General features: G+C 39.1%; 1 protein-coding gene across 4 annotated transcripts; it reads left to right on the top strand.

Annotated features, from left to right (window-relative positions):
* Positions 1-4,599: 4,599 nt before the first annotated feature.
* On the top strand, positions 4,600-81,337 carry JPH1 (junctophilin 1). Of its 4 annotated transcripts, none has more exons than XM_042036080.1 (5): positions 4,600-5,390; positions 53,136-53,254; positions 70,118-70,779; positions 78,697-78,792; positions 80,643-81,337. In XM_042036080.1, exons 1-4 carry the CDS (start codon positions 4,663-4,665, stop codon positions 78,775-78,777), a joined length of 1,590 nt encoding a protein of 529 aa, XP_041892014.1. In that variant the 5' UTR covers positions 4,600-4,662; the 3' UTR covers positions 78,778-78,792; positions 80,643-81,337. The 4 variants fall into 4 exon arrangements, with proteins under 4 accessions (XP_041892014.1, XP_041892016.1, XP_041892013.1 ...); XM_042036082.1 differs by having other exon boundaries at positions 79,342-81,337; XM_042036079.1 differs by having other exon boundaries at positions 78,953-81,337.
* Positions 81,338-126,234: the final 44,897 nt, after the last annotated feature.

The raw sequence follows: 126,234 nt of genomic DNA, 5'->3' as shown, positions 1-126,234 counted from the left end.
CCCCCCCCCTTCTGGAAGAGTAAATTGCCATTCTAATAAATCTTCTAGAAATTATTTTCTCAAAATTGTTTTTATCCTCTTTTCTTTAGGCTTCTTGTGGATTTTAAAAAAATCTTAATACAGTACTGATTATTGGAGGTAAATTCTCTCAATATTTGGAGTTGGAACAACACACGAAGGATCCAGTTCATACTGTTAGCTGAAATCTGTTGTCATGACTCCAGTCTTTTGCATGTTGTAGTTCATACGAACAGAGAGTGTGAAGTCCCATTGATTTTAATGAAAGTACTCATGAGTGAAGCAGAGCAGATGTGTTTTCATTTTCATGCTCTGGGGACAATAGATGTATTTGCACACCAGAAGAACATCTGAAATGGGTTTATAAGGAAACCAGATTTACACATGTATCTTTAACATAATTTAAAACAGTTGCAGGAAAGCTCTTTTTATGATTACCCGAGAATACCAGCATAGAGAAATAATTCTTCAGACTATGCCAATTTCCAGTTTGTTTTCAAACTCACTATGATCCAGGCCTCTTTACTGCTAGTTTCTTTGTGTTTTTTAAATATAGCCCCAGTATGTTCCTTTAAGGTGTATTGGTGGTATTACAAGATATCATTGAAGGAGGGAAAAGGAAAATAAGCATTGACAGTGTTCCTCAGTGTTTTTGCACACAACACTTTTCATGACATGAGTAATATATGTCATGCTGTGTTTAGATGCTTAAAATTGTCACTCAGTCAAATCTCTGAGGAAAACACTGTGAATTATAAACCATGATGCTTCATTCATTGTGCGTGATTACAGTGGGCCTTCAAGTGGCCCCTCAGTCTGTCCCCTGCAGCAATCTGGATTTTTGTGCCTCCCTTAAATTCCCTAGGTTTTGTTGATCTGTGAAGATGTAAAACCTACTGGAGGAGGGACTGTGGCCTAATTTGAAACTTCAGTATGTTTGAATTGGTTATTTATGGTCCTTTCAACAACAGCAAAAAGCAATTGCATGTTGTCATTCCACAGAGGGAGATCAGTGGCAAAAGCACCCTAAGCGAAGGTCACATATGTTCGTTGATTTCTGAGAGGTCTTCTTTCTAGGTCTGTGCTTTATTAATATTTGAGTCAGAAAACCATGCAAAAATCTTGATGCAACAACAAATTTTTCAAACCACAGAGTATCTAAGTAAAGGGTAAGAGCAAGTGGAGTAGTTAAATGGCTCCTTGGCCTCTCCATTTTTTTCACAGTGTAGTTTTAAATTTTAGCTGCAAGTGGGCAATGACATTTACAGCTGTAAGATGTACCAAGGGTGTTTTAGAAGGGATGGCATACTGTAACTAAGGAAACAGATTATGAAATTATATGTTACAGCTACTTGCCAACAAAAAGAAAAGGAAAAAAAATACTTCCTAATAGTTCTCAGGCTCGAAATATGAACACCTTTTCAAGAGAACCAATTAAAAGTCAGATGGATGGTCAGTAGTTGTGACCGAATGTTTCTTCAGTTACAAAGGATAGTGAGCCTAGCTTTTGGAAAGTTAATGCTAAACAATGTTACTGTTTTATGGTCAAATACAATTTTAAATTAGATTGGTAATTACAATGGTAATTAAAATTTTAACAATTAACCCTTAGAGGAACTGCTTTGAACAGTCAACTATGGTATAAGGTGAAACAATATGGTGTTCTTGTTGATGTAGTATTCATATTTATCTAGAGAGATCGGTAAATATTGCATATATTGCATATGTTTTTGTCTTTGTATATGGGAGAAGCTTTTTCATCATGTCTTATATCATACGTTGTTTTATTTAATTATATTGCAGTATTCACATACCTTGTTTTGCTTGTTTAAAGATTTCTAAAATTTCTTTTATTGAATAAGATGATGCCGTTAAAATCTGATATAGTCAGTCAAATTACTGTACAAGGTTCTCGTATCTACAGTCTGGACACTGTCTTCCATATGCCATTAAAATACTTACTCTTTAAAGTATGAGTTGAAAAACCAAGGAAAATGAGTTGGCTTTTTAGCATTAGTATAGGAAGCCTTTCCATTAAAGGATTTGTAATGGCAGAAGATATAATATTTACCTGCTACACTGCATAAAATTCAACCTAAATATCTCATACTTTTTAAGGACAAAATGAGTATGAATCTTCCATTTCCTTTTTGACTGTTTTCTCTTCAGAAGAAGCTGGCATTGATTTTATTTCTGCAATAGAAAGGAAAATTGGACTAGTGGATAGCAGCACAGCAATTGTTCTTGTTTTAATGCCATTATGGGCAGCAGCAACCACTACCCATCTTTCTATAGTAGTGAAAATACAAGTCCTAAATTAATTAAGTGTTTTTGAGCTTTCCATTAAACACATGTTTATTAATTAAAATATTAGTAAGAAAAATGGCTGACCTTTTTTACTTCTATAAAATTCCATACTGAAATGAGTTGATTGTGCTTCAAGTCTGACATAGTAATAGCAGCATGGAGAGCCATAATTATGAGATGCTGCTCTAATGTAATATTGTGGTATAATCAAAATTAGACTTAGATTTACTATTTCAAAATTAAATTAACTGGTGCAAAACATTAGAGGGGTTATAATGTGTAGCAGTAAGTATATGTAGACAGATTCTTAGTTCCAGCATATCATTACAGATCCCAGAAATAGTTAGGGACAAAATGAAGTAATTAATGCTCATAAAATATTAATGTATTTCTGGGAATCTTCTGTTTAAAACAACAAAAAAAAAATCTTAGAATGTGGCTGTATATTTGCAGTATTTACAGAACATACCAGTGCTTTACAGTCATACCAGTGCTTTGTGCTCATGTTTCTATTTGTTCTTCCCCATATGCTGAGTTTTATAAAATAATCATGTTCCTAGATTCAGCACCCTTACAACCAGTACAGCAGTAGGTATCCAGGATACAGAGAATGAGAAAGAAACTAAGAAAGTTGTTTATTTGTGTCAGCAGCCATCTGTTAAAACAAAAACCTTCCACTTTGTAGAATTTTCTACAGCACACACCAGTTATATTTTGGAACCTATCTAGTATTATATAATAAAGAAAACAGACTTACCAAATTTGTGTGTTAACATTGAAATATAACATAGCAGAAGAGGTAAAGAGCAAGGCAGCACTTGATAGATGGTGGATACATATATAACCAAAACAGTATGTGTACATGAAAGAGATTGAATCTCAAAGCAAATGAATCTTGGCTCTACATCTACAACTGCAGATACTTAAAAAATATTTTCACAAAAATTTTATCAATCCCTGAATTTAACATTTGATATTTAGTTCCCTGAATAGTTAATAGGTGTTCCAATTGAGGTAGATCAAAATTTTTAAAAATATTTTAAAGATTGCTTATTCATCCCTCTGTAAAAATATTCAGATTCAAAGCAGCTTTTTTTAAAAAAAAAAAAAGAACCAGCACTAGGTGGGTGAGAGACTTCATTTTGAGGAGCTTAAAGCCGTTTAATGGGAATTAGAGCGAAATATATCAGAAAGCAAGTTATCTTCTATTTGCTGGTTACCGCATTCCTGTCACCTTCCTTTGTAGCCTCTGGTAGAAATGGCCTTCAGACACTAGACACTGGCAAGTGTCAAAATAAAAATGCCTTTCGAGAATACAAGAAAATAATTGTCTGCTGTAGTAATCTGATAAAGGTGGGGTTTGGCTCCAATACAGCTTGGACATGGACATCCATGACTTTTCATATTGTATACTGTGTTCCTCCCTACATTGCTCTTTAATATTTTTACAAGAGTAGTTATGGTTAAATGTTTGCTAGAATGTTGTGCAATATTGTGTTACTGCCTTGCCTTTCTTACGTACTGTGAAACAAATGAAAGGCAAGAAAGGGCTAAAGAATTCATGCTTTTGATCCCTCTGTTACAGCAGAATTGCAGTGCATGTTTATGTACCAGGGATACCAGAAACTGTTGGTATGAAGAGTTCATAAAGAGAAAGGAATCCTAAGGTTTTGTTCTTTCATTCAAATCCACACAAACATTTTAAAAGATATAATTTTACAGTAGAAGTTTATGACAGTGGATCCAAAGGCCTGTCTGAAGACAATCTAGTGCATTGTCAAATAGCTCCTCACAAGGAGAGGTCTATAGTCACCTTAAACCCACAATAACAGGGTGGATACTTCTCCTGCTTGCTCTTTATGTGAGCAGCTGGGCACAAGAGCTGTAAGTGTTCTGCTCTCTCCCTTCTCTCCAGCCCTGTCTTCCTCCTCAGCTGACTACATATAATGTGACTCTGTTTCTGCTGGCCACCTTCCCATCAGTCCACCTTAAAAAATGTTGAGGGAGTCCTGCTTTAGAAATTTCTCTCAATTTTTTTTTCACCCTGGACAGATCCATTGAAAAAATGCCTATGATTATAGCTACTGTGTCGTAGTTACCAAAATAAGTCAGGTCAGCTGTGAAAGTGAAGGATTTGCTAAGCGGAAAAAAAATTACAAGAAAAACAAGTAACAAAAGTAGTCTGTGTCATGTGCATCTCTTCTTTCCAAAACCAGAACTGACAATGTAAAGTTGCATGTAGCATATTGGATGGAGAGGGCTAGGTCTTCTACAGCTTCCTAAATTTAACTTCTTATTACTTTAAAAGGTACCTACCAGGGGCAGTGGACAGGAGGGATGAGACATGGATATGGTGTACGTCAGAGTGTACCCTATGGCATGGCCACTGTGATCCGTTCACCTCTCCGAACATCTCTGGCGTCACTTCGAAGTGAGCAGAGCAATGGCACTGTTCTGCATGACGTCACTTCAGACAGTCCAGCTGGAACAAGAGGAGGATTTGTGCTCAATTTTCACAGTGATCCAGAAGCCATGGGCATTAAGAAAAAAGGAGGCTTATTCAGAAGAGGATCCCTTCTTGGTAGTATAAAACTTAGAAAATCGGAGTCTAGGTCATCGATATCTAGCAAACGGAGCTCTGTCAGGAGTGATGCTGCTATGAGCAGAATTAGTTCTAGTGACGCCAACTCTACAATTAGTTTTGGAGACGGTGACTGTGATTATAACCCTCTGGAAGACCACGTTGATGCTACCACTACAGAAGCCTATATGGGTGAATGGAAGAATGACAAGCGCAGTGGTTTTGGTATCAGTGAGCGTTCAAATGGTATGAAATACGAAGGAGAGTGGCTGAATAACAGGAGGCATGGGTATGGATGTACCATGTTTCCAGACGGCACCAAAGAAGAGGGAAAGTATAAAAATAACATTTTGGTCCGTGGAATAAGAAAGCAACTTATACCAATACGAAACACAAAAACTAGAGAAAAGGTGGATAGAGCAATAGAGGGTGCACAACGAGCAGCTGCCATGGCAAGAACCAAAGTGGAAATTGCAACCTCAAGGTAAGTTATCAAATGTAGGGTTGTAAACCTCTGCGTTAGTGAGCACTTGCTCAGCTTTTAGTTTCACATGTGTAGCTCCATTGTCTTTAGTGGCATTACACATGTAAAACTTAGAACTTAAACTCATTTAAGTGAAGAGTTTGTGTATGTTCCATAATATACTGTGAAAGTAAATTTCCATTCTTGATACATTTCTGCTTTGTCTGGAAAGGTGCCGCATTATGCCTTTAAACCTGTTGGGAAAATAAAACTGGTGAGGAAATAAGTGAATGATTTGGGGGTAAAGTTTGAATATTTTTGAATATATGAGGTAAAGTTTGAATATTTTTCTGTAAGCATGCTCCAGTTATGCTTATTGTATTGCTGATTTATTGGTAGCATCTGAAACTCACTGAAGTTGCCCATTCGACAGTGGGCATCTTAAGATGCATCTGTTTATCTGAGAAACTGGTGTGAACAGCATAAGAATAATGGTCAAGGATGTTGTGCTTAGAGACTGTTGATTTGGTTGCCAGGGCAGTATCTGACAAAAGAGTTCTCTGTGAGGACTCTTCCATTTTGGCATGCTTTTCCTCAGTTCATATGATCATACGACCACCACGTCAGGTGGAGGTGGTGGTCTTCTCCCTGTGCCTTTGCCAAGTGTTTGAGATGGGAGAAGCGTATGGGTATTGGTAGTGGAGAAAAACATCATTTTCACTTTGAACTCCTAACCAGCAACCAAGCAAAGTTGTTTGAAATGGAATTGTTGCAAATTAAATCAGTATAGACAATTTTAATAGGTTTTATTGTTAAGTCTGAGTGCTCTTTAAAAGCTATTTAATTTTAATTGCCTTCCAATAGGTTTCTGTGGTGGTTTCTCTTTTGATGGCTTTAGTTTGTTTCCTCAGGCAGGCTTCTCTTAATATGCTTTGATTAAAAAAAAGAGTCCAGAAATGTGTGTGAAAGAAAATCTTCATGCTATTTTAGAAAGAGGATGTCACGTTACTCTTAGAGCTGAACAACTGATTCCTAATTTAGTGTGGTCACTAGCGTGTCCTCAGTGACTACCCTTTTCCTGACAGTGATAAGGAATACAGAAAATACCAAAAACTGCATAAGTGGGAGAGCTTAAATATATAAATGCTCATAGCAAAAAGTAGTTGAGACACTAACATGAAGAGTGTAGCACACTGGTAAAGGACCTTTCTGAGAACTGGTCACGTAAGTAACTGAAGGGTAGTATATACTTGGTTACTTCTATAAATATATGTAAGGCATTATATGACAGCATACCATATTAGTAACACAGATCAGTAATACCTAACTTTAAGAAAGTACTGGATCCCATTCATGTTCTGTCAGTACATAATAAGCCCTAGTTCTGAATAAAATGGAGCAGTGGGATGTATGGAAAGGGGGAGTCACCATTTGGAGTCTACATAAAGCTATTAAAAAGCTGTAGTCTGAGACCATTACATTCCAAGGCACAGTGTATGCGCTTCCTCTTCAAGAAGTGTCTCTGAAGTGTTTTGTTTGCTTTTCCTTCCCTTTGATTTTTAGGTGGAGGACAGAGTTCAAATTGCTTCTTTTGGAACAATTCATCAAAACAATGTTTATTTCATGAAAATACATTTTTGAAAGTGCAGCAAAAGGAATCAGTTGTAGTGCAGCTGTGACCAGGGGCGATCTCTCCCTTTGGTTTCTCCGCTAAAAATCTCTCCGAAACACTCCTATGACTGCAAGTATAGACAGCAAGATTGTAGATTCAGGTTTTCTCTCTTTTTAGTAGCCACTGCACCAACTGTACTGGCATTGATTCAAAGGCCAAGAGACCTGATACCAAGTCAGGCAACGTCAGGCGTGAAGATAATATTAACTTCACTTGTGAGTGCATGTTACTCCTGTAGTAAGAATGACAGGAGTCTTCCTGTCTCTCAGGTTTTCAGAGTTGCTTTGAGTATCAACCAGTGGGAGCAAGACCATGGCACTATGTGAACTAAGGAACTGTCATACTGGCAGGGTCAGTATCTGAGAGCCAGATCATCTGGAATAGATTCTAGAGCAGCATTGAGTAAAAAACTTCCGTTTCAAATAGTTGTTAAAATCTAGGCTGACCGGATTGGTATGGTTTCATGATGCAAGTACTTCTGTCTCACTGAAACTTGATGACCAGTATTGGTTTGTGACCGTTATTTTTTAGCAAACTGATATATTAATAATATGATAATTCTTTAGACAGTAGCATTCTTGCAGTGTCGTCTTACATGAATATGAGGATGGTGGTCTTGTCTGTTTCCCAACGATTACTACTGCACAAAAAAGTCTAGAAGTGCCTTCTATAATTTCTCTAATGTGTAATACAAACGTGATTCTGCCCATATGGCATAACCTCACTGCACAGTGGCCTTCTGTGTCTCAGACTGGACAGATGTCACCAGCACTGTTTGCTTCCTGTAGATTTCCATTCCACTGGTTGAAGAACTCACTAGGTAGACCTTTTCTGCCCAAAAGCCATCAAACCGAAGATATAGAAATCCTTACTCTCATCGGGATACCTTCCTTTTCAATGCAGCTTGGAGTTACGTGCTGTTCTTCCTGCATTGTTTGTTCCTAAAATGTTTGTTCAGCCAGATGGAAACAGATCATACTCTCTTCATATCTCCCTGCTGGTCATGACAGGTTTGGCTGGTAGCTTGACCTGTGACAGATGTCCGCACAGTCTTCAATGAGACCAGCCACTGTTTTGCTTTATATTCCTGATGTCTTTTTGTGTCTAAAAGTCCTCTTTAGTAATCTGTGTCATCTTCTGCTGTCTAAAATGGCAGTTTTGTATACACAGAAAAATATAAAAATTGGGATGAATAGTGCTTCTCTGAACCTGAATTTATGTTGGCTCTCCTGACTTATCTTATGGGTTTTTGAGGCATTTGTACTGTGGTGTTTTGGAAATGATAGCAGCATTTCTCAAAAGATAGCAGATTGCAACATTGTGTGATGTATAAAAAGCTGCTGTATCAGAGAAATAATTACTAGTTTCTGCTACACAGATGTGTATTCAAAACAGTTTATAAATTAGCAATGAATTAAAACGCTTTTAAAATTGCAGTGCTGCTTAATAGATTTGACTGTGTATTAGAGTTTTACTAACATGTATTTAAGGAAAAGTATTTCAGCATAAATATAAAAATCCCAGAATTTGAGAAACTTCAAAAGTATGTTCAGTACTTTCCCTTTTCAAAACTTTATAAGGTACCTTTTTAAAAATATCATTATTATAGGGAGTAACTAATTCAAATTAATCTTTAACTCGTGCTAAAAGCAGTCAGGTTTATGTGTCTTATATGGGATCCTCCTGTCTAAAAGGAGAAGCTGCTTTCCAGAAATGTTTGATTCTTTTCTACACATGTGAAGTGCTTTAAATGCCGGAAGATGTACGTTTGGAAGACCCTGTTGGAAGATACTAAAAAGCCCCAAATGTTGACTCAACCCAGAGTCAAGTGGGAACTCACTTTGAGGATATCCCATAATTTTCACTGTAGGGATTTTGAACTTCCCTTTTCATCACTCTCATACGTCTCATTTGAAGGAGATAACCCTCTGCAGTTCAGTATAAACTGGAATTACGTTAGAGCACTCTTTCCTAGTATGAAAATTACTTAAGTTCTCATTCTACTGTATTATATTAACTTTGCCTTCATCAATACTTATGATGGTATAAAACTGTAATGTTTCTGGACTTCATTTTCAGAGTTTGAACATAAACTTACTTTGCAATAGTCAGTGTCACTGGTTGCTTTTAAAATACATCAGTCCTGTAAATAAACATGAAGCACTGGAAGCAGAAGGAATGATGTTTGTTTACTAACAACCCTTCATGTTCCATATTCTTTCAGAAAAGTCAATTTTATGGGTTCAGAATTGAGTGTTCAGAGCCAGGCCTTTTTTTTCTTTTTTTTTTCTTTTTTCCTTCCTTCAGATATTTTCTAGCTAATTCTCTCCTTAAAAGATCTTCTTCTTTAAGTGTTGAGTCTCTGAAGAAAAGCAAACTTTGCAGGACACAGAGGGACATGATAAAAGTACAGTAAGGGTAAGAAATATGAACCAGAAGATAGTGTATGAAGGAAAAGGGAGAAAGAAGTCAAAAGAAAAAATACTTCCTTGTTGATATTTTCCTTACATTTCATTGATCTTTCAGGTCATAAAACAAGCAGGTTAAAGAATTTAAACTTCTATTTTATTCTCTCTTTCACAGAAGCTAAATACTTCTAATTACTTTAAAGTTTTGAGTGAATTTTAAGTGAAGTGTACGTATTGTCATAATATGCCATGAGAACTTGAGACCACCTTAAAAGCAGTATTGTAATGGGCTCTCATTACATGAGCACCTGAGATTTGGTGAAGCATAATGGTTCCTTTGTGTTAGGTACTGCACAAACAAATTATGCTGTCTGGAGACCTTGCAGTCTGGGAAAATGGCAGTGCCCAACAGATGAAAAGAAGCTGGCAAAAGACTGGATCTGAGAACAAGATAACAGTAAAATCAATATCTTGCTACTAATAATATGGAGCAGTTCCTCCTTGTTAATTAGCTGTCTGTGCTCAGACAGCAGTGACTACCAAGCCTCTAGTCGGGAAGACCTTTTAAGTGGAGCACTGAAGGGGGATTAACTGGCATCTTCTGCAGCAATTTCTTTTTCAGAGCAGCTTTTTTAGATAGCTCAGTTTTATTTTTAACATGTTTATGTCCAAGTCCACAGATGCTACAGCTAAATTTCAGCTTTTATTTTTTAATAGAAACTACTGAAACTCTGGCTGTGTTCCTGTCTCACAAGCAGGCTGCTTCATTCTGTGCGGCTGGGAAGGAGTCTTGAATTGTTAGAAGTGGATGCAGGAGGAAGGTGCACCAGGATTGACTTGGTAGTGGAGACCCAGAATAACAATTTTGTTTGGGAGTGAACTCACCTTCACAACCTGGGCTTTCTTGGGTCCCTGCTATTCCTAGCAGTCATCATGGTCTGGACCCAGTAGCTGGCTTGTGTAATGTTCAGCGCTGAGGATGCTTCAGAGAACTCCAGTTTACCCTGAGTCGTGGCCTGCTGCTGCCCCAGCCTGGGCTTGGGTGCCTAGTGTTGGCTTCAGGTCGCTGGGCAGCACCTCCAGCTCACTTGTCCACCCCAGCGCAGCCATGTCCACAGTACAGCAGTTACGTAAGAACCCACTGCTTTTATTTCTCTTAACCTTGCTTCAGAGTAAGCTTCAGTATGCTGTGCTGCATGATGGGGTTATATGAAGCATGCAAGTCTCGAGGAGGATTCTTAAATGGTTTATTAGCCAGCCCCTTTGTTGACTTCATTTCCTTGCGTGACCAGTGTGCTCAGCTTGACCTGAACAAACTGTGATTTCTAGGGAGAGCTGAAATTATATGCATGTGACAGTACAGTTTGTGTCCATGCTAGAAGGCAGCTGCCAATCATTCCAAACAGCACTGAATTATGTGTGTCACACACAGCTTTCCATGATGGATTTAGCTGACTCTAGCACTCTTACTTTACTCAAGAAACTAAACTGGACACTTGCAAGACTGGTGCCTCACATGCCTTGGAGATGCTTTACTTATTATAGCTGAAATATGAACATTATGTTTAGGAATAGGATCCAACAAATACCAAAGGTAAGACTGCTTGCTTCAGTACAAAAAGCTGCCTGAAGTTCAAAACGAAATCACTTTTAATCATTTTGCTACATAGTTTGTTTGAAGATAACAAATGAAATGCTGTGGTGAAGCTTAAAATAGGTCTTGAGCTACTATAGATAGTAATTTTAAAGTTAATTCTTCATTCATTAGAGAAAACCATATGTTCTTTGAATCCTGTCGGCATTATACCACTAACTTCAGTGGGGCACATTTTTACTCAGATTTCACAAACAACTTGTTGGTAAAAGGGTATAATCTTGGACTGTTCCTCAGTTATTTGCTGGGGAATGAATAATACATCTGTTTGAAATATACAAATAATATAAACATCACAGATTTTTTTTTTACTTTCTTAATATTTAATGCACCAAGATTATCTGGCTGAAAATATGCAAAATTAGTCTTGTACCATCCCTCAGCTTGAACTTTTAAAAAACCTCAAGTATTAAATTTTTTATTACCTATATCCAAATATACGTATCTACAGACATAAGCTTGAACAGGGATTTTGGTTTTTTTTAAAGTGGTTCTGGTGTGTATGTAGTCTTACCTTCTGTGTTTGTATTAGACACAGAATTGTTACATGAGAATTGCTTTTCTAAATTGTTTAAAATCAGGAGATTGCTAGTACAATACTGAAAATGTTCAGTGCTTTCAGAACATAAATGAAACAATGCTGCACCACTGCTTCTAAAATAACCTTTTTAAAAAGCCTTTTTCTACTGTGCAAACATTCTTGAAATGTTTCTTTATTCAGATGATAAGGATTTTTTTTCACAATTTCCAGAACACTTAATTCTGGAGCAGAGAGGATTTTTGCAGTGGTAGCCCAGCAGATGTATGTGACAACATTAAGGCTTTTTTTAAATTATACTGGGGTATACAAAGAGGCTAATATTTTTTTGTAGCCACAGAAGGTGCTCTGTTATGCAGATTCTCCCCTTAGTTTTTACACAGCATGTCAGTTTTGATCTGTATTACAACAATTGTTCAAAAGCTAAGCTGCAAATAGCATCCATCTCTACTGACTTACAGGAGAGTTTGTGTGATGGAAATAAATACCCATTAAAAAAAAAATCTGGATCGTTTGTACTGGTTAGTCATGTACAAACTGTAAAGTAATTAGGTTTGTTATTGATTGCTATAAAAATATTCTCAAAACCAAAAAAATATTTTGTATTTCTGCTGTATCCAGTACAACTGCATACATATGTCCAGTAATACTAGTTGGAGCTTGAATAATTTTCTTGATGTTTTGCTTAAAGACTAAATCAACTCATATAGAACATTCCCAGTTTATTTCTTCAGAGATGGGAAAACTTGCCGTCATCCAACTGTAACATTGTCAATCAGTATTCTACAGAGTAGGATGCTTCTCTCTGAAAAACTACAGCAGAAAAATACTCATTAAAGTGATTAATTTATGCCCCCTACATTGATCTAATTCTATGTTTCCCAAATAATAATTGATTCATTTTCTCAAAACTGAGGTAGTTCAATGAGTAGTGCTCTTTGTTTGGATACTAATGGATCAGTGATACATATTATGACTTCTCTTCATGTTTCTGGTGATTAATACATTTTTCTGCTTTATGTATTTAACAGATGTCAGTACATACTTGCGTACACTGACTTGCATTCTTTTGCCTACCTTACTGTGATCTTCCTCTTTCAGTACTCTGTGCTTTGTTTTCTGCTTTTTCGTTCTTTTGAAGTTCTTTGCTCTCATTTTTTGCAGAGGCAGAGGCACAGTCTCTTTGTGCCTAGTGTCCAGGAATAAATTTGTCCACACAAGTTTGCCTCCCTCAAGCCCATGTAAGTGTTCAACATCTGAAACAACCTTTTGATTATTCCTGGAGTCCTCTCAAGATTTAGTATTCCCAGATCTGCTGAGTGGAGGTAGTCTCCCAAGAGCTCATTCCCAAGGTCACCCTAAAGCCACTTCTAAATAAAGTTAGCGTTGTTCTGCTTTGCAAATCATTCTTACTCTTAAATTGAACTTCATTCGCCAATAAGAGTGACCAGTGAGTTTTGTGCAGCCCTTCACTGCAGTTGTCCCTCAGACTTCTCTGACACTGACATTCACAAATTCAGTCACTTAGCTGTTCACAGCTTTTCCTCTGGATTTATGAATGGCATGGGTTCTCAGCCATGAGCCCTGTGGGTATCCAGTGGTAAACCGCAGTTGGGAGAACCAGTCTTTTAGTCTGTCCTCTTATATTCTGTTTCTGAATTAATTTTTTATTCTATTAAGCATTTCTGCTCTCTTTTTTTCTTTTTTTTTTTTTTAATCTTTATTTCCAGAGTTTTCAGTGAGGAATGCTATACCTTGGTCCTACTACATTAAAAGTAGGGATTGATGAAAATGATGGTACCACTGTTTTGCATTTAAAAGCCAGAAATCTCCTCCTAGTATCTGACTGAATTGAAATCTGTTAAATGTGAATTCTCAGCTATCTTGTTCTAGGAGAAGAAGAAAGGTAGCTACATCTCTTTTCTCTTGCCACTCTGAATCTGGTGGGTAAGGCTTGTTTAGCTACCTTACTGCTATAATGTAGCATCTCCACTTCATGCTTGCTTCAGATGTTACTGGCATACATAAGGAGAGGTTGTTTTGCTGCTGCTTTAGCTTTCCTTTCTGGCTTTGGGGTGAATCATTTCAAAGATATTTCTTCTCTGAATTTTTAGACTGCTTCATAAATAAGGGCATTGGATCATGTCACTCTTAGTTTTGCAGAACAGTTTAAAATCCAGATGTGGAAACAAGCAAGACTCCAAGGAAACTCACTGTTGAAGTGGTCTGTTGGCAGATGGAGGCATGCATCACAGCCCTGGTTTGTTCTTATCTGGAGCTAGGATTTCATACCTGTTGCTGGTTAAAAACTTGACTTCCATAGGGAAAAGAAAGAAGACCAAGAAATTTTGGTGATCACTAAATTGAAGTGAATTCATAGGATCTGGCTCTGTGTGTGTTCAGCCCAAGTTCACTTTCTAAGCTCCTTCACTTGCAGGAATTTGTGATGTCAGTTGTATAAGCATCTTAGGAGTATCCTAAAAACGAACAGTATAATGCCGAGCACTAAGATACAAAATGTATTTCAGGAAAAATAAGGGAACCATCCCTGCAGGTGCTTAAAAGACATGTAGATGTGGTACTTAGGGTCTTGGTTTAGTGGTGGACTTGGCAGTGGTGGATTAACTGCTGGAGCTAATGGTCTTACAGGTCTTTTGACACCTAAACAACTCTGTGGTTCTATAACCAAAAGTTAAGAGTATAACCCAACAGGTGCCGGTTGTCAGAATGCTTTGTGAAGATGCAGTCATGAACCACCTTAAGCATATGGGTGTCTTTTCCATATGTCAGGAGTCCTGCCTTTACCTTAACACATCTTGACCAAGGGCTTATTTTCAGTTTTGCTAAAATTCCAATGATTTTTCATGTTTTAAATATTTCTAAATGTATTAACATTCATAATATCATTTTCTGCTTCAGCGAACAGTTCAATTTTGGAAATTGCAGATTAGCAACAAAGGTGGGAATGGCATTTATAATTTCCATAAAAATCAACAGAACAGATAAGTTGGTGACATTTTCTGATATTCAGAAATGTTTCATTTGTACAGATCTGTTGAAGTATTAGTCAGTGGTTTCTGGTGAAGAGACTTTCTCTCTCTTCCAGTGGTGGCTAGATTCCTTGTGCAAAGCTTAATTCATTTTGGGAGGTTTAACATTGCCTAGCATTCACAATTTCTTAATGGTTCAGCATACAGGTATAAATACTATTCTTTATTCTCAGTGGATAATGAATTATGAGGAAAAAAATCATAATGATGTGTTACAATCCCAAGCAGTGTTTGATAGTCTGTGCCGTATCAGTAAAGAGTGTAGTTTTATTTCCTAATGCAGAGTTTATACCTGATCCAGAAATTTATTTTAAGACAGCAATGGGACAGATAAAAATTAGTGTATATTTTGTACACTCAAAATTTAGGCTGCCTGCAAAAGATCTAGTTAAATTGCTCATAATTGAACTTCATACAACTACTTGTTGTCAAGAAAAGACGCTGAGCATTTTCACTTCCAAGTCTGTATCTGTGTCTGTGACATGCACAGGTACGATGCATTTCTGATGGAAAAATTGTTGATGGAGCTCTGAGGATGAACCTTTTTCAGCAGGAGGATTAAAGTACATAGAATTTAGCTTTGAGCTTTGCTGGGTTGGTAAACAATGAATTCAGAGAGCAATTAGTCAAAATTATGGTTCTGAATAAATTCATCAAGGAGTTTGTGCTAAATTTGATGTTTTCTTCGAATTTTAGTTGATCGGAATACTCTTTAAATGGGTTTTAACAGTTCACTCATTAGTTCCATCTTTGTGATGTAATAGATACTTGGTTTGAATTCACCTGCTCCTTACACTTATGATTAGACCATTATAGAAGTGGTCATGAGTCTGTATAGCAGTTAAGTTCTGAGTTAACTGCTGAGACATGACATGCTTCATAACATGATGAATTTTGGCTGCAGACCTTCGTGGTGAATGAGCAGTGTAAAAAAGCTGGTGTCTCTTTCCGGAAGGTACTACAGATAGGTACACCATCAGAGGTCTCACACACTTCTTTGCACACCTAGATTTTTGCTGTTTCCAGCAAGGATGAAGCCAGATTGGAATCCTTTCAGTATAAAATACTATTAAATTTTGAACCATTGTTAAAAGTCCTCAGAAATGTTGAATTGTGCCCTGATATTTGAGTAGGGGTTGCACAAGACTTGGGTCTGTGAAATGTGTGAGATCATTTCCTCATAGCAAAAGTTCTCCCATTTATTTGCTATTTCACAACATATTTAATCAGCTGTTTGTAACAATGAAGGCATTTTTGGTTGATGGTTCAAAGAACATACTGACTGTGTTTTCATAGGTCATGCTGAGAAAACTCAGCTTAAGCTATCTTCAGAAACCCTGCCTGCTTGGTCAAGGTCCCTGAAAATTTAAGAAATGCTGTTCTGCTTTTAGTGTATCTAAGGTGATACTTAAAAAGATACTTTTCTTTGAAAAAGATAAATAATTTGCCTGCAATTTGCTGGTACCTGAAAATGTGTTTTTGAGCAGATGTATAACCTAGCATTGCTTAATCCATTCAAGAAAATAGTTCTGGTTTTGTATAGAAATTCACTTTGCAGAATTAGGGTGACAGTTCCCTCTTGGATTTTCTGCTTTTATATGCTCACTCTTAAAACCATTTCCTATCATCTGTCTGACTCTGAAACCATTTATTGTCTTTTCATTAGTAAAGCTAATTCACACCTTTGAATCCTTTTCTCTCTTCTTTGACACTGACTTGTCTCATTTTGCAAATAAAAGTTTCAAGGGAGTCAGAAATCGAGCCTGCCGAGGTGCAAGTCAGCTGAGGAAACATTTTGTACACAACTTTGACACTTCCATCTTTTAATAAATGAAACCTTAAGGTAGATTGAGACCTTTTAACATTAAGTCCAGTGTAGTATGTTTCAGATTACACTAAGGAGTGGTTTAACTCATCTTTTTAAAAGAATATTTACTATATATAGAAACACTTTTGTTGTCCTTTGGTGGTCCTATTCCCATACATTCAGTTTAAATATGCTTTGTTCCTCTCAAGATTAATATGAAATAGAATGCAAGGGGAAATGAATAGCAAAGTTCTATTCTGTTATCCCAAATAACATGCATTGTAAACCCACATTTTCTTTGTTTTCATAGTGAGATTTTTCTGTGGAAGGTTTTATATATGACTTCAAGAATTTATTACTTAATATAATAAGCATTTAACATTAATGTAGCAACAGTATAGTAAAAAGGAGCTGAGAGAACAAATTAAAATCTTGAATTTTAGAGCTATTACAAAATTCTGTTAGTATCCCTTTATGGTCTCTACTCTCATTTTTGAAAAAAATACTCTTTCAGAAAAAGCAGAAGTTGCTTCAGGCTTCCCAGGTAGCATAAACTATGTGCCACTCAGAAACTGCCTACACAATTAAATTTCTATTTGTTTGATTCTCTTGAGGTGTCACCAGCTTGTTTTGCATTATGAGATTCCTGTTTGAAGTGTTTCTGTGAAAGTTTTCCTGCTTTGTTTTGGTTCTTCTCTTCAATTACTTATGTGTAAGTGTCCCTAATCCCTGATAAGCCTTCCTTAGGAATGGATGCTGTTAAGAATAATTTGAGATAATTTTTGATTTTCTAGAAAATTTAAATTCGTTGTCAATATCCTCATGTTTTGACCCTGTTATTGCTATCAGTGTAATGCATTTTCTTCTCTTGGTAAGAAATGCATTAGATGGATTAGCAAAGCACTAAAAATATCTTGCTTAACCACCAAATTATATAACCATCCGATTTCTCTTGTCTGCTGGTCTCATGCTGTGGTACAGTTGTACAGTTTAGAAATCTACATTTTACAATCTACATCAAGTGAAAAAAGTTTTTGATTAACATCAGATCTTCTTTCAGACTATCAAATATATCTTTTTTTAGATAACATTCTTTATTCAGAAGGTTACAAGTAGGGTGTACTGAAAGCTTCTGATAACTATGCTCACGTCAAAATTTAATAGTGATGCTACTTTTATACCATATATTTCTTCTATTTTTTGATCACTCTGGGGGGTTTGTCTGATATTTGCTTTGGGTCTGTTCCTTGTTTTGGCAGAGGGGTATTTTTAAATGAATAGTAATTTAGATCAGATGCCCTACTGAGGGCTGTGGTACTCTGAAATAGGATGCGTACTTTTTCTAGAAAGTTCTTTATGTATGCAAGAGCAGATTTGATCACCATGACCCGCTTTAAAACTGAATGTCACCTTTTTCTGCCCTTGCTGTATTAGGCATAATAAAGAGTTTTCCAGAGTTAATCCATCCCAGAGACCTTTGTAAGGAGAGAACGAGACTGAAATTATTAATCTTCCCTTACATTAATTAATTTTTTTTAATATTTCCAATATTTTTCTCTAAATTTACTGTGAAGATCTAAAGTGATTTATCTTTTAGTATGCTATTGCAGTATTTGACTGCACAAATAGGACTAGTAGTAAGTTGATGCTGTAACTCACTTTGTTAGTGAGCAGGAGTGAATGAAGAAAAAAGAGGCTCAATTTAAACATGTAGATAACTGACTGAAATTCTCATCATAAATGTTTGTGGTGAGATAACTTTGTTTGATGGCAGTATTTTATTTCTCTGTGTCAAACAGATGATACTGTGTTGCAGTGGAGCTGTTGCCTGTGGTCAGGTTCCTTGCAAAAGAGCTGAAAGGTTTTGTTCCTTGTGAATGTGACAAGTCTTCTTGTATCCTAAGGTCAACCAAGTGTCACCTTAGTCTGCAGTTACATCCTTTCCTGCTGTTTGTTTTTCTATTGTGTAGCTTTAATTGAAAAGAAAAAACTTGAATGCATGAAAAAAGGAAATGATGCCATCAGAGCAATCACTTTGCATCTAAGGGAAAAGACTACATATAATCAGCTGGCTAAAGGGCATGAGAACATCCTGAAAGGTAATTGGGCACCTTTTTGTTGAAATACTCTGATATATCCCATAACTTGTTCGGTGTTGCTCAGAAACAATGCCTATGGACAGAGGCACATTACTGGGCCTTTGTTCAGTGCCAAAAGCTGCAGTTATCACAGTGTACGGCATCATCTTAAAGCTGGTGCTGTTCATGTACTGCTTCTGGAAGAGTATGTACACAACGGGTTCAAACTTTCCGTGGTCTGTTTTTTTGATGTTCTTTACAAGTGAGTTGGAGAAATGTATGGCTTTTTCAGATCCTTCTCAAAGTTCATACCTGGAGTCATTTTTCTTGAAGAGTGGAGACCTGAAGATGGTACCAGTTGTTTCTGATGGGATAACTCACTATTGCTCTTCTACTGGCTTTTACTCCATTCTGTCTGGAATATTTCTCTCCACATGTTTCATCTCATCTTTTGAGTTGCTTAGACTCTTGGGCCTTTTCATCATACATGTTTTAAATTACTGAAATGGTGGAACTTAGTCTAGTTGTGATCACGCAATTATTAGCAAAATGTATTCACTAATAATAAGAGGAGCAGTGAAAAGATGATTTGCTGTGGGGGGTTTTTGGAATGCTGTTGTTCTGTTTAAGTTCAATAATACTGTCTTTATGAGCACTGTGCTGGTAAGAGTAAACAAGTTTGTTGTGGTTTTTTTTTTTCCTCCCACTTTTCCCTACTACTTACCAGGAAAGAAATTACAGATTTCTAGTCTTCAAGTCTCTAGTTTCTTCTCAAAAGGAAATAATTAGCCACAGCCCATGGATGTTGCAATGTTTACAATTGTTTCTAGCCACTGGAGAGAATGGTATGGAGGCATTGTGTTGGTCTCGTCTGTCTTTCTGCTGTTGAAATATGGCTTAATATTTATGCCAAGGAAAATAGGCACAGATTTTATAAAAAAAAACACCCAAACTTAGATAAGATCATTATGTTGAATCTTATGAATAAAGCAGGGACTTCAAGAGTGAGCATATTACAGCGAAAGCCCTACATTCTTCAATAGCAGGAACAAGGAAGGATTGGCATGATTCAGATTATGGTATTTCTGAGTGAAAGCAGGAGGGTTTCAGTAGGAGGCATCCTTGCATACATAGGAGTGTATTAGTAACATTAAGATGAGAAAATTGTTTTCTTATTAAATTGATCTAAAACAACCAGAAGAGCAATAATGTTGTGGGATTTTAATATGAAAATATGCAAATACTTTGATATTATAATTTGAAATTGCCTACCCTTTCATAACCCTGAAGGATACTTTAAAGTGTACTTAATTAACCTAGAGGGCAGTTATGAAATAAAATTCTAGTGAGATTATAGTAGTAATGTACAGTGTTTGTTTTGCTGGTTTTTATTGCGCCTGTTATCCTGAAGGAATGAGCCGACATTTCATGTTCTGATCAGCAACTCTTCATTGCTGTTACTTGGCAAATTCTGAAATGAAGAGAAGCTGGAAGGGTGCATGTGGTTTGCTGCTCAGTGGATAAAGGGAGAAAATTGGTCAAGACTTTTGAAAACATTCAACTTGCTATTAAAATACTTCCTGTGATGTTACTTTCTTTAGGAGCAGAGAAAACATCCCTTTCTAATCAAAGAACAGACAAATGGCTTATTTGCTTTGGACTTTACTTACTCCCATTGCTTTGGAGGATAAAAGTGTGAGCTGATCGTGGCTTTTAATTTATCCTTTACATAGTCTGCTGGTGAAATATGAAATGTTTGCCATGCTGACATCAACAGCAGAAACTCCCACTGGTTCCAGTGATAGCAGGATATCACTGATGGAACAGTGCTCTTTGTGAGCTGCATGTTTTGTGGGAGTCACGGGCAGTTGAAAGGCCAAAGTCAAGATACTAGAAGTTCCCAGCTGGAACAAGAAGGGATAATCAAATACAGAGACAGTTCAGTTACCACTGGAGGAAACTTTTAGGTTCTCAGTATGCTGTCCACTTCTCCTAACTTCCAGAAAAACTAAAATTCAGTGCTTTTATGAATTCTGAAGAAACTAATAGTACCTTCTGAGATTTAGTCTTTTCCCTTTGCAAACAATGAAGCTTCTGTAATGAATCCGTATTGTAACACACATTCAGTCTGCTGTTACTCATGCTGAATGCTATGCTGTTCTGCATACTGTCCTCAAAACCTGAGATCTGAGTATGGTACAGCTCAGTATGGTACAGCTCAGACAGAATTTATTCTAGAAAGACATGTCAGCTCACTTGCCGAGGAAATCCATATTTCTGGAAATCAGAGTGAGGGTTTGCTTTGAAAAGTAACTGGGAATATAGCTTTGTGCTTTATTGCTCTACTAGTGAATCTGGTCTCTGCATTTACTTACATGTAAGAAATACTGCTAACAGACTACATGGTTTGCAGTGGAAATAGCTGATTATAGAGGTTACTGCTTCTTTCTTCTTTTTGCAGTACTGCTTCTTCTGTGCTGCAAAGATCCTCAGTGTACTAGCTAACCATGTAAAAGCATTTTATGTGAGTGGGTTTTAATAGAGTTTTAATCATGGTTTGTTTTCCTCAGCTTTGTTAGCCCCATTTCTGGAAGGTCATCTAGATAGTGGTGCCAAACTTCCATGGCTAGATGCATGTATCATTTACCTAGTGGCAGGGAAAGCTAGGTGGCTTATTGCATGTGCAGTACATCCAAGGCTTCCAGGGAGAATAGGGTGCTGAAACCATTCTGACAGCTGGCTCCCGGCTGTGCTTTCTCCCAAAGGATCTTTGGAAGCGGGTGTGGAATGTGCTGTGAAATTCTGTAGAGGCAGCCAGACAGCCTTGTGGTAGAGGCAGCAGCTCTGGGAAAGATAATGATCAGGAGTGGGCTGCTATTACTTCCAGAGTAATTTAGGTGGCAGTCCACCTGTGCTGTTCCTCCCCATGTATTTGTCCAGTCAAAAGGCAGCCCTGGGTTTGGTGAATTGGCCTAGTGATAGGAGCTGCATATGCTCCCAGGCCACAGGCAGGATGTTGATCCAATGGATTTGGTGCACAACAGAACTTGGTTATGTGGGTTTGCTTTCCAAGCATGACATTAAACTTCAGTGTGACCTTTCAGCAGATGAGTTACAGTGGGGTACCACATTAGAAATACCTGACCTGGGAACAAGTACTCCTTTAGGTCTGTATGAAAGAGCCAGAGGGATGTGGTAAGTGTATAAGCACAGGTTTTTGTTATATGTCAAGCTGTGCACCAACTCTCCATGTGTACCAAGAAAATTACAGCTTAGTCTAGATGATCTCTTCTAAGGGTAAAATCTGATGAGGACTGGTGTTCATCTGCAGCGTTGAAAGGCATATTGCCTCCACTAAAAAAGTAGGATATTAACTGAGTGCTTTAGCTGACATGATTAATGGCATTGTACAATGCAGCGTGAGTTTTAATAGAATATATTGTCCTTGTTCCAAAGGAAGTAAAATATGTGACATTGAGTGGATCTCCTGCATTCAAGAGCTGACCTTTTGGCAATAGCAGTGAAATAATACACAGCAGAATCTTGTTAATTCATGCTAATGACTTAAAAGACCCATCACAGATTACTTGATTTTACAACTTAGCAAGTGAGTGAAACATGATGACAAAACTTCAGGGATACACACTTTAACAGTATGTGCTCTGCTAATTTACCTCTATAGCAGCAGTTATGCTGTAAATATATTTGTAATAGATGAGTTAATGGACAGTAGTACTATTAGTTAAAGCAATGATGATTTCCTGAAAGGACACTGTACTACAGCAGCCTATTATTAAATAGTTTCAGTGAAACAGGACTAATCTACTAGTTCTGTGAGTGTGAGGCCACTGAAATGGTTCTGAAAGTAACAGATGCTGGCTTTTAATATTAATGAAAATGTTCTCTCCTCATATGTGTCATGTCATTTAGAATAAACGTAGCTAGAGTTACTTGGGAAAAGAGTTGTCCTGACTATCACAGTAATAGTCTACAGGTATATATGTAAATAAAAAGTTTATAAAAATTTTTATCTTCTGGTTGAACTACTTCTGGAGACCTAAACTGTTACCCTATGCTCATTCTTAAAATAGTAATTCCCAAACAACAGGCTTATGGAACATCACATGTTCCAGTAAATTCCTTAGTCTTCAAAATAGAGAGTAACTGTCTTTATTATGAAAAAGTCTTCAATTTTTTCTGACCATTCTATTTCAGTCTACATCATGTTCCATATTAAGTACTATTAAGAATGCAGTTTTATTACTGGCAGTGTATTCTTAAATGAGAAAATATGACTTTTCCAGTATGCCTTAAAAAATGACACTAAGCCATTTAATATTTGTTATGCTCTGAGTAAAAGAAGGAGCTGAAGTCTGTACTGGAATCATCATATGCACTTGTTACTGTGCATTGGTGTGTCAGCAGAGGAGCCTGACTAAATAAGGCAGTGCATGAGTAGAGCTTATCAGGGTTTGACAGGAATATAGTCCACTAACAGCTGATACAGTAGCCCATCTTTTCTGTGCTATCATCGTCTCCCTACATTGCACACAGATGTACATTTATCATCTGCTCGGTTGCTGATAGTGTTCAAAACTTAGCCCTCCACCTTTTCTTTTCAGTTAGTATATGCTGGAAGTAATACAAGTGAGCTGAAACCCTTAGAAAGCTAAATATTTTTTTATCTATATAAAAACGGATGTGGAGTTGTCAGCTTTCAAACTTTAGAGAAGTATGCTGTGCCTTTTGCTTCTTCTACCACCAGATAGTGTGGAGTATTGTGAATATTGTTTGATAATATAAATAAAAAATAGGAAACTTAATGCATTTTTGTGCCGTTATGGTACTACTGTGCGCTAAGAAATGCTTGTATAAAGTATCCATAACTTCATGAAAGCAAGTCCTGACTGATGGAGCCTTCCTCATTCTGAGGGTCTGATACTGCTCAGATGAGTGTCTAAGCTCCCAGTGATCTTTCTGGAAATAGTATTGTACCTTGAATGTTTGTAGGGGCTTTTAAAAAAAATCCAGAGTAAAATACCCTTAACACTGTCTCAGTATCATTTTTCCTGTTGTGCTGAGTTTTGGTTGTCAGATTTTGTCCTCGTGTTGTGCAAGAGTTCAGGATCTGACAATTTTATCCATAAAGTTACTAGGCCAGTAAATATATTTTAAGATTTGTTGGCACCTGGCCTGCTACAGAATGTCCCAAAACAGTCAAACTGGTGACCTGCCCATGTGTTTTGATACTGGGAGTGCATGTAAATGTGTGTGCATGTGTGGCCTTTTTCTAAGGAATTTCTGAAAAATATCAGACATGAAATTCTTATTCCTTACTATGAGGACAGGTCAGTGATTTGAGAATTCCTCCTTTTCTTGCAAATTCAAGTCATTAAACTGCGGGGCCAAGGCTGTTGAATTTCTGGCAAAAGTTTCTGTTACAAAGGTGATCAAGCAGGAGTTTAAGACAATAGTGAAAAATCCTCTTCATTTCTCTATAGCACACTTTTAATTTCTTGTTCCTTCTAACTGTTGGTCTGTGCTATCTTCCCAAGTCAAGCAAAGAGACGGGAAGGGATGGATGGATGGATGGATGGATGGATGGATGGATGGATGGATGATGTACTATCATCTTTATTTGTGGTGCTGACTTGAGTCTCTTCACACTAATCCTTTTACACCTGCCTATCAGATGTGTATCCCAAATTGGTTTTTGCACACTCGGGTAAAAATAGTCTTGATAAATTACAGTTATTCTGATTTTACTGTAAATGTAAAACAGGCTTTATAAACTTCTCCATATAAAATCAGATCCAGATTCTACCTTTTTACATACATTTGTATGTACTTTCTACCACCCAGTACTCTTACTTTGATAACTCAATATCTTGCTTATTTGTTCTTCCATAGCCCTCCATTACTGTTTTCCTCTTTTCACCACAGCATTGTCAGTATTCACCCTCCACTTGTCCTCTGTACAGGAAGCTTACTGAGGAGTGGAGAGTGCATGGCATCATTCTGAGAGCATTCAGAAGGTTCCAGGTTGGTTTTGTGGGAACCTCACATTTTGTTTAAGTGTTCAACACTTAAATATGCAAAATGATCAGAGAAAGACTAGAATTTCCATAACAGTCTAGGGAAGAGTTTTCTGGTAACAGTCCTGGGAAAGTGGAACAGATAAATCTGAAAAGGACAGTGAGGCTTTTTGTTTTGGTTTGTTCTTCCTGTTATCTCTTCTCTAAGCTTGGAATGAAGAATCAGGTTTCTTTCCTTCGAAATTTACTTTCCTGTCAGAACAAAGAAGGGACTTTTAACTCTGCCATGGGAAGAATGCTTACCTCTTGTAGTCTCTCAAGTGTTAGTTTCTTGTGTACCAGTTGGTGTCACAAAAATGCAATACACCATTTCCTAATCGGGAGTTGTGCATGTAAATCCTATTGGCACAGCAAGCACTCCTTGCTTTTTCGAAAGTTGGTTTTCAAAGTGCCTTTTCTTCTTACCCAGTGCAGTGTTTTAAAAAACCAAACCTGCAATTTGAGATCCATCTTCTTCAGTTCAGTAAGCTGGCTTAAATGCCCTAATGTGAATTCACACATCAATAGCATTGTTGTATGCAATATATGTAACAGAGATGTCATTCTCTGCTCTGAGTCCATCTCTGATAATGGTCCTGAGAGAATAAGCAGTTCATTGGGATGTTTGCCATTAGAGCACGTTGGGAGGGTTCACAGGACATGCACAGTGTAATGGACTGTTTGCCATGTGTGTAATAGCTCCCCTCCAAAATAAGAGCACTTCTACAGTGCAAATAAGGACACTTTCAGGCTGCGTTTTTGACACTTTCCTGCTATGCCCAAAGTACTCCATTAGTTTTCTGGTATGTGTCTGTCATATGCCTGTGTGATCTGCATGGAAAGCATGATGTGTCCAGAGAAATAGAGAAGCTGTATAGCCATGAATTTAAGTTACGTGACTATGCAGAAAAGCATAGTAAAGCTATTAAAATTCTTTAGTCATTCAGGGCTGCTTTATTTTGAGAAATTCTATTAATGACTTCCATCTTTTTAATTTATGAAAATGCATTTTGAAAATGCTTTAATTGTTGTAATCATACTAATTATGCAGACTTACAATTTCATGTTTTCTGGTTCTTTTAAACATACTCTACTCTTCATAAATATTTTATCCTGTTTTCATAGCACACAAATTTAACAAAGTGTTCATCAGTTAAAAATAGCTTGAAGCAGTCCAGCACTCTACAATACGGGCCTTGTTGCACCTGAATATGCTTCTATATAACAGCAAGTGTTTGGCAAACTATATTACTGTATTATGTATTATTAATTATACATTATCATGGAAACTAAACACTGATAAATAATACTTGGACTTTAAGGAATAACTCATTCAATAGCAGTCTTTTTAATTGCTGAATGAGACAACGTGATCAGCCTTTGTAGAAATTTAGTTAATGTCTACACTGAAGTTAAGAAATGCATCAGCTTGGGCTATGGGCTGGTAACAAATTCTTAGCCTGTGTCAACTTCCAGTGCATTTCGTGGTAGGTGGGGTTTGGCATACATCAAGAACTCATAAAGAGCTTAAATTTAGTGGTTTTTAGAGATGTATTTACTCTAGTTTTATGCTGAACAGTAACTCAAAATATAAGTGCCCCTGAGAAGGGAGTTCAGTCATCAGAGATGGTCAACCAGAGCCACCCACAGTATCATATTTTCTTCATAATAATTACTTCAGGATTAAATCTAAATATTTCTACTAAAAAGCCAAATGCATATAATGGAAAATATCCGTGAATTATTTAATCTTAAAAAAAAAACAAACCAAAAGGCGACCCAACTTTCAGCCTTCTGCTGGGAAGACTGGAATTTGAAAGTTAGCGGCAGAGAATGATGCCCATAAAATTACAGTTTTTAACTGTGGAAAGACATTTTTAAGCTGAGATGAAGCACTTAACTTTGCTATAATGATACTATATTTTCAACATCTCATTAAAGTTTTTTCTGTACTTTTATATGGTTACTGTATAACTGTGTAGCTTCCAGTGAATTATAAATTTTAGCTTTTCTTCAGAGATTCTAACTTTGCTGTTCATTAACTATGATTTATCTTTTGGATCACATTATACGTTAGCGAAGTGAAGTCCCGCATGTGTAATACATAATCCATTCAGAATTTCTGTCATTACATTGCAGTGTTTACTGCTCATTCTGCAACTCCGGAAGCACAGAGTCTGTGATACACAGATGTGACTTCATCTTCTTAAAATGAGTGTTTTGAAGGCTTTCAATCTGAAATCTATTTTTAAAAATTGATTTATACTTTTGAAACATTAGTTCACATTCCTTTATGGTTTTGGATAGAACAAATAAAGTTTGATGGGAAATAAATCTCTTTCAACACATTTTACCAGCTGCTCAGTGCACCATATTAGAATCATAGAATGGTTTGGGTTGGAATGGACCTTAAAGGTCGTGTAGTTCCAACCCACCTGCCATGGGCAAGGAGACCTTCCTCTAGACCAGGTTGATCAGAGCTCCCTTCGGCCTGGCCTTGAACACTTTCAGGGATGGGGCATCCACAGCTTCTCTGGGCAGCCTGTTCCAGTGCTTCACAACCCTCTGAGTAAAGAATTTCTTCTTGGTATCTAATCTAAACCTGCCCTCTTTCAGTTTAAAGCCATTCCCCCTTGTCCTATCACTATCTGCCCGTATATAAAGTCCCCTTTCCTCCTTTTTATAAGCCTCGTTAAAGGTGCTGGAAGGCCACAATGAGGTCTCCTCAAAGCCTTCTCTTCTTCAGGTTGAACAGCCACAGGTCTCTCACCCTGTCTTTGTAGGAGACGTGCTCCAGCCCTCTGATGGTCTTTGTGGACCATTATTATCTCTAATGAAACTTCTAAGCTTTTGATGGATGCAGTTTTCAGGTTGTAAGCAGAAATTCTGGTTAGGAGCACCAAAGGATTTCTCACAGGTGCCCTAGTGCTACTTTGTCTACTTTTGTCTAGCTAGATCTGGGACTTGACGTGTCCTGCTGCATATATTGCAAGCTATAGTAAAAGAGAGGGAGAGGTCCTGAGTCTATGGTCTGTGTAATAAAGAGGCTGAGGTCTGTTTTCTCTGTGTAAATGTGTACATTTTCTAAAGATGAAATTACTCCAAATGTATGGTGACTTGTTATTATTTTCTCTTAAAACCCGGCTTAATTTGAAATACTTTGTCTGTTTCTGCTAAAGCTGAAATTACCAGAAGAAATCCCATTGCCTTTGTGATAAAAATCTTAAACATCTATAATTATTTCTCTCCTTGGTACAGTTTATACTGAGGGGGGGGACATTCCAAAATTTTCTGTAAAGACTTTAAAGAAAGATTATTAAGAAACTTGGGTAGTTCTTCGAAATGTATGTGGGAGAGGTAATTCCTGTGAAGAGCCTCTTCCTCCTAAGAGAAAGAGCAACTTTCTCCTTTGCTATGAAAAGTATGTGAGGTTTGTAAGGGTTGTCTGTAGTGTGCTAATATGGAGGGGTACTTTTTCTCTCCTATGCTCAAGTTACAATATGCTAAGCAAATATTTATTAACAGATCTTTCAGAGGCTGTGCAATGTCAGCAACTGCACTTGACACATCCTGGGTAACCAGGAAGCTTGGTTGCTTCCTGCCTCTCTCACAAATACCACCTTAGTTGCCTCCTTGTATCCTAATACCATACATTAGCTCTTTGTCTCCTTTCCTAACAAATAAACCTTAATTATAGATACTGATAATCATAATCTGCTCCTTTTCTCTAATTCTTTCCCTGTGTCTCTGGGAAATTTTTTTAGCACTTAAACAGCCACGGCACCATCTCATAGTTAGGCTTCACAGAAGCACTGAACACACTGGGTTGGAAGGGGCCCACAAAGATCAAGTCCAACTCCTGGCCCTACACAGGACAGCCCCAAGAGTCACACCATGTGCCTGGGAGCATTGTCCAAACACTTCTTGAACTCTTGTCAGGCTTGGTGCTGTGACCACTTCCCTGGGAGCCTGTTCAGTGCCCAACCACCCTCTGGGGGAAGAACCTTTTTATAATATCCAACCTAACGCTCCCCTGACACAACTGCAGGCCATTCCCTTGGGTGCTGTCACTGGTCACCAGAAAGAAGAGATCAGTGTCTGCCCCTCCTCTTCCTCTCATGAGGTCTCCCCTCAGTCTCCTCTTTGCTAGGCTGAGCACACCAAGTGAGTTGTGGCTGTGTTAGTTGCTGCTGGGTTTTGACTAACCATATAACGAATTATGGTAGGGGTTTTTGCTTCTCTGCCCTGGCATTTCACACAAATGCAACAGTTTGTTTATAATTATTTCTTTACCGTGGTTTAATCCAGTGCTTTTTCTATAATATTTCATGTTTGAGAATGGCCTTTCCTTTATGGAGCCTTACTTCCTTACCTGTCTTTTGTAGTCCCTTCCAGTCTTGGTGTGTGTTGCCTGGCTATTTTGCAAGCTCTCTCAGTTGCAGAGGTTTTAAATAACCAGGGTAACTGGGGAAATGCTTGCTTATGTTTTCCAGAATTTTTTAATTTTTAAGGATTCATTGCAGTGTCATTCTATGTTTCTGTCACTGTTTCTGTTAGTTTATTTGTAGACCCTGGTAAGATGGGTACTGCAATGTGCACCTGTTCGTCTAAATCTTTCACCTCTTTTGCATCTTGTCCTTTCTTGAAAATGCGGGGTGAGAAGGGGTGAGGGAAAGATGATCTGCCAAAGGAATTTCTCTTTCAGTGTTGTATTTCACTTTCAAGTTTTTTACCTTTGTCGCTGTAAGATCATGTGCCGAAGTCTTGGCGATGCAAAAGCTAGAAGTTGTTAAGAATATACTTGGGAGTGGGGGTGACCATTCAGCCTGTCTGCAGCTGCCTCTGCAGTGTCCTTGAACAAGAGGGCTCAGGAGTAGGCTGAATGGATTGTCTTGCTGATAGCAGCCTACTCCTGACTTCCAAGGGTTCTCAACCGCAGCTGAGAGTGGGTAGGGATTTACTGGGTGGAAATAATGTGGATGGGAAACATCAGACTGGATGATACGTACATTTTGCAGTGACTGTCTCTGTCTATCCAGCAGAGTAGTGGAGTGAGGAGCCACTACTGCCAGGTGCCTTGATGACATGGTCCCTGCCCTGCCACGGTGAGGCATTTAGACACCATTAGTCCGTGGCAGACAGAGTTACTTAGCAGCAATAGGAGAGCAGGAAAGGTGTTTTTCTCTGCTTTTCCATTCTCTGATTTCCTGAGTATCAAGTGGTGGGCAGCAGGTTGTTGCCAAGCAGGAAGGAGCTTGCATCTGCACACATAGTGGAGGCCCTGCCATGTCCTTTGGCCAAGTGCCATGCCATGCCTCAACTGTGCCTGTGCTATCTGCCCAGAAGTAAGAATGGGCTTCAGGCATAAGTAATGTGGCTGTGTTTATTCTGGAAGATCTCAGCTATTATGCTGCAGCCATATCTGTATCTATGGTTCTGGATATTTGAGTGCTGTGGCAGATAATGACTTATTTGCATGTAATTTTTGTGTGACAGCATGAGCACCATTGATCCCTTTTTCCCAGGGGTGCTTTTATGCAGCCACGCTACTGACACTCATGAGTGCTTTATGTTGGTTCTTTTATGTAGTGTTTTTTGTAGTGTTTTCTTTAGCTTTTGAAAGTGATTAAACTTTTTGTACATTAATATCTCCTTTATGATTCTGATGTAGAACTGCTAGCTAGCATTTTTTTTCTGCTTTCTCTTAAGGCACTTTGATCATCAGGACTAGTCTGGCACCTCCTTCTTGTAGGGAGATTGCTTTAAGAAATCCTTTACCATTTTTGCTGTTCTTGGCTGCATCATTCCTGACTCCTCTGAGCTGTCTTCAGAGTAGTTAACTGACTCTGCATAGATTTGCATTCTCTTGTAACTGAATTTAGACTTCTACATCCTGTGTATCATATGTAAAGTTTAAAGACTTGTTTTTCCACTTTTGGATCATTTCTAGGTAAAGCTTTTTCTGTCAAAAGCTTTACTGTTCTGCACACACCCTCTGGTATGTAGGTAGTACAGATTCAAACTGGAAGCAGGCACCCACAATTCATATTTCACACTTCCTGAGTTGGTGTCCTAATTATCAGCAGAGACACAAAGGATGTGTGGGACTACAGACTCTGCCTTCGGCAGTGTTTTCTGAATACTGACCATAAGCCACTCATCTGGATTTAAATGCATGAATTTAGAGCTTAAATTCTTGAAAATTTTTATGGCCTGAAACTCATATCACAGAGCTGCATAAATACGGATGAGAGAATGTATTTTGAAAATGTCTCTGAGAATTTTCTTTAGGCAAGTGAAGCTTTGTAGTGTTTAAAGTGCTGCCCAGTACCTAATCTGTACACCAGATTCTCCTCCATTCACTGTGAGAGGATATAAGTATTATTTCTAGGCATTAGGATTTTTACTCCTCATATCTAAACACAGCATTGTTGAGCTTCATAATGCTGTGCTCCTGATCCCTGTGCAGTGTAAAATGTGAGCAGTTTAAACATCCGTGTTTTACCAAGGCACTTTGAGGATAAAGTGTGCATGCTGCAGAGATGGGGTAAAAGCTAAAATAATGAGTGGGTGAATGAGCTTAGTGCCTGCCTCAAAGGCTGAGTACCCAACACAGCTAATGAAGACTGCAGTGTCATTCAGTTTGCTTCAATGGCAGCTGAACAGTTCATTGCTTGCTGTGCTCTTTTCATCTTAATATATCTGAACAGTATAAACAATACTGAAGATGACTGAGGTAAACTTCAAGGTGATGCAAGTTACAGGTGTTGAAGTATTCTTGTGTGCATGGAGAGGAGTGGTGGAGCAGACGCAGGAAAAACAGTTCAAGTGTATTTCATCAATACACGTTCTTTCTCTATCACATGACATAATTCCAAAAAATGGCAGGAAAGTGCATTTAAATCATATATTTTAAATTACCCAGAGCAGTAATAGATAATGTTATGTTGGTACATATGTAGTCTGTATTTTTTTTAACCAAAAGATCTATTTTAAAATAAGTTGGTAATATAATTCAGGTTTTCTACCAAGCAATTTATATTTTTGATTCACTACTTCACTGGGATGTTTTATTCCTCAGTGAGAAAAGCTTTTCCATGACAGCTTATGCTAATAAGGAAATTTTTAATTAAAATCATCATTATATTTTTTACTGGTACTGAATTTCTTATCTTTGCCAATAGGACTGACATGATGCTGAATGCAATGCTAGTACTATGTACTAGTATTAGACATTGTATTGCATAGTACAATGTAGTACTATTTAATACAATTTTTCAGTGCATTCTTTACTGAAAGAACGGAATAAGTCACTGAACTTGAGAATTTTGAACCAATCCTGTTTACATGTGCGAGTAGGAAGAAATGATGCACCCTTCCCCCTTCATTGTTAAGTGGTAAATTGTTGCTATGGTGATCATTCTTTCCATCTCATCAGCTATAACCTGGTTTTCCACATCAACTGAATAGCTTCAAGCAATGCATGATCTTTATTTTTTTATATCTATCAGTTAATATTATTTTGCTTCATAGTTATTGTCTTGGGATTTAATGTCAGCATCAAGATGCAGTGAATGTAAGCAAGATAGTTCTAATTTTGTTGTACGTAAATCTGTGCACTCATTAAAACAATCTTCATGTAGCTGCCAAGAACTTTAAAGTAGATTTATTAAAGGAAGCTTATTTTTGGTGCGTATAGTTGATTATTTTCCTTTCATTATTTCAAAGTCCATAAGCTTTTGTAGTAAATACGTGGAAAACTTGGTAAATCTCTGAATAATGTCTCAGTTAAGCAATATGTTGTTTGTTATCTAAGGTGATGGAAACAGGATAGTTTTAGTAAAATTTCACAGAGCAGTTGTATTTTATTGCAGTGAGAATTGGTACATATGGCTTAAATGCAGAGGGGACACCTGCACTGTGGTGAGAGTAAGCCAGGTGACCTGTCGTAGAGTCACCAAAGGTAAAAATGGATTATTATGGTCTGCCTGGGATCCTATGCATATATACAACAGATTTGTGTCAAGAGAAAGGGCAGAATGAGCATGTGGGCCGTCACAATACTGCCTTGAAGCTATATGTGCCTTCTCTTACCACCACCATCAGTTTTTTCAGAAAATGGGCCAGGTGTTATGGCAAGCTTTGGAGCCATAAGTAGGACACTGGTGTATAGAATGACAAGGATTTTAGAATAACCTCTTTGAACTTAAGTTAATGCTTCTAAAAGACTGTTTAAACTTATGTATTGTTCATTACAGTCAGTCTTTCCTTTTCTTCTAAGATGTCAAGTCTTTAAAAATGTAAACATGTCGTGTCCTGCATTGCTGGACAGCATATGAACACCTCTTGTGTTCCTGATTTTACTCATGTTCCAGTTTTTTGGGGTTTTTTTTATGTTTGGGTTTTTGGGGGTTTTTTATGCAAAGTTTTTCCTCTACTTTTCATCTGCATCGCTCATGCCTGTTTTAAGTTGTGTGTCACGATCAATAAAAGAGCAAGATCATATCTTGTCTCAAATGAAATTTTATGTTTATTACTGGGTTTAAGGTCTACAAGAGGACCTGAGCAACAGAGAAGTATTTGAGTATGTAATTTCATGTAAAAGAATTCTTAATTATCTTAGATGAAAATGCAGGTAGAATCTTGGTTTCTCTGTTAGTGGTCTTTTTGGGTTCTCTATAGGAAAGAGTGTTTTCATGTCTCAAAATATTGTGCTGCCATAGGCAAACTTCTATTAGATGTTCCTGACCTATATTTGCAATGGGGGATATTTTGCTAAATAGTGTCGAAGATCATCTCTCAGTAGATCAGTCTCTTAAAAACGATATGGTGAGAGTTGTAGTATAAACATAAATGCACTACCTGTGGAGGCAGACTAGGAGCTGGATTGATATGTCAAGTAAGAAGGATACTGTGCACACTGTAAGTTTAGAGGATGATGTCTTGAATTTCTGAATTGCTTAGATCTTTTGGAAGTATTTACTGCATGACTCCCAAAGTATTGATCCTTTTGGCCAAAACACAGTTCACTAAGTAGCCCAAGAGAAAGTATGCCATGGAAGTGAGGAGTGCCGTATTTCCTTCCAGCTGCAGAGGATAAGAAGTAAGTTACCGAGAAAGCATATTGTACAGTTGCCTGAGCCAAAACAGCCATTACAGGGTTCTTGTAGTCATTGTTTTGGTTTGCCTGTCTTAATAAAGTAGTATGGTATTTTAGTTTGTGGATCTGCTCATCTTTGTGTTTCATGAGCTACCTCATTCCTTAACTTCTCCTCACCAAATCTGTGTAATAGTACAAACTGAGCATCTGCAAAAGAATATACCCTATGAGGTACTAAGTCCTTGCACATATTTTGTAATCACACAGATAGACCACAGAAAGACTTAGTTGTCATGTACTGATCCTTTTGTTTTGTTGGCAGAGAGATACAGACAAATCCAGCATTTGGAGCAAAAACTGATGAAAGAGAAGCAGCTGCTCCATATTTTGTTGTTGCATTTTCCTGGGTAACATTTCCTACAAAACCAGAAATAATTCTCTGAACAGGAGCTGTATGACCCAAGACTCAGTAGCCCCCAGAGCCAAAAAAATAGCTGAGTATTCTTTATACCGAGCCCTTTTATTTGCTAAAGCATCTCACTTCCGTATTTCTTTCTTGAAGCCTGTGGTTTCAAGTGTGTTTTTGCCTGCAGTACCAGGAACCAGTACCAGGAATCAGCTGCAGACATGAGACATGGACTGATCCGCGGAATGACTGACTGAGACTGGGGGAAGAGAAGATGGTTCCTTTCAGCTGTGCTTTTCCTTAGATTTAAGCATGCATGCAACTATAGCCTTGTTTTACCTGATTTTTTTTTCCTACAGAGTCTCTTAAAGGGATCTAGTGTGTTCCTTTGTTGTATGAATGTAATCTGGAATTTGATGACCTGGAAAAAATGTATTCAGGCAAAATGCCAGCCAGAGAAGAGAATCCTCTGAACAGTAGGGCTGTGCACATGGGACCTAGTATTTCTTTCTATATGATTTCCCTTTATAGCAGTAGCAGGGGGTGTTTTAATGCTTCAGTTGATATTGTTTCTAAAACCATGTACACATTTTTATTGTATAAGATTAGTTCAATAAAAGACAAATATAATTGAAAATCAAAACAAACTCACATTTGCCACATTAAAGGCCATAATGAACTATTCTTCATTCTAATTGAATTGTGAAAGGTTGCCCTGTTTAATCTTGGTAAATTCTATTTGGTTTCTATAGCCAATATTCTGTTTATTTTGCTATTCATTAATTCAAATTCAGATTCTCATGGATATAGTGGTAAATAGACTTTGTGGCTATAGACATGTAAAGAATATTATTTCTAATCTACTTCTTGGTGGTATTGAAATAGATTAGAAAATACAGCTATAATAGTAAAAAAGTTCCATATATTAATTTAATACCTGTTTTTAAAAAGTACAAATTTAAAACAATTACCATTTTGATCATCTTAAGGATGAATGTGCTGGCAAGGAGACAGTGTTCTCTCATTGCCACTCATATAAGGAAAGATAGACAAAGAAGCTGTTGATGCTTGATAGAGAAGTCTGTTTCTATAGGTTGAAATGTGTATTTTCAAAAACAGTTTAAGCCAGAAGTTTTGGTGTTTAAAAAAAAAAAAGGCAAACACCAACCCAAAATAAAAAACAATCATTACCACCCAAAAAACCCCAAGCACATACAAAAACTTCTTTCCCTCTAGACCCTTGTCAAGAATTGAATATTGTCTTCTACCGTACGTGTCAAGGATGCAGTGTTCTGTCTGAGTGGATGTAGTTCAACTCCAGAACTCAGAGACTCTACTTAATGCTTTCCTTGCCTCCATAATTCACAAGGATAAAGACAAAAATGACCCATATCAAAGATCATATGGGTACCAAGGAATTTTCTAAGCGTTATTATTTATTTTTTAGATTTATTGGTAAAACTTATCTGAGGCTACATTTTTCTGATTTGCAATTTTTGTTTTCTTCACCTTGACTCAGTTTCTCTCTCAAATACTTTCATTTCTGCTGTTTGTCCCTATGTGTAGCAGTTAGCTGCTTTCACAGTTTAATCATTGCTGAGCATGTTTTATTTCCTTACTAACCTGTTTGTCTTCTTGCCTTTTAACATTTCTGATCTCTGACACAATCCTGACACTGTTGAGAGGCAATACCATTGTTCAGGGAGCTTGCTTAAACAACATATGCTTTGTTCCTTTTAAGCGCTCCGAAAAAATGTCGTCTGAAGGATAAGAGAGGGAAAAATCGTCAGATCTTTCATAAATATTTTTTATCTGAGATGACTGGTACTGCTTCTGTGTTCCACAGCCTTTCATCACAGCAAATTCTGAGAGAGAAACATGATTTGCTCCATACAAAAAGTATTGTAATAAGGGAAAGAAAATAAGTGTTATAATTTAAAAAAAAAAATCTGACTTGAAGTAAGTAAATCAACAGACAACACCAGAGAAGAAATTGCTTTACAACACCAGTGCAGAGATTTTTTTCTTTAGTTAAATTATTTTTTAGCTGTGTAAAATTTCCTATGTATAAAATATTCTGGATTAACTATGTACAGTTCTCTCATGCACTTTCAGAATAACAGTGCCTTTTCCTGGAGTGTTTTGAAACTGTTTGATGCAGAGAAGGTAGTTGGCTTCATGGATTTACTCTAACTAACTGTTATATTTTACAATGAAAACAAACCTTATTCTGAAATAATTTTCAGGTGTAGAAAAAAAGACCACTGAAGAGAATAGAAGGATAGCATTAGTACTGATTATTAGGCATTGTGCCATGTTAATTGATTCAAATAACGTAGCTTTTTTCTTTAGTTTAATTCAGAAGGACAGATGGATACCAAATAACTCTTTTTAAAAGAATTAAATAGGTAAGGGTATTTAAGTTTCTGAATTCCAAAGTTCACTTTGTCAAAGCTTTTAAAGCTTGTGTTAGATGTAATTCATACTCTTTAATTCAGAGATATTGTAGGAGGAAAAGTAATTAGCTGGAGGTGGACTCTTCTTTGCTTAATTATCCCATCTCCAACAGGGCTAAATTCAGCTCTGACATGCTCTGGCAAAAATCTCATTCACACAGCAGCAGCACTGCAGTACATCATGCTCCAGTCTCACCAGATGGCATTTCTTCTTCAGGTGTATGTCATTGTAGGCACATGTACACCTCAGTCAGGTTAGACAGTGGGAGCTGTTTAGTTTGTTTTTAATAGCAGCATATTTTCTGGACTTACACCCAGCTTAGCCCTTTTACACTTCCACTCAGGATAGCAAAGTACAAGATGTATAAAGCTTCCAAGTAGAAGGATAGCATAGAAGGGGCCTTATTTCCCTCTCGCTGTGAGAGAATGTGGTGACTATTGAAAATACTTGTTACTAACTCAAACATTCCCAAAACCTTCCAGAATATACAGAATTCTGACTGCCCTGATCTGTTATTGCCTGATTCAGATGCCCCCAGCTAGATAATCCTAAACTTTAAATTTAATCCACCTTTCAACAAATATATTTCCTCCACAAAATAAAAAATTGTCAATTCTTCTGCTAGGGAGACTGCATGTTCAGATGTTTCATATGTCTGCCCTTATCTGCTTTAATTCACAGTATGTGAGGTTGATGACAAACTGTCTTCTGCAGCAGCTCATGGCCTCATCAAACCTTAAGCAAGCTCCAGCATTTCTATTGCAAGCAATTACTGTCCATTAAATACACCACCGAGAGGACTAATACCCGACTGCCAGAGCAAAATGTCACAGAATAATAAACAGTTAACAATGTACTGATGCTCTTACACCCTGCTGAGGTATAAAAATTTCAGAGTGACAGCACAACTGATACTCCCAACATGGACATCAGTAGCCGTAGTTACTGCAACATGGGTCTCACTGATCCCAGTTACAGGGAGATAGGTCCACTTAATCTGGTCCATCACTGAATCTGAGGTAGCAGCTAGCCCAAATAAAAATTGTAGTACCAAGCGCACTTTATATCTGTACGATGTTCCTGGAGGAGGTTTCGTTCTCTGGTCTCTGCCCTCCCCCTTGAACAGGGAGCTGTTCCCCTGTGCGAAGTTTTCTACCCAGCCCCAGCTTATTTGGCATCTTATGAGAGTGTCTTGTGAGTATTTCTTAGGATTGACTGAAAGTGGACAATTCAGGTGTCAACTGCTGTCTCACTTTTTTCAGGCACTGTCTTTTGAGAATTGGTCTGCACCAATGAGAGACAATAGTCTTACCCTGTCATCCCCTGAGGCTTTACCATTGAGGAATGTGTGTATGGAAGAATTGGGTCTCATGGCACATCATTAATGAGTGCAGAGATTCAGAAGACTGAGGCATACATGGATGGTTGACATCAGGGAAGTCTTACTCATGCAGGGTCATCTTCCACATTAATGGGTGACTGCTAGATTCAGTGAAAACAGTGTAGTAGGCACCAGCCAAAGAGATGAGATTTGTAGAGCGAGGCAATAAGAAAGAGCTTGAATATTTTTATAGTGACTTCAGTTGAGCCTCCTAAGTGGCGTTAGAGGCATTCTGACAAGCAGAAGCCCATCTAAGGACAAGGACCCCAAATAATTTGACCTTTCTGTATGAAAACTGTACTTCAGCTTTGCTACAGCTCTTTGGCTGACTAAGTCTTGGAGGCAAGAAATCATTATTTCATGTAGAGTGGGATAACACATTGTTCACGTGACAGCAAAGAGCTCAATTTTGGTGAAACAAAAGGGTCGAGCATTAGCCAAGTAGCTTCGCTGGATGAAATGGACACATTGGATATCCTGACCATTTATCATATAACTGTAGCTTCAGGTGCTCTGGAGGAAGTGGAACCTTTTTAGAGGTCAGAATTCTTCAGTGTGGAGGTTTGGTAGTGTAGACTCAGTAAAAGGACTGGGATCTCTTACCCTGGGCAGTGGGGGACCCACACACACGTTCCCTAACATAGACTCTGTAATTGCCAAAACAATTGTCCCAGCATTGCAAACAGAATCCTATGACAAATGTTTCTGGGTTGCTGCTGTGGGAGTCAGCCTCCCTTTTCTTTGGCACTACTTGTTTGATAGATTTGACAAGAAAGCAGGTAACTCTTTTTAACCAACACTAGAAAATACAATCTCTCAGACTCTATCTTGCCCTGTTCGCTCAAGACTAATTGTTAGGATCTCAGATGGCTGGGTCTTAAAATGCTGTTTTTCTTGACTAATCCGTTCAGTCTCAATTTGCCATGCCAGAGACAGTTTTATTTCTTTTCCTTCTCCAAAGACTTTTTTTTCTCTGTGAAGTCTTTTTCAAACAAAATTGACCTTGTTTCATGTAAGATCTATAGATGAGGGTCCTGCTTTCTTGGCACTGGAAACTATGTGTTTTCTCAAGGTAGATAAGAAAGGCAATTTCTTTCTTCTCCCTGAAAAATCTAAGTTCTCCCTATGCTATCTCACTTGTAGGCTGGTAATGATTTTATCATAGGACGTTACACATGTAAGACTAATGCATTGTTTTTGGCATTTTTACAGAGATATAATGCATGATATACCTGAAAATGTCAATCAAGGATGCTGCATCCGGAATTTTTCCATGAGGCTCTCACTCTCTATAAAACATATGATGTGTTTAAAATAAGGAACTCCCGGTTTTGCCCAGTCAGCTAGGTGATAAGAGAGAAATATGGTGCAGTGATATATGGTGTGACCTGTATGTTTCTGTCCAGATATTATGGAATTGAACAGCTCTGCCATTTGAATTGTTATTCAAACCTGTTAAACATGAGTAAAGGATATAGTTTCTCTCTGCAGTGAGGGCTTTTCTAACAAACTTACAGAGAGGCTGAGTTTCTGCACGTATAAACTCTGATCAAAGTACATGAAGATTCTAGACCTGAGAATTCCTAAAAGCTTTCTTTCTATGTCTGTCCATTCTGTGGAATGCCAAGCTTGATTGTCAGGTAGAAATCTAGCTCCCATACTGACCAAAAAGAGGTCATTTTGTATCTTATTTTCTCAGTATTTGAATACTCAAAACAGGGCTTTGCTACTAGACAGGTCAACCATTCAAGCAGAAGTAGTTTGCAAGATTTTGTAGCTAGACTCACTTGCATAAGAGGTAGAAGAAGAAACTGCCAAAAGCAAATTTCAACCTCTGCTGAAGGATTCTCACATAATTTCTTGCAAACTAACCCATTGCAGTATTTCAGCAAGTCTTCTAAGCACTGGAGTTCGTAGCAAAAGTCTGGTTAATTTCAGCAGGACTTTAACTGCTCATTTGTCTCACGGAGAGTGAAAATTTTATTTATTTAATAGGATTGCAGAGTAAGTCTTTACTTGTTACCAAATGACTTTGCCTTTCCAATGAGAAATCATATTCCATGTGCATCCACTTGCTGCTGGAGCATGTTCATGCCAGAGCAGCAAGACTGCTGTATGGAACAGACCCTAGCATTTTGTTACATAGTGTCAGCTAAGCATAATATGAGGTCATATCCATGTTCAGTAGACATGCACTGCATCCATATATCTAGCTGGAATTCTGTCCTTTGTTGAGGGAGAGATTTTTATTATTGTTATTATTTTGCTAATTACATAAAACTGGTTAATCTTTGAATTACCTTGCACTGATGATCTTGAATTACCAAATTCTTCAAGAAAGCATGTGTTCATTTTCCCTTCCCTTCCAGTGGCTCTTCAAGTATGTCCTCCATTCCTCCCTTAAGCCCCCAGCAATGCAGGCTTCAGCAGAAGAACTGAGGCATGACTGAAGCCTTCCCAGTTGATGACCTTCATATTTCCCCATGGGATTCGTAAAATAAGACACATATTCAGGTGAAGGCGGATCATTACAGACTGTAGGAAGGACCATCTTGTTATACAACCTGACAAAATAAGTTGCTGTTTGGGTGATTTAGCCCAGGGAAAAAAAGGCCCCAGGAAAATCTTGGAGGGGCTTTCCAGTACCCAAAAGGGGCATACAGGAAAGGTGGGGAGGAACTCTTATGTCAGTGAGTATAGTGATAAGACAGAGGGTTTCAAGAGATTTATGTAGGGTATTTTTAGGGTAGATATAGATTAGGTATTAGAAAGAAATTCTTTACTGTGAGGGTGATCAGATGATGGAACAGGTAGTACGGAGAAGTTATGGAGGCCCCATCCCTGGAAGCGTCCAAGGCCAGGCTGGATGGGGCTTTCAGCAACCTGGTCTGGTGGTTGTGCCCCTGGCCATGGCAGGGGGGTTGAAGGTGGATGATTTTTAAGGTCCCTTCCAACACAAACCACTCTATGATGCTGTGATCCTAGGATAATTCATCCAGCCCACAGGGTTATTCCAGGACACTGGTTTCCCAGGATTTATCAGCGCTTTCCCTGCCAAGATGCATGCCCTTGACATGGGAAGGCTCCTTTAATGTCCTCAAGAAAAATAGCAGGTGCAAATATTTTCCTGTCACTCCTTGGTGTTCAGACCCTTGCAGTTACCACTGGCTGTCAGCAACATGAATTGCTGTGGTAGCAGCACTTACACTTGTAGTGGTATTCATTGAAGACATGATGAGTGCAGGACTTAGATGGGTGTGTATTTAGTCATGCCCAGCACTTCTGGAAAATACTGCCGTGTGCATGCAGCACCATTATTCAGTGCAGGTAGAGCAGATCCAGTGCTTTTGGCAAGCTGTGGTAGTGCTGCTGTGCAAGAGGGAGCAACATGTGGCCCTTCTCTGATACACTTAAAAGCTCAAATACCTGCAGTTCAGAAAGGTAACTTTACTAGGAGACTCATTCTTGAGGCTCAGGAATTGCTTGCTCATCCTGATGTCAAGCACCAGATCTCAAGATTGGGCCTCAGTAGGAACAGCTTTTTGGTGGGAGAGGGAGCACATGGTATTGCCTAATAGAAGATTCTTGTCTTACCAGCTGTTCCAGTATCACAGTCAGTCGTGAGTGTCACTAAAAGCCATCAACCTTTAGATTCTTGGAAAGTCTGATAAATCTGTGTTTGTGTGAAGAGAGGGCAAGGAGATATAGGACTGATTATTTTGGGATTTGCTTTCTTTTTAATGGCATGCCATAGTGTTTACACTAAAATTCTGCTATTAGTGACTCAGAAAAGAAAGTGCTTGCTTTTTAGAGGAGACTGGAAGAGAATATCAGGGCTTCCAGACAAGGCCTGTGGTAAGAAGAAAAAAAAAGGAGCAAATAGACCATGACCAGCTCTGTTCAGAGGGTCTAAAACAGTAGACTTTCATGAGTCTGCAGTAAGTTGTTGCTCTCATGAATGGTTACTGCTAAATATGTAATACAACAATCCTCAACTTTACTGTGCAGATCTGCATGACTTCAGCTGAACAAAGCAGTCAAGGACTGCTCTAAGCAGGAACAAATAAGCTGCTGTAAACTCTCAGCAGTCTCTGGATGCCACAAAAGCCTTTCTGGGCATCTAGGCAAGGTCATCAGCCCTGTGTAAACCAGAACAGAGCAACATTCCTGGGTTTTCAGTTTTTCTGGTAGCTGATAGGACATGGTGGTTGTTTATTCCAAGTGTGTGTTATTGGCAGCATTATAGATAGCTATAGAGGGTAAACATATGCATAGATGTTCATTGGAGGGGGGTATGTATATGAGAGAAGATTATTTTAAAGCTGTTAACTGCATTTGTCATAAACTCAGGTTTTGCCTTTCCTTCGTGCTGGAGATAGCAAAACCTGTAAAATAGCTGTCAGCTGCCCAATGTCTGAAATGATCTGGTGTTATTTTCAATCTGCAGTGCTCTTTAGTTAAGAGCAATTACATGTTTACAGATGGAAGGATCATCAAAGTCTTTCCTCTGCTTGTTTAACCTGTTTGGTTTCTTGATGTTTAATATATAATATGAACAGCCTGATTCATATCAGTCAGCATGGAGAAAAGGCAAATTACTTAAACCATCCCTACACTTGAGTACTTGTCTTTCGTGGAGAGCTTAGGCCCTTTTTAATTAAGCTGCTCAATTGTAATGTGTCAGTGTTTTCTGTTATTCAGGTATTTCTGTGAATTTTGTAACAGTTATCTTTAAACAACAAAAAAAGGAAGAACTTACTCCAGTGTGGTTTGCTAGACATTTTTCTATCAATACTTTTTTTGTAGACACCTGACACCTAATCAGGGAACAGAAATGAACCATGCAAAGAAAGATAAGCCCAGTTTAGTTTTGGCTCTAAGATTGCTAAAGACACAAAAAGTAAATTTAAACACACATAGTTAATGCCTTTAAAATGCTGAAAGTATTGAACTAGATTTTAATGCCCAAAGGTTTTAAAAGGACTGTTAAAAAACACCATAATATTGCCACAGAGTGTTCGAATTCATGGCAATATGTTCATCATTTAAATAGTTTAATTACACCACTTTTTTTTTTTTTTAGTAATAAGTGCATAAATGCCACATTATATCTCACAAAAAATTTATTTTGTTGGCACTAAGTTCTAGCCAGTATTTTCATTTTGTATTATTTTCTAGACAATTTTGTGCAATGCACAAAGCTCTACTATGATTAAGCTTTATTCTATGGTCAGTGTATCCTTTCTGTTCTCATTTATTATGAAGATTTTAATTTCATAATATTATTTTATTTTGAGAAAATATAAGCAATAAGTGTGTGTGCTACAGCTTTTGTAATAGAGAAAGCCAAATAAGCACCAAGACACTAAGTGTGTAGTAGGGACTTCTTTCTTAGCATGTTTTTCTCCATCAAGCACAGTAATGAAGGCTTTGGATTCAGGTACTAAAACTGCAATATAGTAAGTTACAGACTGCCAAAGTCACTTAGAAAAAGCATGAAGTATGCTCCTAGAAGTACTTATGATTGGGGAGTTTATCTTGCATTTTTTGAAGCCAGTAAAACCCACAGAATTTTAACTAATTTTTCACATTTTCCCTCTGTTTTCCGGGAATGTAATTTTCATGCAACAAATATGTTGTGAGTTACATGTATTTTGATGTTAAGAGAGATCAGATGCTGGTCTTATATTACACATACGACTCTCCAAAAGCTCTGGTATTCTTTGCTAAAATATCTTTTAACACTGTGGACTTCTTTTTCCTTGAAATTTTAAAAAATGTTAAACACACCAACCGTATAAGGGAGAGATTAAGAAATACAGACATTATCTTGGATGACATTTGACATAGTTTTTCTGAATAAGTTTACTGATTAATAGAGCTTCCAAAAGTTTTCTAACGAGAACTATTCTAACAAAAAAAAAAAATTTAAATAATTATATTTGAGATCATATTTTCTGATTTATTTTATTTTTTAAAGTAATTTAAAGTGGTAAAAATCAGTAGAACACTGAAAAAGGTAATGTTTTGAATGGAAAAGACAGTCCATTCAAATCTCTTCTTGTAAGATTTTCTTATTTTTCCTCTAGCTGTATCCCTGGGATGAAATGTTACTGCTTTCTTATACTTGAGAGTGTAGAATAGCTTCCAAATATTGGCATTGATGATACAGTCATCATACCCACCATTTTATTTTATTTGTCCCAGATGGAGAGCAGTTTTTTTAAAAAAAATATGTGGTGGGGGGAAGTGCAATGCACTAAACATACCTTACAAATTATCTAAGCAAATGACCACAGTGGTCCATGTATTCCCATTTCCTTGAGTAGGAATGCCTTCGCTGTGCAGAATCATTACTAGATGAAGTTCTTCTTTTTATGAAGCTTGTATGTTATAATGAAGGGAGGAGAAACATATTTATCTCCTTTTTGTTTTTCTTCACTTAACTATGTCATCAGGAGCAGCTGAAGCTCAAGTGTGTATCTTTTTTCATGCTTCCAGCTAGATTCAGAAGCTCTTTTCAGCCAAACAATGTAATTGGCTTTAGTGATTGGAAACAACAAATTGTTTGCAGCTATTCCCTTATCCCTTTCAAAAAAAAAGCCCCTTCCGGTCTGCAGGAATTAATACTGTGGGGTCAGGGAACTGGAAGAAAATACTGCTCACCAAGGAGGGGTTGGTAATAAAATAGAATAGAGTACGATTTGTCCTATAAAGTAGGAGAGATAAATACACATCAAGATTTATGTGACAGAAAAACTGTCAGTGAATCACCGTTGGCAAAAATGGGGCAAAACCTCCTGTGAGTGTAGCATACAAAAGTGTATTTTGTGCAGTGTAAATTTTCCCACAGGAAAGCTTGCATTCTGCTTGAAGTGATGGTGATGATCTTGCAGAAATTGAAGACTGTGCCATCTTTAACAGATAGCGAGGTGGGTGTTGATCTTTTCTCACAAGGTAACAAGCAGTAAGACAAGAGGAAACAACCTCAGACTGTGACAGGGGGCGCTTAGATTGGATATCAGGAAAAATTCCTTCGCCTAAAGGTTACCAACCTTTGGAAGAGGCTGCTCAGGGATGTGGTTGGGTCACCATCCCTGGTGGTATTTAAAAGCCTTGTAGATGTGGCACTCAGGGATGTGGTTTAGTGGCAGATGTGGAAGTAGGTACCTGGTCAATGGTTGGAGTTGATGATCTTAAATGTCTTTTCTAGCCTAAATGATTCAATGATTTCTGTGCCAGTGCTGTAGTCAAGTAAATCAATATGAAAGCAAAACTCATTCAAACTACTGACAGAGTGGTAGTTAAAACTGAGTACCATCACATGATAAGCCAGCTCCTTTATACAGAGGCAGAGTATCTGACGTGCATATAAATAATGCTAGGCTAGTGGGACACCTAAAGTTAAGCAGAGTACCATGTAAAGCAGCCTCTCTAGTGATGCTAACAGCAATTCAAAACAACTTTGTAAATTCAGACCTCTGAATGTGAGTCTTTTTTCAAATAAGTAAGCAAGAGTGAGGGCCTGAAAGACAGACTAGGGAGATTGAAATAATTTATGTCAATTGCTGAAAGTGGATTTTCAGAAATATACTCTGTTGAGGATAATGTCCTTCATTCACCTAAAATCTTTCTGAACTGCTGTGTGTATGGGACTGGTGTTACAGAAATTAGTACCTTGGCACTCCTGAGTTGCTGAGCTGTACTTGGGTTTATTGGCATGGACCCTAAAGGAGAATGCAACCAGGTTCTAAATCTTGGCATAAGAAGGCAGCTGATTCCCCAACAGGCACAGAGATTGGTGTTTGCCATATTTGTGAGCACAGCAGGGCATGTTCATCAGGAGTCTGACATTTGTACACTTTAGAGTTCCAAACTGAAAACTCGTTTTAATGGAGTAAGATGGGTGTCTTCAGTGAGATGATGAGAGCCCTTAATGTCAGCTGTCTAAAATACCTAATGTAAACAGTCCCAAAATCAACTAATCTCACTTCCTGTAAACAAAAGACTATGTAGTTCTTTACTCAGAAAATGGATTAAAGAGCACTTTTATTACAGTGCCTAATATCATTGCAAAGGCTTAGAAATGTCCATCTTTTTCGCTGTAAAATACACCCATAACATTTCAAGGTTGACTATGCCCAAGTTCATCTTCTAGTCGTTGAACCAGTTACGTCTTTATCTGAAACACTTCTCTTCCCCATTATGTCTTCCCCATATTCCTCTGTCAGATACCTGTGCATATGCCTCGATAAGTGGCTTCTCAGTGTTTTTTTCAAAAATGAATAGACAGAAGGCTTAAGAAGTGTAAATCAAAAAGCTTGTCTTTAGATCCTCAGTTATTCTGTGGTCCTGACATTTCTTTTTCGTTCTTGGGACATGGATGTGCTGGATATTGTTCCCTTAGTGTTTTTACGGATGCTGGATTATGTAGTAGAGCAAAAACAGATTCCTTAGTTCATACTTGATTTCTGTCTCTACATGTATTAATTGCACATTAACCCTTCCTTTTGCGGCAGTGTGTGGGACTAGCCAGCAGGATGTCATCTGCCTTTGTGCTACTTTCCATGACCATCTCCAATACTGGCTGGATTTTTGTTTCCCAGTGTTCTGTTCTGGTACACTTAAAACACAGTGGGATTTGGAGTTGCTATGATTGAACTTCATGTTGCAGTAAACCGTAGATTACAGTAACTTTAGGTTACAGGAAATTGTCCTTGGGGTTTTTCAGAATTCAGAAGTTGTGTAACTTGCCAGCTCTACCACAGTATGTTTTAGCTTGTATTGAGACATTCTAAAAGTGAAATATTAAACAACTCTGGAACAAAAAACTAACTCTTAAGGTAAAACGCACCTGACAGCTGTTTTCTTTGGTGTCTTCTACATTAAGCTTTGAAATGTGTCAGAGTTTGCTTTCAATCCATTTTGATGTACTTTATTAATTCCATGTAATTTATGCTGTTGTTTAAATGTATTTCCATAGGGTACAAAATCAGAAGCCTTAGAAAAATAGTCTAAGTATGTTAAATCAAGACAAACAAGATAAGGTACAGGACCCATAATATTCACTTGTGTATGAAGTGTTTGGCAAAATACTTTGTTAAAGTATGATGTCTGGCACAATACACTGTTAGCCTGCAAATCTCTGTGGAAGTAGACCAAATTTATTTATGGTATTATTTATGCCTACAACTGACATCAGGCTTACCAGTCATTAGCCCCAGGTTATTTTTTCAAGTACTGAAATCAAGTTGGCTGTTTACCAAGTGTAAGGAATTTCCTCAGTTTTTCAGGAGTCATTAACTAAAAGTTAGTATTTTTCAAGTTCTTCTAATATGAGTAAGGACTGAAAAACATGAGAAATTAATTTAGGCTGGGAAGGAGGAGTTTTCAGAAGCAAAATCCATTAGGCAAGATGATACAGATTGATGTGCCAGCAGTGTTTGCATGATAGATGTGCTCATGCTTTACTGCTTCAACCTTCACTGGTAGTACCAAGCTAGTCCCAATTACTGGGTGAAGTCAGTTCATAAAGAAGGAGTGGCTGGTTGAGATTAAAATTCAGTAAAGCACAAAGGAGATTGATAAAGTAAAGTTTAGTTGAAGGCATATGTCTCATTTTGTTAATTCAATCTGTAGTTTAGGATCACTTTAAGTTTCTTGCTGACATGAAGCTCTTGTATTGCATTACCTATAAGTCAGTCTTTTTCCTCTTTCTGTTTCTCTCAGAGACTCCCATTTCTTGCTGGTATTCAGTGACCTACCCTCACTTCTAAGCTGTTACAGCAATGAGTTGCTGGGAGTTATGAAGCCTAGAGTTCTTAGGTACTCTACACAGTCATGCATGTATGTATTTTTGATTCTACCATAGCAGAATATTGTTTTTCACTCAGTATTATCACTGAGAGAAGCTGAGAAGGATGGCTAGCACACTTGATAAATACCAGTCTCTCACTTGCAGTGTTAAAAAATGCATAGATGTTCTATATATATTGAGCATTCATTACTGATATATAATTATCATAAGAATATGGAAATAAAATGGGAGCAAGGAAAATATTTGTCTACCAAAGAACTTTGATTAAAGTTTTTCTCTTTCTCTCCAGCTCATTTTACCTGGAAATGCTATGGATCTCTGTACCAATTTTACCAGAACTTGGTTTTGCAGATTGCAAAGCTTTTTTCTGACAGATAGAAACAAATGTGAAAATGTTGGAAATTTTTATACCTGGAAAAAAACACAGCACTCTCTGTTTTCTAGAACAATCACTGCATTTTAAAGTTTAGGAAGGTAGGATTGTTTATAGAGAATTCCAGTTTCAAGAAGAATGGTAGTGGGTAGTAACCCACAATATGTAATGTTACACGATAAACCTGATAGCTGTCATTAATAAAAAATATCTCCTGAGAACTTCATGTAGGTTTGGCCACTACTGATATTTTTGTTCTTACAATATAGAAATCTGTTAATTTAACATTGTAGATATTAATAGTTTAGGATAATGGGATAAGAGCATAATTCTGTGTCATATATTTGGCAAATGGAAAGCAAAATTATGTCTATAATTTTAAGAAATAGAAAGCAAGCTCCTGGAAAGCTTTATGCTGGATTCACTGTGTTTAATAAAGTTTGAAAAATGAAACAAAGTAAACATATGCTGCTAACATTTTTAGTTGACTCTGAATGAGGCAGCATTACAAGTGCGTTGAAGGATACCATGGAAATACAAAATAATCTGGAGGGTAATGGACAGTTCTAAATGGGTTTTAAATTTAGATAAACATTACATAATGCATTCCAGGCACATGGCATTATATATAAGCATTGTTGCTGCAGAAAGGGAGATAATATTGTTTTAAGCTCTTCAAGGCTAAGCACTCCTCCTTCAAGTTATTTTTCATACATAAATAGATAGAAACCTAACCATAGTATTGCCGAAAGGGGAGCTGCTTGTAAAAAGCCTCTGGCTCTGTGCTTATAATTTTTGAGTGTAGTTAATATGATGTGTTCCTGTTTACCTACCCTGTAAAACACAGAAAAGAAAGCTATCAGTAGTCATACCAGCTGTCCCACAGTCTAGAAAGCTTAGGCTGCTTTAAAAATCAGACCTGATACGCAGTTTCTCACAGTACCAGGCTTTCAGTCAGGCACTGGTCCCTCAGCCCTCACTCACTGACAACAGAGACTGGTATCTACACAGTATCTATAGGGATTCCACATGCTGCTATGTGGTACCAAGACTCTCCATGAGCTATAGCTACAGATTCCTTTTTAACGTAAGTACAGTTTGATTCCTGCCACAGATACAACTTAATCTGAAGCCCCTGTCTTCATTGAATTTACCACCTCTGTGCATTCATTAGTGGAGGAATAGATTGTCCCTCTAAATATGAATTGATTTTGGTAATTACTTCAATTTTTATATTCATTTGAAACCTTTCAAGCATGTGTTTGAGACATCATGTGGAATATTAATGGTAGTGTTGATACTTTCCAGGAGAAATACACATAAAACCACACAGCAATTCAAAAGTTACTAGTGTGTATTAGGTATTACGGTTGCTCAGAATTAATTTCTACAAAGAAACACCTATTCACCTAAAATGAAAAAATCATTAAAGGTCCTTTGCTATGGATTAGAACCTGAATGCAGCATTGCAAAGCAGGTTACTTATCTTTTTGTACTGTTTTGCAGTCTGTGGATTGCTGCCTTCTCTCCTGCATAATTTCTATTTTGCTGCTGAAACTTGAGATCAATCCTTCCTGGAAAAAACCTACCGCAGTCTTTTTCTTGGCTGGGAAGAGGAAAGGAGGCTTTTTTTTCTAAGTTTTTCTTTCAAGAGTTCTCGTAAAGATCTCTTGTCATAGCAAAGGACATAGAGTTCCCTGGAGAAACAAAACAGCTCTCAAGTAGATGGTGGTCATTCAGATGTGGGTCATTTTGATGTGATATATCATACACTTCAATTTCTATGAATAACTGCTGATAGCAAACAAAACTTGGAGACCTTACAGTGGTCTCCAAGTAGTACCCCAGAAATGAAAGGTAAAGAAAGCTTTCCAAAACTGTGTGAAGCATAAATGGAGCAAATGGATTCTATTTCTGCTTTGATAGTTCTCCTTTACGAACATTATCATTCAAAACTAACGTATTTCTTCATAGTTTCTGATACTAATAGTCTGATAGTGTGGGGGGGGTCAGTTCAAGGCAAAGTAAAACCGGCAGTAATTGGAAGCAAGTCCTTTGGAAAACATACAGGCAGATCAAATGTGGAAATCAGAATAAAAAACAAAACAGGAAAATAAATAGCAGCAGAAAAATTATTTGAGTCTGATGCTTAAAAGTGTGCAAGAAGTTAAAAAATTATCAAAGTACACAGTTGCAAATGGAGGTGATAAAGTACATGTTGCTGAAGTTAGCCAGTAAAGCATCCAAATGCCAAGGTGATAAATAGCAAGTAATTGCACATAGAGAAGAGCCTGCGTTCCCAGGCAGGGCACAGAGCTGCTGTTCTGTGCAGAAGGATCAGCTCTGCCACTTTATCCCATTCTTGTCACTTTTGTCACTGCTAATCAATGCTGAAGAGGCTGTCAAGAAAATATCTCAGCACAGGCATGTGCTCACACTTCTGTCTGGCTGTCGAAGGCCTGCAGAGGAGCATAAACATGTCCCTGTGCCTTGCCCTCCTGTGCTGGTGAGTTCCTCTTGCTGCATCGTCTCTCAGCACTGAGGCTCTGCTCCTGTGTGTCACTGCTAGGACATGCCTTGGCAGTGCTCCCTCCTGTTCTGGTCTGCTGGAACTCCTCACTGAGAGTACAAAAGGGGCAGAATAGCAGGAAGTGTGAGTTGAAAAAAGAGGTGTGAGATAAGGCAGCCAAGGAAAGCTGTGCTCATTTACCTTCTGTTCCTTTGGCTTCTTCCTGTTGCGACCTGCTCTGCCCCGCTTCATGTGACAGAGTTACACCAGCTTTTTACTCATGTCACCATTTAATTCCTTAACTGATTGATACTGTACGTTTCTACAGAATGTCTGTTTTGCTTCTTGGATATAATAATATAGAAAATTCATAGGCATCAATAAATAAATGCATTATCCTGGCAGTATGTTTTCCTGATGCTGGTCATTTAGTATATTAGCTTTTAAAATGTCTGTTGTAGCAGTAGCGATAGTGTTAGACTATTTTTCTATGAGAGTAGTCTGGTTGTTCTTTCATCACAAAAAGATGACCAGTGTCTAGTTTATCTATGAGCAGACTACATTATTGTCTCACAAAACAATGTCCCAGTGCTGGGATTGCTTCATTAAGTTTATGCTGCATAGACATAATTATGCAGGAGCTAAGAATAGCTCATCTAATTGAAAATAATGATTATAGAGAAAGAACGGGTTTGATTACTGTTTCTAAGCAAGCACGTACCATACACCCATTCATGAACTGCACAGAACACATATGGGATTATACGGTGTATTTGTTTTTATTAACAGTTTCTTTCCCCCATCCTGAGTACAAATCAAAGGTGTTACAATTCATTTCCTCATTGTCTTTTTTCTCACAGACCTAGGGACACCTGCAAGAGAAGGCAGCAGAAGCTAATATTTATCCAGTAAATTATGACAAGCTAAGCTTTGAAAGAACATTCAACATTTATCCCCACACACATTTTAGGGAGGATGTAACTTAAATAAATCTTCTCCAGGCACCACAGATGAAACTGTCTATGTGGTTTTTTTATGTCTGTGTTTATACTAGTACCCTACGGGATTAAACATCCTTACAGAAATGCAAAGTCTGTCACACTGTTAATCTCCTGATGCTCATTCTGGTTAATGCTAACATTTAATTCTTCCTTTGTCTAAAACACATAGAACCCTTCTTTATTTCTTGAAAACAAAACAGAATTTTTACAGTGAAGTTGTTAGAAGTTTTCATTTATTTAATTGCTATTCATTACTATTACCAGGCACATGGGATAAAGTTTGGTGTTATTGTTGTCCTGTTAACTAATTCATTTCTTACTTCTGTGTCAGTTTTCTACTAGAATGTTACAAGAAAAGTGATGAGATCATGAAATTTAATTTATTTGGTTTAGAAATGTTATTAATCTCTTTAGAGTCTCAAAATATTCTGCTGGTTTGCCATGTTTAGCTTCCCCTCCCTTCTAATAAGCCATTTCATAGCTCTAGGCTATGTGCTAATGCTGTAGAGGCACAGAGAGATCATGGCCATCAGGAATTTTTAAACAGATAACTGTTTGGAAAATGAAGTGGTGAGGGAAGATGGGACAAACAGTGATGCAAACCTGCAGCAACACAGCTATCAGTTTGAAGTCTGGAAGCAGAGGCCTTTGCACAAGCTGTTCTTGAGGCTTTTTGAGAAATAGCAAGAGGAAAAAAGTGGAAGCAGAGTGCACATTACTTTACCAAAGTATTCCATACTGTTGTCTTGACTTCAGAAAAGTTGCCTTTTCAGATTGTTTTTGGATTTGAAATTCAGTGAGTTACAAGAATTTAGTACAGTTAAGTCCCTGTTTCTACAAATGCCTATTGAAGTGTTAAACACGTTTTCCAGGCTATTCCTTACTAACGTGATCTGATTGTGGAAGACATTTCCTATTTTTTGGGCCAATATACTTGAATTTTGACCTTCAAAAATTTTTACATGGCACTCAGCATTGACCCAGCATTAACTTTGCAATGTGGTAAAGGTAGTAGCATTCCTCAGTCCCTTTGAATACCATGTGTCCTGGAATCCCAGAACCCTGTTTAGGAATCAGTGTGGTGGCCCAGTCTGACCTTCTGTACACTTCTGTACACATTCTGGTAACATGTAAATAAATCCTAACTCCCATTCCCAAGATACTATTCTTTCCTTCTATTTAGAAATTTTAATGATAAGCTGAGGCTGTATATTGTGTTCCTGCAAGTAATTGTGATCCAAGGATGAACAGGACTGAAGAGCTGAGAGGAATAGTGATTTGTTCCTGAAATACTTTGCTGATTTGCAGTTGCTCACAACAGGTTGTCCTAAGAGTGCACTGTACAGGATAGTGTATGGTAGCTGAGGTCCTGTGTTCTCAGATGCTTGGTGCAACTGATAAAAGACTCCTCTGCATATAAACTGTTTTCTACTTTGTACAGAACCGCACATGCAAGAGCTAAAGCTGATGCTGCGGATCAGGCTGCTCAGGCTGCTCGCCAGGAATGTGATATTGCAAGAGCAGTTGCCAGAGAACTTTCACCAAATTTCTACCAACCAGGTAATTGTAGATTGGGGTTTTGTGTGACTATTTGTTTTATTGCAGTGAAAAGATTTTGTGTTATTAAGTGTTGATTCCATCTTGAATGTTATCATTTATACAGAAATAAGTCACGTGTATGTCATGAAGAGTGTACATTGCTCAAGATTTTATTTTCAATTTTTAATAATTTGGTGACTGTTTCTTTGTATGAAAACAGCTGAGTGATAAAAAGCATATAACTTTGCCTCAGATTAATAGTTTATTCAGGACAGTGTCAGAGACAGACTTCAGCCGTCATAAATCAACAGAAATTTGGATGAATTCTGTAATGTGTTTATTAGTGGGAAGATCTATAGCTTTTTCACTGTCCAGTAAAATTCCTGACAGTCTTGGTTAGCTAAGGTCTGGATTTTGCAGAATGCTTTACCATTAAGCATACATAACCTATAAAGGAATCATCTCTGTTATGTTTGGGGTGCTCTGTAGAACATTAGTTCCATATTCATGATAGCATAGAATTAAGTCTGTCTCACTTATGTCAGCATTGCAGCCCATTTTCATCTGTCACAGGGTTTAGAAAATTGCTGTAGGAAGAAGCAAAGTTGGTTTTACTTTGTTTTTCTTCTGTCTTTCCATGAGGCTAATATTTCTGTGTACTGCTCTTTAGCTTAAAATTGGTAGATAAAATGGAACTCCATTTGCCAATTTAATGTCTTTTCGTGTCTGCCCTTTCTTTCACCTGTCAAATTGAGTTGAGTCATATCTTGTTACTACTTTTCAAGGATTTGCCTGTACTTGTATGCTAATACAGATTATAGCTCTCAGATTCATTTTCACTTACAGTTGTTTTCTGCTTATCCTTGTTTCAGACACAAACTTATTCTTAAATGTACCCATATAGTGAATGCAGGCTATCATGACCTACAAAAGCAAAGAACAACATTCTGCAATATTTTCTAAAATTGCACCTATTTACTTCATTTTTTAGTTCAAGTGGCCACTATGTGTAACTTTTTACTAAATCTTTACTGTCACTTATCTCATAGAATACTTGTTTTTTTCTTTATTCCTAAGTGTTTGGTTGTAGAGAATGTGTTTTGGGATTGTGGGGATTGGGGAGCTCTTTTTGTATTCATTTAGTGCCTAAGTCAAGGGTTGTTGACCTGATTGGAATTTTCATTCCCTTCATCAGTCTTGCGGACTTTCGTTGTACACGTCCTGATGCAAATTCATCTTTCTTGAACATGGCAGTCCAGAACTGTAGGCAAAACTCAACTATTTCCGGTAGTAAGACTTTACTAGCTTTAAAACAGCATAAATATGTACTTTTCACTGTTGAGAATTACCTCACTACTACCTCTCCTGTGGATTTATATATTTGGCCCATACTTACTGCTGTCGTACTCAAGTCTTTTTCTTCTTTCATTATTTCGTCCTCCACCAGCTGAACAAATCCCAATTTACAGCAGCAGGTTATCTTGCCATTCGTAAGTTAAGAATCCATAACCTTAGCCATGCGAAGAATTGAAGCATTTGGAAAGAAAATATTTTAAAGCTGCCAAACCCTTCAAATAAAGAAATTACTAGAGTACTCAAGTGAAAATGCCAACATCTGACTGTGTGAAATTTGACACCAAGATATCACCCAGATCAGTAATTTCTCAGATGTCTTTTTACTCCCTGCCACAGGAATTGAAGTAGCATTGCTGACAAATCAGCTGAGATATGGGAGAGAAAGTGTGGGAACTTATTTTCCTCCCATTTGAAACTTTTATTCCATTTACAGAAGATGAGAGTTTGTATCCCTTCCCCAGGTGTAGCTGGATACATGTGGAATGACATAGCAAAGCATTTCTCAAGTGTACTTACTCTGTTCTCTGTGTAGAAACGTCTCTCAGTTAGCTAGCTCTTAGCAAAAATAAGTACCTTTTCTGGAGTCTAAATTTTGAATTCTCTAATTGTTCTCAAGATAGCCAAATACACCATATTTGTACACATTTGAAAAAAAAAAATCTATTCCCATTGAGTAAACAACTTTTAAATCCCAAGATGTTAACTAAATTTCAGTTATCCCAAATAAACTCCTGCAAACCACCAGGTTCACACATCATTGTGATGATTTCAAGTGCTATCATGTCTGAGATGTTTTCCAGGCTCAGTATACGTGATGCCTTTTTCAGATACACTTTTTCTGTGTGGTACCAGTTAACCCACTCACTTGTATACATACTTGTTTGTTTAAGCATTTCCCAAGAGTGATGCCAAGAGTAACTGGACAGTGTTACTGTTAGCTTTTGTCATTTATGGTAGTGAAATAGATAAATATTTCTGAGTATTTACATTCACTCGCACAAACAGCAGTAAACATCTTCTTTTCAAATAACATTTTTCATGTATTAGAATGAAAACAAGGTAACTTATTCTTTGCCAATAGCAACTTCTTTGTTTTCTTCTGTTGCTTGAGCTTTTTATTTTCAGAGTATCTGTAAGTACTGCTAAAGGTATCGATAAGTGTTGTCTCATTCTCTGAAACTATAGTTAGGTGAAAGCTTTCCATTGTACTAAATTGTCTTGAAAATAGGTTATGATGAGAAAGTGTAATTTTTCTCTTATTTCTTTAACTGCTTAGTATGGTAGACAAGCATGCTGTCAGCAGTAAATGTATGTAGCATATCAACAACAGAGACAAAAAGAAGTGAAATACAAATACCTCTCTGTAAATAAGAGAAGCATTCTTTTCTGTCTTAAGGAGTGATCTCTGAATTACCTGTAGCCTAAAACCATTTCAATATTTGAAAACCTCTGGATAAAGCTCTTAAATTTCAGATTCTTAAAAATCAGCTTTCTGGGCCATGTAGCCTAGTATTACACACAAATTATAATTGCAGTGAATATTCGTCGTTCATTGTACCATGGCAGTTCATACTTCCCAAATACTTTCTCTTATGTTTCACATTTATGTTCATTAAGGCAGTCATCAGAAGCTGCCAAGAGGTTCTTCCTTTGTAATGTAGTTTAAAAGGAGTCTAAAAGGAGAACAAAACATTAGGAAGCAAAGTAGCATCCAGCAGGTAAGACTAATAATGAGGTACTGTAGAAGTCTTAAGATTCAGGTCTCCCAGTGATTGATTGCCTTAGTATTTGCATATAAGGAAAGCCAAGTATGACTGAACAGGCCAGAGCCATTGTATAAGGACCTGAAAGGTTGCAGGGAGCTGTTTTCCCTGAGTTTGTTCATGCTATTTGCAGGCAAGACTCTGCCTCTATTTTTGCTGTAGCAGATACTTGGCTAGTGATTAATAATTATGAGGATGTGTATCTTTGCAGGGTCCTACCCACAAGGCTGTACATTTTGTAGATTTAACAAATGTTGTACTCTTTACAGCGGCCATACTTTACAGGTCTTTTTATCAACAAATAGAACAAATTTTGAGAAATCCCAGCTCTGACCTGTTTGTTTCCTCCAGGCATCACTAAACTTGTGGATGTGTCAAAAGAGAGCATACCAGGACAGGAAACAAACGAAACCTGAGTCATAGCCTCATTCAAGGGAGTCATCCAGGGACAGTTTGAGATTTGCTTTTGCTTAGAGAAAAAAATAAGTGTTGTTTTGTGTCTCTTGTAAAAACCTAGAGAAGAACAAATGACTGATGGGAATACTGTATCGAAGGTGTAACAGAAAAGAAAGGTTTTTGACACTCGGTAAAAAGGGGGAATATTGTTCTAGTCTCGCACAAGATTAGTGGATGCTTTGACTGACACATTCATTCTAAATTCCACAGACCATCTTTAGAATGTGGCCTTGTAAACACGCTGTCCGGAGGTAAACCGAAGTATGGACTTGCACAGACTGGACAGCTAAGCCATGATTGTCTGTGTGCATATATATCCTGCAGCAAATGGATACTGCTCTTTCATTCAGTTTGAATGAATAACATTTGATTAAATAAAAGAAGGGTAAAACTACTTTGCTGCAGGGTAAGAGCAGTCTGGGCACTTTACCACAGAGCAGTTAAGGTCTGGAAATTCAGATCTGATTTGTTTTCTGGCAGATTATTTGTCAGGCCAGCCAGCTGCCAGATGAACATACATGGGTCACCAATACCATTCATCCAGCCTTGACCTCCTAAACAAGGCATGAGAGAAATCAAGTAGCAGTGTATAAATTAAAGTTGTCTAAATTTAGAGATGGGCGGAATTTTTTAGGTGAAATATATGAGCAAAGACTTTCTAATGATAAGAATTTGGCAGGTTTTACTAGTATTTTTTATTATATCATTTGTTAAAGTACCAGTATTAACATGCTGAACATTACTAGTTTCATAAATAAGCATTTTAAGTCTATTACAAGGCAATTTGTAATGGCCTCTAATGCCTTAAAGAGCAACTGTGGTTTACATTCTCTTTTGACCAGTGGTAGATGTCTGTAGCTTAAGAAAAAAAAAAATCCTTCCCATCTTTCTCCTCTCTGCCATCACCACCTCCTCGAGTTCTCAAAATGCAAACTCCATATGGACAGGAAAGAGAGATTTCTGGCTGATGCTAATTAACTGCAATGTCCTGGCTAAATGCATGTGGGCCGGACCAGATAGTTTTATATAAAAGGCCAATTACAATGAGCATTTTGCCTGATTAGAGTTACCAGCCATGCCATCAGTTTGTGCCTTAAAGCATACAGAAGCTCGCTCGTTATTCTTAGTGATACAAGAGCCTGTTCATTTTCTGAATTTATTCTACATAGGACTTCATCAGCCTCACAGATCTGTTACTGGGTTTCTTGCTATGCCATTTTTTTCTCTACAGTTTATTGCTTCTATCCTCTTTCTGCAGAACTCTGGAGAAGCAAGAGCCTACAGACTTACCCAAATGCACTTTTGTTATATCCAATAATCAAAGAAATAAGGTGCATTAGAAGAAAAGGTGTCAGTTTCAAGCTTTATTCTTGTTCTCCCCTTTCTTTTTAGAGCTCTTGTTATACCAGTCTTCACAACTTGACTTCCAGATTTATGACCTGTCTCACCAAGCCCTAGGTACAGATTCCCCCACCTTTCCACATCTTTCCTCTTGCCCAGTGTGAGGACCATCCAGCTTGCTGGGAGTCTGCGTCCATCCTGCCACACTGCCAAACACACCTGCTGGCTCAACCCACTCCACAGTGTTCCTGTAATGCATCTGGGACAGGAGAGCATGCTTGGGAGAAAGCAAAGCAAAGAGACTGTGCAAGGGCGTAGCCTTGATTCTTCAGGATGCTTTCTCAATCTCTCCAAGATACTTTTGAGTCACATAATCAAATGATATGCTTAGGAAAAAACATGCCTAATTAGTTTTGAGCAAATTAACTTTTAAAACTAATAACAGAGAACCAGTTTCCTGCAGAGAGATAAAGCTGTTACAATCACTGTAATTTTCACAAACTTGCATTAAGTAGTGAGCTAGTTAATTTGCATCCAGATGAAATTCACTGTTGCTTAGTAAAGGCTGCAGGATCTTACTATGAAACTAGTCAGAAGCCTGGACTAACTTCAGTGCTGTCTCAGTTGTGTTTGCTACCTTGAAGTAACTTCTCAAATTCTAGCCTAGGTGTACGTATCTAATCTGGCACTATGGAAGTGTTAATTACAGGTATAGTCTGAGAGAAGGAGGTCAGTGCTTCCTTTCTCCTGTTAAAAATCATTCATTTGCTCCGAAAAAGAATCATGCCTTCCAGGACACTGTTGGCCTGCTCCAATGAATTTCTATATTGGTCTGTCATGGTGTCCAGCCAAGGACAAGATGAAGTAGGGTCTATCACATGGGAGTATTATCACAGTGTCAAAATTTCCATTATAAATCCTATTTATAACTGCATCATAAATATTTGTTCCATGTTGAAATTCAGTTAACAAAGAACTGAGAACTTGCCTTACAGTGCTAATTTTCAGTGGAGTATGGTGATCTATTTTGAAAGGATTTTATTATACTAGTGGAGGTTTAAATCATGTTTAAAAGGTTAGGTTTCTCCTGTTACACTTTTAACATGTGATGTGGACCATTAGAGAAAAATAATCTTTGCAGTTGCATTCTGTGTTTGTCAAGGCCACATAAATAGATGGCTAATAGACATGGCCTTTTATTCCAAGAAAGGCTGCAAAATTTAAGACTTACTTAAAAGTAGAGAGACTCTAGGGAGATATCCAAAAAAGAAAAATGCAATTCATGTTATAGAGCTAAGTAATGTAGAGTATGATGTAGAAGACCATGCTGAGAATTTGGAGAAGATGAAGATTTCTGCTTGTTAGTTCAGTAGTAGTTATTCACTCAGATCGTCTGAACAGGAGTAAAACCTGGAACTGAAACACAGCTGGCATGGAATTGATAGTTTTTGTATGGTGAAATTAAACAGGATGAAGATTGTAAAAGAAAGGTAGAGAGACCAAGAACAGAATAATCGGAGGTTATTTTCCTTGAAAGTATAATTTAAAAATGGAAGAAAAATACAGGTGAATTAAAGAGATAAATCATAGATGTTAACAGAGGAGAATTGTTCCAAAAGAGGAGAATGGTCATCTGTGTCAAAGGAGGGTGAGAGTGGAGTACTGATATTGAAATGTGACTAAGAAAATTGCAGAAGCTCCTCAAAAAGTATCAGATGAAGAGCAGAAAGTATTTTGTCAGAGGCAGTTGCCAAACTGAAGAGTATTGGATAGATTTGGAGAAGAGGACCAGTAAATGGATATTGCAAATTTAGACTTTAGAAATGAAAACTTAGAGCACTGATGTGAAAGGGCAGAAATGACACTGTGGGAGGTCAGAATGGTAAGTTGCATGATGAGTGGGGTTTCTCTTAACATACAAAAGATCAAGAGCATATTGGAAAGAGGCCGGATATATGGATGAAAGACCAAGCAGCTCACATACCCTAGTTTTTCCAGGTTTAAATTGATTGTTGTATTTCTCCAGTTCTGCCATTTGCAGTGCAGCAGTCACTTCAGGCTCTTACACTTTATAATTAATTTCAATGCTAGATACAAGAAATTAATTTTGCTGAAAGTGTGGTGCAGCTTAATGAGTACTGTTTTTGAAAAATCCTGGATTAACCCTCAACCCTCCAAGAAAATTCATAAAGCCATATATTTCAAAAGCAGTAAATTTCGAGTCTCTTTATTTTCCTCCTGATTTTGCATCTTTCAAAGTTCCTAATTTCAAGTGTTTTTTCTATAAATGCAAGGGGATAAAGGAGACTTCTAAAAAAATTAAATCTGACACTATCATATAATCATTAATACCTTAGAAATATCTGGAGTTTTAAGTAAAGGCAGTAATGCATCTCTAGATCTGTAGAATCAGTGGAGTCTGAAACTGTCTAGTTATTTCCATGTTATTTTGCCTATCTATATTTATGCCTGTATATTCAAAAGTAGTGTTGGTTGTTTGGTGACACATGTATTTTCTGTCTTCCCAGTATTGAGCCTTACTGGAACATATTCCATAGGCATAAGAACTGCTGACATCATCAACCCAAGCCCTGAGTGCATATCCTAGGCTCTTCTTTTTTCTGTAGTGGAAGAACAGAAGGGTGTTCTGAGAAAAACAGGCACTGTTTCTTTACAAAATATGGATTTTAATAGAGGCAAAAGTTAGAAGGACTTGGAGAAAAATTTCACTTGGTTATTGAATTTACTAAAAAACAGTTCTTAAGACAGACTTGGCTAGTTGGAGAGCAGACATGAACCTGCTCCTGTTGAGGTCAGGTGCCAAACTCCCATGGAGCAGGATGATAGCCATGCACTTGAAATGTGATAAGAGAAGTAGCTCATAGCCTTCCAGGCTGTATGTACAGAAGGACGTCATGGAGAATGGTTCCTACTCTGCATGATCCCAGTGACACTGAGTCTGAAATACTGTGTAGAACTTTGGGGATAATCATGTCAGAAAGATGTGGACACACTGGGAAAAATGTAAAAAAGTGTGAATTCTACTGAGTAAACACAGCTATTATGCCACATTAAAAGTCTCTCTGTATATTTAAAATTCATCTTCTCAGAGAATATGCAGTTGCAATGAGACTTGGATTACAGCCTTTCACTTCTACCCATGCTTTAGGAGCTTAAAGAACACTACTTTCGCGGTTAACAGCTGCCCCAGTGCAGTTTGGATGAAGTACAGTAGTCTCTAGGTTTTCTGTGAAAAAGCTAAAAATTTGCCTTCTCAGTTATTGCCTGTTAAGCAGCCTGCAGGCTTAGAAGTGTTCAAGTAGATTATAATGCATGTTTTATTTAGCTGGGATCATTCACATTAAATACAATGTGTGTATATTATCTACCCTGGAAAAATGAAGCTTGTCCTAGATACAGGAGTCATATGCATCACCGTGTAATCTTGACAGATATTTTTTTGAAGTTCTGTCAGTATTCATCAACAGAAAGGTAGGGTAAGTAAGGCAAGCCATAATGAAGATTGCTGGTCACAAGCAATTTCTATGTATATAAGCAGATGTCCCAGTGAGGTGTTAGAGGTAGTTATGCAGCACTCAGAGTGCCCTCTACCATGTAGGATAAATTTGCTAGATTTTTATGGTGGTGTTGAATCCAGAAGTATAAAGGCTTATATACTACTATGCAGATACAGTTAGGAAATGGTGCCCTGTTTTGGAAATACCACAGCTACTTCAGTCACCTGCTAAAGCAGTAACAGAAATGGAGCAGAGGTTGGATTTATAGTCAGAATAAATTCATTGTTCTTGGTGCTGACTCCAGGAAGTTTTTGAGATTCATTGGTGTAGTATTTCCTGACTTCAGATCTTTCAGTGTGTATATGTCTGCTCTATAATGATGCATTTATAAACCTTTAGAGGAAGAAAATGTTATTTTTAGGAATTCTTTTATCCTTAATGATTCTTTAGTTATTGGATAATACAAAAATGCAAATTACAAAAATACTGTTTAGGTTCTGCATGCAGGTGTGTTAATGGTAGGGTAACTCAAATGAATTCCAGATTTGGAGGAACTGACAGGGAGAGAGGAGGCAGTCTGGCTTTCTTGCTGGTAGAAATTGCATTAATATCTGTTTCATCATCCTGCTGCTAGACTCACAAGTTTGTGACGTTGCCTGTGATGTGAATTGTTTGGCTGAAGTCCATTTCCTTTTCTGTTGCTATTGCTGTTGCTGGCAACTCGAGTGTGCTTGAGTAGATGTTTTGATATTTTCAAAAAGCATTGTGAGATAACATGGTGTCATACGCTTTTCTGCAAATACCTGTGCAAAATGCAGAGACACTAGCACTAAAGTAGTCACACAGGTCACACCAAGAACTGTGTTGTGCTGTGTAAATATCACAGCAGAATAAACACAGAGGCATAAAAACTAGCCTTGGATTTGGCCAAAGTGTGTGTGTGTCTCTGCATATGGGGCTAGTAAATAAGTAACTCAAGCCTTTTGATCTCGGTCTAGTCTGTGTCAGGAAGCATTTGATGGGGGTTTTGAGAAGGCTGAGTCACTTTCATTGATGTCAAAGTCAGGAAAATAAAGCGTTGGCAGATATTTTAAAGATGGTAGGTACATATTCTAGCAAAACTATGCAGAAGTTGTTTAGGATACTGCACAAAACTGTTTCCTGAGCAGGTATAAAGACAGTAGCAACCTTGATATGCAAAAATTTATGTGTTTAGGGTTCTTCTGAACAAGACACTTAATAAGCAATTTCTACCAGTGAATACTTTCTGTAGGTCTTTACTTAGCAAGAAGTGTAGGTTGCATTTAAAGCTGCTTTGAAACCCACTTGTTTCCAGTGATGCTACCTTTTAAAATTAGTCCTAGGAGGACTCGGGAGATAGGTGTATTCTAACTTTTGCATCGCTGAATGAGGTTGTGGCAATAGTAAAATACCACATTATATTCTATCTCTGTCATATTTTTCAGTCATGTTGGTAGTACATGGTTTCAAAGACAGCAGGCTGCCAGATCAAGTCAGAACAGTTCCATACACATGTAGGCATCAATCTCCATGACATTCGTGGATTTAGTGAGTAGCTGTTGGCACGTGCTAGCTTCAGTCTTTCCTCCAGTCCAGCAAGAGAAGGAAGACTACCAGGAGTACTGCTTAAGGAAGCAGCAATGCTAACAGATTGAGAAGCCCTGAAAGTGCAAGCTGGAGAAAACTTCAGCAGAGGGAAGGTTTTTTCAAGGAGGGAACATAGGAAATTAGGATTTGCAATTAAAAGTTAACAAAAGATTCTAAATAATAAACATTATATTTTGGAGTGGTTTTTGGGTTATGCAAAAAAATGCACTCCTGTCCCTCTTGTTTACACTGTAGTTTTCTTTCCTAGGCAGCCATGGTACTTCCATGCTGGTGGTACTAAGTCTCGGAAAAAAAAGAAAAAAGGGATTTTAAGGCAACCAAATAGAATTTTAAAAATGATCCAGGAAATATTTTTGTTTGCTCCTAGCTAGGGAAGCTGCTTAATAACATTTAAAATACTGATCATACCTCACCAAAATGCAGTTGCCATCAGAGGCTGAAAGCTAAATCAGCCATCCAGACTTGGGTTTCTTCTACATCTCACAAAGCAGTGTCAACAATCCCTTCCATTTCAATTCTTTTTTCTCTTTTGTGACATGCTTTATTTTTAAGCCTTAGATAATGTGGGGTTTTCTTCTGTAAAGCGTTCTCAAGTACAGTTAAAGAAAGCCATTATTGCAGCTGGCATCCAACTTCAGATGCAGCTGAAACAGGGCAGACAGGCCTACATATGTGTTTCTGAATTAAGGAATTATTAAATAACTTACATATGCATCACTAGGAATAAGATATTTCTTGCCTTGCTGCACATTGACCCAACCATGAAGGAGCTGCACTATTCCACGCCCTGTTGCTGGATCACTGCATCCATCAGAAGGGTAGTGCAGACACCTGGGGTGATAACCTCTTAAAATACCATTAGGAAGTCTTTCTCTACCAGGAGGGTGGTCAAACACTGGAACAGGCTTTTCTAGAGAGGTGGTTGATGCCCCAGGCGGGCCTGTCAGTGTTCTGGAGGCATTTGGACAATGCCCTTAATAATGGGCTTTAACTTTTGTTCACACCTAAATTAGTCAGTGACTTGGACGAGATGATTGTTCTAAGTCCCTTTCAACTGAAATGTCCTGTTCTATTCTACTCATACCTAAGTCAGGCAGAAGCGTTCTCTCAGAGTCCTATGGCTCTTTAAGTACCTTGCCTTTTATCCTTTAATTTCTCTGTAGAAATAATCCTTAGCCATTAATTTCCAGTCCTGTTCAGTCCCAGTTCAGTGTGCCAAACATTACTAAAACTGTAACCATATCTCTGCCTCCAGCGAGTTCATCAACACATTTTGCACGTAGCATTGCACGTAGCATTCAGTTGGGCTGAATTCCAAGCCAGCAGCCTAGCACTTAAGAGGGATTTTTTGTTCCCTGTTACCAGTAGAACCATCAGAAAATTAAGAACAAAACAGAGGAAGTACTAATGATATTAATTATAGTTCTTCCCCATTCCTTCTCATCTCCACAATGAAGAAATAATAATAAGCCATATCTTTCTAAAATTTACTGAATATATTTATTTGCACTTCCATAATGACTCACTGAATCACTTATTTTAAGAGGTTGATAATTGATTATTTATATTTCCTTCACCTACTGTTACCATCCTGAGGAATTCTTCTAAACTGGATGTCCTGTCCTGAAAAATCCTAACATAAGGAAGAAAGACCCTATATTAATTTATCTTCTGATCGATTGCTTGGCTTTCCAAAGTTTTATTAAGTTCATCAGAATAGCAAAGAAATCTTATTGTGAGAGCCTACATATTGTTGCTAACAGTGACACATTAGAAAAACATCAGAAGATAAACAAAATGGTTTTCACTGGCTTATTTCATGAACAGCATATATCAACCTGCTCTACCAACACTAAAGTATACATTTTCCTTTTTTTGTACAGTTCATTTAAATACAAAAGTCTTAAGCTTTTGCTTCAACCATATCATGCTCTGGATTTGTCTTAGGGTATAATCTGAAGTAAGAAACTTACTTATCATTTACTGTTTCCTCTTTGAATTTTGATTTGTTAGATCGGCTCTCGGCTTTTTCAGCAAGATGGCATTTATGGTAGGCAACAAACTTGTGGCCAAAGTGCTGTGTGGGGTTTTGATTATTCAGGAGACTTACACTCCATTCCTAGTTTTGACAAAGGCTTTCTCTGCATGTTTAGGATTGCCAAAGATTTACCAAAGCTTTAGGCATGTTGGTACTTTATTGACAGGTGAGCACTAAATTCATAAAGGTTATTTGGATGAAACATGTGCTTTGGGTCATAATTTCCTTTTGGGTTAGCTTCCCCATCACTAAAATGAGCTATTGGTATGACCTTTAGTATTCTATTTACAGATTGTGAACTTTTCAAATCAGAAATTCTCTCCTGTTTTTGTAGAAGTGTTCAGTAGTTGAGTAAAAAGGGGCCTCTAATCTTGGAAGGTTTGCATATAGACTGCAGTGTTCTGGTTGAGCAAGTAACTTTGATTGTGTCTCCATTACCCCACAGACAGTTGTTAAACAGTACAGTGAAAGTGGAGCATGCTTCCACTAACAGTTCATACATGTAAACAAAATTAGGAAGTGAAATATGTGCTTCACATTTGGAATTTATCTATAAGCACAACATAAATCTTCTCATAATGACAGAATTATAATGTTGTTTCTTATTTTCCTTATGGATTACTCTTTATAGCCCTGTCTATTTGTTAACTCTCTATGTAGTACTAAAGATAGGTTACATCACATAAAGTGTACTTTAGTTTAAAAAGCAGAAATTAGCATATGTTTATCTAATAAGTACTTCTAATACACCTTGAAATTGAATCACATCACTCAGCATCAACAGTACTTTAAATATTATATTCTTAAAAGATTGTGTTCTGGAGCCTGCATTAGTGGTGTTATAATCTTTTTTTTGCTTTCAACAGACTAATAAAATTGTAATATGAAATGCTTATTTTTCCTGAATTGTAAGAATGGTAAGATATTTATAAAATCACTGATGAAATTGCATGTATGCCTTGTCCCTCAGTATCCTAGATATATTCTGCCATCCCTCTCAAGCTTCACATTTCATTCTAATCTGATGAGGCGTGAGGTCTCTTCTTAGTCTTCTTGGGAAACAGTGGCTGCATTTACAGTGTCCTGCAAGATGACATTTTCAGATGCTCCTTGAGCCACAATCCTGCAACAGCCCTGTGCTACCGATATGTGTGCCTCACTAGGCCATGGGGGAAAGCATGTGGCTGTCACCTCTTTAAAAATGCTGTGGCAGAACCAGGGCATCCTTCTCTTCTCATTTACAGGGCTGGCTGTGCTGTCACATCACTAACTGGAGCCCTTCCAGGAGGAAGGACATATTAAACAAGAACTTCACAAGAAATTGTAGATTTAGAACAACCATGAGTGTGTGTCTTCAACCGAATCAAAGCTTCCCTCACCCCACAGCCATCAGTGAAATGCTGTTCAAGCAAACCATCGGACTGTATGAGACTCTGTGTGCATACCTTGCACTCATCCACACAGTCCTTTGGCTTCCAGAGGCTGTTCCCTCTGAATACTGCCTAACTCACACTTTTATGGTGCCATCCAGTTGCTGGCATCACAACAGGTGTGCAAGCCAAAACCACCCCATGGCTGACCTTTATCAAGTAAAGGTGCATCAATTTTGAACCGATGGTAGCACAGCCAGCATGTCACCATAAGAAACACACAGGTTCATCTTACCTTTACTTGGTTAGATAACATTTCTTGGTTCTGCTTTCCAGACCAGATTCTCCATAGGCACTCACATGTATCATGTCTAGATCTACTGGTTGATTGAACTGCAAACTGAAGCAAACCAGAGCTTATTTCCTGGTCAGATAGTCCCCCTTTACCTTCTTCCCACCCTCAAGTTCTATTCTCTTCCTCATTAAGATATCAGCCAGCTAAGAAATCTTACAAGAAGAGATGTTAGTGACTCTCTTTCCAAATTCCCTTGGCCCTTGTTTCTTTAAACCTGTGCTGTAGATTGCTCTGAAGAAGGACTCTCTTACATATGTCTGTAGTGTTAGATAGTGTCTTAAACAAAGGGGACAAGGTAAATCCTGGCAGCTCTTAGTCCTCAGAAGGGAGTGGGAGTTGAGTTCTTGCTGCTTGCTGCTTGGAGTCAGTGCATAATCCGATTGTATTGGATACAGCGAACAGATGTTTTAAAAGTATTTGGACAATCTCCAAAGCTAACTTGAGCATAGAGCCAAGAATTTCAGTGTTGGAAAGACTTGCCTGACAAGATTTGAGGCAAGGGATGTATCTCTAATATCCATATGTGATGTACTGGGGGTGGGAGGGAGGGCTGCTGTGCTGTGTTAAGGCAATGACTGAATGTCTGGTCAGACACCCTCAGATGTTACTTGGATGCAGCATTCTCTGGTGGATCTCAGTGTCACATAGCTTCCAATATTGCCAAATATCCAGTAAAAATGTGGTATTGTTAGCCTGTTGAAACTTAACTTCTTTGGGAAGCTCCAGATTATATTTTTGTTTTGCTTTAAGTTTTTTACTTTTCGCTCCCCCAGTCTCTTGGGGAGACATGGGCAGCTGAGACCATGGGCTCCCTTCTTTTTTCAAAAAATCCAACAGAGTTTAGAGGTCTCTTGAGAAGACGGGATTTTCTCTGACCAACTTTGGGAGGCTTTTAGTTGATTGTAGGAAAGGATGGAGAGGGATGACATTGCTGAGGTCATTTCTGATGTAATTTTCTGATGTTTTCCTTCTGAAAGTGTCTTCAGTTTGTCAAGTGCTGTCAGATATTAGTAAAAGTCAAATCTCTACATATATAAGGCAGTGCAGAGCTGTCACAGTATGTGAATTTTCAGAGTTAAAGCAGCATTTTAAGACTGAAGAGATAATATTCTAATTGGATGTTTTAACCACAGCAGTTGTAAAGAGCAAGCTAATGTGAATGTGGATTTGTCCATAATAATTAATCATTGCAATTTGACAGCTCCGTACTTGGGCTTAAAGATTAGTCAGAGCTCTTTTAGCTATCCTTTTCTCTTTACACCTGTAATTATATCTAATGTGAAAGGATATGAAAAAGAAAGTTTATGCATGAAAGTTTATGCATGTTAAACCCCTCAGCATCACCTTATGTATCTCAGCAAAGATGGAAGGAAATCCCCGACGTGATGGAGAATTTTTTGAATGGCGATCATACCTGTAACTTTATATATGGAAACTCTTAATTTGTGTTGTGCTGCCTTTCCCTTTTACCAGGAAGATTATAAAAAGCTGTGAATCAAGCCTCTAGTTCTCTCCCTCTGTGCAGGCTTAACTCCTCAAAACTTCCTCCTCAAATGTCATTTGAGAACAAATCCTGGCTTGTCTGTGTCTAGCCTTCTTTCTTAAGAGCTCCCTGTTTCCACCCCTGGTTTTCAGAGATGCCAAAAATGTTGTGATTTTCCTGCTCAAAAGACCTTGCATGCCGAGTAATTCTTCTTCTTAGCAGTGCTTACTTACCAGATGACTCAGTAACTTCCAAAAGCTTCATGCTGCTCTTCCTTCCTCTCATCTTCGCACTGCGTAGTGATGCATATGCTTCTGGCATCTGTAAAAACACTGTATCTGCCTAGCACAGTTACAGCCTCCTTTAAACTCAGAAGCAGAAAAATGTGTGCAGACATTCTTCCCTGGGCACAGAATTTCTCTATGACATAAAGCACAGATAAGGCTCACTTAGAGAAGAATAAAAAAATCAAAGGAAAGTTGTGGTGCTAGCAAGGATAGAAGTGGAGAAATAGTTGCAATATATTTTTCAGAAGCCATTTTTGAAAATACCGAAAGTTTGTTGGCAGTTCTTTGTTCACAGAGCTCTCCAGCTTCTGACTTCTATGGGAAACTGATCCTGGAATCTGAAATGTGACCTCTAGGAAGTAAAACAGAAAACCCTGCCTGCAATACGTACAGATTTACAGCAATTTTGTTTCTTCAACAGTGTTTGCTCAGGTCTTACCATTAAACAATTAAATCTGACAACCAAAACTTGGAGCAGAGCATGTCGGCCAGTTTGTGTTTATGTTAACAGCTGTATAGACGTGCACTCTGATAAGTGAGTCCTAGTAGTGAATGTGCACATGGGTGTTTAGGTACAATTTAGGTAGAGGATGTTCTAAATACTTGCTGCTCTGTGAGTATTTTCCTGGTGACTGTAAGAGAATTTGTATTTCTGCCTTCTAAGTAGGAGTTGCATTACTGACTAGAGTGCTTAACCTGGGTTTTCATATGGAAATTATTTGATCTGGAAGACAAAGCCAGCATGTGAGAGTTCAAGGTGCATATATGTGTATATCAGGCAAGCTGACATTCACCCAAAGGGAAAAAAAGCGATTCAAGCACTTTTTCCTGTAGCTTATAAGAACAGAAGAGACATTTCATTTTGATGGTTAATTACCTACATATCAAACAGGTATTCTGATCATAAGAAGTTAAATCAATTAGGGTAATTAAGCAAAACATACCTCAAAATATTCCTCTCAGAAAAGGAATGATAGATGAGGTAAGCTTAGTCAGTCTTCAGTCACTCAGACTTCACTCAGGAACAATTTACATCCTGTGGCCCTTTGTAAAGCTGAAGATGTAGAGTAACCGAGCCAAGTTAATAAGTAGTCCCAACAATTATCAAAAAACTACAATAACTCCAGTGACTGAGCAATTTGGAGTAAATCACTATGAATGTCAATGAATTTTTGGTAATATACACCCTTGCCTGCATTTCAGCAAGGCAGTGCAGTCTGACATCCCAATGTAATAGTTTTACTGTGAATTTTGTTTTGATCTTAATATTTCTCACACTATTTTTCAGGCCCTGATTATATCAAACAAAAATTTCAAGAAGGAATGGATGCAAAAGAAAAATCTGAAGAAAAAGGTCAGGAGAAACCACCCACCCCAAAAGAGTCACCTCACTTTTATCGAAAAGGTACTACACCCCCTCGAACCCCAGAAGCAAGTCCAAGGATTAATCCTCCTCTTCCTTCTGAGACTTCTCCTTCAAAACAACTGAAAAAGCAAAGCTCCACTTCTGGGGCAAGACTCAGTCAAGAACAAAAGCTTTTAGCCACTGAGAATATAACACCCACAACTAACAAGCCCTTATATTCAAAAGCACCAGTGAAGGAAGAGCTAGCTGGGAAACACCAGCCAAAGTTTTCAGCCCAGCACAATCCCAGCAGCACAGAGAATGGGGAGCTGCATGGTCACTACCATGGCTATTATGTAAAAACGAATCCAACAGCGCTTCCACAGGAGCTCAGGGAAGAAGATGAATATGCCAACCCTTCACCATCAACACTTGCACGGGTACCACCCTCTCAGAAGCCAAGTCCTGCTAGATCTGGGGGTAAGCCAGATGCCAAAGAAAACAAACCTGAAATAAAAATTAAGAAACCAGAATTTGCTGCACCAAAGAACCCAGCTAATAATGAGTCACATTCAGCAATGGAGAAAGAAGTAGGAAACAGCTCGGTAAGTACTGCAAGAAACCTTTTCACTTTCACTGCCCTTTTGCCTCCAAGTGCTGAGCTTTGCAACCTAAGCACAGGAAAAGCTTACTTCTGTCAAATCTTCATCTGGATGCGGTCTGCTAGCTAAAACCCACTACACCCGACTGGAGTTAGGAAAAAATATTCCAGTCCTTTAAATTATCTGTTTTGTAAACTGGGAGGGGACAGCTGATAGGCAGATACTGACAGACTTCTGAACCATGAGACCATGAGACCCTATCCATAAACACAAAAGCATGCTACTGTGTGTATTAGGGTGTGTATGTATAAACAAACAGGTGTGGTTTACATGTGTGTACATACATACCTGCAGTTGTACATATATATGTATATATTCCCACTCAGAAAAAGAAGTCCTACAGTGTTGCACTTCTGTAGATGATTGGGCAGTACTTGGAGTTAGACACACGCTCTTCCCCAAAGGTCTGCTTTTGACTACTGTTGGAGACAGGATGCTGGCCTGTGGTCTGACCCAGTCCAGACAACCTCCCAATTTCAGCTTCTTCTCCATGTTGATTGTGGCCTCTACAAACAGGGAATTTGAACCAAAATGCATACTGTTTTAAAATGCATACATCTAAAAATGCTTACGTTTTACAGTGATATGAAAAATTTTACTTTTCATCAGGAAATGGAGTTTTAAAACTACCCTTTCGGATCAGTGTGAATCTTAATTTCATTATTATTTAAAAACAATAAAATTATCAATAGCTATGCAGAAAAGGAGTGATGACTAGTACCATTTCTATTCCATGGTAGAAGAAAAAGCCAGGGTATGAAATTCAGAATCTATGATGATAATTCTGTGATTTTTGGGCCAAGAGAAACTCGGGAAAGCATTAGTTGTAGATCCTAAAATTAATCTTTAGTAAATGAAGAGGTCGAGATAATTGCCATAATATTTTTCTTTTATAAGCATTGTTTCTTTGAGTCATTTTTGGTGGTACTCTACAAAACAAATAGTGTGTTATTATTGAGGGGATAAACAGAACGACCTATTTAAAGAGATCCAGATAGCCTAGTATAGATTGCAGGCAAAACACTTGAATAATTGACTCCAGACTTCATTAGTAAAGAATTTAGAATTAAAGAGGGGGAGGAATTTCCAACTAACATGAATTGTAAATGGTTTTGTCAAACAAGTTTGACATCTTCAGGTGCGACAGAAGAATCATCCTCAGTTAAGAAGGTCACTTAATTTGGTTTTACATGGTGATGTATTCTGACAAGGAAACCAGAGTAATGCAAAGGCTAAATGTCACATTACAAGAATTTTTTAAAACTGACTGATGGTTCTCAAGAATTAGAAAACCATTAGTTATTTGATATTATTCTGGTGAGGTGATTCTTACATTAATTCTGTTACTCTATTCACATTCTTATTAATGACATACAAGAGAACATAAGAATATTGCCCATGAAGTTTATAGAAGACACAGAGACCAGGAGAGTGGTCTACAATGAAGGCAAATACAAGCTGATGCAAATCAACTCCTAAGAAGGCTGCAAGTATAATTATCCATGGGCAGCACAGCAAAATATAATATTGTATGCGAAAGACAGTTAACAGAGCCTGGCCACACAGGATCAGAACTGGAAAAGGTTGGTGGATCAGGAGCAAGAGGGGCAACTGAACATGAGCTCCCAGTCTGCTGCTGTTGTTCAGAGATGTTAATATAATCCTTAGATTTATCAACAGAAAAGATTAAGCAAGAGTACATGGGAGTCTGTTCTGTCTGCTTTTGGCACGGGTGCAACCACTTCCAGGATAAAATAGAGTGTCCGTAAATCAGGGATTTTAAATGAAAAAAAAAAAACCTTGAGGGGAAGTCCCACAAAGAGCTGCAAGAATGATTAAAACATATCTTACAGTGAAAGATTCAAGGTAAAAAAACCCTGACATATTAAATCACTTTCTGTAAGTGTGCTTTATAAAACAGTTTCCCAGGCTAACAAGCAAATGTGTGAGAAGATCCAACAGCTAGAAAGATTCAGATAAAAATCTTGTTTCAAGTTGATTTTAATGATCTTAATTAAATGTGCCATCGGTTTCCAGATGCTGGGGTTTTGGAGCCATCACTGAAAAGTTTGATAATGAGCATTTTGTCAAGATAATATTCTCTAGTTCTGCAGGAAGCTTTTATTCTGTTTAGTGCGGATCAGAGTAGATGTTCACAGAGGTTTTTTAATCTGAAAATCTGTATTACAGCTGATATCAGCCCTTTAACCTTTCAAATCTCACAGATATGACTCCTATGTAGGGTAGCACAAAGCTGACAGGCTTGTAAATGTTGAGTGAGCATGTACAAATTTTAGGCTGAATTGGAATTGTTTTTCATCTCTGGTGAAAATAAGTGACTAGAAATAGTCCTTATTTTTCCTTCATTCCAAATAATGTTTTGGAGCTGAGGGAGGCTTCATCTTAACAAGTAGGGTACCTGAACAGCAGTTTATTGACCTTCTAGAATAATCAGGCTAAGGACCATGAACCTACAGCCTGTTATCACAAAAGGTGTAAAAGTGATGAGATATTGTGCATTAGCTACTGTTTGTTCACCGATATTGCAGGTTATCTGGGAGCTCTACTCCAGGTCCATCTACTTCATTTGGAGCACCCTAATTGCATTATTCTTATTACCAGCATTCCAATATGGAAGGAAGGTAGATTTTAGGAATTCGTTTTACTATATCAGTACCTTAAGATGTATGTAATGTATGTGGGTGTTTTTCAAAGATGTCTTCTATGTGTCTATAAATTTGCCCTTACAGGCTAAATTTCCTACATGCTTATTTCTTCAAAATGCTGAGAGTAAAAATGCTAAACTAATTAAAGCAAAAAAGAGAAGGTTATTGGCCTAGCAGTCTGAGGGAGAAACAGTACAGAATGACTATTAACTTTGCCTGGAGACTTTTAACTTTTAGTATCACCTTTCAGCTTCAGAAAAACAGTAGCCTGTTCTGCAGTGCTCCAGGACCGAGCTCAACAGCGTGTTGGAGTGACTAAGATAAGAGTGCAGTTAGTGAGGAGCAGCCAGATTAATAGAATGATAGAATGGTTTGGGTTGGAAGGGACCTTAAAAGATCATCTAGTTTCAACTCTCCTGCCATGGGCAGGGACACCTTCCACTAGACCAGGTTGCTCAGAGCCATCCAGCATAGTCTTGAACATTTTCAGGGATGAGGCATTCACAGCTTCTCTGGGCAACCTGTGCCAGTGCCTCACCACCATCACAGTAAAGAATTTCTTCCTAATATTCAATCTAAACTTACTCTCTTTTAGTTTAAATCCATTCTCCCTTTTCCTAATTAATGTACTTCTCCTTATCCCAGGTGCTTCTGAATGTTGAGAGACTTCAGAATTCTAGAGTTGCATTGGGGAATTATTTTATTTTAGTAAGAAACTGCCGTTGCTTTTTAGTCATTCTGACAAATGATTTTGTTATGCCTTGAAAGTAAGTCTGCCTTAGATCCTCCATAAAAGTTCTAAAATATATTTGTTAAGGAATATAAAGAGAAAAGAACTCTCATGAAAAGAGAATGATAAAACATGGTTTTGGAATGCAAAAAATGAATCTATTAACATTTATTGAGCACTTTTCATTAGATTATCTAACAGTGCTGTATAAAGTTGTGCTGTACTTTTTCCAGGTTTTCAGTGATAAGGCATTAAGAACACAGATCCTAAAGGGAAGATTTTTAATTCTTCCTTCCATGTGTCTAAATCAAAGCCATTTCTCATACCTGAATGAAACATCAACTTTAATTTGGATTAAGAACTTTAAACAGCTTTATTTGCAAAGCTTGTAGTAGTTGTTTTAGTAATCAAATTCATATTTTGTACTTTCTGTGAATGTGTTACATCCTTAAGAATGTCTTTTGAGTGCAAAAAGATATAGAAACAGTCTCGATTCTCTAGATATCCCCATTTCTGGCATTATACTTGAAAAATATCAGCACATAGTTCTTATGCCACACATATAAGTGTGTTTCTCTGCATACTTACTCCCTGTTGTTCAAAAAAACAAAGTTTGAAATCATTCCAGAACTCATAAGAAAGAGTCACAGTTTTATCAAGGTTAAATCATATGTAAAGCACAATGACAAATTGTGAGTTCATCAGCTGCTCAAAAATAGCTGTTTGCAGGCATTACCTGTCATTTATGAGAGATAAATCACCCCTCTTTCACCAAGAATCACGCTCCTTTACATTACCTTACATTTCCCACAATGTGAAGTGTTCAGAGACACTTGACCACAAACCAGTACTGTTGTTTCTAACTGGTCGTTAGCAGCCTCTAGCCCCAGTCTCAGCTTGCAGGCTGCTGTCCCATCTTGAGTATGAGCTGATGGGAGGTTCTCTTGGATTTGAGTGAAAAATAGGATTGAATTTCACAAAACACTATTGTAGTGTACATTTATGAATACCCTTTTTTTTTTGCTTAATATGTGTCCATGTGCTGCCCTAGAACAAGTACAAGCTCAGGCACAAGTGTTTTACTAAACTGTAACTTTTTTCATTTGGCAGGTAAAGATTTTTAAACACACAGTGTTTAGCCTGGCTTTTACCTGAATGTTACCCAGGGATTCTACTCCCATATTTTTGTTCAATTCTCATCTTTTTGTTCACTTAACATTCATTTAGTAAGGGCTGTAAATACCATGATGTTAGAAAAATAGAACAGTATTTGCCTGTTCCTAAATAAAACCTCTGAGCAAGAACTTTATGCTAAATTTAATGGACATTCCTAATGCAATGGAATTACAAGCCTAGTCTTTTTACTTCCTGGCACTACATTTTAGGAAAATAACTTTCTTTCTTCCCCAAATGGAAGCTAATCATATGGTTGTATTTTCAACTATATGAATTTCTAACTTACGAGAAGCTGAAAGGGTAAATTTAAGCAGGACTGAAGGTTTTCTACTACAGCTTCTTTAGTGCACCTGTTCTAATCACTCTTGGACTGTTCAAACTAATTTTGGCTTTTGCTATTTTAAGCCCTTGCAGGACACTAAAGTCTTACTTGTGGTATTTGCCTTAAAGCATTAAATGCTCATTTAGTAGGTGTCTACAAAACAGGCAGTAGTTCATTGCATAATAACAGTGTGTTCATAAATGTTGTTTGATCATTTTTTAGTTTATCAGGAAATCCTGCTTTGGGCTGAAAGGTGTAGTTGTCAGAATGTGAAACACAATACAAATAGCAGATCGAAGAATATGAGCTTTACTTCTTTTTATAAAGCACAGACTCATTATCATAAAGAAATAACATATTTTTCTATGATCTTGATGTAAAATCAACAGCCCAGTTCTTAAGGTGTCACTTGCTTCTGTCTTTGTAAATGAGACTTGATTCAGAGCGTAGCCCTGGGGTTTTCAGCCTAGTTTATCTAATGTTGCTGTGGTGAGATTGTTATACCTAACCTGACTGACAGATGCATCAAAAGAGAGGTCCCCTTCCCCTCCAACAAGCTTAATTCCATGAGACTGTGCACTAATGATACCAAGCTGCCGTTAGAGCTGCAATCAGCAAAAATCTGTCTTGCAGCTACCAGGATGCTGTTCCATGATGTATTTCAGGTAATGAACAAGTTCTTGGCTCCTGTGAAGACACCATAGGTTCCATTTTTTTTAGTTGAAAAAATGAATGTGATTTTCATACATGTTATTTTCAGATATGCAAAGTACTAGATGGCCAAATCCCAAAGAATTTTAATGGTACTTGGCAATGATTTTTACAGTTCCTTGCAATTCCTGGGGCAGTATAACTGCAAAATCTTCAGGTGGGATTTCAGCCTATAAAGGAACCATTACCCTGATTTGAATCACATGGGCAGTCCCTATTAGAATCATAGGATTATGGAACCATAGAATGTTTGGAGTTGAAGGCACATTTAAAGACCATCTAGTTCCAATCCCCATGCCATGGGCAGAGACATCTTCCACTAGACCCGAGTTGCTCAAAACCCCATCCAACACTTCCAGCAATGGGGCATCCACAGCTTCTCTGGGCGGCCTGTTCCAGTGCCTAACACCAGAAAGAAACCCACATCTTAGTGGAAATTAATAGTGTAATCAAATCACACTTCCTGTAGAGAGCAAGGCTGCTCACAATGCTGTGGTAACCATATCTGGAGCTGTGCTTTCCTTTTATGCCTGTTCTCTGCCCCCGAGTGTCTGGTATGCTTTGGCACATGGTGAGTCACTTCCACTAAGGAGGAAGCAATATGGTTCCACTTCTGTTCTGTGACCTGATGGTTGAAATGTACCGCTGGTAAGTGGGAGCTTATTATTCAAAATCACTTTGACCAAGGTGCCATTAAACCTGGTCTTCAATTTCCTAGTGAATATTTTAGACATTCTGCCATTAAGCAAAATGTGGGTGCTACTGCCAATACCATTACCCCTGTGGCAGCATTTAATTGGCATTCTGATAATCTCAATCATTGTTTGAACTTGAACACCTAGTTCTCAGCATGTGAACAGACACCTCTGAGTTGGTGCTAAGTGAGCTTGATGGCTGCTATGGATAGAGGCACTGATGGGATTTAGACTCACCAGGGATTTAAGCAGTACGTGACATAATGTGTTTTGTTCTGGCTTGCCGTCTGATCTACTGTGTAAAGGTGTGTTCTGGTAGAAGGTGTTTAACGAGACTGTTTCAGGAAAGCATGTGATATAATAATGACACAAGTACTATTCCATGGCTTCCCAGTTACACTGTTGCAGCAAATTACTAATAGCAAGTTCTTACACCTTTGCATTCCAGAAATTATAGCTAATGTTAGCATTATGTTGTCATGAAGCATAATGAACTTCTGCAAGGCATGCCTCATGTGGAAAACAATATATCATTTCTGATGAAATACATACCGTCTTATGCAAACCAGTGATTCTTGTGTAGCTCAGAAGATAGTTTTCTGCACACATTTTCTGGTGGGTTTCGTGATCTTTGATTTAGGAAAGTATTGTCTGAATGAAAAGTTTCTCTGTTTCTGCTTACAGTGCTACCCTGAAATAAAAGAGTATACAAATCTTTGTAAAATTATGTTGTAATAAATCAAGTATATTAAGAGCAGAACAGAACTGAGAATTTTCATCTGTTGGGACATTTTTTCAAGTTGATAATTAGAAAGTATCCATTTAAAAAAAAAAAATATCCAAAATTGCTAAAAAGAATTAAAAACTCTTCTCTGGCTTTACAGAAAGACTAAATTTGTAATGATGTAAATTTTCTGACCAATTTTAGCTCTAGCTGGGAATGGAAGGAGTTTTTTGACTTTTCATTTCTTCAGTACAGAGGTCTGTAAGATAAGTGTCAAGTAAATCAAAACAAGTTTAATTTTGCAGCTGTAAAATGGATTTTAATCTGTAATGGAAGCAGGTTTGTTAGTGCAATGGTAAGTAAATTTTCTTTTCCACTTGGGTTATCAAAAAAGTGTATTCTTAAGCATCTTTGTTATGTTTGTTTTGAAATGGGCTGGAACTGGAGAAGGAACCCACTGTAAGAATGTAGAGCAGCACTCTGGCTTCCCTAAAGTAGTTCACATTCTTTGTTTTGCTTTATTTTAGGCTGACATTGTTTTTGTGTTGATGGGTTTGTTTTCATTTGTTTATGCAGTCATATTTGTCAGGTGGCTTTATCTCAGTGTGATTAAGAACAGTGAATAATATACTCTCTCCTGTATTCATCCAGCTCATTTTCACACAGATGTTACTTATCTCACCTGAATATCAAGGATAGTGGCTGTGTTTCAGCAGCAGGGTCTGTTTCCTTCAGCACAAGGTCAAAACCTATAGAAATTGTGAAGTTGGGTCTTGTTCGTTGCTGTGCATATGTTGGAGGTTGCATTAATTCTGTTATCCCTATTTTATTTTCAGGGCCCTAACTCAGTCATGATCGCCCTGGTAATGCTGTTGAATATTGGTTTAGCCATTCTTTTTGTCCATTTTCTAACTTGATTGGAATTAGGAAAGGTAAGAAAGGTCTTGTTTTCGTATTAAATTCACCATATCCATCCCACCTTAAATGATAAAGATTTAATTTCTTCACATACTTTTAATGTTCCCCACTTTAGCTATGCCTGAATGTGATTCAACATAGTTATTTAATATTGTAACTGTTTTGACCCTTCAGTGAAGTCATGACAACTAGTGGTGTTAGCCCACAGTTCTCTGCAGTTGTGTCATCAGCCTTTTAAATGGCACCTGTCATACTCAGACACAGGGAAGGAGGCTTGGAATTAGGATGGGACGCAAGAGAGATGAAACTTGGAAAATTCAGCCAGGGGCCCAGATCAGTTTCTCTGCTGGTGGCTCGTGGCTTTGGGGTCCTCTGAAAGCTGAAGCAAGCAGCCATGTTGGAAAACAAACAAAATAATCTGCTGAAGCAGCCCTGCCAGTGAAGTGCGTTGGCTTCTCCATCTGTTCCAGCAGAGTGTGACTAAACTGGAAATGTACGGAGCTGCACTTTTTGTTGATGGAAGTTAACAGCTGCCTTACTATTTTACCGTCTGATGTTTTTAGTGGGGAGATGGGAAAACGACTGCCAGAGGAATGTGGTCAGAGGATTCTGTTGCTGTGGAAGTGATTCCAGCGTTCACTCCTATCTCATTAGAAGAAATAGTTAGCAACATCAGTCACCAGTCTTATTCCATTACCTGCTGCTTTTAACATCTCCTGCAGTGTTCTGGGAGATCGAATTTCATTTGCCTGTGCATGATTCTGTTCATTTGTTGTTTGTGAAATTTGATGTATAGCCATAAGTAGTGTTTAGTCCAAGCTGGAGAAAGCTACCAGTTCTGCCTAGCAGCAGAAGCAGAAAATCAAATATATTTTCCTAGTCCAAGGTTAAAATTCTTAAATTCATTTTCTTAAACCTGAAGAGTCATTTTGCATTAAGGTTCAGTAAATGATACACCATTACTGCAAAACTTAAAGGTACTGGTATCTTCCTTAAAATGCTCAAATACTTACGCCAATACCAAGGAAAATTTTTCATAATAAAAAAATAAGAATCTTACATTGGTATAAGCACATTCTAAACAGGAGATAGAATATCAAAATAAGCCAAGAAAGGTGAGATACAGGGTTTGCATGTTGACTTTTTTTTATTTTTTTCTTAATTCTGGTGCTGTGGTGATTGGTGATTTGAATTAGTATGTTTCAACACTGAGGTATTTTGACAGCAGTTAAAATAAAGTCTTGTCTGGGTGCACATTAATGCCAAGGACAGTTAAGCTAGCTAATGCTCATAAATCATAATTTTAAAATGCTAGATTTCTGTTGAATACATTCAGGTAGAGCATTTTAAAATGTTAAGTGATTGTTTATCAACTTGATGCCTTCAGTGTCTTTAAAGTCCATTTATAATTTTACCTCAGCATTAAAAAAGCCTCAAAATTTTTCATTTGGAAAGTTTGTCTTAAGTAGTTTCATAGCCCTTCGTTCAAACGATGTGATCACGTTTCTTTTTTTGTGCCATTATACTGTAATTATTGTACCCTATATTAATCAAATGCATGCTTATTTATTGAAGGTATGTGGTGTGATCATTTGGCAAGCAAACATTTTAATTTAAAGCTGCGAAAAGCAAAGGGCTTGTATTACGGTTTATTTTATCTCTGTTAGAAAACTTTTCATACAGTATAGTTTTTGAACCTGTTTGTAAACTTTCTAAGTTTTTGCATGGTTTAATGGGCAACATTCTTACAAAATATATTAGCTATTTTTTGATGCAGCATAGTAAAGCACCGTAGGTATGGACTAAATATTGTGCAGCGAAGCAGCTCCGAGCAGGGCAAGTAACACCGTGGTGTTTTTTACAGAAATATGTTGAGAATCCTGTGTATTGACCAGTGTGGATAAAGAAGAAAGCAGAAAGAGAGCAAATGAAAATAAAACTTGTATATTTATTTAAAAAAAAAAAAATTACAAAGTTTAAATTGTGTTTTAAATTTAGGAAAGTGATTTTTAATTAAGAACAAAATTTTAAAAGTTACTGTGTAAGCCTTGAATTAATGGATGAAATGTTCCATCCCACCGTTCAGTCACCCCCTGTCTCCGTACATGGAGAGGTAATTTTGTAACTGACATATTTAATTCCTATTAAATGTTTATTTAAAATACTTTATGCTCTGGAAATAATGGGTAACAAAGCTTATGAAAAATGTTTATAAATTTAAGTAAGCATGTTAGTACCATTTATAAATATGTATGATTTATAAGCTTTTTTAAAAACAAAGCTCAAACAAATTGTTGGTATTTTTCTAAAATGTGCACAGCTGTATTTTACATGAAAGGCTATTTATAATTGGTTGTTATACTGTACACTACATTTTGGACAGCACAATGAAGCCTGCCAATGTACTTAAAAATGTCATTTTGTCTATTTAAAGTTTCTTGCTGTCAAAGAATGAACTCTTTATCTATGAGTTTCTCTATTTATAATTCTTGACCCAAAATGTACAATGTACAGTTTTCACAACTGTATTTGCTCTAATAAAAATAAGTTGGTTATTAATAGAGTTTCAGACTACTTTTTCCTGTTTATGAATTACTTTGTTCACTCTCTGGAAGCAACTTTTCTAACAGCTAATCAAATAAAAAGGTGTGAAGCAGGAAAATGGGTGAAATTCTAGTCCCTTTGAAATAATTGTGAGTTACTGTTTTCAACAAAAGTGATTCTGGGAAACAATTAAAAATAAATAATTTTAAAAAAAATTCAAGCTTCCTTTTGTGTCTTCTTTTATCTTCCAATACAGGATTTTGTAACTTTATCAATTTAATATCTCAAATTGTATTCCCACTGCAAGATGGTCTGATCAATTTTGTTTTAATTGGTGAGTGACTGGTCACTTAACAGCTCTTCTTGTAAGGGAATTAATTTTTTTAGGCTTCACTGCTCCTCAGGGTCTTCATAGGTTCAAAACTAACATTACATTTGTGAGCCAGTATTTACACAGAGAAAATTTGCCATTACAACTGTCTTAAAGCCACTACATTTGCTTAACTACTCAATCAGCTGAAAATACTGTTTTCCATGATTCCAGTTCATACTTGTAGCCAGCTGTACTGAAATCCTAATGTTTAGTTGAAAAGTAGAGCAATTTTTATTAGTAGTTCCTATTTAATGGAAATATATTTTTAGGAAGCAGTCATTACTGTCTTGTTCTTTAAAATAATTCTACCAGCATGAAGCTTAACTTCAGGAATTTTTATTTTCTGCACAATACCTTCTTCCTAAAGAAAATCTTTGAGTCTTTAAGGAGAGAAAAATGCATTTTCAAGAAAAATAAACAGAAAAAACTTTAATGCCAGAAAATTTTAAAGTCAACTTTAGTGAGATAAGTCTTCTCTGACATTTGTGATCCACAGTCTATACGTTCAGTAAGGAGTGTAAAGTGTGCATGAAGTATTTCTTAAGGCATATGAATGTGATAACGTACTCAGGCATGTAAAAATCTGATCAGCAGCAAGCAGAAGATTTGCATGGAAATAGAAGAAAAAAGTTCCCATAATTTTCAAGTCATTTCCCATCCAAGATGTTTTTACCAGTGGTTTATATTAGAAATGGTGTTACGTGGCCGTGCCTCTGCTGTGCCTAAAGGAACAGAACCCCATGCACACACAGTGCAACTTAATGCTTCGAGATTTGCTCCAGCACGAAAAATTTTACCCCAGTTCCAGCAAGGAAAGCTTCTCAGGCAAAGTAGTTTCTCCTGGCACAGCTGTGTGTTTGCCCACAGGTAAACAGTGAGCTCTCTCACCACACTCATGTGAGGCTTGGTTTCTTGGACAGCTCCATTTATCCGGTTAAACTGTATGTACAGTGTACACAGAAAGACAGCAAGTGAACAAGGGTGAGGTGCCATCGGCTGAAGAAAAAAAGAATCATCTGTCATAGCTTTTAAGGCCTTGCTTTACCTAGTATATATATATCTAAGTATATATCTTAGTTGGCTTTTCCATCAGAAAAGCAATAAGGAACATGAAGAGTGAGGAGTTGTTGGCATTTGCTTCCCAAAAGGAGGGGTTCACTTTGAAAGTAGAAATTCTGTGACATATGACTACAGCTTGCCCTTCAGATACAGACATATGTTAAAAAAATCATTAATACAGCCTAGTGCTGACTTTAAAAGAAGAACCTCTTTATGAGAGTTAAATTAAAAACCTTGAAATAGTTATTTACATAACTTTTAATGGCATTCTGTGATTACATATTTATTAAGTGCTCTGTTAAAATACACAGTATGAAAAGATTCTGACAATAACATAGATGCAAGGATAAAAGCCTGGAGAACTCAGCACATACTGAGCCTCACTAACATCCTTAGTTGTAATTAATAAAACATGGTTGTGAATTGTATCTAAATGGTTTTACTCATAGCTCATTTGAACCATTTAGTCAGGGGAGACGGTTCTACAGGCCATTCTCATATGGAAATGTAATTCAGTAAACAAAGCAAATTAAGAGAAAGGAGATTAAATAAGTTTCAAATGAAGTAGTCTTCTCATTCTCTCATTTAATATTCACAGAAACAGCAGAAAATAGAAGTTAGGCTAAATCTGAGCAAGAAGCTGTGCATGCCAACGTGCTGTAGCTGAGCCATCTACAGTATCTGTCTCTGCTTTTTTTCTACTGGACACAGAAACTACAAACTAAGAGACGTTACACCTCCTACCATTGTAGGAGATAAATATAATTTCCATACTCAACATCTTTCAGAAAAAATGTCAATGGCTATAAACTAGAAGGAAAAAAGCCACTTCATCTATCTGAAAAGTTTATGTTGTGACCATGACTAACAGCAGAACAAATCCTTCACCCCCCTAAAGCCAATAACAAAAATAAAGCTGGTAGCAGAATTTGATAACAATCTCTCATGTTTCTTCCTTTTATTTGCTACAAAGAGGGGGTGGGGGGGAGAACAGGGAACAGACAGCTTTTTTTAACCCAGTAATCTAAATTTCATCATGTCAGTATGTGCTTGCTTCTGCTAATGCTTTTCACAATCCATTAGGACTGGTTATCTAGGAGATTTTAGGTGCAAACTGGCAGTATATTTTATGTCATTTCTTCAAGTAGGTTTTGAATTCTTCTCATTAATGAAAAAAACAGGATTTCCCTTACCACCAGTGAAAATGGGTTTGGTGGTACTTCTGCTGTGCTTCTGGTTTTCTAATTATCTTCTGTCCTTCACTGCCCACCCACCTCCCAGTTTTGACAAATTCAACATAATCAGTTTTGCCCTGAATCTGGACATTTCCCTGAGACTTCAGCCACTCACTCCAGGAAGTTGTGTTTTCTGTGGGGCGCTTGTTCAGTGTATTTAGCTCTGTGTGGCTGTGGAGCCCATCTCTGCTGCAGTTTGCCCCACAGCAAATTGCACGTGTCATATCACAGTTTTCATTGGGTCCATTCTCTTTGCACTGTCGATGCTGGTTTATGCAACTGTATTATAATTTCAAATCTACTGTCATTGTCTCCAGTGTCAGGACAGTGATTTAAATACAGTGTGTGGGAACTGAAAAGAAAAATACTGAAAGTGATGCCATACACAGAGATTTCTGATGGTTCTTTGGAATTCATAGAAACCAAGGTAGTGGTGACATTACTGAGAACAAAATCTGGTATCAACTGGGTTAGGAACTGCTCTACAAATGCCCACATTAAGACTGTGAAAAAGACTGGCCGTGCAGCTGAAGCTGATTCTCAAATCAGAAGAGCAAGGAGTCTTGTTGAAGGTTGTGATTTATTGGGACAGTGCAGTATGATAATTTCTCGACCTGATACAGATACATGCCGATTGTTGGACTGAATAAAATACATCCTGTGTTGGAAGTTTGGGGCTGCTGTCCTGCCTGAGCTTTCGTATGTCTTCCTCCATGTCTTGTACTGATTTATCAGGCAGCTCTGTGGAAGCTGGGGCACATACATTTAGACAAGGACTAGATTTTATGTTCATGAGTGCCTTCAATACTAGTTAAGTAAAGAGCAATAAATGATCGAGAGGTGAATCATAGGCTTTAAGCCATGGAGTTTGAACTCTGCTCTTTTTTTATGCTGTTTTTTCCAGCCTGGAAGAAAATACAGAATATAGTCAAAGAGTAGAATTTCAGGTGTTGTCTTTCACAACAATAGGTATGTTAATCCATGACAGTACCTGAATTTGAGAGAGAGACGTGTCTTTCTCAACTTTACAGACTGGTTCACTGAATAGCAGCTTGACAGAGACTGTATTAGACCACAAAAGACAGATCTTGACCAAGAGTTTTGAGAATGGCTGCCTATATTTACATTTCTTCATCTATACTTAATGATCTAAATGTAAAAATTTTCTAACTTCTGAACACCCAATGGTTATTATTCAGACATGTGGGAGGGGAGGGGGGAAATCAGATACTACACTGAAAACTGGTGTATGTAAATGTTAAATCTGGCCTATAAATATGCCAAAGGTTGGAAGCATTTAGATTTGGGTTTTGAATCAGTCATTGGAGCTACGGGCTCTGATTTCGGGATTTCAGTCAGAATCCAAATCTGGATCTGATTCCAAAGGCATACAAGTGAAATACTTGAACCAGGAGTGCTGTTAAGGAAGAGGCTGGGGGGAGAGGGAGTTACTTAAAACCAGGCTGCTGTAACTCTGGGTTAATTAAACTGTTACATTCTGTACTTCTGGAACAGTGTCATTAACTTTATTTAACATTGCAATTTTACTATATTCGGGACATGTTCCACAGAATACCTCAGAAACTATCATCATTCAAGGTAATGGTGCTTAATTACTTACTCAATTTTAGCTGCAAAGTACTTTTATCATGTAATACCACCAAGTCTTCAAAAATACTGTAAACTGCCTTCCATTTCATTACGACAGCTCAGTTCTAGATTTTGTTTAGGCCACTGATAAGAAAGTCACTAAGGGATGGGATCGGCTACCATGGAAACAGTGAAAACAGAAGAGCACCAGCAGCTTTCGCAGGGGCTAGGACTAAAAAAGACATTCTGCAAAGAGAAGGTAATTGAAAGACATTTACATCACAGTGGATGGCTTCCATGCATTCCTGCCATACCAAGACAACACATTCCTGGCATAGGCTGCAACAGGCCTCCACATGCACCAGAGATACTCAGCAGAACAGGCATTGTCAGAAGGATTGGAAATGAGTCTTTAGGAACAAGGAGGTACAGACATGTTGGAATCTAAAACAGAAGAAAGAGGAAAGCATGGGGAAAAGGGAGGAAGGGGAAAGCAGAAGCCGTAAGGAACCTATATGTGTTAAAAGGGAGGGGAAGAGATTGTTTATAGGGAAAAAATATTAAGGAAATAGACAATATTGTACAGAAGAAAGTGGCATTTGTTAGATAGGAATATGAATGGGGTAGAAGACTGAGAAGTAACCATCCTCAGTACTCAAACAGCTGCTCTAGAAAGCTGCGTTCCAAGCCCACGGGGATTAAGAAAAAAACAGATGGACTTAAATTGCATGAAAATTGAGATCCAGGTTGGGCATAAAGAAAAATTCTCTAATTGTAAGAATAATATCTTTGAATTAGATTACCACAGGAATGAGAGGATTTAATATGTTTACTCTGAACAAGCAAGATTGCTGAATGTCCCTTAATGGCCTATTTTCTGTGATTCTATGATAATTATTATGAAATTATTAATTAGGTGAAAATTAGGTGGGATGGGAAAGATCTTGGAGACAAGAGAATGAGTTCTTTACTTGTAAAAGAAACTTAAATGAGGGTGTAGTGCAGGAGGATGTTTGGATAAGGCAGATGAGAGGAACAAGAAAACATGAGCCATAGAGAGTGAAGAAGAGTGTCAGGGGGTTGAAAAAGGGCACACAAGAGCGAAGGGAATAAATGGGCAAAACCCACAAATGCAGGGTCGCAATGCAGGAAGGAGTACAGGCAGGAAGTGGGCTGGGAAGCCCTAGGCAGTCCTGCAAGAGCAGCACACTGAAGCACAGCAAAGATGGCTTAGGAGACAAAGCAAGACCAAGGAAGCACCAGGTGTTCAGCAGCACCGCAGGTGTCCATCATTTTCTCAGTTGAAGATACTTAGTAGACTTTGATACAATTTTTAAATCATGGGAATAATTGAAGTTATCAGGAGGCCTCCTTTTAATAATTAAATGTTCAGGGAAACATCTGTGTCCAAAACCTGCAGAAAACAACAGCTTGCTGTTACAGCAGGCTGGCTTGAGTTCCACTGAAAAGAGTCAGTTATGCAGACATGGTACCAATACATTTTATTAACTACTTATGTAAAATTTCTCCAAGAAAAATACTTCATACGATGGGAGTTTCCTATTGTTCCTAAAGATGTGATAAACCAACCAAACAAAAAATTTAACCACTGCTTAATCGTATTAGCTCCCCATTTGAAAAGAACCCTAAAGCAGATTTGCAGGTTTATGTCCCTGAGCATCTCCTCAGAGCACAGAAATGTTGTTGGTATTTACAGTGATTCGCTGCTGTACCAAATGTTGCATATGCTCTATAGACTGTGGTGTTGTGAGTCACACAAGAAATTACGTAACATTTGGAAATACATTCAGTCATCTGCTTGCTACAGAAATACTGCTCACAGATTCTTCACTCTCTTATCTCAACAGTCTTTATCACCCTTGTTAAATGTTATTTTCATGCAACTTCCTCAAGGGGAGATGACTCAGCCAGAGAGTAAACGATAATGCTCCATTGACACCAATGGCCATATGTGCTGGTAATCAGGTGCTGCCATCCCTTCCTCCTTGACAAAGCTATCTGTTGCATTGGGGTTTAATTGCATCCAGAGTGCTGTTCCATAGTGCAAGTGTCACCAGGAACAGGGTGAGAACATAACTAGTGAAAGGCACGATCAGTAACGAAGCCCTCCTTCCAAACAAACAACAGTTCTCCAAAGCACCAGTGTTGCCTCCTGGCCACACAGCTTTTGACCTGTCTCCTTCCTGGCCACGCTGAGGGGAGAGATGGGCTTTTCCCTGTAAGTGAACAAATGCAGGATCAAGGACAACTTTTAGCCACAGACCCCTTCCAGTAAGCCAGACTTCACTCAATCTCCTCTGATATACCTGAGTGCTAATTAGTTTATGCCAGGTCCTTAAAAGGCTGTGTGAGCACCTGCACACCTCTGAGGATTTAGGGCTTCATCCAAGGCCCACTTCTTTCCTGGGAGGTGGTGTCAGGTGGTAGGGGGTTGGAGTTCATTGGGGTTTTTGCACACACACACATGTGCATGCACTTGTTTTCTGGTGTCCATCCTTCTCATGCAACAAGAAACAGCTGTTTCACTGTTTTCTGCCAGTAATTGGTCATTTCTCTCTGTCAAGCAGCCTGAAGGTAGCAGAGACATTTCAGAGACTCAGTGTGGACATGTGAACTTCATCCTCTACCCAGGAGACTGAGCACTTCTATAGTCCATTGCTGCCAGATAGATAAAAATATGTGATGCATGGAGCACATAGCCAGCTGTAAAGTCTATCGTTAGTGCTTCTGGCCACTTCTAAAAACTTCTTTTTTTTTTAATTATTTTAAGCATTAGGGTAGGTTTTTTGGTTGCATAAATTTAGTGGTCTTTAGTGATTGACATAAAAAATGTCAATCACTGGCTTTGGCTGCCAGAAATAGGGACTGCTAAGTGTTCAGATAGGTGAGATGTCATCTTGTGAAGAAAAAAAGCAGAAAGAAAAATATTTTCAATTCACCTTATGACTAGTAGCTAATTGGCTGACATTTCAAAACCCTGTGTTCACACATCTCACATTCTTCACACTAAATGAGAGAAATTGAAAACACTGAAGAAAATGTATTTTCAGGCATAAGAAGAAGCATAATTTGGATTTATTTTGGATGGAAATGAAAAGTGCTTTTTGGTTACATTTATGAGTCAGAGAACCTCAAAGCCCATTTGTGTACAGGGGTATTATGTACACAGGGGCCAAGCCTGTGTCTCAAAGGCCGGCGAAACGGGCTGCACACAAACACCCTACTGAGGACACCCTCTGTGTGGGCACAAGGCTTCTTTCAGTTCACTCTTCGGACAGAATTCCAGCTGCCAGCCAGCTGTAGCTGCGAGCTTTAGGGCAGAGAACTGGTGATGTGACCTACGGCTGGAAAGCTGGAGGTGGTGGAGCGCCCTGGGCTCAGCCAGAGGCCTCCTGACACCTCCACTTGCCCCACTAGCACTGGGTCTGGAGCACTCCCTGTATCCTGGAGAGGGCAGTGGTGAATGATGGTGCCTACAGGACACCTGCACACGTGCCTGGCTCCCACAGCCCCCCAGAGCTCGGTGCTTGCAGCGTGCCATTAATGGTTTGAATGTCACAGCAGGAACCAGCTGTTGCATCTGGGCACCTAGGGGGTATTTTCTGTATTCCAGATATGCCTTTGTCAAAGCCCTGTTGAAATACTGCAAAAATACTGCAAAAATACTGATGGCAGAGTAAAATAAATTGGGAGGAGAGCAGAAAAAGTTGCCACTTGCAAGACAGAAACAGAAACAAGAGGTGCTTCCGTCCTTACAGTTCGCGCACGTGACTCGGGAATAAGGCTGGCAGCCAAAACTGCCCGACTGTGCCTATCGAGTGTCCCTGTGTTGGGAGGGAACGTCCTGAGGAGCTGGCTGGCCACTGACATTTGGAAAATGAATGAATTGTGCTTGCCAGGTGCTTGAGAACAACATTTGGCATGAAATAGCTGGCATGACATGAGTTTGCAGGCAGTGTTTTATTTCCTATTCTTCTAGACCTTCCCATTGTATCAGGGGACTAAACAGGAGCCTGTTTCAGAGCACACCAAATATTCCAAGAGGGTAGTTACAGATATATTTGCAGTATATTAATTTTATTAACATATTTAACTAGAGTAGGATTGCATATAGGATATTTTCCCAAATAGTAACAGCAGTGGAGACCTGAAATGGATCTGGAATGCATGCTATGGAGACAGTGGGAAAATCTGGGAAAAGTCAAGGTAAGAAAATGTGAAAATAACTGTTATTTCCAGAATTGATGAAAAAGATGAACAAATTTTGCAGAACTGAGCTACCACTGTTGTTTATAGACCTGCTTTAACTAGGAATAGAGTAAGCCCTGCTCTCTGCCACCCTTAATTTTTCCTTTTTGTGTTTTGTTTTTCTTTTTAAATGCCACTCCAACTAACTTTAATACTTCCCATAGCAGAGGTAATCGAACTCAAGCATAGGAGCAGATCTGATAGAGCAGTCTGTCACACATTGCTTCAGAACAACCTTTGAATCCTTAGTGATCTGTGTGTCTTAAATGAGACACTTTGTTCCTGGAAGCCACAGGTGCTGCTTGTGGCACATCTACAGCAGAGAGACCATTTTAACCTACCTTTGTTGCATTACTCAAGTCACATAAGGTAGATAGTTAATATACTAATTCAGTGGTCATGGTGATTAACCCATACCTTTTATAAACTGTAGAAAATTCAATGGCAATAAACAAAGTTACTGTATAGCTGGAGAGGAGCTCTTACAAGCTGATTTGCTTTCTTACAAGAAAAATTACTTGATCTTGAAAGAATCTTGACTGGCAACTTTGGATAAATGATGCAAGTAGAAAAGCCAGGCCAGAAACATGAGCTGCCTGTTTCCTCCTGACGTGCTAAGGTCTGTCTGTCTCACCTGAGCTTTCTTTATTCTTCTAAGAATCTCCATATTCTTCGGAGATTCACACAATTTGGCCCTTTGGTCTTTAAGACAAAGGTGAATCAGCAATCCGAATTGTAACATTTTATTAATGAATATGTAATAGTTTCCACTCCACATGGATTTTCCTTTTTAACACTGATAAGGAAATTTCAGTCAGGACATGGGTGCAAAATGTGCTGCACTGTCACAGCTCCAAACAGAGGCAGCAGAAGGGTTCGATGTTGAACATTCACACCATTCTACCCAGGAGACTTCAGAGGTCCAAATTGTCATCCTGATTTCAAATTAATGATTTAAAATTTGCAAATGGTAGTCTTAACCTTAGCCTTTCCTTCTTCTCCCTCTGGCTCACCAGTAAATCTCTGATATTTACTGTAATGTACTGTTTGCTTAAGGACAGAGAGATGCTGCATGTTTTTTCTCTTTGGCTTCACAAACATGATTCTTGTCAGTATTATATGACTTCAAAATCAATACTACCCACTGGAAAAGTTCAGGCAGACCAGCACATTAGGTGATTTACCTTCTCGCACTGACGAATTTACTGTTTTTACCAGGAAGAATAGGAAATTTAAGCTCTTACACCATGTGAACAGAATATCACAAGCACATAAATAATTACTTGGAATCTAATAAAAAGATAGGTGATCATTTATTACAATAATTTAATTGCATTAATGATGTAATTAACATCTGCTTAGTTATAGAGTTATTGCAACAAGTGAGTAAATAAACATTCATCCAGAATCAGGAACACTGTCTTTTCAGGAGGAAGGGATATATGCAGGACAATCTTCAACTTCTCAATTAAGATGAAACAATGAAACAAAATTAATCTATCTTTTATTAAATGTTTTTTTAGCACCTTTGTAAGATAAATCCTCAATATATCTGCTTCTTAACATTTGGTGAAATTCAAGTAAAGCTTTGCAGAATCCAAGGCTCTGGGCATATCACAGAATTTTAGGGTTGGAAGGGACCTCTGGGGATCATCTAGTCCAAGCCCCCTGCCAAGGCAGGGTCACCTGGAGCAGGTGACACAGGAACTCATCCAGGTGGGTTTTGAATGTCTCCAGAGAGGGAGGCTCCACAACATCCCTGGGCAGCCTGTTCCAGTGCTCTGCCACCCCCAATGTAAAGAAGTTCATCCTCACGTTGAGATGGAACTTCTTGTGTTTTAGTTTACTACACTCGTCCTGTCACTGGGCACCACTGACAACACTCTGGCACCATCCTGTTGACACTTGCCTTTGAGGTATTTATATTGATGAGATCCCCTCTCAGTCTTCTCTTCTGCAGACTAAGCAGACCCAGCTCCTGCAGCCTCTCCTCATAAAAGAGATGCTCCAGCCCCCTTTGGTCTCTGCTGGATCCTCTCCAATTGCTCCTTATCTTTCTTGCACTGAGGAGCCCATATGCTGTGGTAAACTTTGGGGTGCTCATCCTTGACATAGAAACTGAAGCCCTTCTGCTAACAAATTTGAGACAGCATTTGCAAAGGGACCTGCACTTCACTGCAAGGAGAGAGCTGCGAACTTTTACGTGGCGTGTGCCAGACCTGCAGTAATTGGTAGTCAAGGTGCAATACTGCTCCAGCACCTCAAAGCGCTGGAGTTGGCACAGCATATCCCACTCTCTGCTTGCAGCTTCCATCCTTGGCACTTTAAATCACTTTGTGTGCCCTGCCACGTGCCCTGAAGCTGAGCCAAGAGGCTCCTGCTTCCAGCACTCACTGCACAGTAACAGAACAAGCCCATCCAAGCCATGGAACCAAAGGATTCCGTAACCTCTATGGAGGGAAGGGGGCACAATGGGCAGCTTTGGCCAGCAGCCTCAGGCCAGCTGAGAGCAGCAGCTGTGACAGCAACCAAAACTGCATGAAACCCCTGCCCAGAAGGTCTCACACCACAGCTACTCTGCCTCCATCCTGCAAGGGGCTGTCCGTGCCATCCATGGCAGTCGAGGGGGAGACCCCATCACACACACAAGTGTGGTTCAGCCTTTAAATGGAGACTTCATGCTGAGACTCCCTCCAGCTAAGACAAGCTAAAGCTTTCAAAACCAAACTTTAGACCCTCCACTTTAGTCACTCATAGGACATCCTGACCAGTGCTCCCTGCCAGCATGGCTAGAGGGCTCTGGGCAGGTCTGCTCTGTGGTTACACTTGCAGATAGCTGTGCTCTTCTGTGGTCATGTTGCTGAGACCTTCAAGTTTATTTCATGTAGCCAGTGCTCGTGTATTTTCCATAGTATTTTGAAACTGCCTGGCATCAGAATTCATACTATTTATAGTTTTACGTGCAACTTAATATTTACTTCAATCTCCAATAGGGGTGCTAACTGTAAATGTCAGCGGATTACTTACTATGGCAAATTAATTAGTTATGTAATTATTCTCTTTTTAGGGAGGAGAGACTGTTAATACTTGTTGGATTACTTGAGTATTATGAACCCTTTGAAGTTCTTCAGCATTTTGGAATATTTAGTTCAGGACATGCAACTTTAAAGCAACAGTGCAAATAATATCCCAGAGCTTAGGCATAAAGAGAATTGTTTTGTTTAACTCAGGTATTAACAGTACTTTGTCTCAAATGAACATTTCATTTGTGCTAAATTACAATGAAATTCCAGTTGAAGCATATAAGATGAAAACATTTAATGAATTTATTGATGAATGCTATTATGGTGACTATCTGCTAGGTTAATAATGATAGGACAACTGAAATAAAGTATCACCAGCTGTTACCAACCAGCTAACCAACAGTAAATTTTTTCACTTTGTGCCCTAACATAAAATTTTAAAAGAGAAGGATGAATACTGAAAGAGAGAAACCCACATTGGTTTGTACTTTAACTCCCTTTGATGTTTTTGGAGTGTAGTTACTTTTATTTATTTGAATGGGACAAATGCATATGCCAACTAGTGATTGCTAGAACATGCATAACTTATAAAAGGGTGCAGTTCCCTTGACATATGACAGGCTACATTCTCACAGCCAGCACCACAATTAAAAAAAAATATTAAGAACTAGCAACAAAAACCTGGGTGCTTGCTAAGCTGGCACACACACTGGATTTTTGAGTACAGAGTGCTGGTGTTTTATATTTGACAAAGGGGAGACCTCACTGATGATTTTGTTGCTACTGGAGGCCCTGCTAAGCAGCCATATGTGCAGAGCAGTAGTAGAGGCAAGTTCTCTGGGATGGGACAAGATGGGGCTGACTCAATACTTGTATTTTGTACAGCATATACTTCACTTGTAGAGCTCACAAATAAATAATGTGTGTTTCTTTGTTGTCATCACTTAGCATCTATTTGGAGATGCAGATTTTTTTCTTTCCAGTAGAATTTTGCTTTATCCCTTTCCAGCTGAGAAACAACGGATTCATATTTTTGTTACCAGACTGCCAGTCCACCCTACTTGTAAAAATGCCTCAAGATCCAGAAGGATGGGAAGCTGTCAGGAAACAGCCCAAAACCTCTTCTACTGCAAAGCGAGGCTGAGCTGGAGGAAACACATCTGAAGGAGCTCTCCCCAGTGGGATGGCTGGGGCAGGGCTAAGGCCCAGCCTAGAAGAACACGCAAGCAGGAAATCAGGGAAACAGATGGAGCCCTGAGACAGGGAGAGGGGAGGGTGTAAATCTGGTGATCTAAGCAAACGGGCACCATTGTTCCCAAACCCAAGAAGCTCTTCTACCGGAAAGATTGCAGATTGAAATTAGTGTCCAAGCTCTTTGGTGTCCTGAAATCACTGCACTCTGGGGTCCCATTGAGGGATTTGGAAGCGCAGCTTCCCTTCTTAGAAATAATGGAGTCAGGAGGGTATTTTTGCCATTAGATTTATCTGTCTGAAAAAAGTATACTTAGCATATACCAAACACCCTACAGGAGCTCCCAGCTGGGGCCAGACATGTGTCCCTCGTGGATCCCCTGCCTGCAGCTCCCCAGTTCCCTGTGAGGGTGCTGTACAGTGAACATGCAGAAACAGGCTCTGGTCCCATTTGAGGACTTGTTTGATTTGAATTCAATATTTCTGCAGGCATAGAAGGAACATGAAGAGTATCTTCTGGCTGAGACCCTACAGGATGACACAATATCCATACCAGAGCTCTAAGTTCACTGCTTGTAAGTTCAGACTGTTCATTCTGCTTGTTCAGAATCATCATTGTACAGAGTTACACCAGCATCAAGACAGCTATAGTAGGAAGGAAAAAAATAATTGGCACTGTCTGTTTGCATTCTGGTTTGCATATATTCAGCAAAATAGCTATCTAGTACTGGGAATAATTAGTGAATTTAAACCACTATTTCAATTATCATTACTTCATTGATACTCTCTGTTAACTTCAAGGCATCCTGAGGGTCAGGCACTATGTAGCACTGTTCAGGCAAGTGAACAAACCACAGGCAGCTCTGTTAAGCCAGTTTTTCATCTCAAGGCTATTAACGACTTCAGAGAAGTGGCATTCCCATTACTGAGATGAGAAATTGGATCATCAGCTGATCTGGATGATGTGATTGGACACGGTCTCTTCTCCTCATAGGAAGTCTGCATTTAGCTATGAAAAGCAAATCCTAAGAGATCTGCAAATTAACCATAAAAGCTTTAGAGTCTATAACAACACTGTAAGTACTTGGACTAAGTTTATCATGCAAAAAAAAAAGGCCCAAGTTTATCATTCTAAGACCAAATTATATATTCTACATTCTGGATTTTTAAATATACCTGAATAGGTTTGAGTAGTCCTGCCAATGACTACACAAGTGTTAAAGTGCAGGCTCTTTTCTGGTGTCTCTGAGTTACATGGTTCTGACACGATTTAAAATGAGATAGGCAAAATCCATGTCACATATGTATTCAGCAGGAAGCTGAATAGCTCATGCTGCTGGCAGAAGAGAGAAAGAATATCAGGCCATTTTAAATATAATATTTAGCAAATTGTTTCCCATGAAAACAATAATTGCAAGGAACCTCTTTGCAACAGCTACATACATTTTCAGTCCCTTCAAGACTTAAAAAAATCATTCCTCTTGTATGGACAGTCATTGACATCCTAAGACCAGAGGAATCTAAAAACCTTTATAATTTTGACCATTTCATCAAGCATATATTTACATTTAAGTTACCATCTATTTGATCTCCTCCTAAATGAGTGTCAGCTAATCAATCTGAACATAATTTAGAAAGTTCCTCAGTATCATCTCAAAAACTACAATCTCTCTACACATTTAATTCTTTTAGAAGCCGTGAAGTAAATAAAAGAACTGCTATATGAATAAAACAGAATATTTTAATTTTAGCTATAGAAATGACTGGGTCCTAAGTGAACTCTCCCTGATTATATGGTTCACCCATGGCAGATGGTATTGTCACAAAGAATTATGAGTTTTGTAGTTTGAACTCTCCTGCAAATCACTCTAGGATGGAACATAATTAGACTTCCAGCCAGCACAGGTGCCTTTACCCTCAGCTCCCACTTACAAACACGGAGATTAGTGCTGGGAACCCAGGACAGGTTCAGCTGAAAGCTACTATCTCTAAGCTCATCAAAGTGATGCCATCAGGGTGCCTCACAGAAAACCAGTTTGCAAAGGATCTCTCTGGTAAGCTCAGGAGGCTCATGCCCATTTCTTGCAGCTGCAACCCCACTGCTCTAGCAGCACCTACGCTACTTCCAGGGCATCTGCTCAGCCTGGTCCCAAACCTCCCCAGTGTTTGTAATGTCTAAACTCATTAATGTTCACACATTTTAGATGAGATTGCTTTAAATTCACTGGAATGAGCACTCAAGCAGAGTAAATGACCAGTCCAAGATGAAAGATGGTTTAAATACATCCTCATAAGCAGGCCTGTGCTAAGGATGGGTTAAAAAGTCTTGTCTTATGATGATGTTTTTCAGCAGGTCCAGTAAGCAGGAGGTTCTTGCTGAAAGGTCACTTGTACTATCTCTTCTGTACCTTGTGACAGAGCATCTGATAAAGAAATCTTGCAAACCATTGATCAAGTTTTATTCTGGGCTTGTGATTTGAGAATTTTTCTTTCCTCTAAAGGTGTTCAACTTCTGAACATTTTCTTTCTATATTCCTCCTATATAATGCAAAAATCAAGCTACTTAATAAAATATCTCAGATCTCCATGTCTTACTTTGAATGAAAGTACTGCTTAGGAAGAAAGGGGAACAGATGCTGAAGATAAGAAATCTCAATCACTCCACGCTGAAGTCTGGCAGTTGTCATCAATATAGATCTCATGACGCTGCTCCCAAAAATGGAGAATACACATGTTAGCCAAAATTTTTCTGCACGTAACAGTAGCGTTATTCTTGCAGCAGGTTTGACTTAATGTGATATTTGGTACTTTCTGACAAGAATTGTTACGTAGGATGCTGTGAGCTTTCAATCTGTTGATGCATTACTTTCTGGAAGTGGGTGTATTTAAGTGGTAAGTGCAAGGGATAGACAAACAGAGGCAGAAATCTGAATAAATCCATCTCATAATTGGGCAGTGCTGCATGCCCAGTGGGGAGTCTTTTTGTGCCCCCAAATCATGCTCTTCCCACAAAATGGAGCACGTTGCTACCATTGTTGTTTAACTCCAGCCAGCAACTAAGCCTCACACTGCCACTTGTTCACACCCCTACCAGCAGGATGAGGGAGAGGATCAGAAGGGTAAAAGTAGCAAAAATCTTGTGGGTTGAGATAAAGACAGTTTAGTAGGTAAAGCAAAAGCCTCACACACAAGCAAAGCAAAACAAGGAATTAATTTACATCTTCCCACAGGCAGGCAGGTGTTCAACCACCTCCAGGAAAGCAGAGCTCCATCACACATAATGGTGACTTGGGAAGACAAACACCATCATTCCCAATATCTCTCTTCCCTTCTTTCTTTCCCCATCTCTATATGCTGAGCATGATGCCCTATGGTGTGGACATCCTTTTGGTCAGGGGTCAGCTGTCCTGGCTGTGCCCTCTCCCAGCTCCTTGTGCACCCTCAGTCTCCTTGCTGGTGGGATGGGGTGAGGAGCAGAAAAGGCCTTGGCTCTGTGTAAGCCCTGCTCAGCAATAACAAAAACATCCCTGTGTTATGTTTCCAGCATAAATCTAAAACACAGCTCCATAACAGCTACTGTGAAGAAAGTTAACTCTACCTCAGCCAAACCCAGCTCAGTCTCTTTATAACTGTCCTGGAATCAAATGTGCAGTCCTTGTTCAACAACACACTTGGGGACACAAGCAGTTAATCACCAAACATCCACAAGGAATCGAAATCTTGGTATTGCCAGGCTTTGAAAGTTGTGTTGCTGAGCCAGATTAACAGTCTGAGTTGGGCAGCACATAAACATGCTCCTGCTTTAGAGGGCTGGGATCAGAGCTGCAAGTCACTTCAGTGCTCGGGGACGTTGGCTCATGTGGGGGCTGGCAGGATCATATAATGGGATTTTCATAGCTCTCTTGAAATAACCCAAAGGTAATACCCACCAAACAAAAAGGAATAGAAAATGAGTGCTTTTTGGGAAGGTAAATCAATGTCAGATTGATTTCCCAGTGCACACTGCCAGCTTCCTACAGAAGTCTACATTGCTGGCTTTCTGGAAGCTAACAGGAACAGTGCAACAGGAATGGGAGCTCCACCTCAAACTAATTCCAAGAGGCACAATGTGCTTATCTTTGAATCCCAAAAATGGAAGAAGAGTGGGACCAGCTTTATTTTAGCTTTGGGGGAAAGTATGAGGAATTAGGGAGAAAAGCAGTACCCAACTTCTGAAGGTCTGGTCAGCTGCCTGCAACACCATAGCCCAAGCAGTTGAGGCCGAGTGAGGTGTCAGTTGTCCTTCCAAAGACACAAAGGAGAAGAGAGAAGATTCTCCATCAGGCATCTCATTCTAAGAATTGAAAACACCTTTTTCTGGATGAAGTGAAACATTCTCTGGATGCATTTCTACCATTAGTTTGCACTTAAATGCACTTAATCTCTCAAAAAATGTCCATCCACAGTGAAATATAAACCATGGCTTTCTCCTGACTGCAGGGGTTGAAAAAAACAACAGCATTTAAAATCATAGAATCACAGAATCACAAGATATGCTGAGTTGGAAGGGACCCATCGGGATCATCGAGTCCAACTCCTGGTCCCACACAGGACACCTCAAGAGTCACACCCTGTGCCTGAGAGCATTGTCCAAACAATTCTTGAACTCATACAGGCTTGGTGCTGTGACCACTTTCCTGGGGAGCCTGTTCCAGTGCCCAACCCCCTCTGGTGAAAAATCTTTCCTGATATCTAATCCAGTCCTCCCCAAGCTTCATGCCCTTTCCTCAAGCTCTGTCACTGCTCACGAGAGTGAAGAGATTGATACTTGAGGATACAAATCCTCAGCTTTAATTACTATTGTAGGCATATTTTTGTGGAATTAAATATGAACTTTTAGGAGAAGTCTGTAGGAGAACAGCTAAGGAGCATGTTGGGGTCATGGCCACTAATGGAGCAATTCACACCTTGTCTTTGGGATCTACCTGAGCCTTGCCTGGAGATGGCTGAAGAAGTCCAGATGTCAAACCCCACATCAGCCTCTCAGGCTTTGGACTCCTGCCTTCTTTTTACACTGCCTGTGTGTCAACCATCCAGCTGTCAGCTCTCATTTTCCTATTGCAAGTCTTGGGGTATTTCATATTCACAGCTATTTCATTCATATCTGCTAGGACCAGACAGTGAGACTTAACTCCTGAAGCCTCTCAATTGCATTTTATTAAAAAAAAAAAAAAGGAAAATATGGTATTTTCAAACTCAAAATCCAGAAAGAAAAAAAGAAATACAGGACTTTAGTCTATTTCAAAATATCATCATTTAAATGTTCTGATTCATGCATTTTTAATATCTAGGGCTGGCAACTCTATAATGTAAATACAGACTTCTAGCTCACAAGCTGTATATCTAAAAGGAAACCATTTAATCAGCTCAAGGAACACTTAATATGTTTTTTTAAAAAAATGTGGAAACAGTGTCTCAGTTCATATTTTGCTGTCAGACCAACTCTGACATAAACAACAAGGAGGATACCCTGTATTCAGTTTTCATTTCTTTATGCATTATTCTCATGTCTTCTTACCTATAATTAAAATGCCATATAATGTATTTATTTCTTAATCCCACTGGCTTATTGATTTTGCAGCTGAAGCAGAACTCCCACAGATGTCAGTAAGACAAGCAAAAACCGAAATGGTTTTACAACTGGGCTCAAGTGTTTAAATTCCCCCTTTTCCTTTCTTTTTTCTTTTAAAGAGGGCTGCAATCTATCTCGAGAAAGACTGTGATCCACTTCAGACACTAAAAGCCCCTGCTTCTTTGTCCCAAAAGAGATATTTTTTTTTCTGCAATAAAATTTCCCCAGATATTGAAATAAATTGGTATTTAATTTCAGATTTCAGAGTCAATATGCTTACAAAATCAGATTTCTAGTAACATTTCAAAGGACTTTACTTTGGCTTTCTCTCTTCAGAGCTCGTGAGCTTCAGAATGGATGAATTTCCTGCCGTTTATTTGCATCCCCAGCACTATAAAACAGAGTTCTGCAGCTTAGCAATAACAGTAATGAAAACAAGCCTATCTCTCAATAGTGCCTCCAAGACCCTTGATAATCTGCATATCTTTTGCATCACCACTGAGTCCTGAGCTGACACTCTGCAAGATCACAGCAGCTTCCCAAAATCTCTTTCTAGTAGAGTATGCATGGATATAGTTGAAATTCCTTTTCCCCATGTGCATGTTTTGCCCTTATCAGCACTGGGTATCATCTGCCTTTCTTGACATGTTACTGTGAGGCCTGGAGATCTCACTGTGGCTCTTCACAATCAATTCTTTTAGAATATTCTGGATAGTTTTCTAATTTTTGTGAACATTTTCACTGTTATTCTCTCCATTTTCTTGTAAATATAAGAGTATACTGAGATCCTAGTGATGTTCCATCAGTTAGTAGCCTTCACTGCTTAAACTGGTAGTGTACATAATCTCTGCATCCCAGTTCTCACCACTTCCTTAAAAATAAACTGCTAAAGTTGTGGTGCTCTTCATTCTGCCTGTCAGTTTCCCAAATCCATGGTAACTGGTATACTGGGTTTCCATGGCAAGGTTTTGGTAGGGGGGGAGCCACAGGGATGGCTTCTGTGAAAAGCTGCCAGAAGCTTTCCTGATGTCAAACAGAGCCAACAGCAGCTGGCTCCAGGACAGATCTGCTGCCAGCCAAGCTTGAGCCCCCCAGCAACTGCAGAACAGATTGAAAGTGAGGAAATGCTGTTGCACAGAAGCAGTTGCAGCAAGAGAAGAGAGGAGTGAGAACATGTGAGAGGAGCAGCAACTCTGCAGACACCAAGGTCAGTGCAGAAGGAGGGGCAGGGGTGCTCCAGGCACCGGAGCTGAGATTGCCTGCAGTCAAGGTGTTTTAAGATTTGGTTTTATTTCTCAGTTTCCTACTCTGATCTCTCCCTGTCCTTACCTTGACATTTTCATTTTCTCTCCCCTGCCCAGCTGAGGAGGGGAATGAAAGAGTGGCTGTGGTGGGCACATGCTGTCCAGCCATGGTCAACCCACTACAAATGGTGAAATTTTGAAACTGAGAAGAGCATAAGGCCAGGAAGCAGACTGGGGGTGTTGCTCAAAATTTCAGGATTTTTCCTGTTCACAAAAAAATACTGTTCTAATCTGTCTCATTTATGTGCATGAACTAGCAAGTGCTTCTGTTTAGATATTATCGCCAGTATCCAGAGTTCTCAGAGAGATGTGAGACAGCTCTCCCTGTATTTATGGCAAGATTTAAAGAGAAAAATGTTGGAATTTCCTTTACCACATGGATCGTAACATTAACAAGCCCAAGATCTCACTAAGTATATGTGGGTTTTTTAACTTGCTGTCCACAGAGAGCTCAAAGGCTGTTGCCAAGGGGTCTGAAAGGTTTATTTTCAGTAGTGTTTACTCTGTGGAGCCTGAAGTCAACACTGGGATACATCAAGGGGATATAAACCTAGATACTAGAGACCTGTGGGCAGGCCCTTGTATAGAATAAATCAGAAGACAGGTAGAATAGAGGCCTAGGGCTTCTATTCACCCTTAGAAATAATTAGAGGTAACACTGAGCAGGTACATTTATGTAGATAAGGAGAAACCTGTGGACTCGAAGACAAGTTCTCATTTTGCTGAAGACTCAGCTCTGGAGTTGCACTGCTTGAGCTGTCAGAAGCAGCACTAGAGACAAGTAAACCCACGTGAGGGATAGAGCTTTGCAGTAACTGGCAGAAGCTCAGAGGGTCAGTGGCAGAACTGAGAGGAGACACTACTCCTCCAATCTCCCTCTCACTACTTTCCTAGTCCTTCATTTCCTGGGTTTTCCTGCAGTCTGGGAGTCTTGTTTTTCAAGGCAGCACATAGGAACCCAGCACACAGGAACTCAGGACGCATCACTTGGAATAACCCATTGCTGAGATTCAGCTGCTGCCTGATACCTCTGCTGGGAACTTACCTGATCCGTTCACCAGCGTCCTGCCTGTCAACCACAGAGAAACCCAAACAAAGAAGAAAAATAACTCTAAGAAAGAAAGGGGAGATGGAGAGGAGGACTAAGAATTTTTTTTTGTTTTTTGTCTGGAGTAGGACAGCTATTCTTTGCCAACTGTTCTTTACAACCCATGAAAAATACAAAGTCACATGTAAGATGCAAAGGATTTCTAAAGTTACATTATGAGAAAGTACACTTCATTTATGCTGTATCAGTTGAATTGGAGTCTAGCCCTTCTCTTGAGCTGTGAAAGCAAGAAAACCCAACCCCTAATTACTACATGCTGCCTCTGCCACAAGAAATACCATGTGTTTTGACAAAAATAATTGATAGTTTTGTCATTCATGTAACTTAAGACTTCATCCAGTCAATGAATCAGTTGTTCAGTTAAGTTTTCTCTTGACTTCCCAAGCTTGTCAGTTGAGCAAAAACATGCTTGGCTTCTCCTCTGTTCACAGTAGGGGCTTACACATATTTTTGTTTCAGTGTCAGGACATTTCTAATGCCTGGAGATACATGTTGTAGGAAGAAGGCTATGCTTTGCAGTTCACTTACTTCAGTGGAATCTGATTCCATCGTATGAATCAGACAACTGGAAATCATTGATGAACTGTGTATATTAGATAAGCATTCTAATAAGCACATTTCCTTGTGAAAAAAATAAGCCAATGCTCTCTAGTTAGGCTTAGAATATAGGAGAAAATGTGTTTCTGAGAATTTAACATTATAGATTTGAGAAAAAAACCTAGATTTAAACAAAGACTCTATAGAAGAGAAGAAAAATTGACCTTTCAGTCACTTCTGAATGTTACCAATATTTTACAAAGTAAACACTAATTTAACAATTATGAGAAGGTTTGGCTCATGGCCCACTAATCACAACAACCCAGCCATGAGCCTGACCTGTGTGACGTGGGACGGGCACAGAGCAGGCAGGAAAGCTGCGACCAGGGAATGTGAGGCCAGAGCAGGTTCCAGGCACCGCTGTGGGCAGGAGTCCCACCCCTCCCCTCTGGCCCTGGCAGGACGAGTGCCCAGCACCTGTGTCCACCAGGCCACTGCTCTGACCTCCTCAAAAGAGCTGGGTGACCAGTGGGTCCCCAAAATTTGATCCGCCCTCGTTCACATGGGCTGACACCGAATTGAGTAGGGGCACAGAGAACATCTTGGGGGTGAAGACCCTTCTCTCCTTCACCCCATTCTCTCAACTGGCCATTTGTCTTTATGGTAGGATATTTCCACAAGAGCTAATTGGTGAGGACAAGAAGGAAGAGCTCAGCTGATGTAAATGTGCCTACCAATACAAGCCCAGGATCTGGCTTGGAGCATCTTATCCTAATATTTTTCTATCCATCAGGGAAGAGGAGCTTTTTGTACTCATCACTTCCCAGCATGAGGAGAATTAATATTATTTAAACCAGTGCTGGTGTGCTGCTGGGCACTGGAGATGCCAAGAGAAGGAGGAATACTCCTTAGGGCGGTACAGTTTGGATAAAGTCCTGCTCACCCTACTGCCAGAGTGGCAGAGATTCTTAACTATTTTTTGGAATTGCTGTTTGCAAACAATTGGAGGGAGATCCTAAACAATTTCATAAGGGTACAAGGTACAACAGAAGCCAGTGCCTTATATAGAATACAGAAAGCACTGCCCATTTTCTGTCCTCCTTCTGCATGCATGGATCACACTCCATGCAAATTAGAAATAAAGGGAGAACAAAGAATACATTCAATATCAAGTTTTGTGCATCAAAGTAACTCTATTTTAAGTTTTTCCCAAATATCAAATATGGCCATATGGCACAAAAAACACCTAAAAAGGTACAGAAAAATGAGAATCATATTCACTGCAGCAAAATAATGATAGCAGTTGAGAAACTAACAGTGTCTATGGCTCAGTATTTTGAAATTTGTTGCTCTGACACAGTGACATTTACAGTATGGTAACAATAATTCTATAATTTGATCAACTTGAAGTACCTTTAATTTTAGTATTTGTAATGTATACAATCTTACCAAAACAGTTTTGATACATACCTGCTAAATACTTTTTAACAAATACCAAATTTAAAAAAAACAGTTATTTTAAAAAAACACAAAAAAATCCTAGTATATATCATTCAGAATCACACAGTGAAACTTTTCTAGAAAGAAAATATAGGAAGCCAGTGATTCATCACAGAGATGATGAGTCTGCCATAACAGCAGTACCACGGCAGTGTTGCCAGATCTTCTCTTTATCTGAAGCTCTAAATTTTGGTCTCTCTCTCTTTTTTTTCTTCTAAGACACCAACTTTTTCACCAACAATTTCAGATACACATTTCTGAATAGCACTGCTTGTCTCTGCAGCCATTTACCAAAGAAAGATTTTAAAAACATTTATATGAAATAGGTATTGCTATTCTTGTGTTTTAAACACTGAACTAAACAGCTATATTAGGTATATAGGTATATATACATATTAGGTATAAAGGTATATATATATACACCTTTCTCTAGTCCAAACCCTTTAATCTATAGTCTTTTTTTTCAATTACTTATAAAGTCCTGCTTTCAATGTGGTCACTAATATGGTAGGTTATTTTAAAACAAAACCAAAGATTAGCTAGACCTGTTCAGTAATTATAATTGATGAATGACTTTTCTAAGATGTCTAAAGAAGTCATCTTTTTACATATATAAATCATTCTAAGTTAGGCTATTTCACCTATACATTTGTCTCCTAGACTAGCCATCCTCCAATCACATATTATTATTCCACTATTCTGTCACTCAAGCTTTCCAAATCATCAACTCAGCTCCTCTTGCAGAGATGAAGGCCTGTGGGGTTTGCGGTTGCTCACTTCATGCAAAATGAGAGAGGCTTCTGAACAGCAAAGGTAGTCAGAATATGACAAAGATGTAAATCATCATTATGCTCTGAACTTACATTTTGCTATATCCATGCAGATCTGTTTCCAAAAGCACTGAGTACCTCTCTCACTAATTTTACCAGTACTTGGGTGTTACAGCGGGGATTACTGTAACACGCATATATCAAACCAGGAGTCCCGTGGAAAGGAAATATATATGGACAGATTCGTGGTAGATGTTTCAGAGTTTATTTCTCCAGCCACATGACCGGGGCTCTGCTCAGGAACTCCCCCAGTCACAGGACCCGCGGGTCCTTGGCCACCCCGGGGAACACAAACCAACCAATGGGGAATGAGGCTGACCAGAGGCAGGGAAACCCTGTGTCTCCCCCCCAGGGCCCATCTCCCAGGGCTCCATGGCAGGGGAGGAGACCCCAACATCTCACCCGTTTTATTTTAATAAAAGGAGAATGAAAACAACTGGATAAACGTAACAAGAACAGTTTCAAGACAAAACAAGCCACCCTCCTGAGTCTTTAAATGTCCAAACAGATTCTGTGGAACATCTTAGGGCTGACAGAAGGGAGACAGAACTCTCCGGGCATGCTTTGTGGGGAAACTGAGGCAGGAGAGGGTTTAATTTCTTCCCTCCCCCTTTTCATCCCCCCCTCAGCATCGGAGAGGAATTGTAGGGAAATGGAATTGTATAGGGAAGCCATGGGGTGAAAAACGGATTAGGAATAAACTGGGGATAGGGTAAACTTAGGAAGCGGTTCATACTGGGTATAGGGTAAAAGGTGGAAGTAGGCTGTGGGTAAGGAAATTGCTGGGATGGATATTGTTTATAGTTTTGTGCATAACGGCTGCCTTTGATGGGAATACCTCCAGGCCCAGTAACATTTGCTGCTTGTAAACCCTTCTTTCCTTGCACTATATCAAATTGTACAACTTCCCCATCTCCTACACTTTGCAAGTAATTTTTAGGGTTATTCCTTTTAATGGCAGTTCTATGGATGAATAGATCTCCCCCTGTATCATCTCGTGTTATAAATCCATAGTTGTTTTTTACATTGTACCATTTCACAGTTCCTGTGATTTTCGTTGCTACAACTCCTCCTATCACGTGCTTGCGTGTTCGTCGTGGCTGCCGGTCCCGTGTGGCCGCTGCCTCACCGACTCTGACATCTCGGCCGGGCCCCCGCGTTGCGGCTGCTCCGCGCTCTCCGAGCGGCGCTGCTCCGGCGCGTGTCTGGGCTCTGCGCGGCCCCGCGTTGCCATTGCCGCTGGCTCCGTGCCCTGTGAGCGGTTCCGCTCCGCAAACTCCACGCTGCTTTGAGAGCGGCCCCGTTCCGGCTCGGCGCTGCGCTGCGCGGCTCCTCGTGTTGCTGTGGAACCGCCGCTTCTCCCTCCGCAGGGCTCTCCGAGCCGTGTGCTCAGAGCGGCCTGCCCCGCCGATGCCCGGTTCCTGGCTGCTCGTGGCCCATGGCACCCACGGCGCCTGCAGCATCGCTCCCTCACTCGCGGTAGCGTGGCCGGGGACCCCGAGACAGGGATGGGGTCCGCGATAAGGCACGCGCTCCCGAGGGGGCCGGACGCATCCAGCGCAGGCACCTCTGCTGGCACAGCTGCAGACATGTGCTCCCAGGATGGCGGCCGCACGGCCTCGGCCACAGGATAAGTATGATCCTCTGCTTTAGGGGTAATGGGACCATATAAATGCTCCTCAAGAGCTTCCCTGATTATAAGGTATGCACGGAAAGCTTCTCTTTGATCCCTTACTTTATCCCAGATCTTGTCCCAGAAAAACCCCTCACAAGATTCAGGAGGTTCGATATCAAAAAGTAAGTCTCGAGAAATATAGGAGAACCTTTTGAAAAGCCAGATGAAAAAATGTTCTAGATCTCCCGGTTGCATTACTTTTTTGTTTTGTTGTTCAAGGATTCCTTTTACTTCTAGATACATTTTTTTCTGTGGCTCAGAGAGCCCCATTTCCCACGATTCTTCCATAGTCCAGAGAGAATATCCAAACCAAGATGAGAAGAGAGAGGTCTAGAGTGGTTATTTTACTCATGAATCTTCCTCAGGGATCGGTGTCTTGCCCGCATTCCTCCACCAGTTTGTTACAGCGGGGATTACTGTAACAAGCATATATCAAACCAGGAGTCCCGTGGAAAGGAAGTATATATGGACAGATTCGTGGTAGATGTTTCAGAGATGTTTATTTCTCCAGCCGCATGGCCGGGGCTCTGCTCAGGAACTCTGCAATCACAGGAGCCGAGGGTCCTTGGCCACACAGGGGAACACAAACCAACCAATGGGGAATGAGGCTGGCCAGGGGCAGGGAAACCCCGTACCTCCCCCCCAGGGCCCCTCTCTCAGGGCTCCATGGCAGGGGAAGAGACCCCAACACTTGGGAAAAAAGCATTTTTTAAAGCTAGACTATTTTTTGAATGAATTGTGGATATGAAGAGATGCTGGTTTGATTTATTGGAGAGTTGATGTTGGTTTTCTGCAACATTTTCCAAACAGCCACCATTTTGGCTGCAGATTAATTTATATTGGCTTCTTATTTGCATTCAAATAAATGAGTTTAGATGACTGAATTCAAACTCCTCGATTTAAGAGCCATTTCAGCCATTTCAGCATGGCCTAAACTCCCAGACCCCTTCACTCGTAGGTATATTCTTGAGCAGAAGCAGTGGCAAATGCAAAAGCAGCAGCAACCCAAGTTCCCTGGCAGGACAGCGGCACAAGAACACGGGGTTTCATATCTCCCTCTTCTCCAATGCTCCTTTTCACAGGCTGCTCCCAATTGCTGCCAAGCCCTAGGGAGTGTCAAACACCCCAGCGAGAGCCAGGACATCACATTTTCCATCTAGCCACTAAATCTGACCTGGCAATGATCTTCCATACCCACTTACCTTTCCCCATCCGGCTGCTTTCTGCAAAATGGGAAAGTGTTTGAACCACAGTTCCCCTTTTTGCCCAAGGACTCGATGTCCATCATGCTGGGACTTTAATTGGTGGTGGGTTTCCTATAAGAGCTTCATAAAAGTTTTCTCTAGGTACCTGCATGTTTATTACCGATTTGTTATAGAAACAAAACAGAGACCTTTCAGGACCCTATTGTCCCACTCTGATGAAAAAGCCCAGGCTGTGCACCATGTTTTTATTAATTTTTCTTATTCATAATAATTCCTGCAAGGCTTTATTAAAAGGAGGATTAAAACTTCTCCACCACTTCCTCCTCTTCTTCCTTAGGCTCACACATCCTTTTTTCCTCTAAGTTATGCTGGCAGACTGATGAAAGGTCAGGTTTGCACTGCCACCCTGATGCAGAAGGGAACCTGAGGTCACTCCCACCTTCAAGAAGCGCCGCCAGCTTCCTGACTGCTCGCAGCAGGAATGGCATCACCCACAGTGACATAGTACTGTTATTATCATCCTCTTACCACCACCCTTTGCAGATTAAACCCTGAGCCTGGCCAGGGCTCTGGATGTGTAAAACCTGGCTACATTACTGCTCGTGCTCAAGTCCAGCTGATCGTGCTTCCCACCACCTCCACACCACTGCCAGTTATAGGGGTTCTTGTGGTGCCAGAGCAAGGATCCCCGTCCTTGGGACAGCATAATCATATCTGACAGCCGGAGAAGAAGGAGTGGGCAGGGGAGAAAGCAAAGGGAAAGCTCTGTCTTCTCTTCCCAGCTGGCAATCTCAGGCATTCAAAACAAAGCACGACAAAGAGCCTGGAAACTGTGGGCAGCATCTGATGAAGAGGTTGTTAATTCAGAAGAAGGTAATACAATTGGTAATGGTCTGTTTATGGCATTATAGGTTCTTTTTGAGAAACCGCATAGAGAGAGAAGAAAAAAATGTGTAAGAAGGGATATCAAGGGCCAGTCAGAGGAAAAGCTAGGGAAATACGGCAGCTGATGATAAACAAATAACCACCTTAAAAAATACAGCATATGCAACAAGAGGGACGTTTCCCCTATTTCAGCCCCTTCTAGCAAGCAGTGTCACTTAAAGCTCCCTGTATGTCCTAATACAAGTCTCTGCTGTCTGCACATTTGTTATTTAAGTGCCTCAAATTAAAAAAGAAAACAGAAAAAAAAAAACAGAAAACATTATTTTCAACCTTGATTTATGCCTTTGAAATATGCAGGAACTCTATCATAGAATTTTTCCGCACTCATTAATGCCAGCACACATTTTTTCTTCCAGAGAGGGAGTACTAAGAGCTCCTCCTGACCCAGGCTGCTTTCCACAGGCTCCCGTGAAACAACAGGAGGCGAAGGGCCCCCAGGCACTGCCATCCCCTTGCAAGGACTATCAGTTTGCATTAGTCACAACAAACCTCCTCCCATCACCCAGCTTTCTCAGGGTCCTTTGCTTGGGAACAGTTGCTGGGCTGAGGCTGCTCTGCTCTTATCTTTTTAGGTTGCCAGCAAAGGAAATTACAGGTGACTGACAGGCAGTACCACACTCTATAGAGCTTGGGGGGTTCTTTTAAGAGTTTGTTTTTCCTCTGGAACAGCAGCCATCAAGCTTTAGCCCACAAATCCCAGACACACGGAGGGCAATTTCTAAATCTAAAAGGCAGGCATAAAAGCTTCATTATGAGGAGTGGAGTTGTTTTCTAGTTTCCTGACCTTGAAAGCTATTTCTTAAGAATCTGCAGGGATACAGCTTAAAACTTCATGTCTGATACTTTAAAACTGACATTTTAAAAAACTGTGGGTGTTGGGTTGGTTTGGGTTTTTTTGGCATAAAAAAAAAGAGAAGGGGAAAGAGTAGTAAGGAAAATATCCATACATATTTTCTAAGAGGTGCCTCTTCCAAAAGTAAATTTTGCTGCTTATATATTTAAAAGCACTCATTTGAGCCATTTTGAGATCTTCCCAGACCACAGAGCTTCTAGAGCTGGTTCCTGAGCACATCATCTTTGCCTACCTTCTCCAGCCTGTGCTTCTTATTTAGCTTGTTTCAAAGCCTGTTATTTCCAAGAGCAAAATCCTTTTGCTGGGGTGGATGTGGTCAGACTGAGAGGGCTGGTCATATGTCAGTCCATGTTAGTTAACACCCATTCCTGTACATTCTAACTTAGACCAGATACTAACATTTGTTGTTAATTGTATTTAAATTTAAGATAAAGAAAACTGTGCTATGTTGTAGCATAAATAATAATCAGGATTTATTATATCACTTAACTTTACCAGTAAAACCAAAACATATTTCTAACAGTGGTTCCAGAAAAAGTACAGAGTGACAAGAAAGACAAAATGTGAGGTTTGTTTGAGGTGTGATTTTTTTAGTTTTTTTAACCAAAAAATGACCTCTAGGAAGATGATATCTCCTTCTCCAAGACAGCAGTGGTGTTTCAGTCTATTACGTGAGATGATCACCTTATCAACTCCAAAGTGCATATATTTGTGTATATGTGTCAAAGGAAATCCCTTAAAATCCATACATACTGTATTCTCATATTAATTCAAAGCATTTACATTTTGACAGGTTTACATCTTGCCATAGATAGAGGAAGCCTGGACAACTAAGTTAATGATAGCTAGGAAAACACAAACAGCCGTAAAAAACACAATAGAGACCCCACAAACAGCACTGGGCAATGAAGAGGGGGAGGGAGTGGGGAAGAAGGGGTTAAACGTGCCAAGTTCATAGTCATTTCTGTTGAGTAGAACCATAGAATGGGAATGGACCTTAAAGTTCATCCAGTTCCAACCCTCCTGCCGTGGGCAGGGACACCCTTCCACTAGACCGGGCTGCTCAGAGCCCCATCCAGTGTGGCCCTGAGCACTCCCAGGGATGGAGTATCCACAGCTTCTCTGGGCACTCTGTTCCAGTGCTTTACCAACCTCAAGTAAAGAATTTCCTCCTACTATCTAAGCAAAACCTGCCCTCTTTCAGTTTAATGCTATTCTCCTTTGTCCTGTTACTACACTGCCTCATAAAAAGTACCTCCACATATTTCCTGTAGGTCCTTTATAAGTAATGGAAAGTTGCTACAGGACTGCCCTGGAATATATATTTATAAAGTAAATATTTTTATATATACGTAATTTATAAAGTATTTATTTACTTTAGAACATACTTCATAAAATAACTGTTCTATAAAGTAATTATCTTCACATAGCTAGCCAAGTTAGGAAAAGGCACTGAGGAAAAGGCAGAGAAAAAGGAGGAGGAAGCACATTATAAACCAGGTTAGGCTCCATTTCACAGTATCTGCAGCTTCAAGCAAGTGAAGCCAATGTACAGATAGCACAGGGGGACAAAATCTGATCAACAGAGCCTTGGCAGCATCAAATCACCACTGACAGCTGTGGTTAACACTCCTTCCTGTGCCTACCTGAGCGGTTATTTCGATTTGCAGCAGTAGTGATCAAGCTGTTTTGATTTGCAAGATGCTTCTATGTGCCCAGTGGTTTGGTTGTGGTTTCCAGTCTCACAGACTTACCCTTCCCACAGCAGTCTCACTTCTGACAGTTGCCTTTGGCTGACCTCTTGGAGGGAGACCAGCCATGGACCACAGGCTGAGGCCTGGGTAAGTCTCCAGACATGGAGGATGGGCATCTGTTAAGGAGTAGCAAAAGTACATTAATTCACACACAGTGTTGCTAAATTACTCATTACTGCCATGCAAGTAGGCATATTTCCTGCATTGATTTTAGTGGAAGAAGGCCTCAATTCCTATAGCACTAACATTTCTAGCTAACTGTTATTTTACCCAGTAATCATATCTATTCCCAAAACTCCTTGTCCAAACAAAGGGACTGCCAGGACAAGAATGTGTCTGTTGGCCATCTCTCTCCACACAATTAATGAACCATTACTGTCCATATGACTCATGGTGCAGAAGGATCACAAGCTGGGATTAATATGATCTATTTTGCCCTATTTCCCACTTCTGTCATGTTATGTTATGCTTGCTATATTACCTTTATTTACACTTTAAGGATGATAAATTAAATTAATCAGGGCACTGCAGTGACAGCTCATGAGGAAATACAGGCTGTTTTTATGTGAGTGGATGGTTTAACTGCTGGCTTAAATGTCATCCAAATCCTCCATTTTTTATTCACTGGATAGGGAGTGTAAGAATATGGTGTAAGGAAAATCACTGATACAGTCAGACCACAGCCTGTGAAGTTGTTCCCCGCTTTATTGTCCTCCTCCACCTGAAGCCACTCATTTTCTCATTGTCCAGGCTGAGTGGAAACTCCGCTCCCAACAGGTGTGGAGCCCAGCACAGCCCAGTTCTCCCCCAGAGCTGCACTTCCTAGTCAATAAGAAAAACAATACACTTGCCCTCACAGCCCATCAAGAAACACAGTGCTATTTACTTTGTATAAAAATACCTTCTTTTGAATATCTGTAAGCAAACAAAGCAGCTGCCTGCAGAGGGATAGCCAGAAGACCTTGACACACTCATCCAGCACCCACAGCAGGAGCTTTGTGCCTCCTATGCCCTGGGGGCACGGCAATATCCAGCCTTGCTTTTGAAATCCCTCACCCAAACCGCCACATGCTCTGAGAACTCTGGTATCACAATACTGATAGTGGGAAAAACTGTGAGCTTGCAGTTTGGAAGCTCATCTTACTGACACTTTATCCTTTCTGTAAAGCCAAGGGGGATGAATTTGCTGCACTCTTCATGAACGCTCTTCCACCATCTCCTCCAGCTGCAGAGTTATTACCAGCTGTTCTTTTCTGTTCCATTACCATTACATTCTTTCTGTTCCAAGAAAACTGGACAAACTGGCCAAAACTAGGTTTTTTTCCATGCCTTGCCCAAGTCTATGATTGTGGAAGTCTAAGACCTCACTAAATCATATTGCTCAGTTCTTCAGCATGAAACTTTCTCTACCTGTAGCTCAGTAGCAATGCTGAAAATGATCTGCTGTCGGTCTTACAAGTTAATATAAAATCAATTGCCTGTCTTCCTTGCAAAGCCATTTCTCTAAAATCCAGGCCTTTCATGTGTTTATCAGGTCAATTTTTAATTCCTGTCAGCCACCTGGACCTTAGAGAAATGGCTTTGCATTAAGACGCCAGGTACCCAAACAGCTTATTTTCTAAGAGTGAAAGTTTTCACTCAGCTAAGCAGGACAAACCATAGCAAAGAGGTGTCTGAGTCTCTTGAGCACTTTCATCAACTTTTCCCTCAGTGAAGTTCCTGGTTCTGAGCCCCTCTGTGACAGAGCCCATTGTAGTGGTTTGGTCCAAGATACTCATTACTGTTTATCTTCTGTGAGATAAGAATTAGGAGAAATGCAAAGCAGGCACCAAACTTGAAAGAATATAAAGAAGTTTGTTAACAGACCTAAAAGAAGGAAAAAAAAAATTATACCACACCTTCAGAACTCTCCTCTTCCCCCCACCTTCCTCCCTTCTCCCACTGACAATGTAAAAAGACAACCCTTAAGATGTTCAGTCTGTTTACCACTTCCATAATAACCTTGTTCAGTCCATTTAGAAAGAGAAGTCTTTTCTTGCTCGTGTTATGAAAACATTATCACAACGAGACAGCCGCCCACTTCCAAATAACTTTGTTCAGTCCATTTAGGAAGAGGAGTCTCTCTGCTGGCATGTGAGTCCCTTCCCCCAACTTGCAGCTTTTCCCACAACTGCTTTCGAGGTCCACTCTTGAAGATTTTGGGGTGCAATTTTAAGGTTGAGCCATTCAGAAACAAAAGTTCTCTTCACCCATCTCTGGGAGCATTTCGTCTCTAAGAACAGAGGCCCTTCTCCTTTCCTGGGAGCAAAGGGTCTTCCTCATCTTTATCTTTAGGACTATCTCTGGGAGCATCTCTGGGAACTGAGGTTTTCTCCTTTCCCATTTGGAGCAAAAGTCCTCATGACTTCCATCTCTCCCTGTCCAAACTTCTTATGAAATTAATTCTGCGTCAGCATCTGCCTATCTCAGCGCAGGTGCTTTTGCTTACGAGCTGAACACTCCACCCCCCATATCTTCATGGAATTACAACAGGATACTCTATCATAGCTTCACAACAGACTTTCAGCTTTAAGCATCTCCTCTTTCTCTTCCCTCAGAGGTTTTCAGCTCTTCACAGCAATAAAAGGGTTAATCTCACCTCGGCCTTGCAGCTAGAATGCGGCTTATCACAGTGGAGGGGGGGGAGCCGAGCCGCTTCGGCTGCCCACAGCAGCACTGTGATTTGGGGGGGGTGGTTCCATGGGTGGAACAGGGCCCATCGGCTCCAGGATGGCCGTGGCCCGGCACAGCCCGGCCCAAGCAGGGCCTGGCTGGGCCCGCTGGCCCCCACACGGGGCCCGCAGCCACCTGTCCCAGCACCGGAAACGAGAGAGAGAGAGCTGTGGGGAGTTTGTCTATTCTTAAGTGTGGATCACAGAGGCAGTCACAACTTTAAGTGGCTCAAAGAATTGTCCATATTCAAACTGGCCAGTTGATAGGTTCTGTCAGGTCATGGGGAAAGCTGTAAGCACTCCTTTGCGAGAACATCACTTCTGAGACTATGCTAGCTAACCCATGACACCCATGCACCCAGCACCCATCTCCCCACAGCAAAGCCAGTCTTCAGGGTACATCAGAGCCCATGGAACACCCCGGGGTACAGGGGATCCTCTATTCCAGCTTCTCCACAGATCCCTGAAAAGGGGCTCTGCCAGCCTGCTAGCAGTCAGTCCTGCACTGCTTCTCTTTCATTCACAAAGCACCACTCACTGCAGTGTGGCTTCTCCTAGTCATTGGTAATAACTGGCTTTGAAAAACACGTACATGCAAAATACTGAGCAACTGTGAAGGTTGTTTTCCACCGATTCTGTCTTCAACTGGGCAGATTAAATTTAACCTTAAGGAGAAGGAGACCCAAGTAGTCAAGGTCTCCTACACAATGACCACTTATGTGTAAGTTCTCACATAAATCTTGTGTGACTCCCTGTGGTCCGGGTGAGTCTGTGGATGTGTAAGTGTGGAAGGTGTGGACAGGCTGAGATGTCAGTCCTGGGGTAACAGATGGCCTGCTCAGCTAGAGAGGGCATCTCAGTAAGACCATCATTTATTTTAGAAAGGGAAATTAGTATTACACACAATTAAAGGACTACAGGAGGTGGCACCACAGAGAGTCATATCAAGTAGCAAAAAACTTGTTAAAGTATGCTGACCTCTCTTGCTAAGCCCATTTTGTCAGGGCTGGACAGTGCATTTCCCATCCCATTGCGCTTCCCACCCAACAAGCCCTGCTCTTGAGATATCCTATCCCCAAATCAATAACCGCTGGCACCAGCTTGCTCTGGCTTCTCCAAAGCTGCTTTGCAGGAATCCATCCCTGATGAAGTAGCACATATTGCTGCCTTCATTACTTTCTCCCACCACATAAATCTGCATTGCCTTAATTACCTTCATCTGTGACCTGATATTAAGGGATTCATAAGAGGCCACCAAGTTCCCTGGGCTCAGGAGCACCAGAGAAAGCAGGATATTCACCCTCTCAAGGTACCAGGCTCTCATGTATCTGATGAAGTCACAGAGAAAATGAAAGAGTGAGTTTGCTTTTCAGGAAGGCTTTTAAAAACTCTCCTTCCTCTGTTGTGTGCCAAAATCCCTTTTTCCTTTTTCTTTTCCCATCAGAGATAAACATCCCATCTCCTTTGAGTCACCTTTTGCAATTGCACTGATTGCCCACTTCTAGCTTATACTACTGATATTCCTCAAACAAATAGCATGCCAGGGCTTTCCTAATTCACTTGGAACAGGATTTAAACCCTTGTTCTTCTATATACTGGAGATAATTTTCAAGCAAAAATCTAGCACTAAGTACCTTGATTCTATGATGCAACAGTTTGATAAATATAAACCTTAAATATACTTATTCTTCCCCCAGGATCAAGACAATAATTCATGAGACTATTTTTAGACTTTTTAAGTTGGTTTTGGATTTTTTTTTGATGTTTCCCTGCATGTTCAGATCACTATGGTTTTTATCCTTATAGAAGTAACATTTCCACTTTTAGATTTTTTCCAGTGCATAAAGTCTTATTCATATATTTACAAATTTGTATTTATACAAATATATTTATGTTATTATTCATGTGCTCATTTTATACTCAGCTTAATCCTTTTCATATATACTTACATTCTTTGTTAACTTGAGATCAAAAAGGAGGAGCTTTATATGCCTTGTCTGGGTTATGAAGACTAAGAAAAACCTCTTTCTAAATATATTTTTTCCACATCTTTGCAGGAATTTTGAGATAGATCAAAGATTTGTTACCCGATCATAGTTTTTTTTGTGTTTTTCAAAAGATTCTTAACTATTATTGGAATTTTAGGAATTATAAGACCAACTCTGAAATAGTGAAGGACATTGATAATTTAACTTCCACTTTAAATTGCTTCCAAGATACAGAATCAAATTTAACATCTGTAAATTAAAAAACTCTTTCTAAAATTAAAGATGTGGTGGTATAATATTTTCTTGATCTGCAAATACATCACTTTCTTTATACAGCTAGAATTCACCTATAAACATATTTCTGGAAGAATTTTAATATTGCCTCTGTCTTTCCTGTGGGATTTATTGCAGTTCATACACTGCAAAATGAACATATACCATGACAGTTGTATTTTGAATTATCTGCAGGCCAATTACTCTGTGGGCTTAGGTTCTCAGAGACTTAGGTCAAATTCTGCTTTACCATTGGATTTACTTCTCTGGTTGAGCTGTTTTTCAGGTTTAATAATCCTATTAATAAAGGATTAAGGAACTAAGGCTTAAAGACACTAGGTGTGTTCAAAATAAAACCAACACAAACAAATAAAAAAATTCCTTAGAAATAAGAAAAATAAAATAATTTCAAAGACCAGAAAAGCTAATTTATTTCTCTAGAGTTGAAGGCAATCACTGACTCCATATGGCATCAAAATTTCTGAGATTTTCAATACTGGCTAAAAATACACCATGCAAATGCTCATTTGTACAACACTGATGCAAGGACAGATGGAAATTGCAGTCCCAGTGCTACCCTTCTCTCCACAGGGTCTAGGAAAAGCTTACATTTCACTTCTGAGGCTTGCTTGGATTTCATGCCAAAGGGTATGGCATGGTCTGCAGATGAGGAAGAGAGTTCTGTTCCAGAGTGCCCGTGTCAGGAACATCCCCCCAAGCCTGGCAGAGGCCACAGAGACCTCTCAAGGCTCTCACCAGGCAGGGTGAGGGCTGACACCTGAGCATCTGACATCAGCACATCCCAGCCCTCGCTGCCCACCCACAGAACCTCTCCTTCTGCCCCCAGGAAGTGTCCACAGCTAGGCCACAGGGGGAAAGTCTGGGATTGCAGAACTTTGTATTTTTTCCTTCAAGCCTGGGCACAGCCACCCTCTGAGCTTTGCACACTTGGATGTCAAGAGGTTCCTCAAGCCAGCCAGGGCCCCTCATATTTCTTTCACTTCTACAGGGGTGATTCCTTCTAACCTGATTGAGCTCTCAGGCTTCAGTTGTGTTATATGAAACTTTGATATTTTGGACTGATGTTTCAAAACAAATCACTGCGTATTCCTGCATAAAATAAACTCCTGATGAAGGTGTCAATATATGACAGTTAATCACAACTAAAGGCATTGTTCTTTTTCCTGTTCGCTAAACATAATAGTAGAAGGGATCTGTTCAGTCCCAGGATGTCACAGGCAACCACATCAGCTGAGGGAACTAGCATTCATATTTCAATTCCTAAACTGTTTGGAAGACTACTACAGAACCTGGTTTCTCCAACATGTAGGAGTGTGGAGAAAATACTGAAAAACAAAGTTCATCAAGAAGGAGTGCAAGCATTAGTTATAGTTCACCAGAAACAAACTGCATGCCTTAGGAGCAGGAACACTGAGGGAACTTGATGTACTGCCCTGAGAGAGATGTGGAACAAAGGATGGAGTGACACAGAGGTGTTGTGGTCATGCTCTGTTTAAAACAATGCAGCTAACAGGAACTGAGCCAAAGAAATAACCCAAACGGTGACTGAGAGCTGAACTTTACTCCATTGACTCGAAAATACTACTTTTCATACTCTGGCATGTGCTAATTAAGTAAAACCTGTACATGCTAAATGATTAAAGTCATTCAAACTCCACCTAAACATGAAATCACATCAACTGTAATTTTACATTTTCCCCTCCCTTAAAAAAAACCCAATATCAATGTAGTTTTAGTGGAAAGGGAGGTTGGAGATTTCATCTCAGTATCCTGGAATGGTTAACTATGGCTGCACCCATCTCCTCCCTCATAAGGACACCCATTGGGTAAGACTGAAGCAGTCACATATACTGACTGCTTCTTTGGGAAATTCAGAAGGAAAGCTTGTGGTTGTGATCATGCCTTTAGCACTATGGAGTCATCTCTCAATTTAATGCATTTTTGCTGGCTGTATTATTCATATTTTGTGTATTCACACATGTTTCTGCAGACAGTGTCTTCATCACTGACAATTCAATAAGAACCTGCATTTCTGTTGCCCAGGAAGTTATTTTGCACCTGCCCATGAGAGGTATTTAACATGACCAGACTTCTAATCTGGCTGGGAGAGTTCATTTGCCATGACCAGACCTAGAGTGTATGGCACTATCTGTGAATCCATAATCATGGTGGTTCTCAGAGGATGTGACTGGACTTATAGAGCCAGCTGGCTCTGCACTTCTGTTGCTTAGTGCTCAGAATCTAAGCCCAGCCACCCCCAGCCCCTCTGATATCTGAGGACCAGCTGGAATGCAAGGGGGGTTTATTTTTTGCCAAATCTTTCTCTTAATACAACAGAAAAATTTGCCTTACTCTTAACATGACAAGTAGCCATAGAGTTTCAAGCCTAGTCTTGGCACAATGATTTCTTTAAATTTATTATTTATTTTTTAAAAAATTATGGACCTATCATTAAATCCTTGAATAATGCCAAAACAACCAAATGCAACATAAGAGTGTAACCCTTGTACCAGTAGCTGATGCAAAGGCATCCACTAGGCCCAGGCCCTGAATTAACAAGCCTGAATATTTAAGTCTGGTACTGTGGAAACTGCTTATACATAGGAAAAAAGACCTGTCATTAAAGAACTTTACTGAACTGTGTCACTTTGTAACAAAGGTGGTTTTCATTCAAGAGTTAAGGATGACAAAAGAATGCTAGAAAATTTTGGTCCTATATAAAGCTGATAGAGAAGTCAGACACATGACAAATTTTTATGGCTGTGAAATTTTCCAGTTAGTTCCTTTATAACAGCAGATGCAGAGGTACCAAAGGACTGAAAAAATCCAGTAAACATCAAATGTTTCATACATGAGCTGCTGGAGATCCACAGTGTCTCAGTACGAAGCACTGTTTGCTGTGGAGGACATTGACACAGGGAAAAGCTGGTCAGTCTAATGCCAAAGCAATGTTTTTCCTTTAGTACTCAACATAAGAGAGGTGTGTGCTATTGCCCACTGAGTCCCAGAGAGGAAAAAATTCTAGATAACATGGGAACTGAAGATGTGCTGAGATGTTCCAGCTCCCCCAAATTCCTTGGAGTATCTCTTCTGAGTGCCTGGTTACTCAGGGTACCCGTCAACCTACCTCACCACCTGAATCTGAGAGACGTGGAAATACTGAAAACATCCACATAAATACTTGAACTTAGTTTTGGCACAAAACTTTGGCAACGTGAAATCAACAGTCTGACAAAGGGAGAGCAAGGGGACAGGAAAAGATAAAATACATTTCCTACCTCAGAAGCATCACTGTCTTTTTTCAATATCTTTAAAGGCACATTTGAATGACCAAGCCAGGTGAACCTGTGGCCAGACTGGGAATAAATACAGCGGCAACCAGTGATCCTATGGGAGAAGAAAAGGGAAGGAAGGAAGAAAAGCAGCAGAACAGTGTTCCTTCTGGCCCAGAGGCAGGGGTAAAAGGTCTGCCTTTCTTAATACAGCCTGTGTCAAAAAAATGCAGATTTAAATGAGAGGAAGTGCAATAATAAGCTTCCCTTTGATGCTGACTCAGGTGGGTCTGAGCCGCTTCCAGCACCTTCAGAAATCTCCAGGTGTGCAGCTGTGTTGTGCCTGTTCAATACCACAGCTAGAAAATCACTACAGAACCAACCAGTGAATCTCTCTTACTGGACAGATTATGAACTTCCAGAGGTGCAACAGAGGAGCAGAGATGTCATCTGAGAGGTGACCAAAAGAGCATAAGATGACCAAAATAAAACGTTGTTCTCCCCATAACATCAAGCATCTTTCTTACTTCCAACAACATGAATCAGCATGTGCAGCCCAGATGGTTCAATATGGAGGGCTGCAATGCCTGAGAACAAATGAGAAAGGGAAGGAGGTATTTATCAGGAAGGAGGAAACCACAGCCTAGAAGATCCAAGGCTTGTTCTTGGTAAAAGAGCCATCCAACTCCCTGGCTAATGAGAACGGTCTTTCCCACTTCCTGGGAAGGTGCAGTTATTTTGGATTCTTAACAGAGCAAAATAAAACCACACAGCCACAAAATATTGCAAACAGAAATGTCTTTTCTGCATCAGGGTTTACTGATTTTTTACATTCCTACTAACTTAATAATTCCCAAGGGAAAAAAAAAAATGGAATCAAAGCAAAGCAAACTCTTCCTTTCCCAAAATAGGAGCTCTGTCTGGTGATGCAGTAGCTCATCTGCATGTTATTACTGCTAACAGCAAAATTAATGAGCAGATATGATGTATGAGAGACAAGTTAAACCAGCAAAAGCAGGAACGTTCATTCTACTTTACCCTGGTACTGAGAAGTAGAATGAGATTATGTCTAGCAGAAAAAAATGGTAGGAAAGAAATGGAAGAAAAGTTTTAATAAAGACTTTTTTGGGTCCTGTCCATTTTTTCAAGCTTGCCTGTGGTGAAAAGCATATTTTTCAAAGCTTCATAACACAATACTGCAAAGTGTGCCTGCTTTGCACTCTGTCTACAAGGCACCATCCTAGCCTCCAATGCTCTCACAGCAGGATAGGGTAAACCAGTGCCTCAGCCACTCAGGCACTTGAAATAATACTCAGGTCATCACAGAGCACATCTCCCTGTAGAGCTTTGCAATCACTTGAAGATCTTAGGAAAAAATAAAATAATAACATAAACCAGCTGGCCTGTTTCTGGGTCAGCACATATTCCTTGCTCCACCTTTTACCTGAACATCCTGTGCCCCTTCTGAAAGTTCCTTAATCGACCCTTACTTTATCTTACAACTATCAAATGTAAATTATAGTCGTGTGGGGTCATCTTTCCAAGGTTACACTGCATGGCATCCACCTGCTCCTGCCTGTCAGAATTAAATCTGGAGTGCTGAGTTGGTCCATAATCTGTGTCGTTTGAAGATACAGCTTTTCACCTATACTGCAAAGTGCAACCTTAATTTGGGCTTTATGATGGGAGCAACGAAGTCCCAGGAGGGAAATACTCTCTTTACAAAATTTTTTTTTTAATTTAGGGTGGAAAATAGGATGAATATCCATTTTGCTGGTTTATAGCCTTTCTTAACTCGCCTTTTTTTTACACATGGTGAGTTTATTTTAAAACAACTTTCAATAATAAGGAACAGGATTCCCTTAGCTGACCTTAGACATATGCAGCCTCACAGATGGGAAGGAAGGGTGCTTTAGGCTAAATAAGCAAGTGATGTATAGGGTATAAACCGAGGAGAATTCTTCTCCTGTTCTCCGGTAGCTCAGCTGTGAGTGGTAGCAGAGAGCGAGTTACCAGCACGCAGCAGCATCGCTGCTCTGGGAGGGAGGTTTGATCCCCCTGGAATCACTGCACACAGCAGACACAGCCATCCACATGTAAAGCATTTTCAAACCCATTAGAATTAGGCTGCTGATTCCATTGGAATAGATATGCCTTCTGTTTGCTTGGGAAAACTCCGAGGGCTAAATTTGCTGTTTGGAAATAGTGAAATTTGAGGCAGCGGCAAGTTTTTATTAACTGACTTCTTAGCCAGGAACCATTAAACAGATTCAGTGTTTTTACACAATGGTAGATGGAGTAAACTGTATTTACACCGTCACCCCAACAGTAATCACCGTCAACAATTGAGGAAAATAAATACTTTAGAGTGAATAATTTTAGTAAATATGACATTTCCCAGTATAAAATTTTACCCTTTGGGTCTGCAAAAAAATATATTTGCAATGAAATTGCTTTATATCTTCTCTTTCACCCTATTCAAGTTTTTAAACTTCTTTTTTATCAACTATAAAATATAAAAGAAGGAACAAGAAAGAGAAAACAAAAAACAGTGGAAAAGGCTTAAAAGAAATCCCGTAATTTCAAAGATCTTATAATTGTATTTTGTTTTCTACTTCCAGAACAACTTCTCTGTTAAAAAACAAGTACCCAATATCTTGTAAACTGTCTTGCAGTATTCCCATAAGACACGTCCCTACATATAACAGTTTTATAAGCTGCAACACTAACACAGAGTTTTTAAGACTTCAAGAATCATCCAGTAAATCTGTGCCAATGGGCTACATAAATCAATGTTTCCCAAAGTCCTTGATGCCATCTATCTTAGAATCCTAGAATGTTTTGGGTTGGAAGGGACCTTAAATGTCATGTAGTTCCAATCCTTCTGCCATGGCAGGGACACTTTCCACAGCATCAGGTTGTTCAGAGCCCCTTCCAACCTGGCCTTATCTTGCACATGTGATCTATATTAATCTGAATAATAATTATTCATCCTAACCTGTAAAATCAGCTATTTTAGCCTATTAGCTCATTATAATATTCAATATTAAAGGTATTTTGATTACTTCTTCCAGGTGACATTCTTAATGAAGGTGAAGTTGCTTAAACTTTTTCTATCAAAATAAAAAGGTAAGAAGAATATATTGAGGAGAGTACTTGTAAGAACTACTTGAAGTCATGCCAGTCAAACCTCAAAACGACCCAAAATAGTGCAATTTCTACACCATAATAACTTCCCTGGTCCTTCCAACACGCATCCACATAGCAAGTATGTACTCCTTCAGTCACACTGGTAACACTTCATTTGACCTCAGGAAAACTGAGCAATATTGGAACAGGTACTAGTTTCTGCTGCTCCCTAACAGCTCCTGATTGGAATGGAAGTTGTTTTTAGTAGGTAGATTAATACACTTGTTGGCCAGAAATGAGGCATTCAGTGAATCCACCGAGGCAAAAGACATCTGAGTGTATGGCATTTTTACTTTTCCATTGTTTTTTTAAGACTGCTTATCTGGCTGAATTCAGCTACTGGTATATGTTCATATAACTAGTTACCAGTAAATACTTTGTAAATAAAACAAAATTGTTAAAAAGGCCAGTATGCACACACACACACACTCAGATGCATACACAAAAATAAAGGATAATACATTTTTGTACTTGGGTTACACCAACACCACATGTAACAGGATCTGGAGAAGATAAACTTCCTTAAATCGGGGTACAACAAGAGTTATTTTAAGAAAGACAGGATGTCTAGAGGGGTCAGGCCTTGGACATGACAAAGAGATCCTTTCTGCTTCTTTTCTTAGTGAAGAGGAGACAAATTGGCTAGATTAAAAAAACTATGTCCTATTGCAAGCTTGAAGATGGCTCATAGCTCATGCCTCAGTTTCCAGCAAGGCGCTACTGATAACACTTCTGTGGAGCATGGTGTGCTGTGTCTTTCCACCAAGGCCCTTTGCTGAGCAGAATCACACTCATTATGCTCCATGTCCTGGGCATTACACCACTAATAGGTGTTACTAGCTCATTTGAGTGAGTGTAGGTTGATCAACTCATTGGAAATGTGACCATTTACATCATTTGGGGATGTAATTGGGTGCTGCAATCAAGTTATTGGCATATTAATATTACTCCTGTCCCCATTCTCACCACAAAAATTGAAAATCCTGTAGATTGCAGTATTGGGAAGGGTACCCTTCTTAGACCTCTCTGACACTTCCCATCTGGGTGGTATTTCACTGATAAAAGCAGTCATGAACTGTCAGGGCAGCTGTTGCAGTAGAACTGTAATGAAATAATGTTTGGTATTTCATGACTAAATCTTTATTCTGTGCATCTTGGACAGCTTCTAAACAATTGCAGCTCTGCCCATCTTTATCAAACACTGGTATTGAGGAGGAAGGGGTAGGAATTTAGGCCCTACTACTCTGACTAGAAGATCCAAATCTTCATTTCTCTGTTAGGAACTTCTTTCTGTTTTACTATGCATTTAGTGCAATGACGGCATTGTTCTTTAGTTTAAGTATTTCCTTCCCTCCCTGGCCTCTGTACCCTTGAGACATTACTAGAAAGCAATTCATTTTGCTGGGCAAAGTAATGTATTTTTAATATGTTCTAAAACATCATTGATGTCATGGCAATTGTCTTTTCTGCAAGTATTATAGTGTGAGTTCATAATACTTGATTATGTGTGGCCATGACAACAACTCTTCTGGAGAGATCTCACCAGTGCCTTGCGGAGGGGTGTGTAGAGTGGAATGTACCCCTGTGGAGCTAATCCCTGTATGTAAATCTCTGCTGGAAGTGAACTATTTGATGTATTTTGGTGTCCTAAGTGACTTCTTTTCTCCATTATGACTATAGATCCTTCTGACTATTTTTTTTAATCTGTAATTTTCAACAGATGAACTCCTGTCATATTGCGAGAAAGTGGTGTTATTCTTCCCTAAACACAAATTAGCACTTCACAGTGTTAAATCTAATCCTATTTCTATTATTTATTTATCACAGTCATCCCTTTTTCTTCTCGTAGGAACCCTCTCTGTCCTAAAAACATGTTATCAGCAAATTCCATTAGCAAACAAGTACTCTCTGTGACAAGGTCATTAACAAACACATAAAAGAGGACTGGCACCAGAGCTACAATCACGACCTCTTCCTAGTCTGACAGGGACCCTTCCAATACCATCCAGAGTTGTCTCCCTGTAGCTGGTCCTTCAGCCCTTTTCTCCAGCTCAAACAACTTCTCCTGTGGTCCTGTGCCAAAGGCATCAGTGCAGGCAGTAGAACCCTATTTAGCCAAGGTTATCAAAGGTAGATATCTGGCTAAATTTCTCCGTGCCTCTCATACTGAATTTTAAACCTTTAGAATTTGCTTTCCTCTCTTTATTCAAAGGCTCCCTTCAAAATGTCTTTTAAATCCTTGCATATTCTGAAGTCAGAGTAGCATGCCCAGAGCAATCTAGGAGAGATTTATGAAAGAAAAAGTGTGGGGTTTCTGCTGGACTGGGGCTGCAGCCCCTTTGCAGCCCCATTTCAAAGAGACCTTTTACCTAGAGTAAAGGCTTCAGCTGTTTTCCAGTGACTTGGTGGAAAAACTGCCTGGACAGATTTATCAAACCTGCCTCATGGCTGCAACTACCATCTCAAGCATCTTGTGACTAGAAAAGTCACTTCCTGCCCTGGGGCAGGGAGCTCAGTGGTGCTCCTTGTGCCCTTTCTCCCTATGCTTCAGAAGGGCTAACATGGCACAGGTCCTCCAAAAGCTTCTTCTCAAGTCCACTGTTGCTGTAATGAAATTCCAAGTCTCCTCCATGCTAAAGTCTCTGAGTTCCTTTCCCCAGCTGATATCAAGGCTTGTTGGCTCTGTCATGTCCTCATTACTCACTGAAAACAAATACAAAAACAGCATTCGTTTTTTTAGATCAAAGTCATATTGGTGAATAACACTGACATTCCATAAAAACTAAACCTTGTCATTGCTAGTAATGTGTCCTCTGGTCCATAGCACAGAAGTTAAAGCTTTCAATCATGATTCCCAAAAAATCTGTATCTGCTATCATATTAGACAGCTCCTCATAAACACTAAGGTCAGAGTAACCGCTCTGTAGTTACCCAGATTTTTTCTGTGTTCCTCCAACTGCCCCCAGGACTACAGCAACTACTTCTCACATCCCTTCTATAGTCCTTCATCTTCTGTCATTTAGATTGGTGCAGTATTCCCAAAGTTAAAGAGCCAACATTTATCAAATTGTGGTTCAAGTATGTGTACAGTACACCAAGCTGCAAGCACTGCCTGAAGACCTGAATGCCTCTTCTGGTACATCATAAAGGAAAACATTGGAGCTGCTGCTATTGTCACCATCACTACTCCCAACAGCAGAAACCCAAAGTAAGTCTAAGAGGAACTGTGCTTAGGGAGCTACATAAATGCAGGTTTGAGGTCTTTAAAGAAAAGAAACAAATATGTAAAGGCACTGCAAACTGCCTGCATTTACAGCATGTTACATTAACAATAATGGAACTGCTTTGAAAGCTAAGCTAGTTTTCATCATTCATGTCATTTGTTTCCTTTTTATG

Source organism: Corvus kubaryi, unplaced genomic scaffold (genome assembly GCF_017639235.1).
Source record: "Corvus kubaryi isolate FWS band 111438036 unplaced genomic scaffold, C.kubaryi_AGA036_p1.0 37385, whole genome shotgun sequence".
In the NCBI taxonomy this organism is placed as follows: Eukaryota; Metazoa; Chordata; class Aves; order Passeriformes; family Corvidae; genus Corvus; species Corvus kubaryi.
Note: the sequence above shows the minus strand (reverse complement) of the source record. Positions and strands in the feature narration are given on the sequence as shown.

Excerpts from the sequence above, each read along its gene's own strand:
- JPH1 (XM_042036080.1), top strand. The coding sequence starts at position 4,663 with ATGAGACATGGATATGGTGTACGTCAGAGTGTACCCTATGGCATGGCC. Across the intron at positions 5,391-53,135 it reads GTGGAAATTGCAACCTCAAG|AACCGCACATGCAAGAGCTA; the intron begins GTAAGTTATCAA and ends TACTTTGTACAG. Across the intron at positions 70,780-78,696 it reads AAGAAGTAGGAAACAGCTCG|GGCCCTAACTCAGTCATGAT; the intron begins GTAAGTACTGCA and ends TTTTATTTTCAG.